This window comes from Copadichromis virginalis, linkage group LG3 (genome assembly GCF_057382275.1).
Source record: "Copadichromis virginalis isolate Kocher_CV1m ecotype Utaka linkage group LG3, C_Virginalis_male_GT1.1, whole genome shotgun sequence".
NCBI classification, from domain to species: domain Eukaryota; kingdom Metazoa; phylum Chordata; class Actinopteri; order Cichliformes; family Cichlidae; genus Copadichromis; species Copadichromis virginalis.
The window spans coordinates 42,989,125-43,129,093 of NC_140620.1; the positions used below are offsets into that span (position 1 = coordinate 42,989,125).

The following is a 139,969-nucleotide window of genomic DNA, read 5'->3' on the forward strand; positions in this document are numbered from 1 at the left end:
GTGTCATCTGCAAACTTTAGGAGTTTGACAGCCGAGTTCTTGGAGGTGCAGTCGTTAGTGTAGAGGGAGAACAGTAGTGGTGAGAGGACACATCCTTGAGGGGCACCAATACTGAGGGACCGGGTTTCAGAGGTGATCTCCCCCAGCCTCACTTGTTGCTTTCTGTCTGTCAGGAAGCTGGTGATCCACTGACAGGTAGCTGGTGACACGCTGAGCTGGGAGAGTTTGGAGGAAAGAAGTTCAGGCACAATGGTGTTAAAAGCCGAACTAAAGTCCACAAACAGGACCCTGGCATAAGTTCCCGGGCGGTCAAGGTGTTGCAGGATGTAATGCAGCCCCATGTTCACTGCATCATCCACCGACCTGTTTGGTGGATTATTGTCATGTTCAAGAAACCAAGCCATCACAAGGTGGGTACACTGCGGTTAGAAAGGGAAGGACATGGTCAGCAACAACACTCATTTAGACTGTGGTGTTTAAATGATGCTCAGTTTGTACTAAGAAGCCAAAAGTGTGCCAAGAAAATGTCCCGCACACCATTACACCACCAGCCTGAACTGTTTATACAAGGCAGTTTGATCTGTGCTTTATCCTACATTTATATAGTGAAAGATCACACTAACAGTTTCCTCAAGGGGCTTTAACATAACCCTACAATAATTCAGAGAAAACCCCCAAACTGAGCAAGCTCTTTGGCGACAGCGGGAAGGAAAAATCCTCTTTTAACAGGAAGAAATCTCCAGCAACACCAGCACAGGGACGGGCAGCCATGTGGCACAAAGGGTTGGAGGTGAGGGGAGATCAAGCTTTCATTTTGTCTACATCAAATTCTGACCCTACCACCTGAACGCTGGAGCAGAGATCGAGACTCATTAGACTAGATACTAGATGTAATTATGAGCTGTATCCTCAGTTTCCTGTTCTTAACTGACAGGAATGTCATCCAGTGTGGTCTTCTGCTGCTGCATCTGTTTAAAGGCTTTTGATATTGTGCATTCAGAGATTAGCATGAGATGGATGAATGGATCCAAGGGGTGCCAGGAAAATACCTTTGTAGTAAAGAGCGATTGTAAACTTGAAGCAGTCTGGCTGTTTCCTCAACAAGGCATTTCCTCCCAGACTGGATATTTCCTCTTTTTCAGTTCATACTCAAATGGACTGCACTCAAATATTCAGCTTGATTGTCATCAGCTTGCTGCCATGTGATTGGCTAATTAGATATTTACATTACTGACCAGTTCAACAGATGTACCTAGTATATTTGTATTTATACTTGTTTTGCACATATACTGTATTTTATCCATGTTTGCTTGTCATAAATAAATGTAACATACTGGGGTGTTTTCTTATTATTTGTGACTAAAGATCTAAATTTACTAATTAAAAAAAAAGGTCGACTCTGTCCTGTGTAGAGCTGAAATCAAACAAAGAAAAATTACTGTGATAAAAAAAAACAAATAAATAAATCCAGCACTGATAAAGAAGAAAACAATCTAAAACGGGCACACTTTAGAGAAACTGTGAGTGCTGGTGGTTGATTTTCCTGCCCTGCAAAGGCCACAGCTGTCAGCCTCAAGACTTTCAAAATGACTCCGTCCAACGGCAGCGGGAAACATTAGAGGTGAAAGCCCTAACGCAGCTCGGGCTAAATTTTAGATGAGACTGAGAATATCGCTGTCTGGTGTGAAAAGTCTCGCAGTTTCCTTCTTCCCCGTTTGGCTGGACGAAGCGAGAACGAAATCAACGTTACGACTCTGTAACATGCAGCGTGTAACGTGATGTAATTATGTGATGGTCATTGAGATCCTGTGCATTATTAGGCTTTTTATTGTCACGCGTGTCGTTCGGCACCATGTCGGACATGATTGCCTCCCAGTAATTTTCAGCTTGGTTTGTACGGTGTAATAGCCATCGCGGTACAGGTTTGCTTCCATTAGAGCAGATGGGGAAATCATATTATCAGTGTCACCTGATTCTTCACAGATATTATAAAATTAGTAATGAAGAAGATATCAGGTTGTAAGAAGAACTAAACTGACTCGCACACTTTTGCTGACTACTTCTGGAGCTGCAGCTCCAATGCGATCTCACTCCGGGGCGTCAAAAACTGCCGTTCTGTCACAATGTGCTGCAGAGGCACTTGCAGGCTCTTGGCATCGTTGCCTCCTGTGTTGATCTATCTTTTCTACTTGTTATCCATCTTTCCTCTCTCTGTGAATGTGGCTTTTGTGTTTCACTGGGTGCATGGCAGTTTTACTGGTCCACAAGTTTTCACCATCCACTCTCTGCAATAAAACGGTCTGTGCATTCATCACTCGTCTACACTGAGATGTACAGTAGTATTGTACCATATACCCCAAAAGACCTCTTTGCTCTCAGACTGCTGGCTTACTTGTGATTCTTCGAGTTTCTAAAAGTAGATTGGGAGGCAGAGCCTTCACCTCCCGGTTTGTTTTCAGGAAACAGACACCCTGTCTGCTTTCAAGATTAGGCTTTAAACTTTTCCACTTACCTCCTTTCGCTTTCCTTATTGTGATATACCACTATTGCATTTAATCTTTATTAATGACTAATCTCTGCCTTTGTCTTTCACAGTGTGTATTTTGTCCTGGTTCTGCTGCAGGCTTCTTCCTGTTAAAAGGGAGTTTTTCCTTCCCACTGTTGCCAAGCGCTTCCTCACAGGGGGTCATCTGATTGTTGTTTTCCTTTTTTTGTTTGTTTAATATTGTGTCCGTGTTTGTCAGGATGAGGTCGTGGACGAAAGAAGGAGGACCCAAACGCTGGACTCACAGGTAGGTGAAGATTGGTGTTTTATTGTCAACGGAGTGAACAAACAGAACAGAAGTAGGAAACGGCTGGCCGGCTGGACGACTGACTGAATGGATGAATGAAAGACTGACTGACAACTGACCGGCTGACCTGACGGAACTGAACAGAGGACAACCTAACGGCGGCGAGAACAACATCACAATAACATCAATGACAAGACATTGGACTGGTTGAACTGAGGGACATAAATACACAGGCTGAGTGATGAGAGATTAGAACCTGGTGAGTACACGGCTGAACATAATGACCTAATGATAAACGGGAAGAGGACGGAACATAATGCACATGGACCAAGGCTAACACAATAAAACAGGAGGTGAAGCAGACAGAATATAAACAGTGAACATGAACTAAGAATACTGGGTCAAAGACCCAGAAACCCTGACAGTGTTAAGGTATAGAAAAAAGCACTTGAATGCTCACTAATATTGTAGGATCTTTACCTTACAATATAAAGTACTTTGAGGCAGCTATTGTTGTAAATGAACAGTATCGCCGGGCTAACTATGAGAAGTTGAGATCTACTGGAGCACTTGTGGTTTTGATTCTTTGACATTTAACCTGCCTGATCTGTCCTTGTCCTCCTGTGTCTTACAAGCTTGTGTAAAGCACGAGAGGCTTTGACACTCTGGTTAACACACCACATAAATCATTATTTCAGCACAAACGTCTTTTCTTTTAGCCACAGAGTCTTTGAAATGCAACAATTCACAGTTTTGCTTTTCAGGGAAAAAGACACCGACAGCGCACACCGACCAGTGTCTTTCTCCGACTCTCATGCACAATAGGTGCAATCCATTCCAAGTAAACATCAATACCAATCAATATCAGGACAGCCTGGTGCTATTTGTAGTAGGCTTGGCGATCATTAGAAGACAGTGCTGTGGTGCAGCGGGTTAACACTGCACAGTCCCCTGACAGTGGCAAAAATGTGCTTAATAATCCTCAAGATCAATAAAAAAGGGGGAAAGAAAACATTCTTTATGTTATGTGCATGTCTTTTCATTTCTCTTGTTTCGTTATGTTTCCGTTTTTTGCCCCCAAAATAAAAAACGGGGTACTACCAAAAGACAGGAATCCAATAACTGAAATAAACAAAGGTACGCACACAGTTTTAACACCTCTCTTTTATTTTTATTTTACACACAATCCCAAGACGCTACACGGTCACCCTGAACCTGCCGTTTCCACACCATCTGATGGTTTTACCCCAGAGATGACAAGGGCATATTTATTGTCAGGGCACTCTTCTCTGAAAGGCCACGGGGGAAAAGATTTAATTGGTTTGGGTGTGCCGGTCAGGAAGACAAATTGCAGAAAAATACCTCTGGGAAATAAAGGGCATGCATCCAGATATTATCCATGAGACACACAGTGGTCATATGTGACTGTGTGCGTACTCGTGTGCACTTCTCATGCAAAGTCTGTTGTCATTGATTCTCCCAGAGCCCTTGAATATAACTCCACCACAGGACTGGATGACTTTTGGATGGCTGATTGCAGAGCTGGTGACAATTTAAAGCAAAACTGCATCTACTTCTTTTTTCACAATTAGTTTTATAAAACTGGATCTAACCTGTTAGCTGACTTCAATCTAGTGTTGGTGTTACAAAAACATAAAAAGCAGTGGGTTTCATTTTGACTTGTTTGGGGATTAGGAATCAGTCCAGTGGGGAAACAACAATTAAAGGTCAGAATTTATGAACCTGAAAGGCCATAATTGCAGCACTGCTGGACTCAGGATTACTGTTCAGGGGGACCGTGAATCTTGTCACATATAAATAATGGTGTGCTGTGTTTTTATTAGCCATACTTACAGCATCACTCTAGGGACAGCATTCACAGACCTCCACTGCGACCCGGACTGAAATAGAAGATATTCATAATCTCCAGACGATAACTCCACATGAGTCAACGCCGGAAGAGTGAAAATGTCTCAACAGTGGATTAGATTGCTTAAAAAAAAATGAAAGGCATAATCTCCAGAGCTCCAGTGACATTTAGTTGCAAACATTGTGACAGTACAACCTGACTGAAAACTAAAAATATTTTCACTTTTAATATTTCTGTAGCCCATAGCAACCATGACCATAATCCTATGGTCGTCACACTGATGAACACTTAGATCATTCGCATACTGTCTCTACTAAAACATCAACTATGCCTGCTGTGAACCAGAGAACCCTGAATACTCTTACATGTAGTATGTGCAGAATACAGGAGTACAGGGAGTGCAGAATTATTAGGCAAATGAGTATTTTGTCCACATCATCCTCTTCATGCATGTTGTCTTACTCCAAGTTGTACAGGCTCGAAAGCCTACTACCAATTAAATTCAAATTCAAATTTTATTTGTCACACACACACAACCATACACAGTATGACATGGGGGTGAAATGCTTGTAGCTGTACAATGCCCGACCATTAAATGACAGAAGAAAAGTTCTACAATATTTACAATTTACTACAAAAATTTACAAATTAACTTAGGAATTTACAGTAAAGAATGTGAGCAGAAGAGATTATAAAGATAAGGATTATAAATTATAGGAATTATAGGATTATAGGAAATGTGTGGTGGTGCGTGTGGTGACGTGTGTGAGAGTCCAGTCTTATAGTGACGTGTTTGGGAGAGTCCAGTCCTACACCTGGTTCAGGCCCCGAATAGCCTGGGGGAAGAAGCTCCTCTTCATTCTCTCTGTTTTGGCCTTAAGGGAGCGGAAGCGCTTCCCAGACCTCAACAGTGAGAAGAGTCCATTGTTGGGATGGGAGAGGTCCATCATAATCTTCCTAGCTTTGGACTTGCACCGCTTGGTGTAGATGGACAGCAGGTCAGGGAGCTCTGATTGAATGATGCGTTCTGCCGAGCGCACCACCCTTTGCAGATCTCGTCTGTCCTGCTTGGTGCTGTTCCCAAACCAGGTGCAGATGTTTGACGTCAGGACGCTCTCGATGGTGCAGGAGTAGAAGTTCTTGAGCACCCTCAGTGGCAGATGGAAGTCTCTAAGTCTTCTGAGGAAGAAGAGACGCTGACGGGCTTTCTTAACCAGGGTGTTGATGTGACAGGACCATGACAGGTCCTGAGTGATGTGGACACCCAGGTATCGGAAACTGTCCACTCTCTCCACTGGCGTGCCACTGATGATGAGGGGTTTGTAATTCCTCGCCTGCTTTGTAGTGAAGTCCACGATCAGCTCCTTAGTCTTGCTGATGTTTAGGAGGAGGTTATTCTCCTGGCACCAGGTCTCCAGGTTCCTAATCTCCTCCAGGTAGGCCGTTTCAATGTTGTCAGAGATCAGGCCCACAACAGCAGTGTCGTCAGCAAACTTGACAATGGAGGTGGTGTCGGATGTGGCTACACAGTCATAAGTGTACAGTGAGTACAGCAGGGGGCTTAAAACACAGCCCTGAGGCACTCCAGTGCTGAGTGAGATGGGGGGGGGACTTGTTTTCCCACCCTCACTGATTGGGGTCTGTCTGTGAGGAAGTTGAGGATCCACTGACACAGTGATGAGCTGAGTCCTAGATCCGTCAACTTGGTGAAAAGCTTAGAGGGAATTATTGTGTTGAATGCTGAACTGTAGTCCACGAACAGCATCCTAACATAATTCCCTCTGCCAGTGTCCAGGTGACTCAGGGATGTGTGGAGCAGGTGAGATATGGCATCGTCTGTGGAACGATTAGTCCGGTAAGCAAACTGAAGTGAGTCGATGGTGGCAGGAAGTGAAGAAGTGATGTGATCTCTCATCAGTTTTTCAAAACACTTCATCACAATTGAAGTCAGTGCTACTGGACGGTAGTCATTGTGGCAAACGGGCTGTTGTTTCTTTGGAACAGGGACAATAATGGACCGTTTGAAGCACGTGGGAACCACAGCTTGGGCCAGGGAGAGGTTGAAGATCTCCGTGAACACCGGTGCTAGTTGATCAGCGCAGGCTCTAAGGACCCGGCCAGGGAATGCATCTGGTCCTGCTGCCTTCCTGGTGTTCACCCTCCTGAAGGTGTTCCTCACGGCATGCTCTGTGATGACGAATGCATTTTCTTCACTGGTGCACTCCGAGCGCGCGCAGCCGTTTGTTGTTTTAATTGCTGCGGCGTCGAAGCGAGCATAAAACGTGTTCAGCTCATCAGCCAGTGAAGCATCGGCATTCATCATTGAAGAAGCTGGTCGTTTATAGTCCGTTATAGTCCGCAGTCCTTTCCACAGGCTCCTAGAGTCGCACTGTCGTAGCTGTGACTCTAGTTTTTCCCCGTAGCTCCGCTTTGCCTTTCGGACCGCGCTGCGCACGTTGTAGGACGCAGCCTTGTATAGGTCCATATTACCGGAGACAAGCCCTTCATTGTAGGCAGCGGTGCGTGATCTCAGAGCGTCGCGGATGTTTTTATCCACCCACGGCTTCTGGTTGGGAAACGTTCGGATGATAGTTCTTTCTGCTGTGTCGTCCGCTAGTTTCCCGATAAATCCCACAACCGCTTCCGTAAACATGTTGATGTCATCAGAGCTGCGCCGAAACATGTCCCAGTCTGCGTCATCCAGTGCGTCCTGCAGCGCGGCCACCGATTGGTCCGTCCAGCGAGCGACCTCCCTCCTGATTGGTGGTTGCTGCTTTAGCCTTTGTTTGTAAGCAGGTATGAGGAAGATGGCGGAATGGTCCGATTTTCCAAATGCCGGCAGGGGTTGAGCCTTGTAACAGTTCTTGAACGGGGTGTAGCAGTGGTCTAATGTCCTCGTGCCCCGGGTGGGGCAGTTGATGTGCTGGTGAAGGTTGTGAAATGTCCGTTTGAGATTCACTCTGTTAAAATCTCCCATAACAATGAGTGCGGCATCTCGGTGAAGTGTTTGTTGATGTGTGAGAGCCTCATGTAGCTCACATAAGGCAGTGTCCGAGTCCGCGTGAGGCGGAATGTAAACAGTGCAGGCAATGACCGCAGTGAATTCCCGAGGGAGATAGAAAGGGCGACACTTAACGATCAAAAGCTCCAGATTGGGCGAGCAAGAGCGTGTGAGTGGGGAGATGTTTGTGCTGTCGCACCATCTGTTGTTCACCATCAAACACACTCCACCACCTCTTTTCTTCCCCGACTCCATTGTCCTGTCCATGCGGTAAACCGAAAAGAACCCCGTCGGCTGCACGGCGTGGTCTGGTATCGCTGGGTTCAGCCAAGTCTCGGTGAAGCAGAGGAGGTTGCAGTCCCGAATGTCTCTCTGGAACTTGATTCTGGCTCTGAGGTCATCAAGCTTGTTCTCGATGGATTGAACATTGGCTAGCAGGATACTGGGCATGGGTGCGCGGTGTGCGCGAGCCCGTAGCCTGTTCCTGATGCCGGCTCTTTTACCTCGAGGCCGTCGCTTAGGGTCGCGTCCTTTGTTCTCTCTCAGGATCTCCTTTGGCCAGGTTGGGTCCGGAGTTAAACATGGTGAAATTAAGCATATTAGGTGATGTGCATCTCTGTAATGAGAAGGGGTGTGGTCTAATGACATCAACACCCTATATCAGGTGTGCATAATTATTAGGCAACGTCCTTTCCTTTGGCAAAATGGGTCAAAAGAAGGACTTGACAGGCTCAGAAAAGTCAAAAATACTGAGATATCTTGCAGAGGGATGCAGCAGTCTCAAAATTGCAAAGCTTCTGAAGCGTGATCATCGAACAATCAAGCGTTTCATTCAAAATAGTCAACAGGGTCGCAAGAAGCGTGTGGAAAAACCAAGGCGCAAAATAACTGCCCATGAACTGAGAAAAGTCAAGCGTGCAGCTGCCAAGATGCCATTTGCCACCAGTTTGGCCATATTTCAGAGCTGCAACATCACTGGAGTGCCCAAAAGCACAAGGTGTGCAATACTCAGAGACATGGCCAAGGTAAGAAAGGTTGAAAGACGACCACCACTGAACAAGACACACAAGCTGAAACGTCAAGACTGGGCCAAGAAATATCTCAAGACTGGTTTTTCTAAGGTTTTATGGACTGATGAAATGAGAGTGAGTCTTGATGGGCCAGATGGATGGGCCCGTGGCTGGATTGGTAAAGGGCAGAGAGCTCCAGTCCGACTCAGACGCCAGCAAGGTGGAGGTGGAGTACTGGTTTGTGCTGGTATCATCAAACATGAGCTTGTGGGGCCTTTTCGGGTTGAGGATGGAGTCAAGCTCAACTCCCAGTCCTACTGCCAGTTTCTGGAAGACACCTTCTTCAAGCAGTGGTACAGGAAGAAGTCTGCATCCTTCAAGAAAAACATGATTTTCATGCAGGACAATGCTCCATCACACGCGTCCAAGTACTCCACAGCCTGGCTGGCAAGAAAGGGTATAAAAGAAGAAAAACTAATGACATGGCTTCCTTGTTCACCTGATCTGAACCCCATTGAGAACCTGTGGTCCATCATCAAATGTGAGATTTACAAGGAGGGAAAACAGTACACCTCTCTGAACAGTGTCTGGGAGGCTGTGGTTGCTGCTGCACGCAATGTTGATGGTGAACAGATCAAACACTGACAGAATCCATGGATGGCAGGCTTTTGAGTGTCCTTGCAAAGAAAGGTGGCTATATTGGTCGCTGATTTGTTTTTGTTTTGTTTTTGAATGTCAGAAATGTATATTTGTGAATGTGGAGATGTTATATTGGTTTCACTGGCAAAAATAAATAATTGAAATGGGTATATATTTGTTTTTTGTTAAGTTGCCTAATAATTATGCACAGTAATAGTCACCTGCACACACAGATATCCCCCTAAAATAGCTAAAACTAAAAACAAACTAAAAACTACTTCCAAAAACATTCAGCTTTGATATTAATGAGTTTTTTGGGTTCATTGAGAACATGGTTGTTGTTCAATAATAAAATTATTCCTCAAAAATACAACTTGCCTAATAATTCTGCACTCCCTGTATTTACCCCAGTCAACATCATGACCACCTGCCTGATATTGTGTTGGTCCCCCTTTTGCAGCCCTGACCCATCAAGGCATGGACTCCACGGGATCCCTGAAGGTGTGTGGTCTGTGGTATCTGTCACCAAGCTGTTAGCAACAGTTCCATCAAGCCTGTGAGGTGGGGCAAGTCAACACCTCATACTCATTGTTGCGCTCTTCCACCATTCCTGTTTTGTGGCAGGGACCATTATCCTGCTGAAAGAGGCCACTGTCATCAGGAAGAACTGTTTCCATGAAAGGATGTACATGGTCTGCAACGGTGCTTAGTAGGGGTGCAACGATACTCGTATTGATATTGAACCGTTCGATACAGTGCTTTCGGTACGCATATGTATCGAACAATACAAAATTTTTAATTTATTTTATCAACTTTTCTTCTGACGATGCTGTCTGTGTTGAGCGCTCAGTGAATCTGCGTTCAACTACTCCGCCTAGGCTGCACTGTCGAGTGCAGATCCACTGAGTGCATCACAAGCTAGCAAGACAGAAGTTAAGCTCGTTGCAACATGGCAACTGCCTCAACGCTACCTGAAATTGAACCTCTCCCACCCTCATTCAGATCTGGCGTTTGGAACTATCTTGGTTTTCATGTGAAGTATGACCCTGAAGGTAAGCATGTCATGGACAAAAGTAAAACAGTATGTCAGATGTGCCACGCAATGCTCAATTTGTGGGAACTAGTGCATTAGCGCAGTCAGCTTGTTAACGTGTTGATGCCGTCCAGCCCCACGCACGGGGCGATTCGCGGTAACTTGTTAACGGAGATTTGCCGCGTTATGGCATTGTCATTTTAACGAGATTAACGCTGACAGCACTAGTGTGAACACAATGAATATGACTGCACATTTACGCCGACATCATCCTAGTGCAAAGACAAGTGGAAGCAGACAAAAACAACAAGCACGCATGCTACAAACTTTAGCTGAGTCATTTAGACAGCCGTTAGCACACGATTCTCCTTATGGGGACCTGATATGTTTAATATGCTGCTGAGAATCTAGCCCAGAAGAAGCGGATAGTATAGCTTTTATTTTGGAAAGAGACATTTCTCTGTAATAAACTCTCTTTTCCAAAGATGAGTGATTCCTCAATCAGATTTATTTTTTTTATTTTTTTGTTTCAGCAACATTAAATTTAAAAACTGTACTTTTGAGTTAAAATATACATTTATAATTTTAATAAATGATAAATTAAAAAGGCATGAACATTTTTTTTATCGAAAAAATATCGAACCGTGACACCAAAGTATCGAACCGAACCGTGAATTTTGTGTATCGTTGCACCCCTAGTGCTTAGGTGGGGTCAAAGTAACGTTCATATGTATGACGGGACCCAAGGTTTCCCAGCAATTTCCCACTGTCTGTTTGCCTCCCTACTATAATGCATCGTGGTGCCAGGTGTTCCTCAGTTAAGTGATGCAGCTACAGGCAGCAATCCATGAGGAAAACGTGACTCATCAGACCAGGACACTTCCTTCCATTGCTCCATGGTCCATTTCTGATACTCATGTGTCCATTGTTGACACTTTCAGCCATGTGGGTTCACTGCTCCACCACAGTTCCTTCCTTCCTTCCTTGGACCATTTTTGATAGATACTGACCACTGCAAACCAGGAACACCCCAAAAGAGCCGCAGTTTTGGACGTGAACTGACCCAGTCGTCTAGCCATCACAAATTGGTCCTCTTCAAACTGGCTCAAACCCTTATGCATCCCCCTTTTTCCTGCTTCTAAAACAAAATATTCACATGCTCCAGCAATGATAATCAGTGTTATTCACTTTACCTGTCAGCGGTCATAATATCATGACCGATCAGTGTAGTAACCGCTTATCAATCTCTCATTTATTCCATAATTTATGGGAACATCTTTTCACTCTGCACCACTGCACACAGGTAAATGTTACATGTTTTCATCGTCTATTCTGTTTACATTGAGAGCAAAGAGAAATGCTCATGCACACACCTGGCCAATAAAACTGATTATAATTCCATTACAAGAATATTCAATGAAATTATACCAAAGATGTCACATTAAGATTAATACTGATTGGTTCCTAAATGCATTTATTTTATATTTATATTCATTAATGTATAAGATTTGTATTAATGAATTTCCCTGTTCTAAACAAATGAGTACTATCTTGTACAGTTTGCACAAACACTGTCATGTGCACTAGTGTTTGCTCACTCCACAGACCTACTTTCCAGGTCCTGAGCTACATGTACTGCCTTTTATCAGATACCGGAAACCCCACTGCACACACGCGCGCGCACACACACACACACACACACACACACACACACACACACACACACACACACACACCTAGAAGGCTATTTTTAGGAGCTTACAGGTCCTGAGCTACATGTACTGCCTTTTATCAGATACCGGAAACCCCACTGCACACACACACACACACACACACACACACACACACACACACACACACACACACACACACACTTAGAAGGCTATTTTTAGGAGCTTACAGATCTTCATTTAGCAGCAGCCATGAGCTCATGTGAGTCTCAAGGAAGAGGCTGTTTTTATTTTTGTCCTATTTTTTCCCACAAAGTGGATTTCTAACCACGAAGCAAATGTATCAGTCTGACAGCACGACACAGATCGCTTTCTAATTTTAGTTTATTAGCTACAGTTTCTATTTATAATCCAATTTCATTCAATTTTATCTATGTAGCACCAAATTTATAAGTGCAAATACATCTTTAAAATGTTAGATTTTATTCCAGGCTTTTTATTATCGCTCAGACATCATGACGTAATCATGGTCTGTAACCAACGCAATTTTCTGTTTGTCCCATCAATCAGAAGAGGCAGACTGCTGTTAGCAGAGCCTGCACTTTCACTCCACTGTGTGTGTGTGTATTAGTGTCAGAGTGACAGGGTTTTCAACATGGCACAACATTTAACAGGAAAAGGGGGGAGGGCTCGTGACAGGCTGCAGCGGTCATGGTTTATTTGACAGGCGGTCTCCCCCACAACACTGTCAAACGACTGAATGCGGAGAATGACGTCCATAGAAACTTCTAAAACAACAACTCAGCGTCTCTGCCATTTCTGGAGGTTTCTGTGCAGCTGAGCCTGTGATCGGTGAAGAGGCATACCTCCTCATTCGTGCAGGAGATGCTATCTTTCATCCGGGATGTGTTAGGTTTGTGTTCTTCTGTAGCACGTGTGTCACATGGAGCATTGTTGAAAAATAGCATTTCTGTTTGGGCTGATGTGCACCTGCTAATACTCTGTGTCCCTGACGGTAAATGCAGCCAAAATGAAGCCGATGCTGTTTAAGCTCAACATGTTGTACAGTGGCATGAGTTGACATCTACAGGGATCAAACATGGATCTTCTGGACTCTAAAGATAAATATCTCACTCGATGTCTCACAAGACAAGAGCAAAGTAGAAAAAAGGAAAAATAAAGGTGCAATATGTGAGATTGCTCTTCAAAACAAAAAAGTCAACACAAGAGGGTAGCATTTCTGTCCATCTTTGTAGCTGAAAGAGAAAACACATGAAAGAAAATGGCAACGTGGTTGACAAAGACAAGCAAACTGAGGTGAAACAGACAAAAAACATTTTTTAATTAGAGTTAAATTAGGGGGTTAATCAATTTCAGCAACTGCACTAGAGGGGCAACCTCCCAAACAGGTGGAGACCACTCACATTTTTTCCATCCTCATCTTTTTTTAACTGTGTTTTCACTAGTTTTGCAACTGAGTTGTCTCAGTGTCACTATTTCGATCAAGCTGTCTGTCTTTTTACTGTTTTTACAACTAGAAAACACTTAATGTAAAAGGAATTGGATTAAAAAAAAGACACATGGGTGGTCCTGGGCTTTATATAGCATCATTCTGTGTATGTATGCATGCCCTGATTCAAGGAAGAACCACCAGATTGGTCTACATTACATATGAGCTGCTGTCCCAAGTGTTAATAAAGGTTAACACAGATTGTTTGAATCTGTTTGCACACATACTGTACTGTTAGCATCAGAATTAGCATGCCTGATTAGCACTGATGGAAAACTGACAGCACATGAGTTACAGTAAATGAACCCCATGGGCCTGCCAACAGTGTATTCAGAGTTAAAAAGACATTTAGGGCTGACGAGCAGTAAACAGGATGGCCGAGATTATGCACAGACACACAAACACAGCCCCTCCTGGGAGAGCTGCTCAGCTACAGCACAGGTACCCACACAGCAACTCTCTCTGAGGGATTTGAAAGGGCTTCCAGTGACTGTCAAAACTTCATCCAACTCACTGTCTCTCCATCTGAGGCACAGAGAGTGTGACAGTAGCTGCTCATACCACTGTCTGCACCACCGAGCTGTCAATTACTGGAATAGCGTGAAGCCATCACTTAGCGCTTGTGTGTAAATGTAAATGTAGATCTGCTGTGCAAAAGCAAAACTAGAGTCCTCTCATCAAAGCACTGCTCTGTGGCTGACCTACTGATATTGAAATCAAACCGATCAGTTAATGCCAAACCTGTGATAGCAGTGAATATTATGACTTGACACTTGGCACACAGAGCAGAGTTACCAGGGTTACCAGTAGGACCTTAAGAGAGCTGTGAATAAACAGACAGTGGGCCAAACTTTCCCCACAATAAGGTGAGATACTGATAAAATCACACAGAAAATGATGACTTCAAGTTATTGCTGCTTAAGATAGCTCAACAAGCTGAATCACGGGGCGTATAATTTGACAAACTGCTTCTGCATTTTTGGCTGATGTTTTGTTAAATAAATAATGACACAGTGTTGTAGCTCATCTGATTTTAAAATTTTAAGTTAAATTTTCACGTCTTCTTATATAAAATCTGCATCGACAGAGTGAATACTTTCTTTTTACCGTGACTGTATTTTGAAAAAATAACTGAAATGTGTGACAGCATCTGAGTTGACCTCATGAAAATCTTTTAAGGTTCACCGTTAATCTAATAACACACACTGTGATGCGTGATAAATAGCTGTGTGTGCGTGTGTGTGCGTGTGTGTGTGTGTGTGTGTGTGTGTGTGTGTGTGTGTGTGTGTGTGTGTGTGTGTGTGTGTTAAACTGCATTACCAAATGTATAGTGAGATGCAGCTGCACCGCTCGTAGCCAAGAAGAAAGTGGCCAGCTGAAGATGTGTTAGGAAACTTGCTATCAAATTTGAATATTTAACGAGCGTCAGTTAAAACACTGATTAATTTGAGGGCGCTCCAGAAGTTGCTAGAGCATGAAAGACAAAATTAGGAAGGAGGGACCATGGAGACAGAAAGACGTGTGCGTTCATGTGCACACACATGTGCTGGTGAAAGGATTCAAACGCAGACAAAAGCCATCCTGAAATATGATGATGTTGAATTATGAAATCAGGAATAATTGCCGTCTCTATCAGCTGCTCCTCCTTAGCCCCTCTGTTTTCACACAGCATATGTAGTTTTTAATGATGAACGTGGATTTGAGGTTGTTTAAAAAAAACCAAAAAACAGTGAGGAACAGTCTTAAGAACAAGAAGCCTGAGCAGATGCTGGGTAATTAATTAACTCATTCACTGCCACGGTTTTTGAGCATTTTTACTCATTTTTGAAGAGCCACAGAAAACTGTGTGTTATGATCATATAAACGCTGAACCTACCAAAATGAAGAACAGACTCTCTTCTTCCATCCAAAAAAAGAAGCTTGTTTCTACCATTTTCCATTCTTTAGTAATCAGCTGTAGAAGAGAGGTGGGTTCCACCAAAAATGCCTGTTTTGACCAAAAAAAGGGAGAAAACGAGCTTTTTGTGAAAAATACATTTCAAGCAGTCTGATGTTCACTGACAAGCTGCCCGAGGTTGTATTCTAGCCCCTCCCATTGAAAAACGTAATTGACGTCTATAGACGTCAATTGAAAAACTTACGTTGAGTGAATGAGTTAAAGAAGTTAGCCATGTTAGTTCAAAGAGTGGTTGAAAACTCCATCTGTATCTGACTTGTTAGTGTCTGCTCGTCTGCTCACAAAACGTGTTCCAGTGTATTATATTAATCTGACAAACGTGCATGCAAGGTGATGCACAGGTGTCCAAAGTTTTGACGCTTTGGTTTAAATTACTTGTGTTCAAATTTGGGACCTGCACTATGAAGTAACTTTAACACTATCTTGTCTGGATTCAGTTACCCTAACATTAGTATTCAGGTTAAATGGCATCAGAGTGAGCTAAATGGACACACACGAAGCCGGCGTGGTCTGGCAGCTAGTCTCTCTGGCTGTTGGTGGAGCTCGGCATGGTCTGGCAGCTAGCCTTGCTGGCTAGTGTTGATACCCGGCGTGACCTGGCAGCTAGCCTCGTTAGCTGGTGGTAGAGCCTGGCGTGGCCTGGCACCTAGCCTCTCTGGCTGGTCAATCACATGATAGAGTGAGGCTAGCTGAGCTCACCCGAAACCTTGGCTGATTGTGACCCACACCAATTTTCACACCTTGGCTCGCGTGATTAGGTAGAGGATCAATAGGGGGTCCATGACCCTCTTGAGGGGACACTCCCATAGGGCTTAAAATCTGGGACTTGCCAACAATTGCTCTTAGAACTGAAGAAGCTTCTCGGATTACAGGTGAAACGTCTTCAAGTGAACTTAACAAGCTCCTTTGACTGGATAAATGTCCCAACAGCAGCGCGGTTTCTTTAATATTAGTAAAGAGGTTTAAAAACATGTAAGAGTAGATGAAAATAACCCCTGCTGTGGATAAATCTGCACTGTGTGTGTGAGTATATGTATATACAGAATGTGCATGCTGAAGTGTTTTGGTCAGTAAGAGTGGAAAACACCTATTTGAAGCCACACAAGCAAGAAGGGAAACATGCCAGCTGGACAAATGAACAAACTTCTCATCCATCATTAAGACACGCGGGAATCTGATGAATTATAATTGTTATATTAAATTAGAACAGCTAAAGTTTTGTTCCTTCAGCTGCATCCTCAAACAGGATGGTTTAAAGGTGAGAGAGGAAGTAGTAGAGAATAAATATAAAAACACAATTCAAGCCTAGACTTAGTCAACCTGCCATGTTTGTCTCACACATCAGGTCTCATCTACTGGAGTTAGGAACTGAATATCTGACTGTAAACCTGAAATAACTGTTGTTACACACTTCTCACCCAGCAGTAACAACAATATTGATCTTTGCTTTAGGTTGGGTTTCAAAAGCTTATGCAGTCTAAAGCTACGAAGGACTTTTTCATTCAGCTTAGACAGCGATCTAAAATCCACTCATTCCTGCCTCATTCTCACTTAGAAAAGGTCACTTGTGCTTTCATTCTTTCCATACTTGACTATTGTAGCCTGTACACCGTACAGTCATCAGTCATCGTAACACACACAGGCTACAATTAACCCAAAATGCCACCACGAGGCTTTTAACATCAGTCCTTGCAGCCTTTCGCTGGCTTCCTGTTAGTTTTAGAATCAATTTGAAGATTTTATTGCCGGATTTTAAAAGGCCCACATGGCCAGGCCAACATGCATCTGTGAGCTGCTGACTCCAGTGGGGGAAATAATTATTTGATCCCCTGCTGAATTTGTAAGTTTGGTCACTTACAAAGTGAACAGTCTCTAATTTTTATGGTAGTGCGATTTTATTTGAGAGAGACAAATTATTAACCAAAAATCTAGAAAAACTTCACATAAAAGTTCTAAACTGTTTTGAACATCATTAAGTGAAGTAAATATTTGATTCTCTACAACCCAGAGAGAACTCTGGCTGCCACAGGCTGGGCCATTACAATCAGTCAGTTACAAATACTCCTGATCTCAGATTGTTACGTGTAAAAAGCACACCTGTTCCTCCCATTCAAACCTCTCCACCACCACAAAAACATCCGACCACTGTGCTGACCAACAGGGGTTTCTTCATTCAGTGCTAACTCATGTTTTGCTTTGGTTTCCAATACTTATTTCACTCAGTGACATGCAAATAAATGTCTAACTTTTATACGTTTTATGTGTTTTTTTGTATATACTGTATGTTCAGTATGTCTCTGCCATAAACCTGCGAGGGACTGCGGGTGAAAATGACATGATGGATTTAAACGCTCATGTAGATTAATATATACAGTCAGAGAGGGACAGACAGCAGAGCAGAGGACAGATGGGGAAAAGGGTGAAAGACCAAAAAGATGCAAAAGTAGCTCAATTAAATAAAAACACTTCATTCCAACACCATGATTGACTAATGTTGAAAACCTTTTTAATTACAAAGAAAAGCTTGATGCAGCAGCACTCTGACCCCCACGGTTAGAGGTGTTTTCATTCTCAGTATGAAGCAGCAAGGATACCATGTAGTTTGACCTTCTGGTTCCTCATATCTGTATCCGTGGCTTTCAAATGCAAAAAAAAAGAAAAAAAAAACCAAATGCTTTTATCCAGCCGCTCTCCTCCAAGGTTATGACTGAATACAATGTTCCTCATTATTTCCACCCTGCACTCACCAGCAGCCTAAAGCTTCCATGTAAAAGCGACGGCCTTTGCATTGCTCAAGGGCTACAACTTGTTGGTTATTCATTTCCTCCCACGCAACTTTCCTACATTTCTACATTTCCTACATTCCAGTCACAAAGCGCATCTGACCTTTAAAATTCTACTACAGCCATCTTTTTTTGTTTAAATGCAACTCCTGACCTCCCTCCCCTCACACCTCCTGCCAATCATACGGCGCATTACTACAGACAGATGTGCTTTGGGCCAATGGGATGGCAAGTGGCATGTGCAGATGTTACCTGCGCTTAGGAGATGGTTTGAGTGGCAGGTCCAGATGTTCCAAAACACCTTAAAAGGTGATCGGGTGTAGATGCGTGCATGCTGTTGCACGCAGAAATGTGTAAAAGCACACACGGGGTGCCGGGGAGCTTATTTTTATGTCACTTGTGATGTCAATGAAATAAACAGACGAGAGCATTGGTTTAAAATCGATCGCAAACATTTCAGGGATCCGACGCACACGGAGCAGCACATGAAACTCTCTGGTCATAAATATTTTGTACTTGTAAATCAGGATTTGTGTGCGTAAAAAAGATTTGTGTGTGGACTTAGCCAAAAAAAACCCCTGCAAGTTACAAGTACGAATTTTGACCCTATTTTTCTTCCTTTCATCTGATTGGTCAATGTCATGTCAATCACAAATGTAACAATCCAATCAGAGAACAGATGGGTTTGGCTGTCGGAGGGGCGCTTTTTTTGAACTGCAGGTCCTTGAAGGGTAATACAGTTTGAAGCTGGAGGATCTCTATATAAATATCCGATAGCAGTTAGGTCCCCTAACATTCAGCAGCTGTTGAAAGGGTAAAGTTGTGGTATATCAGTGGTTAGAAATACCATTATTACTTTAGGATTAGTTTAATACAAAGTCAGGGCTGACCCGGGACCATTGCTGTGAGTCACAGTGCGCAGCATAAAAGTCCTTTCACATGGGACGCAGGATGTGCTGCTAATGCTAACTGCTAACTAAAAGCAAAGGATCCAGAATTTGTTGCGCTGGCTGCTGGGCTCTGTGGGTTTTTGCAGCAGCTCTACCTGTACTAGATGCACCTGCTCCTTGTCTTTTCTATCTCTGACTTTATGTGAACTACAAGAGTTTCTGGTTTTTTTGCTAGTTCTTCAAATGTTCAATAAAAACATCTATGCTAATTCATAACGAAGAAAGCTTTGTAATGAAGACTGTCATTTCCAAAACACTGCCCGCCCCCACCCCGCAGTCCGCAGCGCTGTTGAAAAGGCTGTGGAAGTCCCTGTATTAAACACGTAGACCTGTGACACAAAAATCACCAAACTCGGACGACCACAGACTGTTTTCCTTCGTGGTGATGAAGGAAAACGCTGGGTTGGCATGTAAAAGGGCATTTATTCCCTTCAAAGACCTGCAGTTGAAAAAAAAAGCGCCCCTCGACAGCCAAACCCATCTGTTCTCTGATTGGATTGTTACATTTGTGATTGACGGGACATTGACCAATCAGATGAAAGGAAGAAAAATGGGGTCAAAATTCGTACTTGTAACTTGCAGGGTTTTTTTGGCTAAGTCCACACACAAATCTTTTTTACACACACACAAATCCTGATTTACAAGTACAAAATATTTATGACCACATTTTGAGCCCATACACATGCACACGACGGCTTCTCTTAGGAGAGCTACCTGAGGCACCATTTCTTTCTCCGTGGAAGACACGTCGGCATGGCAACCTGCTGAAGCGGCAGCTAGTGGCCTTCTTATCAATTCAATCCAAATGACTCTCCGGCAAAACAACGACGACTCCTCAAACTGCTGCACGACGCTGGCAGACGCAAGCTCGGCGCTCCGCCTCAGACCTTGAGATTTACACAAATGCACTTTGTGCAAACACACGCACCTACACGCACACAGAGCAAATAAAATTTCAAAATTAATGTTGAGTATCCACAAATTCTCTGTAAACATCTTTATAGTGTATGCCTTCTCTGCTTATACAAATGCATAAACACACTCTATCATGTTGACAGCTTTATAAGTAGATTTCACTTTCATCTCACTCTCTTCTGGACACGCACACACACACTTTCAGGCACACACACATATACGCAGCCACATCCCCGTGGAATCCATCTTCATTTGCTACGTTTGAGAGCAGCCCTGAGATCCAGCGTGCTTCTCCTCCATACGTCAGCCTTGTGTCTCCAGACGCTCCTCCATGGTCTTCTCTGCTGTCTAATCAGAGCAGCGGTGTATCACCCAAACCAAAGGCAAGGGCATACTCCTCTCTCTCAATTATCTCCCTACAGATTAAACTACAAAGTCCTGATTTATAACAAAACATTGAGTAAAAAATATTACCTTATCTGAGTTACTGGCTAAAACAACACGAGTTAGCAGCGTGACTGAGCAGAGGTCAATCTGGGAATGTGAATGTGTAAAATCCAGGATTTCCATGACATCCAAAAGCAAAAATATGACCGTCCACGCATTTATTATTTGAGATAATAATCAATTTTATTATATTTTAAACTAGAATTTATTTAAACAAGTTTGTTAGGTTGCAAAATAAACTTAAAATAAAATAAAAAAGATGCATGACTGTTAATCTAGGACAAGGGGCCCAGTCAACACAATTATCAAATTATCACAGCATATTTGCACTACATTTAATTGAGAGTAAATTAAGTATGTTAAAATGTTTCAAGTCCCTTTGCATTTGAGCAGTGCTGCAGCAAAGTCGACATGTCGATGACTTTTCTGAAGGAAAAGCTCAAAAGATGAAGGATGAGTAGTTTAGTTTGTTTTTCTGTAAAAAAAAACCAAACCTTGATTATTAGGCTACGTTCACACTGCAGGTCTTAAAGCTAAATTCCGATTTTTTGATCAAATCCAATTTTTTTGTCTGCTTGTTCACACTACAAATAAAATGCGACAGCAAACGTGCTCTAGTGTGAACGCTCAAAGCAGCCCGCATGCGCAAAAGAAGACGTCACACACAACACGCTCTGTTTAGACCCAGAGCAAACAATATTCTTTGACTGATGGCCTTAATATAAAGACTTCGGACTTCACGTTTCCCAATTTTTGCTTTAAGTTATTTTGTTATTTACATAATAATGCAGATAACCTAATAATTATCCTTATTGCTGTTTTAGAGAGGAGCAGTGCTTCAAAGGATAGTTGCAGATTTCTGTCAGAATCTGCAGATTATACAGTACAAATAAAATGTTCACGTTTCTCCAACGTTGTCTTCCCAACAGTTTCACTGACATCTACACTGGATGGCCAGGAAGCGTTCGCGATGTCTTCTCCGGCGCTGATAATTGGCGTCTGTCTTGTGTCAGTGACGTAAAAGATGGATTTAATGCGACATGACCGTTCAAACAGCAGTCGCTTTCTAAAACATCAGATATGAATCGGATTCAGTACCACATATGAAAGTGACCCAGATCGGATTCGAAAATATCGGATTTGTGCCGTTCACACTGTCATACCATGATCGGATATGGACGCATAGGGTCAAAAAAATCGGATTTGATGCGCTTTCGCCTGCAGTGTGAACGTAGCCATAGATGTTGAAAATATGCACTCATACTGCAATTTATATGTGCATGTGGTATATACAAATGCACAAATGTTTATGAGTGTACTTGTTATACGGTGACCCATCCAGTCGGTCTGTGGTGACCTGTGCTTAATGGGCGTCTCTCTACAGCTGTGTTTATGTTACTTGAGCAAAGCCGAATCATTTTTGGGGCTTTTGGTAGTCTAAATGAAAAAGATCGTGCTCGTAGCAAAAGCTTAGATAAATGTTTCTATTTCCCAACCTCTGGCTGCAGGTGTTGTCCAGGGTGCTGACATCAAAAACTGGAAGGATGATGTTGATAATGCTGATCATTGCTATATGCTGAGGTTATATGCTGCACTGCACTAAGAGAGAGCGAGACAGACAGAAAGAATGTGAGATGAGTACAACGTGGCAGTCAGGGCCCAAAAATGTCTGTCCCTGAGTTGCATTTGCTATGTCGTGGCCAGCTGCAGCTGATTGCGGCACGGTGCGATACATAAAACATAACCTATCATTTTTAATGCACTCATTCAGATACTGTGAATGAGAATCAACAGGGGGGACATCAACAGTGGGGAAAAAATCTACGTAGCTTTCACGTCTGAAAAATAATGACGTGACAGTAACTTCGTAAAGCTGCATTCTTTTTAATGGCCATCAGGGGGCGATACCTGGTGGGTGCAAAGTGCCAGTGGAACTATTGGAAAACAACCCTCAGACCTGAACTCAGTAAGCACTTTTGTCAGACGTGCATTTCAGGCCACCTTGAATAAAACATGAAGTCCATTTTACAGCAGGATTTGCCAGGATCTCCTTATCGGCTCGCAACTTGTGACTGACCCGTCGTTTGCTAACGACAGCGGAGAAAATCCGATGAACAGAACAAGCCAGGATCAGCAGGGGAAGGCCACAAATCAGTGGCTTACATTACATGTAGTTAAAATCATTATTTTTACTGTCTATTAAAGGAACAGCTAGAGACACAGAGAAAGGCAGGCCGGCACCAGAGCCGTGGGAATAACTAACAATCATGGAGTAGTGCACACAGAAAAATGACACCATCAGCATTAAGATTTGTTCCCCATCGGACTCAGCTTCACAGCCGCTGGGTACAAAAATCTCTCAGGAAACCAAAAGTAAATAAAAGTAAAGGACAAGTGCACCCTGATGGGCATTAGCTCCTGGACAGCATTCAGTTGATAATATAGATGCAGTAAGTCAGCCAATAACAAAACCTGATCACCTGTTAGCAGAAAATGACCGAGGTGGTTTAAAGCAATAAGGGTTTGCTACAGGTTGAAGAATTTTCTTCAAGCAGCCGGCGCTCTCAGATGAATATGCTTCCACGTGGTTGTCGCTGGTCTTTGGAAGCAAATTACAATTAATTCTGGTCTTTGGCACAGCTCAGTGTGTGACTGGGAGGATGTTTGCCTGCGTCTGTCTGAGCGCACACAGCCAGGTGTGCTAAGCGTGATTAATACTTTGGCAGACGACCGAGCAGAAAAGCAAAATTAGATTAGAAAGACAATTAAATTTGTGAGAGATGTACCTGTGTTTTTCTTTTGGGCAACTGCTACCAGAGATAGGAATAAACATGCAAGCATATATATGTGTATATATGAAACAGAGGCATCTTTATGTGTAACTCAGAACTGAGGAGGGTCTGAGGGCCTGTGCAGCTGTGATGTTTGCCGAGCTAAGCTAAAGCTAAGCCGGGATACAGGGTAGTCTGTCAGTGTGCCAAACTGGCGCTCTCCTACGGGAGCTCATTAGCTTAGCATTCTGCCTCAGTGGTCCCGACATGAATGAAGGAAGCGCAAAGGCAGAAACAGGCATTCGTGGCGCTGCCTCCCACACCAATCTGCCCCGCCTCCCACCCTACTTCCCTATCTTCTTCCTTTTTTGCAGTGATGCCTTTATTTCATCTCGCACTCAATCTATTTCACTCCAAAAATGCCTCCCGATGAGCCAAACGGCCCTTTCAAACATCTCTCCGACTGAAGCCGCTTCACTAGGCTTGCTCGCTGTTTTCCTTCCACTTTAATGGCAGCTCAAACAGAAAAATAAAGCATTTTTCTCAGGTTTAACAATTTTCTCCTTTTTGTCGGAGCTTTGGTGCACCATCTGTTTCTCCCTAACAATTAGCCCACTCTGTCTGACAGCCAGAAAGATGTTTACATCTACGCCGTGCAGCAGTGGAGCTGCACTATTTCGAGGCCCAAGCTACAAAAGACAGGTGAGTCCTGTTAATAGACTTGCAGAGGCAAAGTCTCACTTGAAAAAAGACGTCTCATCTGAGTAGTGCTCTTTGACAGCAATGAATGAGTGGATCCTGATATAGGGACTTTAATTAGAGGCTTTTTAACTGATATGTCAGCTGTGTTAGCAGATTATTAAAGAGGGAATTCCCAAGCTGGAACCTCTGTGAAAATCAAACTTTGCTCCCAGATCTAGAGCCAGTCAGGCCACTTCTTGCAGGATGTGCTGCCTTTGCTACACAACTTCTTTAAAGAGTGTGTCAGGTTTTAAAATATTCCATGTTAAAGTGCACTTAAATATTTTAGAAGATGCAAAGTCTTCCTTACCTGTCATTCAGATGACACCACTGGAAAACAAAGAAGCCCCAGAGCCACAAAAGTGAAACTGCGTGTGAAAATATCGGCCCATGAGCTCCGTGAAAGCATACGTCCATTATTCAGCAGTTCTTGAAGAGCGGAATATCAAAGCCCTCACGCCTCCACTGTAGGGAATTTTTAGAGTTTCAGGAAGGAAAATTGTCACTGCACTGCACCCATCAGGAAAAAAAAGGAGCTTTTGATCATTTACAATCACAGGATGGCATGCATTATTCTGCACCGCTCACACATCATCTGCAACACGACAGGCAGTTGGATTATTAATCAAGAGATCTGCCATTTGTGAGTCACTTTAACGTTCACTGAGGGGAAATGGCTGAGCGATTTGTTCGAAATCACCCAGATCCCAACGCAAACTGCATCTACACGCAACAACAACAAGAAAACTGAATAAAAATGACTCAAACTTTGTTACACTGCAAGAAGGTTCAGACTAAATTTGCACTTTAAGCTCTTCTATTGCTAAGGTTTCAAGTTTAACCAGGGAGAAGGTTGTAATCATTACAGAATGGTACAGAACCAGCCAGGATCAGCTGGGGAGGGCAGGGGATCAGATCCCAATCCTCTCCGACATTTTTCACATGCATTTCTTTCAGTCCCACTCAAGCTGCTGTACATACACACACACACACACTGAGAAGAAGAAAAAAATGTTTCAAAGATTTATGTTGGTAAAAAGAACAGAAGAAGAAAACAGGAAAGAAAATATGGCGAAGACTTCCTGTCATTTTTGAGCAGAGCTGAGTTACAGTGGAGGGTCGCGCACCCTAGAGGCAAGACTATCTTTGAAGAGCAGCGACATCAAAGCCAATTTACTTACTCGTATTCATTTTTTAATCAGCGTATCCCTGCCGGTCATCGGAATTCTCTGCTTACTGTTTTTCCCCTCACTGGATAAAGTGAGTGATTACCAGACACACGGAAGGCTTTGTCTACCTGAATGCACACACCTGAGTTTGAAGCTCCACGTGCTCGCAGAGAAATCTGCTGCATATGTCATACGTACAGAGCCTCACCTTAGTAGAAAAGTATTTTTATGCATGAAAAAAGTAAAAGGATGTTTGAAACATGCAAGCACATACCATGAAACTTGTCTGAAATTTCATCTGGGATTGTAAGGTTACTTTGACTTCAAAAAAAGAACAAAATCCACGATGGGTAATGGGCCAAACTATTGTACACAAGTAATCAACAGTATACCTTACAGTATTCACTTGATTATCAGCGGGCGTGAGCACCTGTGTTAAAGCAGTTCTGTTAGTTTGCAGGTCTGGAGCATTCAAGTGTGTAGTGAACATCCCAGCAAATTTACCCCAAGGTCTGACACTGCAGTGCACAGAGAAAATCATGAGGTACATCTCAGACTCTACAGAACTCAGTTAGCATGTTACGTGTTAAAGTGCTGAACAAACTATGTGTTGTTTGCTGGGTGGACATGCTGCAAATTCCCATAGGGGACAATGATATTACCATTGACCATCAACAATAAAATCCAGCTTGGTTTAGCAGCCAGAGGAGTCGCGCCCTGGTGGGCATTGCAAAGAATGCAGGTAATAAAAGCTGGCCTGTTCTCATTTTTATTTCATGAAGTGTTTTAAAACCAGGATACTGTTGTGTTTTTACCCAAACCAAACCTTACTTAACCAGTGCTCTTTTTTGTCATCCACAGCTGATTAAAAGGGAGTTTTTACACCCCGCCCCCAACTGCCAAGACGTTGCTTATTAAAGTAGATCATCTGATTGCTGATGTTTTCCCCCTAATATCGTGGTGTCTTTATCTTACAATGCAAACCACCTCGAGAATATTTTGATATAGATGCAAAATATGGCTGTACTGAATTGAATTAAATGTGACAAATTTAAATTAGATTTGTCTTATTACTATTTTATTACATTATCAGAGAAAGATTAGAAGTAAATGGCAGCAATTCAAATGTTTTGTTTAATTTGCAGGGAAGTGGTGTGAAGCTCGTTGATTGTCTGCAGCTGGAATCGATGCACATTGTTATTTCCGTTACCGCGACCTCTGACACTCAATTGAATCCCTGCAGGTTTTGTCGGGCTCTTCCACCCAGCGGACAGCAAAGCTGCGACATGAATAGGGATAAAATCATATGAGACAGAGAGCACCATCGCACATGTGAGCTCATTTATTGAACCAGGGTGGGGGACGACCATGAGATGAATTCATATGAGCCGATCGCCTCTTGCAGCCCTCTCATGATCTCGTTCACACAGCAGCATCTCTGTCAACCATAATGAACTCTTCTGCTTAAACACTCAGGTGTAATAATAGAAATTTTAAATGTATGTGCATGTAACAGGTTTCACAGAGGCTGACTTTAACACCATTATTATTTAAACTCAAAGAAAACCACGCTGCAGCTGTAAACACTGCTTTGACTTGAAAGACGAAACGGTTTCGCTGCTAGATGAGAAACGATGAGGGATTTCAAACAATAGACTCAAATTTGTCTTTATTTTTCTTGTTTTTCGGTGGAACGTTCACCTGTGCGCACACACAGTTTCAAAGCGCATACACAGAATAGGTTCAAGCGGGGGAGGGTTATCCTCTCTCTGTCGGCACCAAGACACGCATACGGTGGAGACTCATCGTAGTAGAAATACACCCACAGATGTCACAATTTAAACAACTTACTCTGACTTCTAAGAAAACAGTAGCATTTTATTTCTACCAATTTAACGCACTGATGTAAGAGAGAAACTGTACATCTTTAACCTTAATTGCACCACAGTGCACTACGCATGATGTCAGTCTGAATGAATCAGCCACCAGGCACCACTGAAAGATGCTCCAGGTTTTCCCACATGATCAGCTGCACTGGTAAATATCAATAATATCAAGGAAACAAACACTGTTGACTTTGTTAAGTAGAAAAGAGAGTTATGAGACATTTTAGCATCTTTCATCTAATTGCTTTGGCTTTACGCACTCATCGGTTTCATTTCCAGATACACGACACCTCTCTTCACATAGAAAAAATAAACATGTTTAAATTGGAAATATATGACCTATGAACTATCAGGTGGATATCAGCATTTCAGCAGCTAGATATCCATGAGGATATACTGCTGGAGCATTAATGTTAAATTTGTAGGTTTTATTGGGTATACAGAAATGCCACCATATTCAATAATCAGCCACATTATTAGGTTCAACTGTTCATTAACACAAATACCAAATCAGCCAATCACATGGCAGCAACTCAATGCATTTAGGCAATTAGATATGGTCGAGACAAGCTGCTGAAGCAAAGGCCAGAGGACAACGGTCAAACTGCTTTGAGCTGAAAGGCAACGATAACTTGAATCACCACTTGTTGCAGCCTGAACATACAGCAGGTCTAACCTTGGAGCAGCAGAAGACCACACTAGATACGTCTACTGAGGCTACAATTCAAACAGGCTGACCAAAATCGGACACTAGAAGATTGCAAAGATGTTGTCTGGTCTGATGAGTCTCGAGTGCCGTGTGATATGAGGATGGTAACGTCAGAATTTGGTGTAAACTTGAAAGCAAGGATCCATCCTGCCTTGTATCAGCTGATTCCTGAAGAATAACTAGGAAACCTCAAATCATCTCACACTGGTTTCTTGAACACAACCAGTCAATCCAGTAAAGCACCTTTCGGATGTGGTGGAACAGGAGACTTGCATCATGGATGTGCACCTGACAAATCTGCAACAGTCCCAACACTTTTCTTTCTGAAGTAGTTCTTCAGGAAGCAGCTGACACAACTAATTACCACCGGATGGAGGTTCATATTTCCTGTCGTGACATCATATTAATCCCATGTGACAAGGAAGCAGAGGTCGCAGGCTACCCATCATCCTTAGATTAATGTGACAATAGGTTACGTCCATGCTGCTGTCACGCCTTCACCAAGCATGCCGAACAAAGCGCGGAAGAGTCGCTGTTATTACTCCAGCTATTGTTTCCTCTTCTCAAGTTTGACAGGCTGTTTACTCTTTTTGTTTTCTATCAGCAGGACGACGGGAGCGTCAGGGAATCTGCTTCCATAAGCTTATTTCTTTGAAATCATGAGGCATGTGGCACAATGTGTTCGCTCGCCGATCACAACAAAAGCTGTAAGGATCTCTCTGTATTATGGATCGCTGTTTGATCTGTCACTTTTTATCTGTCACTGTCTCCCTGTTAATTTCACCCACATGTGCTTCTTCTTATTGGTCTAATTTATTTATTGTTGGGGGAACATCCTTTCATGTTTCTCGATGCTGCCGCCATTTTTGCACACAATGCATACCTCCTGCTTGACTGCATCTCCTAAAGCAAATGCATGCAAGTCTGATCCCTTATTGGATCTGACATGTTAAAGCAGCTGTGTTTCTGCTCCTGCTTTGCACATAAATAATGCAAACATGCAACATGCAAGTATTGTTTCTGTTGTGCATGACGGGAAACCTGAGAATCATCTGTTTAGTGGATTGATCTCCCATTTGCAGTTTCAAGGGTTTTTTTTATGGTCTTTTATTTGCCCCCCACCCGCTGTTAGTTAAAGAAAGCGGCTTAATGACAGACAGAGCAGAGGGCTGTGTTCTTTCCGCATTAGCCGATATGTAGCCATTACAGCCGTCCCTGCGCTTGGCAGCCTGACAGTTTAAATTGTGGAGAGAGAAACAGCAACTTCATTTAACATTACTCAAGCTAGATTGCCCAGTGGTTCCCTCACACACTTTGTTTTTGCCACCTCCTCACAGGTTTCACTCCAAACTCCTCTATTCAGTAATTTCAGGAAGCAAAGAAAATAAAAAAACATCTCCATGAGGTCTGATCTAAAGAGGAAACCATCGCACGACCCATACTCACTCAACCAGCACAGGTTCTGGGGCCAGTCTGCTCTACTGTTGTTGATTCTGCGTCAATAAAACCTCCATTCAAAGCGAGCAAATCACTGCAATGCACAAAAATGTTGTATCTTAGAAAAATACAAGATTGTGAATGCCAATGACTTGTTTTGGCATCTCCGCAGCAGGACCGAGTGCAGCTTCCAGTGCCAGAGCCGTCTCAGCATGTGCTGAACACAAGATTGATTGCATAATTTGCTGCATCTATTTGAAGCTATAGACTTGCTGGCAAATCATTTGTTTTCCAGTAAAGTGCACAAGGACACACAGGAAACAGTTAATTAGTTAAAAATTCCAGGCAAATATGAAATTTCTTTGTGATTCAGGCGACGAGTGCAGATGTAGTATCACGCACATAGAAATATGAGACTAAAAAGTTGCAAAACTTGGAGCAGAGCAGCGTCAATATCATGCACATAATTGGGTCTGAATGACTGCAGCAGGCAGTGATCACTGGTCTTTTCACAGGAGATACTCTGACATAAACAGAGGCTCTGTTCCAACTAATCCCAGTTTAGAGGCATGTCAGTACACTTCACAAGAAGTTCGGACCTCCTGACAATGGTGCATCTTGATCATTTAGACCTCTGCTCTTCCTCCTGTGAAAAGAAGCCTAATCAGCTCACAAAGGTGAGGTGTATCTTTCACTAACCTTAGATGATATAGTGTAAAGCCACAAGCAAATATAAACTAGGATTTTCCAATGAATTACAATTTGAAATAATAACATTACGCATCCGATCTTTTTATGAACAAGAATATGTTTATTAGTGGATTTAAGTTTGCACATTTAAGTGCACCCATTAAGAGACCAGAATAAAATGTTCTCCAACCAATAAATCTCACTCTGTATATGCGTATTTATGCACTTGCAGTCATATCCAGTGCTGTGCAATTGTAATACTGGTGAGCTCATGAACAGCAGACTGAGTAAAGAGGAATATTTTAAAGCAATCAAATCATAGCCAAGCTTTCGCTGCAAAACAGGAGGAAGCTAATTTCCATGTTGATCTGTCTTCATCTAATTCTAAAGTGTTAATTTCCATCTAAAGGCTCCGCAGCTAAACATGGCTGCTGAACCTTTCCTCTGTGTGGGTATTCCTGCTTATGCACGTCTGTGCACGGATATACACACATTTGTGAATCTATGTGTCCATATCTGCAAGCACTGTATTCCTGTGAGCATGAGCATTATGCAACGGAAGCAAGCATATGCATCTATGTGTCGTGTACGGTGTGTTTGTGTGTTTAAGACTCCATTTCAGTCATTACACCTTCAGTCACACCCACTTAAAAGAAATTAAAAAAAACAAAAATAGGTCCAAATGATACCAAAGGTCAAAGCAGGAGCACAAACACCTGCTAATTGGTGAGCGATGAAAGGTGGCTCAGTTGATATGGCTATAAATACGGATGAATAACTGTAGTTTGGCATTGAGGTTTTGCAAACATAGCCAAATTGCAGCTCACCCTCCCAGTGACCAAATATAACTACAGTGCCTTGGCTGATGCTTATTGTGGTGGAGGATTCACACTCCAAGGGAAGTTATCAGGAGGAGTAGGAGGAGATATGTACATGTTGTGCAAAAGTCTGTTTGAATTTGGCTACAAGTCTTCAAGATTCACTAGTTTGGCTCCAAAAAAATCTGGCTGCTAATCTTTGCAGAATAAACTGAGATAACTGAGTTGCCGGGGTTTTAGCATCTTCAGTAATAGAGTACTTGGTGGGGATCCCACCCTCTGTGGATTACTTGTCCCACCTCTGCTATAGTGTTTTTATCCCCACCAGAGATACATCTTTTCTCCCTCTAAGCTTTTTAGCCCTGAATTTCGAAATATCTAATCTATAGTATGAACAGCAATAAAATCAGAAAGTGACTTCCACCTTTAGCATTTGACATGCTCTTGACAGCAGAGATAACACTGTGACGGGGCATTAAACTTTTTAAACCCCTATGCACCACCGATAATTAGCGAGCATTAGCATGCTAAACTAGCAAAAGCAAAACATATCTATAAACTATCCAAGTATTAGCACATTAGCCACATAATTGCAACCTTGTTACCACACTGACCCTAAGGTCAAAGCACCTTTCTGTCATACTTTTAAATCTGCTAGCTTTAAAACTTCTCATATATACACAGACTGTTTATATACTTATATTTTTTCTGAGATTTCTAAAAAATGAAGTCGAGCAATTACTCAAGATAATGCATCTATTAGTGATACATTTGTCATTTAAAATAATAAAGTGCTTATAGTATATATAATTTGTTAAACAGCTTAAATGCTCACCATGTCGTTAGCTAATGCTAGCACCAGAAAGGCTATAGGGCAGAAAGCATCTTTTCTCTAATGTTATTTGTAGTTTTCAGTTACACCTTGCTTAGGTTTAGGGGGAAAAAACTACATGGTTTGAGTTAAAATATATTGTATAAGAAATGTTAACTACATCTAAGAAAGCCAGTCTGATGCAAAGCCCTGGAGCAAACTCCCTGCTTTATCTTTATGTGCTATCTTTCTGGATTATTGCAGACGTCTTTTATTCAGTACCATGATAGAGATCAGTGTTTTTCTTGGTATTTGAACTAGTTGCAACTGAAAAAGGTCAACTTTTTAAAACTCCCAGCGATTTACTGATCCCATATATTGATGAGGGTTGGGGGGCTGGGGGTTGCCTGTCACCGCAGTGTTTTTCAGGTTAAATAGTAGAACAGTGAGGGACGTTGCTGTCGAGCTGTGATTGGGATCCCGTCTTGGCTAAAAGCGGGATTATGACTGAGCCGCTCTAAGCCAGCACTGTTGCATTTTCATTCAGCTACATCCTGCGAATCTGCCTCATTTTTATCACGTGAAAAGACCCATTGCATGTCTGAATATAAAGGCTGGTGGACAGATCCTCCCACAGAAAAAAAATCTAATGCTCAGAGAGGCCAAATCATTTAATGCATCACAATCAAAGCTGGAATAGAAGCTCTTGTTTATCGATTGTGGAGATTTTTTCACTCATGAATAAACCCAGTGATTCGGAAGGTGCCAAAGTTAATCTGCTTTGCATAAATAAATTGTTAAGCCGCATCTGTTCCTTCGACAAGCTTGAAATCGAAGTGAGGAAGTCAGAAAATTACCCCATTATTTATACACTACAGAAACACCTGAACATGTAAATAAAATGACAGAAATTAGCTTTCTTTCTATGCAAATTCTGCAAGGGGTGGCAGAAGGGAGGCTTTCATGAAAGCGTTAGTTTAAAGTGAACTGCGATCACACAGGCAATATCTCTGCTCATACAAATTCATTCAACACTTTATGGAAATGAACACTAAGCAACGAAATGAGGTGGGGTCACAGTGCATGGTAACATGAGAATGCTTTCCCAGAAGCAGACTGGGGGATTCAAGGACTTGTCAAGGGAAAATCACAGAAACAGTTTTCACAGCATTTCATGTCAATTTAGTCTTCTGCCTTTTTGATTATGTGAAGAGACATATTCATTGTAGCGAGTTCCCCTATTGGCTACTGTATATTCTGTTTATCTGAAAGGAAAAGCATGCCACTCAGCACACTGACATAATTCAGCAACTATGGATAAATTGCCACAAGATTTCGTACAGACACTTGAGGATAATCCTTTGATCCTTTTTGTTGTTGAACAAGTGTTGGTAAATTATAATGGCATTAAGCCCGGTTCGGTACCATTTCCAGTACAAGTATAACAGAAAGCTGCAGAATATAAACAGTGTCGACCTATGTGGACAAAATGCCACAGATTAGCTCAGGTGGTAGGTTGCAGCAACTCCTTGTTTTCACTTTGAAGTTGGCCGCTGGTAACTTGTGGACATTCCAAGCTCCGGTTACCTAGGTAACACTCTAAAGTATGGACAGCAAGGTCATATGTTAGTCAATGCTAACCTGTGCTCTGATTCGTAGTCACTTTAAACACTCGCCTGGAAGTTGAGAAAAGCATATTTGGGTCCTGCCAATTTCACATGGCCAGTGGTCGTAGTCGCGTCAAGTCACCAAGCATCACTTACCTTCTGTGGCTGTGGTCCAGCATGTGAAGCCAGCATAACTTTCTAGTGTTTTGAGACCTTGGTGTTTTATTTATTTTTCCTTTTTAAAAAGAAATGGAGATGAATTGGTCATTTGTACATTTATTCTATTTTTTTCCTTTAAGATTTTATTTGCAGTGTTCACAGGGAGTATTGGATTTTGAGAGGCAATTTGCTCTTCTTAATCTATACATGAATATACGAAGTTACAATTTCCTCTTGTTCACTTACACCCTTGATCTCTGAGTCAGCTACCTAAAAAAGAAAATAAACCCAGAGTGAGGATTTCAATTAAGGAGTTAATGTAGTGGTGCCAGTGGGTAGCATACAGAAATAGACATTCCCAACTGCCTCCCTGACTCCCACTCCCCTTGCTTCTTTCCAGCTGTTTTTAAAGAAACAACCATCCATCACCAGCCATTTTAAAAGCTGGTGTGCGTGTGGACCTGCGCCAAGTGAACAGCTAGTGTCTGTCTTGTTCACCTGCGTGTGTCTCCCAGGTGACACATCGCATCTCGTCACAACGGTGACTCACATTCGCTCAGAGTGGTCCAAGGTTTGAGGAGCGGGAACACGAGGAGAAGCACTTGGCTACAAACCCAGCGACTTACTGTTACTGTGTCTGCGCATGAATGCACTAACATGCTCAAACACACCCAAAGGTGTTTGCTCACTCTCAGGGGCACCAAACCAGGGAGCGATACTAAATGATTTAAGGAGACAGAGCTGGACAGCAGCCCTGGAACATACCGCACATTATGCTGTTGTTTTTCACTCTTAGAGCTGCTTCCAAGTGGCGCTTAACTTCTGTGCATGTGCAGAAACCCTTTTTTTGACCTGCCACATCACATTTCGCCCAACCAGCTGTGTGAAGTCTTTTGGAAAGACTGTGGTGCTCATGATTAACTGACTGATAAGAGGAAGCGGAACAACCAAGTAAAGAAAGGTCACACCGCTGTTGGGAACAAGGCTCCGGTCTCCGGTGCTCCACTTGTGCTTTTCCGGAGTCTGTTTTGTTCTGGTGTGAGCTGGATGCCCTGCAGGCTGCCTTAAATGGGTCGGCACGAGCTGTCAGAGCCTGAATCATCCTCGAGACCTGCAGCTGTAAGTAAGTCACATAGAAGCTGATTATTTAATGTATGAGGATAATGTATTTAATTTGGTGTTTGCATTCATTGTAACTTGCTCTGCCTAGGCTTAGGAATCAGCCAAGCATAAGGTAAAGGAGCTGTTTTGTTTTTTAATCTCATTGTGAATTTGTCTGTATAACTGGCTGCTAAAAGATTTAATCTTTTCTTTGTTTCCATTACTTATGATATGGATCCATGTAGACATCTTAAAGGTTAGTAATATGCTTAAACTCCTATATAAAAATGTAGCCATGGATATTATACATCCGCATGCCTTTTTTCTTCTTGTGTGGGTCCATAATTCAAAAGCATTTGTGCAGCTCAGAGCAACAGACATACTGTTCATCATATAGGTTCAGAGAAATGCTTCAACACCGAGACTGAGAAGGGAGAGAAAAATATATGGTTCAGCGTCTCCCCCCCACCCCCCAATCCACCCACCTCACAAGAACAGCACAGTAATCAATTCCGTTTAGTACAAATCCAATGCACTTAAACTTCCAGCACGAATAACCAGAGGCTGCAGAGCAGAGGTACATTTATCGATAAAGCAATTAATTCAAACCACTCCTCCTCTTTCTCCTTCTCCTCTGGCTGCTGCCTGCCCCATGTTTGGGAAAAGGGGGCTTTCAGGTACCTGTTACTCCAAAAAAAAAAAAAAAAAAAAAGTAATATAGCATTTAATTAAAAGGTTCATTTAAGGCCATAAAGTTGGGCTAAGTTATAAGATATGGTGGAAAAAAAGTCAAAATACAATGACGAGATGTTACAATAGAATTAATTTAAATAGGCACTTAAACTTTACTTGACGTCTACTGGGTTAAAAAAAATAAATAAAAGACTACCACTAAGGGCTTCTGGGTAAATGTAACGTCGCTGCTCGTTACTTTATTTGCGTCGTGACTGTTTTAAAGAGTTGTAACGTCATTTACGGCAGCACACTGCTGACTTCGCGGTCCACTGCAATCTTAATAGAGACTGAGGGAGCACCAGTCCGTCCACTGGAGTGGAGGGAGACAGTGGAAAAAGAGCATCCAGCAGAGCTTCTCTCGTCTGTCACCGCCGTCAAGTCAGACGTTAAAAGCTGGGGCACTACCGGAATTGAAGTTATCACTTTCAACATAAAAGCGCAACTTCACTGAACGAAGGTTAGGTGAGTACTGAGCTGAAGGCTGTGCATATTTCTTTGCTTAACAAACATACGATATGGGAAATAATTATATCCCTAGGTTTAACGAAGTCTAAACTTCTTGGTAGACCCTTGAAAAGCGACATGATCAAAAGCTGTAGCTTTATTTTGAAAATATCCACCGGTAGCCGCGCTCTTATTTTGTCCGGCTTCGCGCTCCCTGTGCCTCTCAGAGCTCGGTCGGCTCGCAGAGACAGCAGGATGCCAAAGGGAGCACTCCGGCACACGGCGTCCGTTTTACCGTCTCCCCACGTCGTCTCTCAGTCACGGCAACTCTGATGGGCGTTTTTATCTTGCCTTTACCGCCCTCGACGCTTGGATATTTTCGGAAGCCACGAAATGAAGCGAATGAATGTGAGCAACAAGAAGTATCCTGTTGTTGTGCCTGTCTCCAGCATCACTAGTAGTCAAGTACTCTCTGTGGATGCGGTGCCCCTAAGTGGTTGTAGTTGTCTGATTCTTAAGAGGATTTGATGTAGTGATCAGTAGTGGACTACCCAACTTTTTTCCCCCTCCCGCCTTTTTGTTGTCTATTTTTTTCTTTTTGAGGTTTTCCGTCTTTGAAACAAAGATTTCAGGATAGACCAACTCCGGAAAACCGGCGACTTCACATCTGCTCCCGGCGGAATAACCATTGTTAGCGGTTATTCGCCTTTCACAAGCATCGTCTCTGGGGTGGGAACACGACTGATGCTTGCCTTGTTCGTCCATACGAGTTTTGTATCGTCTCGTTCTTGTTTGTCTGTTTGTCCCACAGTGGCATGAAAATTCATGAATGCGTCCAAGGACATGTATACAAATTACGCATGCACCATGACGGTAGTAGTCTGTGCGTAATATCCTATTATTATACCCCTACTACACGAATGCAATAACAAACATATTCAGTCTCATACCTGTGTTTGGAGAAGATTTGACAGATCCATCCTAACTTGATTGGTGTGTGTGAAGCATGGACGTTATGACTATGACAAGGTAGACTACTAGATCATGTTTTATAAATAGATTTTAGAGTATTTTAAGTAAGCTTAACCACCTTAAGACTAATTAGGGTTCATGCCATACCAGTGCCTGTAAAGGTGGTCAAACTTAGTAGCAAATTATACTAATAAAATAATAGCAAACAGCTATTAGACACAGCTCCATGCCTTTGCCATAATTAACGCTCCCTGCATGCGTGCGTGTGTGTGGATGGATCAGGTGAATCTGCGCGCAAACATGCATGTGTTTTCCATGTGCCTGCCTGTGGGTCCCTGGCCGTGCTAACATGCCCTCCTCCCTCCCTCCTTTCTGTGCGTGTGTACAGCCACGCTGGAAGTCGCCTCCTATGTGGCCGTCGGGAGTGGGGAGCAGGCAGCCCTGCCCGCGGGAGTCTGCGCTGCGCAGGGCGGCCATCAGCGGCAACATCAACGCCCTGCCGCCGCACCACGTCCCCACCGGCCGCAGCGTCCGGGTCTTCATCTGTGCCAACCCCGACGGTAAGAGTGTCAGCGTGACACCCCCCCCTCTCTGCCTTCCTACCCACCACTCCTTCCTCCTCCTCCTCTACCTCTCCCTCTTTTGAAGCCCGTGCACCCTCACAGTGACACAATGCTCTCGAGTATTTCACCATATTCTTCATGTCTGGAGCCGTACTCTGGCTTAAAAAGAATTTCTGGGTGAAATCAGCCACGCTCATTTCAAGACAGCGTCTCAAAAGTGCAGCAAGAGGCTCGTGCAGCTCCGCCGCTTTGAAGCTCGGGGTCCTGTGATCCACTATTGATTCAGGTCTCCTTTGGAAAGACGGGTCAGGACTCTCAGATTGAGCCACAAGCTGCGACATTTAAAGACCGGCTTACTTTAGCGGCTGGCGACGTCTCAGATGAGGTTACATTAGACCATGTGACAACTTTGACTCAAGTGAAATTGTGTATGTCACTGATGCAATATAGAGCAGACTGCTTTCAACCTAGCAGAGTGCAAGACAGTCGGGTCGTGAGGGAGACACCCAGTTGCAGCTCTGTATTTGAATATGCCCTTTGGGTAAGGGGGTAAAAATAGGCTCTGCAAAACTGGAGTAAACAAGGCAAGGGAAGTAGAGAGGCTACGAGAGAAAGGGATGGAGGGAGAGTGGAGGAGGAGGAGAGAAGCAGGGCACGCCAAGGATTTAAAAAGAGAGTTTGCCTTTGTCGATACGTCACTGTCATTTGCCTTCCCTCACTGAGCAAAATTGCTCTGGACCCCAGAAAAACCTGAATGAGCTGACCCTGGATTATTGCACTGTAATGGCCTCTCACCGCTGAAAAGTCTGGCATTGTTTAGCCACCTGTAGCTGAGTCAGATGTTTAAACCGTACCGCCTCAGCACGAATTTAACGCTCCAGTCTACACGTGGATTGAAAATAAGGACGAGGGGGACGTTCCGAGGAGTTCTTTTCACACCGATCGCACTAATGGAAAGACCCGCATCTCAGCCCGAGGCACGAAGACAGCTAATTATGAGCTGCTGTTTTGAGATGCCTGGTATCCAGCTTCTACTAATGAAGCCGTAGAGGTGCAGAGGCACAGCCGATTCTCCCTCAGCCTCACCTCGGTCAAATAAAACAGCAGTTCTGTGCGTTTCTTTTGGTTTCTTTGGTCAGAGGTCAGGCAATTAGCCACATTATCACTTACATAACACGCTCGCACTGTTCTCAGGTACTTTCCCATACTTTTAAACTTTCTTGTTTATGTCTGCAGGCGCTGCATGCAAGGAAAGCATAAAAGAAAGGCTGTTATTAGTGGATGTCACCCAGGTCAGCCCACAGCCTGACTGCAGAGCTTCTTTCTGCATGTTCACTAGAGGGGGCTATCCATGCATTTATTTACTGCACTTCACACAACTGTACGTGCATTCAGACAGCTGTTGTGCATTATTGCACATCGACATCACACTTTTACGTCATTTTTCCACAACTCATCATGTAGTGAAAAAGCAAGTCGGGATTGAGGCTGGAAACTCAGACAAAGGTCAAGTTTGCAGCCCTTTGTCTGAGCTGCATTCAGATATGGGAAGATGAGCTCTGCTTCCACATGCAGGAGTTGATGGTCAGGTGGACTCACTCAATCTTTCCCTTGGTAACAGTTGGCGAAATATATGCTGCATATAACCCAATAGATTTACTATTTGTAACGTCAGACACTAGAAAGGGGAACAGCGCTGTTGGAAGTGATCACCTCGCTGTCGTAAAAGTGTAACTGCTTGGTTTTATTGCGCCTGATGATCCGGGGATCTCTGCTTTGACTTATATATATACACACAGACACACACGCTTGCAACGTGTGTTACGGTGTAGGCTCTGCTGAATACAATGACCCTGATGCACCTTAATCAGAAAGCCACAGATGACCGCAGAGCACGGTCTCCGGTGCGTTCGCCCTCGCGGACCTCTGCTGTGTTTGTTTACATCGCCTAAAAAGGGGCACGACACTCAATTTGAGCAGTAATTTAAAAAAAGAGCACAAGATCACTGCAGAAAGTTTACTCGCCAGTGCGGCGATACAGACTCTATAGAGGCATTCGCGTCCTTGCCACAGTGTACAGCAAAGAAATCCCTCCATCAAGGCTACAGCATGTCACCACAGAGACCACTAATTATATTACATTTCACCTTGCAATTATTCCCAGTGTTCCAGCTGGCTCTATTTAACTTTCTTTTCAGCTTGTTTTGTGGCTTCTGAGCGCAGATTTCCTTTAAAAAAATTCATCCCTAATTCTCTCCTAATTTTTTGGGATTGTGTCTGGTGAAAGAAAACAAAAGAGAGAGAGTGGGAGGGAGGGATCGGCAGGCAGGAGCTGCAGGGAGATGGCAGGCGGAGAGCGTGGCTTTTGTTCAGTGAACTGCTCCTCCTGGGCCCGGCAAGTGCCGGAGTTTCGGGACGAGCCCAACCCCATTATGCGGCGAGTTTATGACACGTGCCGCCGAGGCGGTTTTTACCCTCTTGTGGCGTCTGCTTTCCTCCTGAGGGTAGAAAGGAAGCTCACACCGACTAGTTTGGCAGCAGCTTTCAGTGACCTCTTCTCTGAATTTTCCAGAGTGCTGCGGAGCAGTTCGGCAACCTCCCTCCGGGAACGTTGTTCTGACAAATTCTGCAGCTGCCCTGTCATACCCGTCTAACTCCCTGGGTGTTGGAGCCATTTCATGGAACGCACTGTAAAATATTTTGTCAGGAGTGACAGCGATGAAAGGAAGCAACGTGCTCCCATAATTCCTGGAAAACAGATGCGACTTGTAATCGGTTTATATTAAATAAGCCAATCGTTGTCTTTGTGTGTGAATGCGCACATAAACTGCACTTCAGAGACAGAGACGGGGCGCTTTTCAATCTCATATTGAAACTAGCACGCCCCAGTAAATGTTTTTTTGTGCGTCTTGAGAGATATTTTAAATTTGCTAATGGTTTCTGAGTCAGATTGACTTCCAGTTATTTAAACTTACTGATGGACTAAGTAGAGAAAGGCAACTTTCCAAACTGATCAAAGTAAAAGGAGGAAAGGAAAAAAGACACTTTAAAAGACGGGAACATCTTTTACAGTAATTTGTATTTGTGAATACAGTTGAAAACCGTAAATGTTGGTGCTTTGTTACACTTTTTTTTTTTTTTTTTTGATTGAAGTCCGACTCGACTCGCAAAATCAGGATGGATCACGTCCCACTACCTCATCAACCTCACAGTCAACCTTAAATACTGCTGCGACTTGAATGAGGTGGCTGATCAGACTTTGGACAGTTCCATGCTGCCGTGTGTAAAGACTCAGTTCTGTAACATTTGAATTCAAGGCATCAAATACATTGTGAAAAAAAATTCTACATTTTTCAATTTCGAATTTTATGATTTTGCAAAAAATTCCTCCTGAAAAAACATGCAGGGGCCAAAAACAGAGTCGACATCAAGTGATGATGAGCAGGTCCTGATGTTTCTAAGCAAGCAAAGGAAAAAACTGAGATTCTGGGTTCATCCAGTAATCAGGAGAAGGCAGCAGCAGGGAGAATTTCATGGTTCGATCCAGGAGTTGAAGCTGTATCACGGCCGCTTTTGTACATATTTCGGGATGTCAGCGGAGCATGGCGCAGGTTTCCATGACCTCCCTTTGGTGTAAAGTGTAGGTAACACAGTACCTTTTGTCTATATAGTGTGCTTGGTTTCCAGGTTTATGTGGCTGACAGCAGTGTTAAAGTTCAGCAACATGACAGACGATCCTGAAATGATTAATCACCTGCAGCCAGCGTTCATCCTCAGGATAGCTGTCACAGTAGCATCCATGCATGCAAAGGGGGCTGGAGTCACATACATAAACTACAAAGCAGAAATGGAAACGTGGAGAAAAGCCTGCAGCTCCAACACTTATTTAGCATCTACTTTACCTTAAGTTCATTTACAGTAATAAATCGTTTATGGGTTATTTTAATTGGTGAGTCTAAATGTACAGCAGGTGTGAATATGAGCGTCTGTCTCTCTGTTAGTCCTGTAACAGATTGGCGACCTGTCCAGGGTGTAACCCCCTCCCACGGCCCAACCACCATGACTCTGAACTGGATCGTTTCCGTAGTTACGTTGTCCTATCATCCCGTGTTAGACTGCCAATAACTGACACACTGGGGCAGGTCCGGGGAGGGTTTAATTGGCACTGCGCACCCTCCATAAAGCAGACTCTCCACACAGCAGGAGCAAGAGGAGGCGCACACCTGGGAGTTTAATTTGTTCCATGATGATGAGCCTCATTCACAGACACGGTTGAACAATTTAGCGTGCCAAAATTAGTAATGATCAATGGCGGGATATCATATAGACATAATATTTGCCTTTTTGCTCCTTTATACTTGTTTTTTTCTGTAAGCCTATAGTTCTGCTGACCTGTTCGGTCACCAGGAGTGGAGCCTGCAGCTTAAGATGACTCAACACAGAGATGCTTGACCCCTCTCTCCTCAGACACAGCCGAGTCTTTCACCAACAAATACAAACACCTGGTCGAAAAACAGTTGATGAGAGGAGATAAACCAGTGTCTCTGCACGCACACGGTTACATTAAGTTCTAACTGAAAGTCAAATGAAGAGATGGAGACACTCTTTCTCTGATTTCTCTGGTTTTATTTGGAGTTTTATGCAGAGATACTGACACGAGGTAGATTGCTTTTAATATGACTCTTATAATTATTTTAATATAGCTTTAATGGAACTGATAGAAAAACATCACCTTGATTGGGAAGCTGCTGGCGATCCTGTGACCATCGTCAGTCCATGAGGTCATGGTCCAGCTGCACATACAAAGCTTACACTCTGCATAGAATAGCAAACCTAGCTGTTGGTCTTCCTCTATAGTTCCTTCAAGCACTCAGTAAATATACTGCAGTTGTCTTCACAAAGGTCATACTGCATGCAAGTCGCCTAAAACGGATACTTTCAGGATTCAAATGAATGCTAAGATTAGAAAATGTTGGTATAAAGTAGATGTAAACACTGTAAGCCAGAATAAATGAGTCTGAATAAACAGTACTTTAAAAATCCAAAGCAAATGTAATACGAGCCCAATAGGCGTCTGATTGCACATTATATAAAAGGAGCGTCGACATCCTCCACATCTGCTGATGTTACGAAACAAGAAAAAACATCCAGGAAGTCATCTCCACCTACTAACATGTGGAGCGCCACGATAACTCAGGAAACCTTACCCCGTCCGCCATGGATAAAATGCATAATAATGCAACCTGGCTCTATTTTTAGAGGGTCACAGAGGGTTTCCACTTGAAATTACTGTGACTAAAATGTTTGGAGCATTTGTTGTGCTTCATTTTTGTTGTCTAAAATTTTTTGGTAATTTTTCAGATGAGACTGAAACAGGTGCACTAACATTAGAAATTTGTGACTCATTGGCATAAAAGGTGTTTATTTGCGCTGTAATTCACATGCGAATGGAACTCTGGGTCGGCTGATCTGAGCCCAGTGTTGGTAATTTCGACAGCTTTTCAGTCTTTGGGGCTGAATTTCTGGGTATTTTTCAGCCCTGGGGCTTAAGGGGTTAACCAGAGAGCTGAGTGAGTCTCAGTGAGGAGGCAAGATATTAGTCTGAAACTTCCATGAATTACAAGGTAGCATGCCGTGTCCATGGTTACTGCCATCTTCTACAGGGAGGAGAGCCTGTGAGATGTTGAAATTCTCCGCTCGTTGCGGCTCGCCGCAACATAGCTGTAAAAGGTTGTGCATTTAAGGCACGAATGCGAACATGTCAAGCCCTAACTGCCCCACACGAGTGGCTTTTGAGTGAACAGCTGCAAGCACAGATGTTACAAAATGAACATTTTCATGTTTGGTAGACCGGTTGTGCGTGCGGTCACTGTTGTGGATGTTAAATCAAATGCAAATTAAGTTGCTGGCAGAGAGACCGTGGGGAGTCCTCTAGTCACGGTTACATGCAATACCGAGGTACCATCCATTACTGTACTTTGCTGTTTTCCCTGGATGCGCGTCATCAAGCGCGAGTGGAGGGGCCGCGGTAACCTCTGGCGGGTTTTCCTACATCCCGATTCGGTCTCCTTGTGCTCAGGAAATGCAGGAACATCTGGCCTTTATGGATGGCCGATTTACACAGCCACAATTTGCCTTCAGTATCTTCCAGGTCACTCGGTATTGATTTGCTCACTGGCTATGCGTTTACTTTTCCACAGAAATGCTTTCATGTTTTAGCCCAGTGCATCACCATCCAGTCAAAGTCTAAGTGTAAACCCTAAACCGCAGTTTGTTGTGTCTCTCGTCTGTGTTCGTTTCATTACGTCCAAATAGACAATCCACAGTATCATCCTAGAAAACATCTGTTCTTCAGTTTTTATCTGACTCCAACTTTTGGTCATTATTCACAACATACAGTCGAACTAAACTGTCCAACTAAAAACGTCATAAATTGACTTTTCAGAAACTCATGATGTCATCAGAGAACAGATACTGATCAGCCCAATCAGTGACCTTAATGCGGTATGATGATATTCTACGCAGACTTTATTTTGTTAAAGAAGAATTAAAGTGAAGATATGTGCAGATGTGCATGATTGTTATGAATCCCCATCTTGTTCATGTATGCATATGACCGAGAGGGCGTTTTTGAATTGCTTTGTGAAAATGTAAACCCCATAAAATTCTAAGGTTTTACATATTAGAAGATAATAATAAAAACACGTGATCCTTAACAGATCCATCCATCTTCTTCCGCTTAACCCCTCAGGGTCACGGGGGTGCTGGGTACGCCCTGGTTAGGTCACCGTTCTGTTTCGTGCCATGTCATTATTTATTTACATTATAAGATTCGGTTACTTGTAAAACCCCCTAAATGGCCTGTATTTGTATAGCGCTTTACTTAGTCCCTATGGACCCCAAAGCGCTTTACACTACATCCAGTCATCCACCCATTCACTCACACATTCACACACTGGTGATGGCAAGCTACATTGTAGCCACAGCTGTCCTGGGGCGCACTGACAGAGGCGAGGCTGCCGGACACTGGCGCCAACGGGCCCTCTGACCGCCACCAGTAGGTAACGGGTGAAGTGTCTTACCCAAGGACACAACGACCGAGACTGTTGGAGCTGGGGCTCAAACCGGCAACCTTCCGATTACAAGACGAACTGCCAACTCTTGAGCCACGATCGCCCGTTGTTCCACAAGTCTTGTGCTTTAGCGGCAATAGTTTGAATTAAGAGTTCTGTATGACTTTAATCAGCCTCTTTCACCATTACAGGGGAATTCTAGCTCACTCTTCTTTACTGTGTTCTTCAGACCATTGAAGTTTGTGGTTAAGCATTTCAGTCGTCTTGAGGACTTTGATTGGAGCATAGCAGCAGCTTGCAACTGTGCTTTGGGTCATTGTCCTGCTGTATGACCCAGTTTTGGACAAACTTTACCTGCTGCAAAGATGGCAGAAGACTCTGGAGTACTTTGGTAATCAGACAAATTCATGGTCGACTCAAAGCCCATGGAGGTAAAACAAGCGCAAATCATGACCCCTCCACCACCGTGCTTCACAGTTGGTACGAGGTCTTTGTGCTGATATGCTGTACCTTGTTTTCACCAAACATAGCCCTGTGCATTAGGGTTAAACATTTCCACTGTGGTCTCATCTGTCTAAAGGACATTGTTCCACAAGTCTTGAGCTTTGTTGAGATGCAACTTTGCAAAGCTAAGCCATGCTGCCATGCTCTCTTTAGAGAGAAGAGGCTTTCACCTGGCAGCATCTCCAAACAAAGGATACTTAATATCACTACTTTTTAAAAACTACTCTAGTGTAGTTTAAAAATATATACAAATGGAGCTGGAAATGAGCGTATTAGGTCAGCCTGCAGAACCAAAGATGACAAAAAAGGACCGTAATTGTCTGGACTGTGTCTGTCAGACTTTCTTTCTCTGCTCCAGTACAGTGGAGGTGAATGGAAGCACTGATGCATTGTAGATCCTCCAGAGCAGCAGTGAGTCTGAGTTTCTCCTGAATATATTAAATTCCACTGACCTCTGTGGTATCCGGCAGAAATCTGAGCGACAGACTAAACCTGGCCCTTAAACCCTTAAATCACATCAGAAACGCACACACAGACACACACAGTGAGGATGACCGCTCTGTCCCGCCACTCTACTGTTTGCTGAGACACCCGTCTTGTGGACAACGCTCTCTCTCTTTTAATCAAAGATCCCCAAAGCAGTTGTGTATACTGAGTGCCTCTGGAGTGAAGCTTGATGAGAGCAGAGTGATTGCTTTGTCAGAGCCTTGTTGATGAGACTCAGAGAGGGCAGCTGTAGAGTGATCGCCATCTGGGGGAATGAGTGACCAGCAGAAGCAATGTCAAGCATAACCAACTATAGAGGGAAATGTGGAGATTTTAATACCGAGCGTTGCAGCTTTCCAAAGTGTGGCTTTTGTATCATTTTTCAATCAAGCCAGTTGGGCGTTTGGCGGTTGTTTGGACAAAACAAGCAATCTGACGCCATCATTTTGGACTTCTGATGGATATTCCTGTTATTTTCTTTTTTTTTTAAAAATGCTTAAAATAAGTCAGGATGAAACAAATGATAAAAAAAAGAGCAGGGAAAGCGTCGGGGACATTTGGCTGCTTTTCTCTGTTCAACTGACTGCCCATTCGTTACCCAAAAGGACAAGGGAGAGGGAGGAGTAGAGGGGAGAAAGGGAAGCTAGAAAGGAAAATAAAGCAAGTTGACAGGACATATGTGAAAGGAAAGATAGATTGGTCGGTGCTATTGAAATGAGCAGATTGGAAAATTGTAGGGAGGGACACACACAAGCACACACGGAGCGAGAACGCGGGCGAGTGAAGGATCTAGTCTTTGTCCCTTTGCACGTGGGAGCGCAGACACACACATACATCAGGCTGCCATAACTCATCATCATCCCACAAAAAAAATAAATAAAAAGAAAGAAAGAGAGGAGGAGGGGGAGAGGAAGGCATCTCACTGTTATCAGCACAAAAACAAACAACAACACAGTTTAGTCTGTCAGGTCGAGCGAGATGCAGATTTGGATTGGACTTCTGCGTCGTCCCGAGCACACGACAGGCCAAAATCCTCAAATTCTGCTGTTTTCCCTCTGCTGTGACCCCCCCAATCCGTGTCAGTGTAAACTATTACACGTTTATTGTTGTCAAACGTATCGCTGATGGAATGAGATGAGCGCTCCTTTGATGCAGCAACTGCCATTTATTTAATTTGCATACGATTACAGCCGTTCGGTTTTTCGAGCTGACATTTTGCTGGGTTAGCTGTGGGCAGATACATGTACGGTCACGGCCCGAAGCCTTACTAAAGATAGATGAGAGATAGATACGTCAGACTAAATTTGTGGGCTCCTCTACTCGTGCTGCATATGACACAGTTAGCAGCTGAAGGGCTGTTTACCCGCCATGTGTGCGCGCGTGCCCGCATGTGCGCGCGTGTTCGAGCCGGCTACTCGGTCACACAGGGCCTCTCTGTTGGGCATATTCTGTTTTTAACTATCCGTCCACACCCTTCAGATAAAGAGAGGGAGAAAGAGGCCGGGACTGTCCAAATGAATTACAGCAACCATTTGGTAGATAGTGAAAAAGAGGGGAGAGGAGGAAAGAAAGTGGGACACAAAAACAAGCCGTTGGGCACTCGCTCTGTGACACTGACTGTCCAATATGATCACTGCCTGTGTAATTCTGGATAATCCCACATTCTTCAAGAGTGTGAACACTGCCGGCTCTTCTAGCTAATCATGTTTTTATAGGTGTAAAAACAAAAGAAAGGTGAGGTACACATTTGAGAGTTACATACACATTGACACACTGGCTGAATTTGAGCTGACAGGTGAAACTATCAGTCCCAGTGTGAGGTTTATACCACAGCTGCCTGAAATTAACAGTACTGGAAATAACTGAAATCATCTTTTGTTTCTGTAATGATTAATCCAGCAGTATGCACAAGCTCTGTAAATTAAATGATGTCTTTAATGCTAAAGAACAATTCTTCTTATCAATTTAAAGACGTTTGGTTTTTTTCTTAGTTTATGAGAGATTATGACAGCTGGTCTAATAAATTTGTTAAGCCCTGCATATGCGTGTTGCATAGACTGTATATAAAAGATGGACATAAGCTCAGGAGGGAATCTGGCTGATTTTAAGGATACGATGAACCCGTGTACATTAGCTGCTTGTTGTTGACTAGGTGACCACGCCCCCGAGAAAACTTACTGTTTCCTCTAAATGTGAACATAGCATGAACATCATGTTTGAGTAAAGACTTCAAAATATGAAGGAAAATGTTTACTCAGCTCAAACATCAAATGAAAACTCTTTTTTGTCAGATTTATATTGACTGACTTGTTTGTGTAAGCAGAGCAGTCGCCCCCTGCTGGCCGTAGGAAAAAGCGGCGATTTAGCAGAGCGTTCTCATTCCCGACGCGTAACATGCCGACAATTTGTCACGTCCCGAGGCGTCCCATGGGAAGGCGAAAGGTAACCGCGTCCCTATGATACGCGTGCCGTGTATTCCAGCCCTAACCCTAACCATGACCTGAAAGGTGTTAGGTAGTGTTTTCCAAAGCAATTAAAGTAAAATACATGTACACGTGCAGATTGAGTCCAAACGGTTCTCATGTTTCCTCCTTTTTCCCAACGTTTGGATGGCTGAAAGCGTAACATCCCGAAAATTTGTCACATAGCGTAATATGTTACGTGTCGGGTTTAAGGATCTTAAATGGATTAGCTTCAATTTTCAGACTCAGATGCTAAATTGCTAAAGCGACACCTAATATGTAGATTTTTGAGTACTTTGAAAGCTGCTGAAACCTTACGTCTGTGAAAGCATTTTGTCAGCTGTGTAAAGGACAGTCGCAAAACTTGTGACCTTGGTGACCCTTGGTTGGCATCAAACAGAAGCAGATAACGTGATTGCAAAATTGTTCCTTGTTAGGGATTCTGAACTTCTGGATGAATAAAAGAGGGAATTTAAAAACATACATGACCCTCAGCTCGCAGGACGACTTGTTGAATAAGAAAAGTAACAGCCAGATTCAATTAACGTTAAATACGTATCCCTATTCTAAACTGTGGCAGCGTGGAGGCAGATTTGCAGAAATATGAATTGTTATTAAGCAGATTATAGTAATTATTAATGGCTAATTTTTTTGGATGCATTTGAGAAATAAGTGATGGTTTTCTGGAAAAATCCCCAACAATAAATTATTATTTTCACTGGCGTTTCGCAGGCGTGGAGCTCATTAGATTGCGAGTAAAAACGGTTTAATGTGCACCTCTTAATATTTTATCCATTTTTCTATTTTTAGACACAGAGGCGGAGAGGAACGCGCTGAAGGAGCACGTCTATCCCAAACTACGAGACTTCTGCAGGGAGAATTATGGAATTGAATTCCAGGTAAATGGCTGCTTTCTCCTTTCTCTTTCTTTCTAACGTTGATTTATTCTTTTTACATTTCACCTTCTAACAGCTGCAGATTCTTGTGACTTCCAGAGCATTAGTGCTTTCATATTTACATCATAGCTTACACAGCTATAAGGTGCCCGGAGGGAACCCCGGAGCTGCTAGCAGAGGCGCCCGTCCCTTTAAGCGGACAGAAGGCCAGCAGAGATAAGGTTTCCATCGGTGAAGGCTGGCACAAATCTAGCTATGGATAAGGCAGCATGATGCAAGGGCTTTCCCTTTGTTGTTGTCAGAGGACGGCTGCATTCTCCCTGCGGTGTCCACTGATCGAGATCATTTGCATTGCAAATTAGCATCAGTGTTCACAGAAAGATCCCTATCAGAGTTTTGTTTGCTTAACAAATCCAGGTGGGCTGCCTCAGATTGTTCCTGGAAGGATTTGTGGAGATTTGTTTCCGATGAGGGGGCTTATGACCCATGAATTGTTTTAGAGAACGGTAATCAACGGGGTTTCGGTAGCTAATTCTCATTTCACGCCAGGAATGTTTGGATCAAAACAGCTCCAAGCACAAACCATCTGAAAATCTTGGTACATATGTGTTCAGGTTATCTCCCCCTGTATGCATAAGAGTTGCTCAGACACTTGGGTATCGTTCATATTTCAGTGACTGTGGTACTTCCAGATCCTCTTTTAATGTTCTCATTGTCAGTGGGGTTATGGAAGCAAACTACCATGTGGCTCCATAATGAATTATCATTTGTTTTAAATTTTATCATTTCTAATCATAAAACTTAAAATGACCACCCCAGAGAAATGGATATTAAATGTGGCCTACGATTAAAAACCCATAGTACATTAAGAATTCAGTGGCTCCATGGTGTAACGGTTAAAACATTCGCCTTGCATGGGAAAGAGAAGGCACAATCCCAGCCTCAGGGGTTTGCAAGCTGGTGTACTCCTGGTGCCGGTCCCGAGCCTGGATAAATGGGATGGATGCGTCAGGGAGGGCATCTGGTGTGAAATCTGTGCCAAATCAAATATGTGGATCCATCCACTGTGGCGAACCCTTGGGAAATAAGGGAGCAGCAGAATGGACCACAGTACATAAAGAATTCAGGGGCCCTGAACAAGTTTGCACATGAATTTTAACTAAAAGAAAGTAATATGGTGTAAAGAGGAACGCATACATGATTGAAGTAGCTGAAATAGCAAGCTTAAAGCGGGATTAATGTTCAAAATTGTTAGCTAGTAGCATGTAAGCTGTTGATAAGGTTTGTTTGTATTTTTGTCTTACAGTATAGATAAAGTGAAAACTTTAGCTAAATATTCTGACAGGTAAAACAACTAGCTAACAGTATGAATACAACATTGGGAACTATTTATTAAAATGGCCAGTAATTAAAAATGTTAGCTACAAGTATTGATAAAAAACATTTAATTGTTAGCAAAACATGCTAGTTGCATATTAGCTTGTTAGCTAAAACTGTTGGATGCATGTCAACTAAAAAAAAAACCCCGATTTTTATTATTTTTATGGTTTATTGTCTTTTTAAGTTGTTTATTTACAATGGACTTATTATATACACATTAATACAATTTGAGATATAAAGGTTGTAGTGATGTACAGCAAGTTGAAATGCTCTAAAAATGGCACTACAGCATTTACTTGATTTACACTACATTTGTTTAACTTGATTTGATTTATTTGCAAAGACGGCATTTGACCATGTCACAGTTTGTAGTGAACCATAGACACGGCTCACAGCTGCGATACGTGACTGCTAATTTAGAAGCAAGCCTCTTCCAAACATGGAATGAAGACTCCTTGCCTTTAGGAAATTTGTATGTTTTAAACATCAGCTGTTATTTAGCTCACAGTCTTCTGTGATTATTGAATTCATCGGAGCACTTTTTCTCCCAAATTCTGTATTATATGTGCTCAACCGCAGACAAATTCATTACACTGTTGTAGCAAAGTACACAGCACAGTATTGGGAGAAAAACCTACATTGAATATACAGTATAATTAACCCTACGGCGAGCTGAGTAACCTTACATGAATTACACAAGTTTCCAGTATTACAAGCATCTCTGAGATGACTGGACGTGACGGAGAATTACAAGATAAAAGAAGCAAAGTGTTGCAGAGACGTTTTGGCCACGTGTCTGTCTGGTGATTCAGCTCGCTGTGATGCAGCATGAGCCGAAGTGATTAAGCAGAAGGCCTGGGAGTTAATACTATGACTCACTTACGCTGCTCATCCTCCTCCTCAACCAAACCCCCCACACCTCAACTTCACCCACACCATGTGAGAACACCTTGGATAAAACTGGAGCCTGATCATGATTTTTCCTAGTTGATACGATGTTGTGGCGAGGACGTCTTTCACGTGTGAAAACCATACATGATTTCCACACACAGGATTTTGTAGGACGAAGACATTTTTTCCATTTCTCTTTTCTTTTGCTTTGATTTGTAATTTATGCATAATCCCACCTCCCCTTTCACACGCGCCTCGTTTCTCCGCTGGCACACACTGACACACATGTACTATGCCAGGTTGGCGAAACCCAATTCTCCCAGGTCCCTCAGCAGTTGATTCAGTTTCTATCCAGAACCTGATGGAGGATGGATTTGAGGAGATGCGGGGGCGGATAGGGCACGAAAATCCAGCCCAGGGGCCGAGGGCCGCGTCCTCATTCAGTCAACGCTCAACAGCAGCGGGGGGATGAGGTGCCATGATCCCTTTTTAACCATTTTTATTCCCAACGTTTCCTGCTCTCTCTCTCTCTTTCATCTCCCATGTGTATGTGTGTGTGATCACTTTTTTTACATAAATTGCCAGGGTTGTGGTCCATTTATGCTCAACACATTTGTTGCTTTTGCACCAATGTGACATCATGGTCCGTTTTCAAATCTTTCCCATCACCGTTGCAGATCTTCCACCAGGAGTTCGGTGCCATATGGGCATCGTATAATGCCTGTACAGGTGGACTCGTTCACAGTCTTGCCTCAAGCTTGTCTATTTTAAAAAATAGCTACAGTAGCAAACAAGCAAGGTTACAAAAATTGAGAGATGCATGACCTGCCGGAGTGACAACAGAGCACGACTTGTGCTTGCACGCAAAGAACAAAGAAGTAGCAAAAACTGCAGTTCCTTTAATGGCCACTTGAGGCTGGCTCCGTCCACACGTAAACGGCGTTTTGGGTCACGGAGATTTTTAAAGACTCCTTGCAGGGTGGAGATTTTCGAAAACTTTTTGCGTTTAGGTATGGACGAGGAAAACGGAGAATTACTCACGCCGTTTTTTTAATGTCATGCTACACGCGATGTTATTGTTTACAGGGGTTAAATTTCTGCAATGGCGGTTAATCAGCAGTTTTTACACACTTACGCGTCACTGTCCCTCCATTTAGAAAGACAGAGGCGTCAGAGTGAACTTCGGACGTGGCTTCAACATTCAACACAGAAGCTCTCACAACCCAAATCCCGACGTCGGTTTCTAACAAAATTGACTTTTTTTGAAAATTCAATTTATGTATGCTGTGTGCATTTTGTTCATTCCAAACTAAAATACTGTCTTCAGTTAATAACATTTGAAATCATGAAGGCACTTGAAAAGTAACACAAAATTATCTGTCTTTCCAGAAAAACAAACACTTTCCAGAACTACTTAAGGTTTTGTGAGGGTACAAAACCCTGTTTACTCTTTCCATCCCAGGCTTCTAGACTTCTGATTGGCCAACATTTCATTTTTAGCCTTTACATGTGGACGGAGATATTTTTTCAAAAGTGCACATTTTTAAATTAAAAAAAAAAAAGCTAAAACGGAAAATCTCTGTTTATACAAAAACACCTGTGTTCGTGTGGACCTAGCCTTAGCTTTGCATTCATGCAGTTTATAAATGCAGCTTTTTAACCAAACTAGCTGATAAATTACTTTTCCACCCTTTCATCCATATGAGGACACTTTTCACTCCCAAACCAATGGATGACATCACAGTGCTACACCCATCCTTTATACTGTCCACCAGCAAAATAGATGGATAATAAATATATTGGTAACTTGCATCTTAATAGAGTTCTAATGTCCCTTGTTTTATATTTTTGTGAGTTTTTGTGAAGCTGCTCATGCTTATATGTTGTCTGCTGCTAACAAATATACTTCTATATACTTAGTACTCTAACATATTAAGAGAGTTGATTTTAAAAGACGGGTCATTTGCAGCACTTGACAATAATAAGCTTTTCTGGTGATCAAACCAGCATTGATGGCTTTTCAGCTTATTAGACACGCCTAAATCAAAATTAATGCTGAGCAGTCCAAGCCTGCCTCCATAAGGTTACGGTGTTCTGCTTTAGTTCGGATTGGTTCAGTGGGGATCTGATGTTAGAGGCTCACAAAATCTCCACAAAGGCCTTTTAAGAAAAAGAAAAAACACCACAGTGTTATTGTCGGGGGTCATAAGCGAGAGTCCTCCTCGCCGTTATCGACCGGTTCCTCCTACCACATTGATTAGCCTATAGATTTGGTCCTTAGTCCAGTTTTTATTGTCAATTTCTCATCTCGTGCTGCTCTAAAATACCCAGCCCGCTTACTTCCAACCCATCTTGCATTTGTTAGTCTCATAAATCATGTAACAATACAATCGCTTCCTCCCACAGACTGAAGTCAAACTGAATCTCGAGGCCAGTGGAAGCGGTTCTGTTAATAATGTGGTTGCCAAACTTACTGGCCGTCTCTCTCTCACACACACACACACACACACACACACACACACACACACACACACACACACACCCAGTGCAATTCCAATAAAAGTTTTCTGGCCACAGCTGCGCAAATCTGCTCAGCGGCTGTCACTCTGACGGCTTTTACATCTCCCAACACAAGCGGCACGACGAGAGACGAGATGAGGGGTGAGACGACGTTCCGCGATGATTAAAAAGCCTATTCATGCATTCTATTATGCTAAAACGAGGGGTGGGGCTGTCAATTTGGCTTCTTCGGAAAAGATGTAGTGCTCTCGAAATATGTCACACGCTTAAAAGTTTTTTTTTAATCCGTTTCCGTGCACGAGTTTGCGGGAAAACGCAGGTAAAATTGGACAGAAGCGATTTCCCGGGAGACATTTAATCACGTTCCTTCCGTGTCTTCCCACCGAAACTCTGGTAATAAAAAGCATTTCAAAAAGCCTATAAGTATAGCAGGACTTCTGGTTTATTTATCACTCTCCGTCTGTTTACCTGGATGCCAATATTTCCAGATTTTGTGCCTTCACACGTGGGCAGCAGGCCACCATCTCCGTTCACATCTCTTTCATCTCTAACGGAAACATGTCAGCATACCAACAAACAGCCCCCACAGGACCGATACGACAACCAACAAAGATAATCAGAATCAAATATAAAACACAGCTCCAGTCACATAGAGAACTATTCACTCCACAAACACAGGACCCCTACCTCCGCCACGACGGTTGTATGTTCGCTGCTGTCAGATGCTTCAGAGGAGAGCGTTTGTGGGAAATTTGATGGACAGAAAAATAAGTGAGGGTGGGCTGTAATCACAAAAGCACAGACCTTATTCTAATATTTGCGTGATGATGATTAAGACGTTGCATATTTACACGAATCACTAAATATAAGCTGCTCACATTTGCTTTCCAAATGCCATCCAGCAACACCTACGCTTAATCTCCTGCACTCTTAACCGTCGGGAGGTTTGAGCTCACCTCAACCTTCTTATAGCCGGTGGCCAGCCTAACTAAGAGGCGCAAAAAATAAATAAATTAAAAGAGCGATGTTAGCCAGATGATGTTCTTTGGGCAATGTTTCCTCGATTAGAGAAATGAATAGACTCAGAGCAACTGGTTCCCACAAGCGCAAGCGGTGTGTTTACACTTGCCGAGTCTGTGCTGTCAGGTTTATGAGTGGTTAAAATGCAAAACAGCTTGTATGCCCCGGGATATACAGTCTCTGAAACACTTTAATTCATCTCAAACTGCTTATGTTTTGCATAACTGTTTCTTTGCCGTCTGCAGACATTTCCACATTGATTGGGCCATGGGACGTCTAAAAAAGAAGCATATTCTTTGTCCTCACTCATAGCATACTAGTTCCCAAGCCAGGTATCCTGACTCCACAATCAAAAGGATAAAGACTGAGGAATCCCAAAGGCGAGATTAGCTGCAGGAATAATAATTTAATTTCAGATATTTTGCTTTGTGGTTCAAGTTTGAACCTCCCAGAAGAGGCAACTGCACACTTTCAGACAAGTTTTAGAAACTGAGGCACATCGGTGCATTCGGCTGGCCCACAATTGCTGCACCTCTGCAAGCAGCTTTGCAACCCAGCTCCTGGCTTTCATCCTGTTCCTCCTGCGTTTCATCCTGTCACATCCGTTGCTTCTCCTCTCCCCCCGCCTTCAGGCACGGAGGTATTTAGCTTACAAGAAGCAGACTTATTCTCATTCACAGCAGCGCGCGCAGGCCAGCTGGCATAAATGGATCCTTTGTTTACGACTCCACAGTACACCCACGTTGGTCAACAGGCCTTCTTTTGGGTTTTGCTTATTGGTTTGAGGAGCTTCCCAAGCTGCGCCCGCTCTCATTTAGCTCTCAAGCACTTCCATCTGTTGTGGACGCCATTAAGCAAACAAACCTCATCTCGCATTAGGAACGCTGGTCCCAGCGCAGAGTTCGACAGCCTCTTAATAAGAAGAAATGTGATTTTGTTTGAGGAAACTGGCATCCTCGGAGTGCACCGTGCAGAACCCTCTGCCATAAAATATACATCTTCCCCAGCCATTTTTGCTAAAAGCCCACTCCCTCTTCTGCTGCTGATCTTATTACCTCACACTTTTGACAGCTCTCGGTGGCTGAGCTGCAACATCTGAAACACTGTGCCCAAATTACCCCGGTGTGTCAGTGCTTGACAGGTTTTCCTCAAAGTCATCTTCTCTCTGCCTTCATTATTGACAGCTTTAGCCTTTAGAGTCGAGAGTTTAACCTCTTATCATTGCTAAAATAAGAAAGTAACCACGGCATTAAGAGAGCTAACATAAAAGTCAAAATCTCTGCTTAACCCCATCGCCCCTTAGGTGGCCACTTTGTGTTTAAATCACTGCAAGAAATGTATATTTGGGTATGCATTGGGTGCTAAACCTGAGCTTTCCAAAATGGGCCGGTATTCATCAAACATTCTTAGAGATTTACTACATATTCTTAATAAAACTGCCTGCAGCACAGAGCTTAACATATATTCATGTTAGAACTGTATCTATTTTTACCCTTGTTTTTTTTTTTAGCCTGAGAGTGCTTCTGTTGGTGGGGTTTTTTGATTACAGGCCCTTTTTTTCCTGCTTTTCCTGCATAATCCCAAAGTCTAATAGTCCGACATTCAATACATTAAAAAACAGGGGGAAAAAAAGGCTTCTCTTGCTCTTGACCCGCCACGGGCAAACGCCTTCCAAGGGCATTAGAAAGCTGCTTAGCAGAAGCTGCTCCATCTCTTACGTAAGCAACGGCACCCCCACCACTCTAGTTTAGGGAAAGCGTGGGGAGAGGGAAAGCTATCAGAGAGAGGAACGGCAAAGACAAAGTTGGCATAAAAGAAAAAGCGAGAAGGAGGGCGAAAAGACACAAGAAAACTGTGAAACGGTTCCAGCCAAATCCAGTCCCACTGGAAGCTTTCTTCATCTAACCCAATAAGCCTTCGTAACTATTCCCCCAGCCAACTGCTTTCCCTCTTAACTTCATTTACGTGTCCTTGCCTGTTTTGGATCAACATTCCCCCTGACTGTTTTTGTTGTTTCTCCCCATCCCTCTGTACTCCGGTGAAGCGCGGCAGGTGACGGGGCAAATTTAATCAGTATATCCTCCCCCACGCACATGCACGCAGTGAACAGATATGACTAATGTCGTCATTTAGCTTTTAATTACAGTGCATCCTCCCCAATCACCTGCTGAAGCCCAGTAGGAACCTATCGTAATCAGGGGCGCTCATCTCACTTCATTCCTCTTCCCTCCGGTCTTTGTCAACACGCGGACGATTGCCGTCCCCCGCACACGGCCATGGGAAGTAGATTAGTGGCGCTGATACGCAGTGACTGATGATGCCAAATGATGAGTTTTACACTACAGGCCAACTCGACGGATGCTAATCATGTGTTCCCACTAACGAGTGGGATAGGGTTTTTTTTTCCAGTTTTTTTTCTTTTTTCAACTTATAGTCTTCTGGTAGTTGAGGAAAAGGTAAAGGGTCTTTCTCTAACGAAAGCCACAGTTATTTATGTTTATGCAAGCGGTGCCAAATTAATTTGTCTTTTTGTCATAAACTGTTTTTAAAAGATGGACTTGGACATTCGTGGTTAGCGTTTTTTAAGGAATTGTATTGTGATGAAGAGGGTTGGGTCTCAATCGCAGTCTGGTGGTCTCTGATATAATGCAGGTTTAAGGTACTTCCTTGTTGGCTTCAGATTTCCAACCCAGAATCTACATCCTTGTTTTATACCGGTGGTCCCAAAACCCCGGAGTCGTTTGGTACCGGGCTGCGAGAGTTGAAGCTCGGGTGTGAAATTTATGGTTTTCAGGGTTTTTATCGTTAACTCGGTTTCCCTGGGATGTTACTCTTGCAGCTCTTACAAATTAAACAAACACTGCACAATCATAGGGGGAAACTAGCTAACTTTTAAACCCCCTTTATTATGTCTGTTAATTTAAATAAGACCATCACTTACAAAATAGAGCATTGGAGTTTATAGACTTCTTTGCAAACGTTTCTCTTTTTAACCAGAAGATGTGCCCCCTGCTGGCCATTACATAGAAAGCATATTCAAGGCTACTAGCTTCAACATGGGAAGCAGTTTCCATCTTTCATGTACAGTCTGTTTATTTACCATCTAGCTAAAACAAAAAAAGAAGATATTCTCTGGTTATAGCATCTTAAACTTGAGTGGTTAGAGCAACTGGCTTGTTTTCCAATGATAATATTTGCCTGCCTGAGGCTGTGGAAGAAATAAATATGCTGTTGACAGCTGTCGCCTTTCACAGTAATACAGCTGCTCACAGGTGCACAACAATCAAGCAGATGAGCTGAGGCGTAGTTCCAGCCCTCCTGCTGCTCTTACCAATAATGGGAGAAGCGAATATCTCCCAGACTGTCCCACACTCTCAATTTCTTTGCTGTCCAGTTATATAGGCCTGCCAGTCACTGCTGTTCTCTGCCAAGCTGCGGATGTGTCAGTCATTGTGCCAGGCTAAACTCATTTGAACTAGCAAGTGTGGTGAGCAGCAGAGCATGAAGGAAGACAGCAGCGATGCTGTATCACTTTGGCTTCATCTCATCCCTCTGAAAAACCTCCTTTTTGCCTCTTACGCTCAGCAAGCATGCAGTCAGTCTGGAAAAACAGCTAGTTACGAGCAGCAGAAGAGGGATGAATCATGGGATGATGCTCATACAATAAGGCTGCTGAAACGTGAGCTCCAAGTAGTAAAAGGCCATCATGTGTAGCCATCCATCCATCCATTATTCTTGAGCCTTCACAAGTCAGGCCCAATCCAGCGGGCTGATTTCAGGAAGATGGTAGTTGGTGAGCCCTGAACCAGCAGCATCGTGGTGGAGACACACACTCACATCTTTACAGGCGTTCCCTCAGCCTTCCCTCATCTACTGAGAAATCCTCCCTGCGGCGTGTTTATAGTTGGATTTGTCTCAACTGCCAAAACTTGTGACAAATGTGTTGAGGGAGGATGAGTGTGTGTGTGACTGGTGTAGTGGGTTTCATTGACAGCAAGCAGGTGTGTGTATGTGTGTGTTTAAAGAAAGTACTGGCTTTGCTTCAACTGATTTGCAGACTTTAAGCCCGCTGATCCCCTTTTGAGACGTTTTGCTTTGTTTAATTATACGTGGTCCCTTTTGTGAAATGACAAAACTTGGCATCAGTTTTCCTTAATTTTCCGTGAATACATTACTACTTTGGTTAAATGATTTCCTCTGTTTTATACGGCTAAGCTTATTATGCTTCAGTGTGTCCACAGAAACTGGCCATTCTGTAAGTTTTTAAATTATTGCCAAACAGAGTTTTCTGGGATCTGCAAATATTCTCCAGCTACAGCACGAAATCCATAGTTTTATTTTTTTAAAAGAAAAGGAGAACGCTTCAGTGAATTATTTATTCTTTTCTTATGGAGACTGATTATGAGATTAGTTTAAGTAAGCTATAGGATGTTAGATAATGATGACTGAGCTTAATGCCAGCCCGCCTCAGCTGATGGCTCGTTTACCACTGCAAGCTGCTTTGCAACCCACTCTGTTTGATGTGGCATCATAAGTGTTGCTGTTGTGTCCTGCTCTCTTCTGAAAGGTTTTCTATAAAAACTACACCCTTACTGCTTCCATAGGAATTAAGAAATACACTTAACTGATCATCAGTAATTGTGAGCACCTTTATTAAAGCATACATTTTGGCAGTCGGATGGTCTTCACACCTGTAGTTGGTTTACATTGGTCGAACTCGTGATGTTGATGCGTTTGTAAAGTTGTAGCTTTGGTTTAGTTTCTTTTGTTTGTGGGTGACAGAATAAATACAGGGAGAATTTACATAAATTTTATGGTTAGTTGCTGGCCCGTACTGACGATTTGTATACTCTGCACATCTATAGTACTCTGGTGCATCCCAGAAAGTGAAGCATACCTGTGTACGGTAGGTGTTTAGCTTAAATTTTCAGCATACACCTGGTAGTTGGCTCAAATCAAATTCACACCATAAACAGACTGCTCTAGAGCTCGGTACCGGGCCACTACCACCCCCTCTACAGAGTCTTTGTGTGATTGTTTTGGTCCACACCCAGGTGTAATTACTGTGTTCACAAAGGGAAATCAAACCTGACTTTGATTCAAACTGACTAAACTCTGCAGGTGTGAAAACACCCCAAGAAGAACTTGGCAGCACATTTTAGGTTTGCACATTTGCATCTAAACAAGCAACAAGACGTCTGAAACGACGTCCTTTAGAACGGATGAGACTAAAGTGAGGACGTTTGGCCGTAATGCACGGCGCCATATTTGTCGAAAGCCAGGAACAGCATTACAGAATAAACATGGTATACCAACTGTCAGCACAGTGGTGGAGGAGTGGGCTTGTTCTGCAGCCACAGGAACTCGGTACTATGCAGTCATTGAATTGACCATATACTCCTCTGTACACCAGTGTTTTCTAGAGTCAAATGTGAGGTCATCTGTCCCACAGCTAGAGCTGAAACTGGGTCATGCAACAGGACAACGAGCCCAAGCACAACAGCAAATCTGCAACAGAATGGCTGAAAAAGAAAAGAATCAAACTGCTGTCAAAGTCCAGACCTCAGCGTGACTGAAATGCAACTTCAATGAACTGAGGCAGCAGCGCTGTAAAGTGGGCTAAAAATCCTCCACAACCATGTGACACACTGATAAAATCATTGCTGCTGAAGGTGGTTCTACAAGCTATTGAGTCATGAGCCATGCTACAGTAACTGTAGCTCCAAAAGTAGTGCAGATGGGAATAATAATATATTTTGCCTAAACTGGTAATGAATTATAAAGTATTAAGCTGCTGCAAGGCACAATTTCCAGAACAATAATGATTCTGCATGTCTCTAATTTGTCTTTGTTCTTATTAAAACTGAGAATTGCTTGTTTGCGTGTTCAGGTGGTGGACCTGTACTGGGGGGTCGATCCAGAGGAGTGGGACAGTCCAGAGCTGCAGCGACTCAGAATGAAACTCCTGGAGGAATGTCTGAAGACCTCGGCTGGACCGTGCTTTGTCGTGAGTATCGTGCACTGCGTAGGTTATCCTTTTTAATGATCTGTTGACTTTGTGTTTACACGATAAGTACAAAAAATTCTGTAAAGAAAGCGTTTCCTTCTGCGACTGTTATTCGTTTCGTTACTTGCCTCTGATGTGGGATTAAAACTGGGCTGTTTTTGGGCTCACGTTCCTTTGAGTGAAATCGCATTTTACTTTTAGACCTGTCTTTGTGCTGAAACAAAGACTTTGACGAACCTTCGAAATCCTTTTGTGCAGCTTTTGTGTGGAGTGTGTGTGCAATCAATGTGTGTTTATTCTGTTTGACAGCGGACAATACGACAATACATGGGCCGCCTTTTTTCTGTTTTTCAGCGTGTACAGTTGTTAAAGGGGCCATCCTCCTTTCAGAGAATAGCATTCGAACAGTAACAAAAATAAAACTACCTCACCAAAGTAACAAAAATGCTCTGTCGCCTGTCAGCATGAATGATATGACAGTATTTCCTACAAATGGCGATTGTATTAGCGCTGGAAGCTCAATGCAAACTTAAAGATGCGCTTAAAGATGTGAAGACCTCTGGAAGGAGAGAGAATGGTGTGATACATCTTTACGCTTGACAGTTCAGTGATCTTTTTTTAGATAATTTTAGGGCACATAAAAAGGAAAAAAAAACCAGGCCCAAGGAGGAAAGGATGGAGACAGGACTGCACCGAGGAAAACGACAGGAAGAGAAATTGATGGTGAATTATTCAAATGGAACAGATCCATTTCTAGAGGTTGAAATTGAGGTGAGAGATCACAGGGAGACATAATGCATTATGGGTGTAGCAGGAGCGCTGGTCTCTAGAGGGAATAATCCCCATCCTCGGAATGACTTTTGTATTTCCTTCTTCTCCTATCGTCCACGCACTGCTGCCTACTGCTATTCTAATTCAGCTGTTGTCATCGCCGTCTGTCACAAACACATTTCACTACATCTCAGATTCATCGTACCTCGTATCCAGTGGAGTGAGGCTACTTATTTCGAGCACTTCCTCCAGCTGATTAAAACAAGACACCTAATGCCGCATGGGGAAATTTCATTCGCTGGACGGATACAGTATATTTAATAGTTCTTAATATGGCATCGAGACTCCTAACTCATCAGTTTTCTTGAACGTAAACCGACCTCAGCCCAGCTGAGTAAGTAAGTGAGAAACCAGAGTCAAGCTTTTGTTTGGAGCTGTAAAATGAAGCCTTTGCAGTTAAGGGTTGCAGTTCCTCAAAAGTCCACTAAGTGCACATCAGCCTTGAAGCATGAGTGCTATAACCATTGTAAGCGTTTTGAGTGGATATGCAACAGTTTGCAAGCTCAAAGATTTCTATGGAAGTGCACTTCTTGCGACATCTTTTCTCCCGGCACTCTGTCGCAGCATTTCCCAATGTTTCTGTGATATAGCGTCAGCCCAAGCAGGCTAAACTGGCCTAAAATGATCACATGCGATTTAAAAGGAAGTGGCACAACCTCCTCTTTGTGCCGCTGCCCGGTGTTTGTCGTAGTGTTGAACACGCCGCACTGATTTCATTCATTCCTGTCGCCTCTCCGCTCTCTGTCCCTGCTGCAATTTCACCAATTTAACCCCAACTGACCTCCGAGCAACACCACACTGCACACTCAGGGAAAGTAGACACAGGTACACACACACACACACACACACACACACACACACACACACCCCTTTGTTCTGTCTCCAATCCACCTTTCTTCTTCTATCCTACTTTCCAGCGTACAAACAAACACCCTCACAGGACGTTGCAAACAGAGCACAGTGACCTGAGGGAGACTGAGAATCACCTCGGGTGTTTTCTAACTTTGGGTGATCGAGACTGTTCCACACACCCGTACACAAGCATGCACACATCCTCCCCCATCTGGCTGCTTAAATCTTTAATAGAATATTCTAGTCCTGCGCTCCCCGTGGTGAATGTATTTATGCCGAGGAGTCCGCAACACCTCCACAGGATTAAGTCCCATTCAGACTTGTCAAAGCCAGCTGCTGCGCTCCCTGCAGCGCGGCTCCCTGTCGTCGCCACGCAGGCCGTTCGGGCGGGATGGCGGCCCCGTTTCCAGGACTGGGGAGCTCAAAGTGGCGGCGGCAGGCCCTTTGATCTGGGACTTGGATCCTCATTTATGACAGTTCTGGGTTGTCTGAGCTGTCTCTGGAGTCCCGTTTATTTTTACAGGGCGGTAGACCTAGATATATATGTGAGGATGGGGAGCATGTCAACAGAATTTAAGATCTTGTTGTTTCAACAACAAGGTAGGTCGTAGGTTTTAAGGATGTGAGGCTGTGTGAGGATTCAGTTTTCTCATTTTGCATCCTTTACGTTTATTTATCTTATTTGTTTTTGTATTTTACATCCTTGCAAACTCAGCTGCAGTCTCTCGTGGTTTCCAGACACAGTTATCTTCAGACCTTCTCAGGGGCTGTCCAAGTGTCACCCCAGCTAACACACATACACAAACACGTGGCAGTAAGAGGAGACTTCAAAGACAGACAGGTCTGCCGGGTATGCAGCCCACAATGACTGTCACAGAGCCCAGTGCATCGACCAGAGAGGAGGGATGGCCAGAAGAAAGGAAAGAGAATAAACTATGAAAAGCTACTTTTTTTTCCTGCATGCAGACACTACAGAGGGAACAGAGGGAAAGGATTGACGTGTAGTGTAGGTGTGTTTCTTGCTGCTACAGAGGATCTGTGAAACAACAGGAAACCTTTTACACTTTGTTTGGTACGTACATGGCTCTCTACATATGCTCCCATGCTGTGCTGTACTCAGATTCTAACTCACAGCTTTGACACCTTGTCTAACATATCTCGCTTCTAATAACTGAAACAAAAACGTTCATTTTCTCTCTTGCCACAAGGGGTCGCCACAGCGGGTAGCGCTGCATGGTTTGTTTGGCAGCTTTAAAGCCATTCCTGACTGATCTGTGCCCAGTGAATGCAGTAACCACGACACCATTGCATGCACTAACTAAACTACTGCAATATTGTGCTACTGAGATGGCCACATGTTCACATTCAAATCACAGCAACGGTTGCCTCAAGGTGCTTTATACTATAAGGTAAAGATCCACGTTTGTTCTCTTACTTCTCTCTTCTCTAAAGTTACCTGCAAGCTCGTGTGCATTCGATAATCAGACAATCCTCTCACCTTCTTGGCAAAGTTGAAGTGATTACAGATGAGACCTTTGATTGACATGTAACACCTTGGTAAACACAGTAAAGGCGATCAGAGCTGGGAACCATCAGCAATAAAGGGATGAGTGAATTGTTTCCTGTGCAGATGCCTCGAGCCGTTCCTCTCTCGAGCTACATAAGTTTAACACGTTTCTGTTGCTAGCATCCAATAAGAGCATGATATAAGTTATAGATCATGGTTGGGCAATATGTGAAGTTTTCAGCAGATCAAGCCACAACCTTACAGAGTTCTGCAGTCAAGTTTCAGCTTAGTTCAATTTTAGTGCTGTAGTGAAACACAAGAATAATTGGCTCAAGGTATTTTACATTGTAAGGTGAAGACCCTACAGTAATACTGAAATGGTTGGACGTGCGGGTTACAAGTTAATTGTTAACCAAATAGAACAACCCCAACCAACCTCCCTGAGCCTGGCTCTGCTGGAGGTTTCTTCCTGTTAAAAGGATCCCACTATCGCCAAAGTACGGAGCCCCGCAAAGGACATTGGAGAAAAAAAATAAAGATGAACTTCTGTGAGATCTCGCTAAAGTTTTGCGAGTTCCTGAGCTACTTTTGCGAGATCTCGCAAAATAGGCTGCTCCTTCGCAGGTCGCATTTGAAGGTCGATTACGTCACAGCCGGGCGACAAAGGCTGTTCCAATTCGAATGCCACTCCAAATGCGTCCGTCATTAACCCCGAATTTGATGGATGGGTTGGGTGTATCCTTTGTTCTCCAACCTATCCCATAATTCATAGCGTGGCCCAGCCAATTTCAGTTTCCAACAATGGCGGCAGCTACTTAGAGTAAGAAAGAGTAATCTTAAAACTATCTTGCAAAAGTTCATGTTCATTTTTTTTTCTCCCATGTCCCTTGTGGGGCTCAAAGAAGGTCGTCTCATTGTTGAGGTTTTCTCTGTATTATTGTAGGGTCTTTATTTTATATTATAAAGTACCTTGAGGCAACTGTTTGAATTGAATAGAAGTCTCAGTGACAGTAAATCAGCAAAATAAAATTGGAAAATAAAAAATCTGTTAATAAAAAAAAATCTTGTCCTACTATAAGAAAAGTAAAGAACTGGAGAACACTCACACAAAACAAAACACATCAAAATTCAGCAAACTAACAATGATGTTGCTTATATAAAATAATTTGCAAAGCAAATAAAGAAAACAAAGAGAAACTACTACGGCAGTGTGAGCTTTCCTTCTGCAGGAATTCTTCTCTTTCATAACAGTAGTTTGATTTCCATTTAAGAAGCAAAATGAAGGTGGGCTGAGAGCTTCGGTCTGGCATCACAGCTTTCAATGATGAGGTGCAGGTGTCCCAGCTGCAGCACACACATGCAGGCTGTTTTTAATTAGGATGACATGCCTCCTCATTTCCTGCCTTTCTATCATCTTAGCCCCTCCCACCATCAGCTTTAAGTAACGTCAGCAAAGCTGCATCACCTGTCACACACAAGCATCACCTGTTTATAACACAGACTGATAGATGTCAGTGACTTTGTTTCTCAGCTGCTTCTTCAGATCGTGGCGTGATGTTGCTTTTTGGGATCTTTCAGCCTGCTTCACGTCATCACACAGGCTTTGTTGAGGTGATTCAGCAGGTTTGCTGTAATCAGGCCTGTGTGTGTCAAAAAAATGCAGCTAATCACAGTTAATTCATGATTTAACAAGGGCGGGCAGTTACTTCCACACATGGCCAGGTACGCTTGGATCTCTTTTTCTTTTAAAAAATGAAGACATGATTTTAAAAACTGCATTTTGTATTTACAATGTGTTTGATGATCTGAAACATGTCAGTGTGACAAATACGTTTTTCACAGCGCTGCAAGTGTTAGCGAGAGAAACACCAGAGGCACGGCGAGAATGTGCGACCATCTAGATTTGGAGTCGCCTCACTTCATAAGACAGGCTCGACTGTTATATAACCAGCTTTGTTATTGGATGTGTCAGTCTTTCTTTATGAGTAACAGCCACATGCAGCGAGCGTCACTCAAAATGCACAACTCAGCACAAGACAGGTGCCAGTGCGGGGCTGTGAAACAGACACACACACACCTGGCTACGAGGGGCTTTTCTCTAACCTGTCGATGCAATAAAGCTGGTCTCCATGGCGATGGTAGGGGTTGGCATGGTGATGGTGTCACTGACCCGGAGATTAAGCATGACAATGAGCCATGACTTTTTTTTTTTCCTTTTCCTTTTCCTTTTTCTTTTCTTGTCCTTCGCTCTCCAGTGGTCTCAGATTTCCCCCCGTTACAAAAAAACTAAACTAAAACTTGACGATCGCCTCAAGGAAACGTATCAGCAAACTGTTCCGGCTCTGCTTCCCCAGCTTTACTGGATGTAAGAGGATAGTTGAGGATACTGTAGCTCGTGTTTGTTTCCCACTGCTTCTCCTCCATTCAGTTAACATGATGTAAGCGCTAATACGATATCCCAGACCTCTTTTCTTCAATGATACTGGAAATGATGTCTTCATGCTTGTGGAAAGATTGCTCCGATTCAAGCGTAGCTTCTTGGACAGTGTGAAGTGTTTATGCAAATCCATCCGACGCGCTTATTCTAAGCAAGTTTTGGCCACAGAGTGTTTGTACTGAGGGTCAGGATGCATACTGGTATTAAACCTACCCAGCTCTTGACTGCACTGATAAGCTGCTCCTCACAGCTTCAGAAAATCAAATGCTTTTCAAGTGGTGGGAACATTTCTTGACCTTTTATTTCTTTATCTTAACCTTCAACTCAAAATCCAGATCATCTACTGTTATTTTAGTCCATCTGGATATATTTTCTTACTCTCCTGAATGCATTTGTTCCCACTCAGCTGCAAATCTTAAAAAAAAATCATGCCACAGAAAGGCTCATGAATTTCAAATGGGTGCTGCAGTTTTTTTTATACAATGCATTACTCATGCAGGAGTAATTAGGATATATTTTAGGGGCTTCTTAAAGCAGCAGGAAAACATGTGGGACTGAAATATTGTTCCAGTGTTCATTTAAAGAAGACCTCCCATGTGCAAAGCTCAGCCTTCAGACAGCTTTAGATGCTGAGTTTGAGGCAGTTTTCTTCACTCGTTGCCTGTTTGATGTCAAAGGAAGTAAATACCCTAAATACACAGAGACACACAGGTTGCAAAGAAGCTCCGCCCTCCTGTTGCTCATACTATCCGGTCGTTAAGTGATGACGTGACGAATCCTACTTCCGGGCCTAAAGTAGTCTGCGTTTAATATGGCTTTTGTGTTGTTAACATGTTTAATGTTATGTATTTTCTTCTATTTAATCTCAAAAAGCTCCTAAAACAGTCAGTGATCACTGTTGACCTCCCTCGGCTTTTATTACCACTAATCATTTATTTAAGCTCAGTTTTTAAAACCTTAGGATGTAACTACAGCCCAGCCCATGCAGCAGTATATGAATGACTAATCTCGTATTGTGGATGGATTATCTCAGTTGTTCTCCTGGCTGAAGTTTGGTCCTTTTACAGCATCCTGCCATGCGATTACATTTGTTCCTGACCACCGAGAACACTCACGTTAACTTTTATCGAGTGGAAAAAAAGCTAGCTTGTTTATATTATGCTAACATAGCTGTGTCGCTAGCGGTCACGTAGCACATCATTATATACCAGCTAGCCAAACTTCAGTAACCCTACAAACATCACTGCTGTTTAGTTTTCTGTCTTCATTTATGCTGGAAGTAATAACAGAGCTGTACGTTTTAATTTGTTCCCAAAACCCCGCAGTCAGGACATGCTATATTGTATTTAGATAGAAGCTAGCGAGCTAACTTCCTGTTAACTTCTAACTCAGTTAAATGTCATAAATTCCGTTTTCATGGATGCCTGGATGTTAAACTCAATTGTTACACCTGGTAGAGCAGAACGCTGATCATTTTATTAAAGATGAAAGACTTTAGACAGTTTTTCAACTCTCAGTAATGCCATAGTGATCGTTTGATATATGGACCTGCAGCGGAGTTTAGGCCCAGACACGGCTAGTGACGTCAGACTTAACGACCGGATAGGCTGTCACCAGGCCATTAATGAAGTCATATTTTTGAAGCCTCATTAGATGAGATTAGTTTTTTCTTCTTGGCATATCAAAATTGTAACAAGTGAGGGGGTGCATCTGAATTTGAACCCACCCACTCATTCGCTAATGACTTGTTAATCAAATCATTAGCCAATGAGCAAATCCTGGACAACCCTCCTTTCTGACACTCAGAATGACCCAAATTCACAAAATGGATCATAAACTCTGCAGGAAGTGTTCACAGAGTCAGCAGGCCGTTTCCCCAGACCAGTGAAACCCAAAGTGTGGGCCCGGGCCCCTGGTGGGCTGCAAAGGTACTGCAGGGGTGTGAATTAAGTGAATTTAAAAAAAGGCAGGTTCAAGGCACTTATGCATTTGGATTCACTTACCATATTTCATATTATATACTAGCGTATCATACATGTACTTTGAAATCTGCATTTAAAAGTTTCGCTTTTAGCAGTATTGCTTTTTTTAAAGCCACAAGTTACCGTACATGGATGAGAGAGTTGAGTGCCCTAATCAGCTGGTGCTGTTTAGCTGGGTTATCAAACTGGATTTATAAACTGCATATGTGCAATGCACAGAGATACATATCAGATTAGTGCTAAGCAACTAATAAAAATCCAAGAATTTCACTCCCCCACATAAAGCACAAACATGTTGGGTGGATGCAACATCATAACATTCGTTAGATAATACGTTAATTGTGCTCCAAATATAACAAACAGCATAATCACATTGAAGAAGTCCAATTCAAGTCGTGGATGAGTCTCAGCTGCCTGTGTTAGAAGACCTATCAGTCACTCAGTAATGGATCGATGGGCTATAAAAAAAAAAATTTCACCCCACTCCAGGAAGCCAAAACTAATTTTAGGCCCCAAACATGCTTTTTCATGCTGTAACACAGGAGTCCTTTTGGAGCCAGTCTCAAGTAGATCCTAGAAAATATGCTGTTTTTGCACTTCTGCATTGGCGTCATGTATAAGCTCTAAAGGCTGGTTTATTCTATCTATTTAGGACAGCCAGTCAGAAGAAGTAAATGGACAGTAGATGAATCAGAGGAGAACGTGACTGCACCAAGAAACAGTATGACATGGATAAAGAATACACAAATCAGTTCAGATTTGAACAGTTTTTTAACCATTCTGTTCTAGTGAAGTCAAAATGATGGTGAAAAACTAATTTCTTGCAAAATTACCATGACGATTGGCACATACTACATGCTGATAGGCTCCAGTTTGCACATAGTGAGATGTAACACAGCTCTCAGTGTCAGAAAAAAACGTTTTTTTCTCTCATCATCTGCTTCTGTTCAGAGCCATATTTCCCTCTGCTGTGCAAAAGCCTATGCAGCAAATACCCGAACAGTTGACTGTGTGTTTCATTGATTAATTGACCGTGTGAGTGATTGATTTGCTAATTCATACTGTAGCTGTGCACAAAATCTTTGCTGCCTCTCTCAGCTGGCTCATCAGATAAAGTGCACTTAGTCAGAGTATATAGCCCCTTACCATCACCCCCCCCCCCCCCCCCCCTTTCAAGGATAAAAAAAACAGAGTAGAGAAAGCGGGAGGGAGGCAGAGTTGGCACTGCCATTTGGCCACTGTGTGCTTTGCTATTGCCACTTTGGCTTCATGTGTTTTCTGCACAACCTAAAGTGTATTAAGAAGTAACTTCTCTCAAAAGACTAGCGTATGGAGTGACACACTCACACACACAAGAAGGAAGTTGTCAGCTTCCAGGCAGTAATCCACCATTGCGTATCTGCTCTCCGGCTAAGACACGGGTGTTAAAGCCACCCGGACAATATTTGCAATTTATTTGTTTCTTCATTTACAGTTTGACTTCAGTAAGCTAAGTAGGTGACAGAAGTGACAGACGGGTGGATTGGTGTGAGTGTCTGTGTCTGTGTAGGCATCTGAACACCTGATTTTGTAATTTTGATAGGAAGCATCAGATGGTTTTATCTTAATCCCCATCTCTACACACACACACACACACACACACGTGCATGCACACAGCTACTCCATTCGCCCTACATCACTGGGATGCAAGCTGACAGAGACTTTGTCAGCAACTTGGAGAGTGACTGTTCTCTCCTCTCTCTACCTCTCTCTCACACACACACATGCACGCACACACACACTCAGTATTACTATAGCTCAGCCCAGTGCCTCCATCCTCTCCGACACATCACTGCAGTGCCGTGAGTCACAGAAGGTCATCTGAGGTAGGCAGATGAGTTGACCTGCAGGGCATTTCAGTGTTCACAGGTTCCTGGAAGATCTAAGCTGCACCTAAACATTGATTCTGAAATAGGTTGATTTTACATAACGTAAAAAAAAATGGCTGGATCAAAATGGTCACTGCCCACCTGAGTGTCCCCAATGTGGATAACTGCTGAACTCTGTGGCTTTCTCCATGTGCCTGAGCAGCGTGTATGGTGCTGTAGCAAGAGGTGAGTTCAATATAGAGTTTGGAGGAGTGGAAGAACATCTGTGTTTCTTTTGGCTCTGAAGAAAGCCATCAGCTAGCTTAACTACAAAGACCAATGGCCATTCATTCTAAGATCAATTATTATTATTATTATTATTATTATTATTATAGTTCATTAGAGCACATCCACTGTATTCTACTCTGTTGTACTTGCTGCTACAATAGAGCCAGGCTACTTTAAACTCAATCTGATATACAAGAATAGGCAGTGCTATCCAGTTTTTAAAATATGTTTGAAAATACAAATGCTGAAATACAAATTTAACCTCCAGATTTAATTAGATTGTCCAGTTATTAAAGCAAATAGACTCACTGCACGAGAAAAACAAATTCTCACAGATTCTCACAGCTTATGTCAGTCAGACACATAGAGTTACATTTATAAAATCTTCAAGGGACCCCAACAAGATCACTTTAAAAAGGAAAACGTGATCATCAGTTGGTTTGAGTGTTGTTTTAGTTCTGTACAAGCCCACTGGACACTTTCTCCTGAGAAAAAGGAAAAACTTTAGGCACCTTATTAGGTACACCTGTTCAACTGCTCATTGGAATAAATACCTAATGAACCAATCACATAACATCTCAGTGCATTTCGACATGTAGACATGGTCAAGACGACCTGCTGCAGTTCAAACTGAGCATCAGAATGTGGCATGGTTGTTAGTCTGAGTATTTCATAAACTCCTGATCTGCTGAAATTGTCCCTCACGACCATCTCTATGGTTTAAAGAAAAAGGTCTGAAAGTGACCAGAATGCTTCATACTGACAGGAAAGAAAGAGTAACCTAAATGCAGAAGCGCGTCTCTGGACAAACATTGAACCTTAAAGCAGAAGACCGCTCCGAGTGCGACTGCTGTCAGCTAAAAAACAGGACGCTAAGGCCTCAGCTTTGGTGGGCTCACAGGACATTGTTTGATCTGATGAGTCTTGATTTGTGTTGCGACATTCAAATTTTAGGATCAGAATTTGGTGTAAACAACAGGTGTTGTGGTGTAATGGTGTGTGTGTTGGGGGGATTTATTGGCACCCTTTGGGCCCCTTAGTATCAGCAGAGCATCATTTAAACACCTAAATACCGTTGCTAACCATGTCCATCCTTTCCGATCGCTGCTTCGATCAGGATAAGAAACACATGTCAACATGAACCTGGAATCTGGGACGTTTGGAACACCTCGTTGAACCATAAAGAATCAAAACAGCTCTGAAGGCGCAAACTTGGGTCCAACCCAGTGTTCCTAACGAAGAGGTCAAAGGGCAGTGAAAATCTTTCCAAAAGGCACCAACACCAGAGCACAGATCCAGTTTGGTGGCTGAAGGTTTGCACACTTACTTCCTGCACATGTATCTTCATGCTGTCCCAGTAGCTCAGTCTCAGATGTTGCTGCTTGTACAGAACACAAAACCTGTGTTATCACATTGATCTCAGTGAGGTTTCAGGTTGTTTGTTGGTTTAAGTAACAAAAGGAAATGCGATATTTTTGTCTTTGTTTTTGGAGTGCAAATGTTAAAAAAGACAAGAAACCACATGGTTTTCTTCATACTCTCTTATTTGGAGCACTCTGAGCCAAACAGTTCATTCGTTACTTGAAACATTTTGGGCTTGGATCCAGCTCATGACACAACTGAAGATAGCGAGCAGCCTGCCCTACTTTTCTGTGAAACTCTTTATTTTGGCAGGAAGAGCAGGCGGGGAGTCGCGCACAGGGGGAATCCCAGCCTTCTCCTGACATTTCTTGCTTGTATTGTGTCTGTCTTTTAAATTTGCCTGGCACTTATTTTGCTCTCACATTGGCATTCTTGTTTTAATGGGCTTCTTGCTTTATTGGAAATAAAGTCACAGTAGCGCTAAGCCTGTTGTTTCATAAAAGCCCTTAGCTTTGCTTTTTGTTGCCAGAGCACCATCTTTAATATGCTGTTGCACTCAAACACGGCACACCTCCTCCTCCGAAGCAACTGACACAACCATCTTGTACGTTCAAACGAACGCTCGCTACATGGACACAAAACTGGTTGAATGTAAATGAATCTCACTCAGGCGACGGTAGGCCGTCCTACGGACACATGCCGTCATCTGATCGTTCTCTGCATCTTCTCCCACTGCGACTGCCAAGAGAACAAGAAGTCCAGCGTGGAACGGCTTTGAATCGTCATTGAAGAGGGGGGCGTACTGTCGCCGTGGCTTTCCCGCTCATCGGAGCTCGCCGTCATTTGGCTTGTAGCTCGCACGGTTTGTGTCATGACACGTGGAGTAAAGATCAGCTGGTTTTACAAAGGAGGTCTTCTAGTATCTTATTTATTTTTGCTCTCATTGTCCTCAGATGAGGCTGATAGAGAGCAGCGAGAAAGGCGCCAGAAAATGGCCCAGATGATTTCTAGTGGTATTGAATGTGCTGTCACTCCAAAGCTGACGGGAAGCTCGACGGCTCACTGGAACTCTTGGCAGATATGCCACGCGGAGTTCGAGATAATAGCGGGATGAAGAGGCTGTGATTTGATTCGATGCTGCCTAATTATTCGTCCACTCTTTGCAGTGTTCTTGCATCTGACTTAGAAGATTGTGGATGAGATTGTGGGTATTGGCTTGGCATATGATGGTGATGATAATAACCTTTACTTATAGCACACAAATTCAATTTCACAATCCTAACTTCCACTTCCCTTTAATTAGTGCATTCAGTTCCTTTCCTTCAAAACAGCCCCGTCTGCTCTATATGAAAAGCAAATCTGCTTATTTTCCCTAATACTGCTTATTACTGGGAATTAGAAAATTTGGACCATGTCTGTGCATTTTACAGCCACTTGTCATTCAAATGTTTTTGTGCACCAGCAGAACAAATCTGTTTTTTGAGATTGTCGCTTATGTTTAAGGGTGCACTCTGCTTTATTTGAATATATATATATCTATTAGGGGTGCAACGATATTCGTATCGATATTGAACCGTTCGATACAGTGCTTTCGGTTCGGTACGCATATGTATCGAACAATACAACATTTGTAATTTATTTTATCAACTTTCCTTCTGACGATGCTGTCTGTGTTGAGCGCTCAGTGAATCTGCGTTCGACTACTCCGCCTAGGCTGCACTGTCCAGCGCAGATCCACTGAGCGCTCAACACAGACAGCATAGTCAGGAGGAAGAGCGCAGGGCAAGCTAGCGAGACAGAAGTTAAGCTCTCCTTGCAAGATGGACCTCCCCCACCCTCATTCAGATCTGGCGTTTGGAATTATTTTGGTTTTCATGTGACGTATGACCCTGAAGGTAAGCGAGTCATGGACTAAAGTAAAACAGTATGTTGGATGTGCCATGCAATGCTTAATTACATTGGTGTGAACTAGTGTGTTAGCGCAGTTAGCTCGTTAACGTGTTGGCCGTCTAGCCCCATGCACGGGGCGATCGGCGGTAGCTCGTTAACGGAGATTTGCCGTGTTGTGGCGTTAAGGTCATTTCAACGAGATTAACCTGAAAGCACTAGTGGGAACACAACGAATATGACTGCACATTTACGCCAACATCATCCTAGTGCAAAGACAAAAAGAACTAACTAACTTTAGCCGAGTCATTTAGACAGCTGTTAGCACGTGATTCTCCTTATGCTGCTGAGAATATAGCCCAGAAGAAGCGGATAGTATAGCTTTTATTTTGGAAAGAGACATTTCTCTGTAATAAACTCTCTTTTCCAAAGATGAGTGATTCCTCAATCAGATACAGGGCTTGCAAAATCGCTAGCCCGACGTCCCGGAGCTAGCGATTTTTTCAGTCGGGCTACCAAAATCTATCTCTTCCCTGCCCGTCGGGCTATTGTAGGAAAAATATATGTCAATGCTTTTGCATTCTTTCAGAAATGTAGCTGGGTAATTATGTCATTGGCATCGGTGAGCCACTGTCAATATGTGACATATTGAAGTCGCGTTTGAATTTGCGCTTGTTTTTTTGCTTTCACTTTGCAATGACAGCACTGATCTGTGAGTGATGATAATTTGCGCACCAATTCCTCTGACATCGTCTTATTAATCGTTAGCTTACTACGCAAACATGACAAGTGAAATCTCCCGCAGCTTAAACATGTGAGAGGTTGATCGCGCAGAGAATTGCTGAGCTTATGTGAGTACGTGTGTAAAAGCAGCACGATATATATTTTAGTTCTGCTGAGCCAAATAAGACAGGTCAGGGTGAAGAAGTGACAGCCAAAGAAAAGCTTACCACAAAACGGAGAAGTTATGACAAATCAGACTATAAGGCAAAAAGAAAGTGCAGCTTTATGGTTTCATGGACAAAAGAATTTCTGTGGCTGCAATATGACGAGCTAAATAACCAGGGCTGCACATAAGTGGTCCGCAGGTGCGCATTCGCTGTCAAAATAAAAAACACGCACAAGGGTTAGGGTTAAATTTAAAAACTGTACTTTTGAGTTAAAATATATATATATAATTTTAATAAATGACAAATTAAAAAGGCATGAACATTTTTTTTGTATCGAAAAAATATCGAACCGTGACACCAAAGTATCGAACCGAACCGAACCGTGAATTTTGTGTATCGTTGCACCCCTAATATCTATATATGTATATATGCTTGACTTTGATCACCCTCATGGTTACAGGTGGGCTGGAGCCTATTCCAGCTGCATGGAGACAGCAGGAGATGGGGTACAGCCTGTGACAGGACTAGAAGATAGAGACAAAGAGACAGACAACCATTCAGATATACGGGGAATTTAGAATAACTTGTTCTCATTAACTGCATCTCTTTGGATTCTGAAAGGAAACCTGAATACTTAAGGTGGTAAAACCACACAAACGCAGTCCAGCCAGATGGTGGATTTAAACCCAGACCATTCCCTGCTGTAAGGCAACAGCGCTAACCTCTGAAAATGTTCCCTTTTTAAGTCATTTTAATTGTTACTGTATTGAAAGCACATGTCAGAAGCAAGATTCAGGAAAAATCAGAACAGGTATTATAATAAAAACATCTACCTCAACATGCCTTATACACTGAGTTTCGAGCAACAAGGGCCGAGTTGGCAGCTGCTTTTTTGCATGAAGCTGAAGCCTAAATCAGATGCCTCTGCAAACTCCTGAAAAATAGTCCTGTGTAATATGGCAGCTTCATGCCTTATTTCCCTCTTCAAATGACATACATTCAGGTGTATATATTTCCATAATATATAAGAATGTTTGCATGTTAGCCACCGGGTTGGTTTCAGTTTGAAAGCAGGATGCAGACAGGTCTGTGTTTGTGCCTGCAGGAGAGTCGGAGCACTTTCGTTTTCATGCTTGCGTGCAGAAACCTGCCTGTGGACACGTACAATACTGGCTACCAGGCACCAAAATAATTTGAAGTGTATTTTTCTCATGTCATCGTGTTAGCATAGGTTTAGGAAATATTAAAAATACTGCAACGGTATTCATTGTGTACTGCCCACCCACTGCAATACAGATCAATCCCACTGGTTGCCTGTCTGCACCTCTGCATACAGCATGAAGAGAAAATAATGCATACCTGCCGGCCACTTCATTAGTAACATGTTGCTAGTGCTTGGTTGGCATAACAAGTAAAAAAAAGTATTTTTGTTTGAGTAAAAAGACAAAAATTTGATTGAGTTGTCACGAAAAAAAGTTTCTGAGCTCTGTGGGTAAAAGCGTATACTGCTTATCCACCTCATGGTGTAATCATCAGTCAACCTGACAGGTTAGCATATAGCATCAATATAGCAGCTGAAAACATCAAGTTGCTGCCATGTAATTAGCTCATATGCGCATTAACAAGCATCTGAACACACACACACACAAGGCTTCTGATTGTTGAGTAGCCAACTCAAAGTCACTGCCTTGACCGATGCTCAGGAGGTAAAGCAACTCATCTACTCATCAGAAGGTTGACGATTTGCTCTAGTCTGTATACTAAAGTACCCATAGGCAAGAAACCGAAGCCCAAATCGCTCCTTGTGCAAAAAAAAATGCTTGTTAATAAGGCATGATGTATTAATCGCTTTGGGTGCTCATGTATAGTAAGAAGGCACTAAATAAGAAGCAGTCCATTTACCTTTTTAACCTCGTTTGGATCCATTCATAAATTCAAAAAAGTTTTATTAAAATAGTGCCAAATTGCAACAGCAGAGGTCTCAAAACATAAGTTAAAGATCCTACAATAACACAGAGAAAGCCCAAAAATCAGGCAGCCACCTGTGAGCAAACGCTTGGCAACAGTGGGAAGGAAAACCTCCCCTTTAACCAGAAGAAACCTCTGACTGAACCAGGCCCATCTGCTGCGACTGGTTGGGGGTGAGGCGAGGAAGACCGGACAAGAGACAGACTTGTTAGGGCAGCGGTCTCCAACCTTTTTGCGCCACGGACCGGTTTATGCCCGACAATATTTTCATGGACCGGCCTTTAAGGTGTCTCAGATAAATACAACAAAATAAAACCAGTACCGGTACCGAAAAAAAGAAAATTTATTCATAACACACGTGAGAAGACCCAGGAAAACCGAGTAAACGATAAAAACGATAACAAAATAACGCTGAAAAACGATAAAAAACCTGAAAACTATACATTTCACACCTGAACCTCAACTCTCGCGGCCCGGTACCAAACGACTCACGGACCTGAGTTAGGGAACATAAGTGTATAGAAGTCAGCAGAACAGGTGAAACAGTATTAGGACATTTTCATGGTTCTTTACCTGCTTTTTTTAATGTCTTGAGTGTTTCTGGCTCATGTATGAAGGGTTAAACAAACAGTAACTAATAAAATAAATAACTGGTGGAAAGCTTGTGTCTCCTTCTGTAAACTAAAGGTTTCTCTTTCACAGCGCTGTATGTTGTGATATTTGTGTGATAGTGATTAACTTTTGGTGAGCATTATTTCTGAACCCTCACCGAATAAATATTTCTGTGTGGGGAAAAGAGGCGCATCATTTCCTTACTGTAACTGTCGCGTAAAGCAATTTCCATCCTCCATAAAGCTGTCATCGCTCAGCACGGTGCGCACGGGAGTGGGGATTGCGGCAGCAGTTACATCCCTGCCGTCACAAAGTGGCTGCTTGATGTGCCCACCGCACCGCGTGTGCGCCCGTGGCTCTGAAATTGCTTTAAATAAGTTGCACTGTGCGCATCATTGACTTCGCCATTCACCCCGCGCCACTGATCCAAAAAATAGAGCCCCCGAAACTGTCGCGACGAGACGCATTTCCCGCCTCTCATTCTCACCTCGCCCTCTTCCTTTCTCTCCTTCTCCTTTTTCTTTCCATCAGGGTCTGGTGGGAGAAAAGTACGGCAGCATCCGAGTGCCGGGGGAGGTGGAATCGGCGGAGTTTGAGATGATCTTGGATGCAGCGGTGGAGGCGGGGCTGGACACACACATCCTGGAAGAGTGGTACTGCAGGGATGAAAACTCGGTGCCACCCGCATACTACCTCAAACCCAAAGCCCAAATGCTCAAGAACTACCAGAACTCTGTGAGTCCAGAGCTTCAATCGCACTCAGTCACACTAACAGGAGGCTCCCGCTGTTCGTGTCCTTGATTTTTGTGTGGAATGAATTAAATTCAGCGTGCAGGAAAAAGAAGAGCAGCTGTTCTTTGAGGTCGATGAGTGAACTTTGTCTTTTTAAATGTTTCACATCCTTGCAAATCAGCCTGAAAAGCCACTTAAAGAATCTGTTAGCAACATTTATTTTAAATAAAACGTCCAAGGTCTGCCTTTAACTTTCAAGAAGTAGTACGCCTCAGTTTTCTTAAGTACACCATCTTGATGTTCTCTTGAGCTTCGCTGAAGTAAAAAAAAAAGTGCTGTGAAAGACTTTGATGATAAAAATAATCACAGAGAAAATTCAAGATTTAAGCATTAAAGAGAACCAGTCGTTTTGCGTTTCCTTACTCGATGTCATACATAAACACACCGGCCATTTTTTTTAGGTACACTTCGTCGCACATTTTTTAACACAGATATTTGTAGGGTCAAAAACTTCAACCTGAGCATCAGAATGAGGAAGAAAGATCATTTTAGGTACTTTGAACATGGCGATGGAAAAATCTGAAAGTCTGAGCAACGTTTAAACAGCACAGCCTACAGCCAGGTATTGTTTCTGACCATGTCTGTCTGTGAAGGTTCTCAGTCATCCAGGTCATCGTAGTCAAAGGAGCTTGTAAAGAAAAGCGTCTGGACTTCTTTAAGTTACTTGAAGACGTTTCACCTCTCATCCGAGAAGCTTCTTCAGTTCTAAGGTCAAATGGTGGAGAGTCCCAGATATAAACCTTTGAGTTCCCTCCCCAGACGCCTTAACGCCCACTCACATCCTGAGCCATCTGATCTCAGGAATTCGCATGATAAGGTGGGGCCAGGTTTCACAATGAGCTCACCCGAAACCCTGGCTGATTGGGATCCACACCCAGTTTCACACCTTGGCCCAGGCGATTAGAGGATCATCAGGGGGTCCTTTTGTCCCTCTGTAGGGGGATACTCCCACTAGGTTTAAATCGGGGACTCCCCACCATTTGACCTTAGAACTGAAGAAGCTTCTCGGATGAGAGGTGAAACGTCTTCAAGCAACTTAAAGAAGTCCAGACGCTTTTCTTTGCAAGCTCCTTTGACTTCTGACCATGTCCAACCCTTTATGACCAAAGTGAACCCATCTTCTGATAACACCATGTCACAAAGCTCAGAATGTCTCACACTGGTTGTTTGAGCATGACAATGAGTTCACTGTACTCAGATGATCTCCACAGTGATCAGATCTCAGTCCAGTAGAGCATCTTTGGGATGTTGTGGAATGGGAGCTGCGTGATCCTGTCATGTCAGTATGGACAGAAATCTCTGAGGAATGTTTCCAGGACCTCGTTGAATCTGTGCCATGAAGAATTAAAGCAGTTCTGAAGGCAAAACAGGGTCTAATCATGTACTAGTGAGGCATATATAATAAGTCCAAGTAATCTCTTCAGAACATCCATGCTTCTTTGTAGACAGTTTTTGAGTGACTCTCAGTTAGAGGAATAGCTCTAATATGTTCATCTTTATGAGCAAAGAAGCCCCACCCCCTTTTCTTCAAACCTTCTGTTTGCATGTGGCAACCAATCAGAATAAAATGAACCTAAAGGGAGAGGAGCTAAAGTCAGCTTTATGATGAGCTTGTTTCATATGAAACACTTGAATGTTTCCTGTGTCGCCGCACACGTCTTCTTGCACAGAAGCGAGTGACAGCACTCGCTCCGTATATGGTAAGAGTCCATGCTGTGCAGTCAGACTGTCCTCTCTCTGCCCCCTCTTCTGCTTAGATGGAGTCAAGCAGCGTAGTCAAGACCAAGAACGACAAGGCCTGGAGGAACGTGTCAGAGGAGATCAAGAGGATCTTCCGAACGGCGGTGCTGCAGCTGCAAGAGAAAGGGACCATGAAGAGCGCTCAGGCCAAGAAATTCCTTTGCTCTGGTAAATTTCACGTCTGCTTTTTCTTTTCATGTCATACTTTTCTCGATACCTTCTTTTCAAATAGGAACACGTCTTTGTCTGCTGGACTGCTGCTCACTTTTATGTTTCTGGCTTTTCATTTGGTTTTTGAAAATTATTGGAATTTTAGATTTTAAAAAATTGATTTGTTTCTTCTGTGATACCTCGCTGGATGTTTTCAAGTTTTAAAAAGTCGGCTTGGGGTTGTTACAATGATGTTACAATAAAAGCCAGCTAATTTCTCCTTACAATTGTTCAATAATGAAAAAAGTTTGTTGGTCGCAGCCTCGATTGCTACAGTAAATAAAACACACGGTGAGTTTATTCCTAATAAATAAATTAAAAAGTTGTTTTATGCGCACAACATAAAATACCCAATTAAAGAACACTTATATGCCAAGGTTGCAACTGGCTGGAATAAAAACAACATTAACCTTTGTGGGGAACAGAAAATCACACGGCAAAGGCCGTATATTTAATAAGTGAGCCTGTCACCTTGTAACTAAATTGATAACAAGAGATGAGATGCAATCAGGATCTATCAGAGTCACCTCAGCGGACGACAGTGATTGATCGATCACATATTCGCCTCTCTTCCGAGTTATTTATCCAAGCAGCGTGTCGCAGTGTCAGACAACCCTTCTTTTTTTTAATCAGAAAGAAGCTGATGGTTGCCTTTCACAACTTTTTATTATTATTTATTATTATTATTATTGTTGCGAGTCTGTTTTCTGTGTTGTCTGTGCCCCATAGCAGCAGGGGTGTGTCTAAATGGAGATGTATGTGGTGGCACTTGCCCTGGTTGTAAGTAGATGGCAACAGATTTTTGCATTTCATTCATCACAAGCAGATTTCACACAGTTGATAACGCGACTGCGTTCAATCACAAACCGACTGAATACTAGAGACTGGCTTCTGATTGTTTCTTATTTATTGCCACTTTGATGCATCAAAGTTGCTTCGAAGACAGCAACTGACTGCAATTGGTGCAGACCTGGTCCCCGTCTCAGAAGCAGTTATTTCAAAGGCAAGGATTGCGAGTTAAGTGCACAAAGTTGCAGCTGCAGTCTCCAACCATGGTGTTTTTCTAGTGTGACTGCAGAACAATGTGTCATTGCAAGTATACAATGAGAGTAATAGAATATGAATCTAAATGAACTCTCAGGGCAGCCATATTTCCGATGCATGTTTAAAATGAATAAAATAAGAAATTAAAATCATTACAACTTGCTGAAGTTGCATCTAATTTTCTGACTCTCTCTGCATTAAAAGTCACCTCTATAAAAGGCGGTCCATCTGCTTTTCTTTTCTGATGCTGTCACAGTGCAAGCAACACACTACTAATGACACTTTAATGACAGTCTTATCAACCAGGCACAGTTTAGTCGTTTAAATTGTGGAAATCGGGAATAATACGAGCTAATTAAGGAGTGTCGCTTAGAGTTTTATCATTTTAGATAACAAGGACGCTTCTAGTTTTTATGCACATTAATTGAAGAGTCTGTGGAGGAAGTTGTGCCGTCTCCCAGAACTCCCAGCATTCCTTTCACTCTTTGTCTCTTCCCCTCCGTCATTAGCAGACTGCCCTGTGAGCTCAGCTGAAAGCAGAGTTTCAGTCAGTGGGCTCTTTGTGGGCGAGCCTGTGATACAGTTCAGTAAAGCTGCATTGTAAGACTTTTACAAACCTTCTTGTGAATAAGATTCAAGAGAAATATAATGGGAGGCTAAAAGCTCCTTAAACCTGTTCCGTTCTGCTCGTGTCATGTCATGAATTTTTACCTTTGCAGGTTGCTCGTGGGTTTTGTGTGCTACTCGAATATGATCAATTAAAAAATGTCTTTTTTCTTCTTTCAGCCTTGGAGGATGAATTAGACTTTGCCCTTGGGAAACAAACGCCTGCCTTTCTCAGGAAATGTGTCTGCTACATTCGCAAGATCTCCAACTTTGACCGCTTCGCCAAACTCCCTGAGATGGCTCGCTACATGGACATCGTGGTCAGCAGCGATCGGGTCATGCGCAACCAGGAGGCCTACGAACGCCTCCTGAAGGTGCGGGATGAGTTCATCCCCACGGTCGTGGCCGCCTCCAATCTCCGCGTCTATTCTTCTGTCACCCACTGCGACATGAAGTTAGGCTACTCCCAAGAAGTGGAAAGCCACTATGTAGAAGGTCTGTGCAAGCAGTTCTACGAGGACATGGTGGACATCATCCAGGCCACGGTCCAGCAGAACTTTGACACGGAGTCTGACCCGCTGTACGACGAGATCCTGCAGCACCTGTCCCTGTGTAAGTCCTACGCGGCCCTCTACGAGTACAAGACCGAGTCTCTGGATTACGTGCAGGAGTATCTGATGCCATCTAAGGGGAGCAGGACAAGCCCTCTAGTGGTGTACGGGGGACCCTGCACCGGAAAGACGCTGCTGCTGTCCGAGGTGGCAAAACAGGTGAGGCATGCAGGCGGTAACTTCGTCTTTTTGTGCCACCCACGTCTCAGTTTTCCTCTCATTTTGGCTCTCGCTGTGCGTTCGCGCTCGTCTGTCTGATCCAAGCATGTGTCCATCTTTGTACAACAGAGCATGAGGGAGCGTGCGACTGTTCATCTCTTCTCATCAAACGCTTGCTTGACCATCTGTGTGTCTGCCAAGAGGCAGTCCATCACCATGCACATGCTTCTAATTTCCCACGAAGCCATGCAACTGCGTGTGTACACGTTTGCCTACATCTGTGTGGAACTTCTGGAAAGTTTGCTTATTGAAACAGTTGCAATGGGTACATTTATTGTTCAGTGGAAGCCAATGTGTGTGTGTGGACTTCTCTTTGTGCACACGCACCTCACTCTCTGTTCACTCTCCGGCTTTTGTGTGCCATCTGGCCGCCCGGCTACATTAAGATCACACTGTAGCCAAGATCACACAGCAGACACCCACACATCCACCCCTCCTGTCCAACCTTTGTAATAAATCTCACATTTATTTTAAGCACCATTCAAGTATTTGCCCAAAAGCGGAGCTATAGAGGTGGTATAAAAATGTTACAAGGTGCAACAAAATGATGATGAAAGCCTAAAGTTCAGCGGTAAAGATTTCCGGGAGACGACAGGAAAAGTTTTAAACTTCAAAGTAAAAGGATGAGTGGGAGGGTGTAAGAAGACGCTGCAGTTTAAACAGCAACATTAAAACGATCTATGGTATGGACTGCTTATCTGTTTTCTACGATCTGGTGACTGTGGACGCCGTCCGAGTACAGTGAACTCGTTGTCGTGTTCAGGACACCAGTTTGAGATGATTGTGTTGCCATCAGAAGATGGTTCACTGTGGTCATACACAATCACACCACAGCAAGCCTGAACTGCTTTCACGTTGTTTACACCAAATTCTGACCCAACATCTGAAAGCTGCGGCAGAAATCGAGACTCATGAGATCAGGCAACATTTTTACAATCTTCTATTTTGTTTTGGTGAATCTTTTTTCAAACGTTATCCTCAGTTTCCTGTTCTTAGCTGATAGGAGAGGCACTCAGTGTGGTTTTCTGCTGCCACAGCTCATCTGCTTCAGGGATTCGCAGGTGTTTTTCTGCATATCTTAGCTGCAACAAGTGGTTATTTGACTTATTGTTGCCTTCCTATCAGCTTAAAGCAGTCTGATCTTTCCCTGATGATCTTTGATGTCAACAAGGCGTTTTCGCACAGAGATCTTTCTCTCTAAACTCTAGAGACGGTTAGTGGAAAAATCCCAGCAGATCGGCAGTTTATGGAATACTCACACCAGCATCTCTGGTACCAACAACAATGCTCAGTTTGAACTTCAGCATTAACCCGTGTATTAGTCTCCAGTCACTTTCAGCAAATTAGTAAGAAAATAAATGTATTTGAACTGTTCGGCGGGCCTGGGGTTGATGAGAAAGGGACGCTGTTAGATTCAAGGAGCTTAATAAGGTGTAGAAGCTTGCAGCCACTCGAGGCCGGTGTGCACGACTCACACTGGGCCTGTTGGGTTTGTTTCATTTGAATCCAAGCTTAGGCAAAGCTGGGTCTGCTGGAAAATATAGATCTGTGTTCCTCCACACTGTGGTGTGTTTGTGGAGAGAAGAGCATTTTTATTACGAAACAATTTAACGGAAATGTAAACGCTACAAATGATTATTTAATAACCGTCAGCTATTTCCTCTAAATAGCATATTTTATTACCCTGCTTCTCTGTGAAGCATCTGTGATGGAGAAGACCCGGACAGCCAGCACACAATCTTCATTTCCATCTGAAGATGAGGTGCACTGCATATCTATTTAACTATGTCTTTGATGTGTAATGTAGTATTTAGCCAGTCCCAGTCAAAATGTCCTACACTGGTGTTAGAGTTTGGACTGTTTTATTCTAGTAATACTGATTTTCTTTGCACACTTTAAGGAAGTAGCTGAAAAGAATGAAAGGACAAAGACTGGATTTTTTATTTGGAGCTTAAATACCTCAGTTCTCAGAGTAGCTTTAGAATGGCTGCTTTGGCACAGTTAGAGATTACTGGCTATGCAGAAATTAGTCTTTAGAGGCTGCTGAGTTTGCGGCTCGTGATACTCGTCGGCATTTAGTGTACTTAAGGATCGGGTTAATTAAAGTTATGCACATTTATAATCAAGTCACTTTCAAAACAAATGTGCGTTTTATAGTTCTGTGGTGTTTCTGTTGCGGTTATGTTGCATTTTATGTATGTGCTATATTAGTTGGTTGTAATTAAGATGGATGTAGCTACGCTCAGTGGTTTCAGAAGTCCTGTTTTGAAGCCTCGAGATCAACATTTTCCCCGCTGTCTGATTGGTATTTTAAAAGCCAGGCGTGGATATGACAGTGTAACAGCGTGCTCATTGGCTAATCACTTATCAATCACCTTGTTAGCCAATGAGCATATCCTGGATAATCAAAGATTGGATTAGCCGCTTTCCCATAGACTTCTTTACAGTCTTTCTTCTTCAGCTCTCGCCCCCTGGTGACCATTAAGAAGAATGCAGGCTTAAGGCACCTCGTCATCAGTGTCACAAATCAAATCACTTTTTTTTTTTTATTGTCACATCACATGTGCAGGCACACTGGCACAGCACATGCGAGTGAAATTCTTGTGTGCGAGCCCCACAAGCAACAGAGATGTGCAAACACAACAACACAAACGAGCAAAATACAAGAATGGCCAACCTGAAACTAATAAATATATGTACAATATATAATAGTGTATGCATTTCTGGATGTGTATACTAAATATTTTCCTACGTGTGTGTGTGTGTGTGTGTGTGTGTGTGTGTGTGTGTGTGTGTGTGTGTGTGTGTGTGTGTGTGTGTGTATACACATTTTTACAAATTAAATAGTAAAAAAATAAAATAAAATAATAATAATAATAATAATAAAATATATAAAATATACAGAGTTGAATATGTGCAAAACAAGTGGCATTTATATACAGTGTGGAGTGCATAATGTTGAAGTTCCAGTAGTGAAGCTGAGGTGTCTATGACGTGTTCATCAGTCTGATGGCCTGATGGAAGAAGCTGTCTCTCAGTCTGCTGGTACGGGACCGGATGCTGCAGAACCTCCTTCCTGATGGAAGCAGTCTGAACAGTTTATGGCTGGGGTGACTGGAGTCCTTGATGATCCTCCCCGCTTTCCTCAGGCACCGCTTCCTGTAGATGTCTTGGAGGGAGGGAAGCTCACCTCCAATTATCCGTTCAGAGCACCGCACTACTCGCTGGAGAGCTTTGCAGTTGTAGGCGGTGCTGTTGCCATACCAGGTGGTGATGCATCCAGTGAGGATGCTCTCAATGGCACAGTGATAGAAGGTCCTGAGGATGCGGGGGCTCATGCCGAATCTTTTCAGTCTCCTGAGAAAGAAGAGGCGCTGCTGCGCCTTCTTCACTGTTTTGTTTGTGTGTACTGACCACGTAAGATCCTCAGCCAGATGTACACCAAGGAAGCGGAAGCTGCTCACTCTCTCCACAGCAGCGCCGTTGATGGTGATGGGGGGGTGTACTTCTCTGCACCTCCGGAAGTCCACTATCAGCTCCTTTGTCTTTGCGACGTTGAGGGTGAGATGGTTGTCTTGACACCAGTGGGTCAGGGCGCTGACCTCCTCCCTGTAAGCCGTCTCATCACCGTTGGTGATAAGACCCACCACTGTAGTGTCGTCCGCAAACTTCACAATGATGTTGGAGCTGTTAGTGGCTGTGCAGTCGTAGGTGTAGAGTGAGTACAGGAGAGGGCTCAGTACACACCCCTGTGGAGCACCAGTGTTCAGTGTGATGGGGGATGAGGTGATGCTGCCCAGTCTGACCACCTGGCGTCTGTCAGACAGGAAGCTAAGGATCCAGCTGCAGAGGGAGCTGCTCAGTCCTAGATCCTGCAGTTTCCTGTCCAGCTTCGAGGGAACGATGGTATTGAATGCTGAGCTGTAATCTACAAACAGCATCCTCACATACGTGTCTCTCTTCTCCAGGTGTGACAGGGCAGTGTGTAGTGTCAGGGCTATGGCATCATCAGTGGACCTGTTGTGGCGGTATGCAAACTGTAGAGGGTCCAGTGAGTCGGGTAGTGCAGAGCAGATGAAGTCCCTGACCAGCTTCTCGAAGCATTTGCTTACGATGGGGGTCAGGGCTACAGGTCGCCAGTCGTTCAATGAGGAGATGGTGGAGGATTTGGGTACAGGGACGATGGTGGCCATTTTGAAGCAGGCTGGGACTACAGACAGAGAGAGGGAAAGGTTGAAGAAGTGTCACGTTTCAAACCTGTAACAGCCGATTTAGACTCATTCCAGTTGGACATGGAACTGGAAACCCCTTTTAACCCTACGCCGTAACCTTCCACGTAACCTGACATGCACTTCCCGGGACATGTAACTACACGCAGGGTCAGTGCACGCCAGGACGACTGAGCAGTGTCGAAGGTTATGGGTTAAAAGAGGTTTCTGGTTACATTAAGTTATGACATAGATTCATTTTCTCTCCTGGATACTCCCTCTTTTTCTTTTTTTGATAGTTTCAGAAATGCTCCCTTCAGGAATTTGCTGACACGTTTTCATTTGGGACAGGGTTGTTATTCTCTTACTGAAACGTAACATGTGAAACAAACACCAACGAAGACTATAACAATGACGTCGCCCTTTATATAGGTTTGCAGTTGGAAAAATCTACACAGCCAAAACAATAAGAAACGGACTCTTTTTTTTATAAGTTCACAGAACGGATTATTTTGCTATCACGAAAAACGCCTGTTAGCCTTGAGAAACACATTGTCATTGTCTCACCTGGTGCCCAGGTGCTCTATGTGCGTGTGTGTGTGCTGCTGCTCTCTTTTGTTCATCCTGCATCTGTGTGAACATAGCTCCTCACAGCTGCTAACACACTGCTGTGTTGCCTGGCTCACTGACGTTTGTAAATGTGCAGTTCCTAGTGTTAGAAATCCTTTATTTTGTGTGCCATACTGTTTGCTCTGCTGAACAACTTCTGTGTTACTGTTAACTGTCGTCTTTCATTGATGTAAGTCAGTCATGTGATTACAGCTGTGAGTGAGAAGCGTGCACAGTTAATACCATTTGCAGCAGAATGTCACCTCCCCTTGATCCTGGTTCTGCTGGAAGTTTCTTCCTGTTAAAAGGGAGTTTTTTCTTCTCCCTGTCAACAAGTGCTTGCTCGTAGGGAGTTATGTGATTATTTATAATTTCTCTGTATTATTGTAGGCTCTTTACATTACCATATAAACACCTAGCACCAGCCTGGTGTTCCAGGTTTGCAGAAGCAAAGCTTTTAAACATTTTCTACAGTGTTATGAGTTTGCTGTTTTATTGCATTTCAAGTCCTTCAAATTCATTTTTTTTTTTTTTACTTCTATGTTGGTAATAAAAGCCTGGACACCTTGAACGCAGCGTTGCTAAAATAAACCGATTGTGCACAAAGACAGCCTGTTGTGAGGATGTCTATCATTATAATGTGCTGAAGTACAGTTAGCGTCATGCAGTAACTTTAAAAAATATTTATCTTTGAGCACAGGAAACTGAGACTTTGTATTTGACAGTATACTATTCAAACAGAAGGTCTTAGAAACAAAAGCCGTGCTCTAATGTAAACCTGCCTGAGAATAAAGGCTGTTATCTTCTGCCTGCTGAGTTAAATAAAGGTGCCAGACACTGTTTGAGGAAAAATGTTAAATGATTTTTCTACACATATGTTTGGTCTTTGATATTTACAGTTTTATAAATTCAGCGTCTGCTCACATTCCTTACCCGCAGAATGAGGAATGGAGATGCAAACACATGTAAAACATAACATTTTAAATACGCAGTAGACCGAATCTGTCTGTGTGTGTCTGTCTTTTTCTCTCCCTCTCTCTCAAACTCACTGAAAGTCAAATGTGGAGTGTCTTCGTGTTGCCCTGAATATGTCAGTTAACATTTTTAATGTCAAATGAAATCTCTTCTGGGCCATTTAATGAATTCATGAATGAAATTATAAGATCACTATAGCTTCAAAACTAGAGTAGTTCTCATTTACAGAATATTTTAACAGAGTGTTACACATTACACATGTCCAGTAACTAGAAAATGATTAAAAATGGTTTCCATGTTGGATTTATCCATAGTAATAATCTCTCAATGCTGTTTTTCAGGCCTACACGTGGCTGCAGAAAGAGATGGGCCCTGAAAGCGACCCAGTGGTCATTGTTCGTTATATCGGCTCCAGCCAGCTCTCCACAGACCTACGAACCCTCCTCCAGAGCATCTGTGAACAGATTGCATTAAACTACCGCTGCCTGATTCACTTTTTGCCTAACAAGATTCAGGAGATGAAGGAACTCCTGATCAACCTCTTAGGGGAACCGTCATTCCACAGGCCCTTGGTCATTGTCCTAGATGCCCTGGAGCAGCTCTCTGAAGCTGATGAAGCTCGCAAGCTGTGGTGGCTCCCCATACACCTCCCTCGGACGGTCCGCATTGTGGTATCAACATTGCCCAATAAACACGGCATCCTGCAGAAGCTTCGCCACCTCATCCATGATGAGGGGTATTACGTTGAATTAATCCAGAGAGACCGCAAAGTCTGCAGTCAGACATTAAAGCAGCAACTGCTGGGGGTGAAGAGAAAGGTCACCTCAGGCCAGCAGATCTATGTCAATGAGGCACTTGCCAAGTGTACTTTGCCAATGTTTGTTAACCTCATCTACAGGGAAGTAGTTCACTGGAGGTCACATAAAGATGTGGACGATAAGTCGCTCTGTTCGACGGTGCACGAAAGCATAGAGCAGTTGTTCTACTCTGTGGAAAACAAGTTAGGCCAACGATTTGTCTTCAGAGCACTAGGGTATATCACCATGGCCAAGGCTGGGCTAACTGAAGTTGAGCTGGAAGATATCCTGTCCCTTGATAACATAGTTCTTGGTGATGTCATTGTGGCAACTTACCTCAAAAACCCATTGAGAATCGCCTATGACTTGATTGCGAAGCTCAGAGAGGAGCTTGAGGGGTATCTGGTGGAACGTCAGGTACGGAACGTCACTTTGATGGTCTGGGCCAACAGGCACCTGCACCTTATTGCCCAGAAGCTGTACCTTAGCAATGAGGAGGACGTGCATCAGATGCATAGCCTCTTAGCTGAGTATTTTCTAGGGGCATGGTCAGGGGGCAGAAAGAAGATCTTTACCTATGATAACAACCATTTCACTTCCTTGAACATTTCTCATCACAAAAACCCTCACCATCAGCAGTCCCATGAAAAGACATCTTCTGATAAGTACTCCTATGACAGACAGACTCCTGAACAACCTTGGGTGTTCCAGTGCAACCTTTTGGAGCCTGACATTTTCTTTGTCAACCACAGAAAAATGACAGAGCTGGTGTACCACCTTACCAGGAGTGGGCGTACAGATGACCTCATGTTTGGTGTCATAATGAACTTCAGCTGGCTCTACACAATGATCAAGATTGGCCAGTTTGAAAAGGCTCTAACAGACATTGACCTAGCTTACAGTTACACCCAAGAGAAAGAGCTGAAGTTTTTAGCCACAACTCTCCGTAGCATCAAAGTAAAAGTGCTGAAGAATCCGGCGTCGCTGTCTGCAGAGCTGCAGCAAAGACTTCTGCCAGTTGTCACCTCCCTGCCTAAACTCAGACACCTCCTTCTGGAGTGTGACAAAGATGGCCCAAAGTACTGCTCTATTGTGCCTCTCCACTCCTCTATGGATGTTACTTACAGTCCAGAGAGGCTTCCTCTTTGCTCCAGCTACATGCAGATTGTGGAGATCCTGCCCACTCTAGCCCCAAACATAGTCCTCGTAGCACTGGAAGATGGATCTGTCAGCACCTGGGATGTAGAGAGCAGGCAACTTCTACGGCAGATCGACACAGCCAGATCTGTTGTGCTGGGAATCAGGTTAACCTCTGATGAGAAGTATCTGGTTGTGGCCACAACTAAAAACACACTGCTCATCTATGATAATCACAAGTCCTGCCTTTTATCTGAGGTTGAAATCAAGGGCTCCAAGCATGCTGGCATCACTGGTGGCGTTGCTTTCATTAACGGTTTTACTTTATCTACCCATCATGCTTTGGCATGGCTTGAGGCTAGTAAAGATGTGAACGTCATTGACCTCCTCTATGGTTGGCCTTTGTACCAGTTCCACTGCTGGTATGAGGTGACTTGTGTCCAGTGCTCGCCAGATGGAATGTATGCCTTCTGTGGCCAGTACCTCAACACGGTCTCCATCTTTCATCTTGGAAATGGTGACAAGTTGGCCACTGTGACGTCTGAGTTTTCTGGAGGGTTTGTCAAGTCCATTCTTGTACTCGACACTCTCAGCCAAATGGTGATGATTGACAATGAAGGCAGTTTGTCCGTGTGGAACACCAAAGAGGTCACTAACCCGAAGCTGATGGAGGATTATGATTGTAGAGGGGATGAGACCGAAGTAGTGGGCATTGAGTTAGCAGAAGACCAACGTTCCATTCTCATTTGCAAGGCTCGAAGTATAGAGGTGCTGGACACAAAAGTATGGAAGATGGTAGAAAAGTTTAAAGCCAAACGTAGTGAACGCTTTGTTGCCGCTGTACTCTCCAAGAATGGCCAAAGCATTGTGGCCTCCATGGAAAATACCTCCTCTATCTTTGTCTGGAGGAGAGACAGTGGACAGTGCATGGCTAGCCTGATTGAGATCTCAGGGGCTATCGTGAAACTCATCAAATCAATCCACCACAACTTGCTCCTTTCGGTTGCCAGCAGTGGAGTTCTGTCTGTTTGGGACATTGATATCATCACCGCCATGTCCAACATTGACAAAACAGGGAAGAAGATCCAGACCTTGCAGCTGTCTGGCAGAGAGGACTATGTGTTTACCATGGACGGCTCAGAAGCTGTCCACAAGTGGAACTTTAGCACTGGCTTCATTGAGACAGTCTTTAAGCACGAGGGCATAGTAGAGAACTGTGTCCTAACCTCCTCAGGGGATCTCATGGTGACTTCGGATGACAAGTCCAGTCAGTATGTCTGGCAAACCAACACAGGAGAAAACATCTTCCGCATCAATGGACAGAGAATATCACAATTGTTAATTACGCACAATGACCAGTTTGTGGTGTCCCTTTGTGAGCAGAATGCCTCCAGAGTGTGGAGGCTTGCTACGGGGCACAAAGTCTGCAACATCTTAGTTACCCTCCAGAATGCACTGATCACCACAGCGAACACTTTCCTTGTGGGAACGTCAAAAAACAAGCTTCTCGCTGTCAGCCTGTGGTCAGGCAGCGTATCAAAGAAGTTTGTCTGCGATGATGGCATTACCATTGTCAACTTCAAACTCATTCCCGACTGCCCTGACTGTGTAGTCTTCATCACGTCCACCGAGACAGTCTTCATCTGGAGCGTTGCAGATGAGTCCGTTTGCAGGAGAGTCCAGTTGCCAGCCAATTTCCTCAAAAATCTAGAGGACTTCCAAATCTCACCCAACGGAAAATTAGGGATTGTCTCCAAAGGTGACGAGAATATTAACGTCTTGGACCTTCACAGTGGGAAGCTCAGGCTTGTTCATGCCGCCGGTATAATTTGGCGTCAGAAGTTATCAAGAGATGGGCGTTACCTTGTATACATATGTTTCCGGAACTGTGACGAAGACGACGACGCGGGCGTTGTGTCCAACCTGATCGTGATGCGCCTTGCCGATGGCAAGAGCATTGGCACATGCTCGCTTTACAAGACCCCCACCTTCCTGTCTCTCTCCCAGCGAGCGCTAAACATCATCATCGGCTTTGAGGACGGCAGCATTGGCACGTACACAGTAGTGGATCGTGTGGATGCTGCCCTCAAGATAAAGATAGCCACCTCCAACAGCCGCCAGATTGTCAACAATGCCTCCCAGAAGGTCCGTCCCAAATGCAGCAATCATTCCTTTAAGACTGTTGCCGACTGCATTTGGAGAGAGTCAACAGAGGTCTTTTCCAGGGACAGCCCCATCAACGTGTCCGACTCTGGAGAAGGTGAGTCGACAACACCTACGAAAAAGACTGAACTGCTGCAGTGACAGGTGGAGAACAGAGGAGTGGGAGGAGCTAAGGTGGGAGGGCGGAGACAGGCGACAAAGCTTAGAATCTCTGGGGTCGCAGTTGATTCTTGTTTACAGCCACGTGATTCAGCTGCAGATGTCAGCCCTATGGGTAGTTAATGGGCCGACCGGTTTTTATCGCTGCACTCAAGTTATGTATGAATTACTTCCAACTTACGACACACTTTGTTTTACGCATTAAGACTGTTAGAAAATACTGTTTTTTCAAAAGAAAACACATGTAAATCGTGTGAAGTATTAGTTTGCCATTATGTGTCCTTTTGCATTTGAAGAACAAAGTTATGATTCAGAAGTCTCGTTCAAACATTTACAAAGCCATTCCAGTGATCTCAGCCACTATCATCCTACCATATCTTTATTTATATTGTGCACATTAAGCCATACTGTTGTTCGTAAAAGAGTATATTCATGTTTGTATTAATATCAGGCTGTACTGTACAAAATGGAAGAACTATGAACATATGTACATGTCTCTTTTTGGCTGCTGCAATTTGTCCTTAAAAAAACTAAACAAAAAAGTTATGTTGTGCTTAATGCAATCAAAGTGAGTGCCTGGAATTTAAAATGTTCTTTATGTGCAGATTACAAGATTTATGAAAATGCAGGGAATTTGTACACACAGTCTACGCACCGTTGCATAATACTTGCATTGACGCCAGATGTGAGCGATCAGTGTACTGGTCAACAACGCGGGAGATGGAAGGCATTGCTCTCTGTAACGATAGTTGTAGAAATTTCTTGGAACAGTTTACGTAAATTGGATGTGAATTTGCCTGCAGTTCCATCAGTTTGTCTGCTGTTCGTTTTTTTAAGGGAAACACCACTATTGAGCATAAAAGTAGCATAGCACCATGCACATTCACGCCTTAACCAGTGTATTTGCTTTAGGCTTAGTGGCGTTTGTTCAAGTGTTTCAGTATTAAAGAAAAGAGTGATTAGCCCAATGTTTCTCTGAAACAGCTCGGCCGTGTGAATATATTTAGAAGTGTAGGCTGTAGGTGGAAGCACTTTATAAGTGGTTTTTGTGAGAAATTATTAGATTTATTCATATGAGACGTATAAATTGTTGAAAGTGATCTAGGTTTGTCTTAAGATTTATCTACAGAAAGACACAAGCTATTCGGACACTTGCAGGCTACAGCGGGCTCACTTGAAATGCTAGTCTCTTCATATGTGCCTGGTATCATTACAAATGTCGATGCTGTCGTTTTAGCAGCTGACGTCATAGTGGAACAGCTTTGGTAATCAGTGGTATTAAATATGGGTCGGTACTTGACATTGTTTGTCACCCTGTGTAAAAACTTTGGACAAGACACTGAAGATTCTGAATGTGGAGGGAAAATGTATCATGTGGTGGATATTTCAGCACAGATGTAAAGCAGAAGTTACATTTTAAATGTACATTTTTAAGTTGGACTTCCTGCTTTTATTTCAAATCGCGTGCCACGTTGACACCGTTACATTTTTCTTACACATTCACCAACTTTAGTTTTCATGCTGTGTTTTTTTTCACAACTTTTCAGAAGGTGATTTCTAAATTGTTTCTGAGCTCTATTAAAGTCATTCTAGAAGAAAATCTCACCACTCAGCAGCCATCTTGCTAACACCTCCGGGCCCTTAAAACAAGTGCTAACAAGACCAACTCCTTATCTAAGTCAGTGGGGTGAGACCCATTACTTTAATCCTGTCGAGGCCACTTCAGCCAAAATGGGATTTGTATCCTGTCTGCAGTAACTTTTATGTGGTCCAAGGTGCCTCGGACCTTCCAACCCGTCCATATGTTGAAAGCTGGGAGGGGAGCAGCAACACCTTAACAAAGCAGACTGAGCACCAGTGGCATTAGACAGAGTTGGCCAATAGTGGGTTGCAAAGAATCTTGCAGATGCAATTGCACACCCTAACTGAAGGCTACTTTCAGCCACTCCTTTATTCAAACGGGGTCCCAGCGTGTAGTTCCACATATTTGATTTGGCAGATTTTTATACCGGCAACCGCTGAGGCATTTCTGTCTCCTCCCAGGATCAAACTAGGGGTCTTTCGCTTGTTAAAAAAAGGGTAAAGTACCACACTATGGAGCCACTTATTGAATTTTGCACATAGGATGGACAGAAGAGAATCAGCTGATCCATCAAATTATGCCCATTTTCAGTGATCACCTGCAACAGCAGTTACAAAGTTTAGTGACTTTGCTTTTACTAAGTTTGCACAACTTTATGGCTCAGTCTTGAGTGCCAATTTGAGCAACAGCTCTGGATCATCCTAAGAGAGCACACGCAAGTATTGGACAGCAGCTCTTAATTTTCAGCAGTCTGTCTTTACAAACATTTATGAAAGATTGAGTCTTGAAGAGCTCACTGAATTTGAGCGTGGTGCTGTAGTAGGATTCCACTGTTTCAAAAAATCTGTAAAACTTCCTAGATATTCCACCATCAGTTGTAAGTGTGGGTGGGAATGAGGAGTTTGGGAACCCCAGCAGCACAGGCACGAAGTGGCAGACTACCTAACAATAAAAAGCACGGTTGTTGATTGAGCTCCAAACCTCCTCTGGCATTAACGTCGGCACAAAAACTGTGTGCTGGGAGCTTCGTCGCATGGGTTTGCATGGCTGAGCAGCTCCCGCAGCTGTAGCGTGTTGCTGGCTCAGTACTTTCGTCCACGTAGCGTATTTCCAGCTTCTGCTGCAGCTCTTTGGAGAGGTGGGAAGCACGGCCATCTTTAAACATTCGTGTCTCTCTCTGATCTTTTTGACCCTTGCCCGATAAATCGGACCCTGATAACATTATGACATGTTGAGATCAGCTGACAGTCTGAAGGAATATTGGAACATCTTTGAGCTCGTACCTTGCAGGTGCCATGGGTGGCTTTTCTTTTTTCTCTTTTCAAAGCATGACTGTAATTGAATTTGTCTCAAGCAGTGTTGAGCTGTGGCGAGTCCAAACTTTACCGAGGCATGACAGAAACAAAAAACACACACTTTCACTTTGACATATACTTTTTAAAGGGCTATTCCATCTTATTCTATGTTTACCAGTTTTGAAGAGTTAAGATAAAGGCCCTTGGATAATTTCAAACTAAGTAGCAGCACCAAGCTTTAAAACACTTTATTTCCCTCCGACTCAAGACTTTAAAAAAAGATATTCTTTCAAGTAATTTGCCAAAGTTTGTGATTTACTTTTGTCGACAGTTGTTTCTGAGGCTTGTACTGTAATTATATTGTTACCAAATCGTTTCAGTGTTCGACTGTGATTATGTTTATGATAGAGAAAAACTTGCTATCTTTGCTAAAGAAGTTTAAAAAAAAAAAAGAGTCCTCTTATAAAATATATCGGAATGCCAGTTTAAGAGTATATTTGAATGTGTCCATATGGAAGCCAGTAAAAATTATTGTATGTTAAGTAACTTGAATGACTTTTAATAACTTACATGTTTGCAACTCATAGTTGACATACTGGTAATGAATGTTTCTATGTATTCTTATCGTCAGGACTGACTTACCTGTTTAGAGATTTATATTTTCATAAATGTTGTACTTACATTTTGTTACAGAGTTGTTTAACTGGAAATTCAAAGAGAAAAAGAAACTTATGTCTGAAGCAATATGAACCTAGTGTGTATGCATTGTTTGTATGAAAATTTTAATGTAATAAAATGGTTCACTTTTTGCCTCCACGCTGCCACCGCCTCTGGCCTTTTCTTTCGTTTTTGCTTTCTGCAACTAGAGGTTGCTGGACCACATTGTCATCGAGTGTCTTCTTTTAGAAATGAAAGCGTTCTTCTTGTGTGTCGAGAGATTCTCTGCTCAGCTCATTCCTGAAGTGCCGGTAGGTGTAAATGAAGTTGCAGAGCATGCTGTGAAACAGAAAATTCGTGAAGGTTTGTTTTTTTCCCCCCGGAGAGCCAGAAAACATTGACAGAGCTGACAGCCTTAAACACACACACACACTGAACCGAGCTGTAAAATCATTTGATTGGTCAGTAATTGCTCTTCTGCACAAGATGCCCAATGCCAGACAAGCGTGGCGAATATCTCTCCAACGCCGGCTGACGTTGTCATTGTAATTAGGCGATGCGTGTGCGGTGCACCTGTACGCTGCCCTGCACTTGCACACGCTCGCCGAGACACACAAACCTGCACCGTAAACACATCCAGGATCAACCCGTGATTAGCCAATAAAATCCTGTTGCTTTGGGCTACCATTTTAATTTCCCAGTGGTCTAACTCTAAGCAGATCCGTGTGTGTGACCGTGTGTGTGTGTGTCCTGTCTCCACAGCAACATCAGGTCCACAGCAGTCACAGGCTTGGCCACGCCTCCTATTGTAATGACGGTGAGCTCATGTCTGTTGGCTGTTGGGGCTGCTTCCAGTCATTAGGACAACAAGGGCTTGACTATCGCTAGCACATTCCACCTGCAGAGCCACACAGGCCTGTAATTACACCACTTTGTTTGTTCAATGGGAGGTCTCTGCAGGTCACATGGTGCACCGATGTGTGCGCGTGCATGCATGTTTGTCCTACAATAGGTACAGTTTGTCATTACCTTTTATTTACCCAGCCCTATAAATAGCCACTTCACTGTCAGCAGCATTGAGCCGTCCTTTTTGTCATCCTTGTATTTTTTCAAGTGTGACCTGTATTTCCTGTGATGGGAAAGCCTGTGACTCACCCATATCTTCCTCTCTCCCCCTCCCTACAAGTACACTGTGGCACACCAGATAAACCAGCCACAACTAAACACTTTAACCCCACGGGCACCTGAAATTTAAACAAACTCTGCTTAAAAAGAAAAGAGAGAAAAAAAACCTGAATCCTATGGTTGTAAGACGCTTTGTATTTGCCTAACTAAAAGCTTTTCGCCAAATACGGGGTGTTTGCACAGGGAGATCACATCAATCTTGTGCCAGTTGCGGGCAAATATTGTATCTGCGAGGAGAGTTACGATGAATCCCATAAATGGAGCGCGACCGCTCATCTCTCATTATCTCGTATTCTCTCCTCTCATCAGCCCGTTGCAGAAGCGCCAAACCTCAGTTACAACTACCAACAAGCCCTGACCTAGTTCCTCTGAAGCACGCCGGGAGCAGAGACGTGTGAGGAAGGCGCTCCTGTCCGAGTCTGCACCTCTGTTTCCATTCCAGGTGAACAGCTGGAAATGGGAGATGTTCGAGGAGCTGTTTGCTCGTGACAGGTTAAAGAGATTACAGTGTCTGCCGTGCGCTGCAGCATTTAGGGGAGAGTTGATGTGATCACAGAAGAGAAAGTCAGACATTATATGGGGTGGACAGCGACCTTCATTTACTAATTGTTCTTATTTTTCTTCTGTTTTCTTGCTTTATATCGATCGGATCAGTGACAAAATTTAGGAGGCAAACACTGGTCTAGCCGTGACTCAGTTCATGTCAAAGTCCATGTACGTTTCTGCAGACTGACACGTCACGCCCGACAATGAGGATATTCAACAGTGTGACATGGGATCAAAGCTTTCTGAAACTGCAGAAGTGACTAAGCTTTAATAAGTGTTGTTGTTTTGGCAGGAGAAAAGGTCAAGACCACAAAGTCGGGGTTTCTGAAACCATGAATGTTTGCCTTTAGAAAGCCCAAAGCTGAATCCTTGACCTTGGAAACAGCAGGGGAGAAAAACATCGGACCACATTTAGTAGCTTTTTACACAGATACTAAAGGTGGTGGAACAGTTTCAAAAGCGTGGCATGAGCTATTTTCTTAGCTGCTATAGAGTTGAAACAAAACGCAATGAAATATAAGTATTTTTTTAGGTTAAAACAAAATCTTGCTGTAAGAATATAGGCATTTAAATGTTACGTAAAGTATTTGAAAGTTGAGAGAAATACATGTCTTAGGTGCACCTTGGTAGTAGTCGGTTAGAACCTTTTTCCTTCTGGACTACCTTCATTCTTTGTGGCATAGATTCAACAAGATGCTGGAAACGTTCAGGGATTTTGGTCTACGTTGACATGATAGCATCATCTGTAATGCCAGTCTTCCCGTCTGCAAACAGCGAGCCCAGCACAAACATGCTCTGTTGGATCTGGTGACTGTGGAGGTTACTTAAGTACAGAGAACTCTTTGTCCTGTTTAAGAAACCAGTTTGACTTTTTTGACTTAGCAGCAGCCATCACAACATGGCTACACCCTTACACCACGAGCAGCCTGAACCATTGATACAAGTCAGAATGGATTCATGCTTTCATGTTGCCAAATCTTTACTCTACCCGGATGTTGCAGCAGAAATTGAGACTCAACAGACCAGGCGACATTTTTCTAAACTTCTGTTGTCCAATTTTGCTGAATCTGTGCAAACTGTAGCTTCAAGTTTTCTCTCCCTAGCTAACAGGAGCAGCATGTGGTCTTCTGCTTTTTGTAACCAATCAGCTTCAGAGTTCAACATATTGTGCATTCACAGATGCTCTTCTGCGTAGGAGTGGTTATTCGACCGTCTCATTCCTATCAGCTCAAAGCAGTCTGGCCGTTCTGCTCTGACCTCTGACATCAACAAGGTATTTTCTCCCAGAGAACCGCCCCTCATTCTCTATAAACAGAGATGGTTGGGTGGGAAAATGCCAGAAGATCACCAGTTTTTGGAACACTTGCACTAATAAAGCAACTTAAATCACCCATTGTGATGCTCGGTTTAAACTTCAGCACGTCATCTTGACCATGTGTAGATGCCTAAAAGCACTGACTTATTGCTACGTGTTTGCCTGATTAGACATTTGCATTAACAAGCAGTTGAACAAGGGTATCAATCAAAGTGTCCATTGAGTAGATCCTTCTCAAAGAGAATCTCCCAGAACCCTGTGACAAAAAAAACAACACGGAATAAGCACAGCAATGATATTAATCGGCCTGCATCAATTTGTAAAGAAATAAAAAGGTGTAAACATGACAAGAAGTTCTTTACGGTTCAGCTTCATATTTAGCAGATACATCTGATCCATACAACATAATGAATGAACTCATGTCCCCAAATTCTTTAAACTATCGACTTGTATTTTTTCAGCGACTTAAAGTGTCCGTCCATCCTTCGTCTGCATGAAACCTTCATTCTGCTCAAGAATGAAAGTTAAACATAGAAAACAAGAAGGAAGCAGTGGAGTGAAAACAGACTGAAAGTATTTATGCGGCACCACAGGCTGTATCTTTGAACATGTCTAGGAGGGGACTACTTTGCATCCAATGCGTAACATTGTTGTCATGTTTTGTCTCTTTACCGGAATGTTAGATGTCATCCTGTCAAAAGCTGCCAGAGTGGAAAAATGCCTCCACTGTAGTTTAAGTTTTTCTTTTCCAAAAACACACACACACACACACACACACACACACACACACACACACACACACACACACACACACACACACACACACACACACACTAGACTGATGCCACTTAAGCCTTGTTCCACAATTAAAGGAGAACACCCAAAAGACACTTTCTTCCTGTTATTACATTACTGTCTTTTGTAACACAGCTCCAATGAAGTTTAAAAAATTTTTTTTTTGATCCCTTCAAGGATGAACTTACTCTGTGCATCTGTAAACACTCAAACTTTTTTTTTTAGTTGCGTGTCATTATTAGGAAAGTAATTTGTCCCGTAAAAAGTTGCTCGTCCATCCTGCTAATAAATCAATATTTAATAGGAGTGTCGCTTAAGGATCCAGACCAACACACATATACATTCTTGTTGTTATTTTCCTGAGATTTCCTCTAAAAAAAGTTAAGATTTCATTCATTTGCACAATAATAAGTAATGTGAGAGTTACTTTTAAGCCAAACTCATCCAGGAAGTGCACTTCTTCCTTTTTCTTTCTTTTCTGGATGGATGCCAGGCTGCTTTAAGGGGAGAGGGAGTCTCAACTCTAATCACTTCCAAGTCAGATGATCAACTGTGGTCAGGTGGTGGCTTGTCAAGCTGGACGTGGGTTAGGTGGTCAAGACAGGAAGTCACATTAAACGTAAATGACGTTCATTCCACTCAGTTTTAATTCCTTCACCCACGGATTAGACCCACTTCATTAAAGCTTCATACAAACTTAAGCCACTGTGCCAGATATCAATATGCCTGTTAGAGGTGACTTTTATCTGGTACTAATCTGAATTACAGTGATGCTGTGCTTTTTAACAGAAGTGCATAGCCTTCATCACTACAATATGTTCATGATTGTGATCTCTTAAAGCAAATAATTCTTGTAATGATAAGAAAGAGAGGATTAAGAAGAAGGAAAATAGAAGAAAATGTATTTCCAATTTTGAAAATATGTTATTTGGCAACAGATTCGCAATCCACAAAACATTATACATGTATATAGTGTATATATCATTACTAAAATTTATTTATGTGTTCTAATTTTAAAAGTTTTGATCTTGATACACTGTTTCAGGGGTCAAATACTGCTTTTATGGGCATGTTTAAAAACTGACGTCAGAGTGTGTAAAAAATGCAAAGGCAGGCATGCAAATAGATATTTAAATCAAAAACAAGGGAGGGAAATTAATGCTAAAAAAAGACACTGAAAGAAATCACTATGCCAATTTATAGATATATTAAAAAAAAATATAACAATACTTTTTTTTAATCGAAATGTTAGGAAATCTCATGTCATTTTCTTGTAATCCATCAATTATGACAAATATTCTAAAATTACCAATAAGAAAATAGGTTTTACAAGATTTAACACCTCAATAAAATAAAATATACACCTCTCTAAGGTATAAACTTCAAAATATAAGAAGCCGAATTAACTATAAAAATAAAGCTGATAAAAAGGTTTTTTTTAAAAAAAAAAGACGCTATAAGAAGCTGGACGTAAATTAATGAGGTGGGATACAATCACTCAACATTATATATGCAGATAGTTGCAGCTCTTTTATGTCTTTTTATTATAAGTTAAATAAAATTAAAATCAAGTTAGCAAAGAAGAAGGGTGCTTTGTAGCTTTTACTGTGAAGGGTGTAACAGGAAGTAGCTCCGCTTTGGTCCACTAGTTTCCCGGAGTAACTCCCCATCAGCGCGCTCCTGCCCGCACCGGAGACATGGGACTGAGGAGTCACCGAGGGGGAAACTCTTCAGCGACTCAACACAACAAACCAAACTAAGGAAAGCAGCTGTGGCTCACCATGTCGTCCGGACTCTTAATTTTCTTACCTGAGTTTTTAACTTTAACTCAGTGACTTTAAAAAAAAAAAAAAGGACCGGAAGAGAAGCTAGATAAATGACATCCGTGCATTTTTGATTACCTGGGGCAAAGTGCCACACCTTCGCTCACCAAGACAGGTAGGTTGAAACAGTGTTAGTTTTATTGCTAATCTTCGTTTGCTGCTTACAGTGAGTTTGAAAAAGCTGAATTTGAAAAGTGTTGCTGAGATGTTATTAAAGTGCTGTTTGACGGTTGTTCACCGTCAACAGGTGGACCGGTGCTGTGATGTCAGCCATATGGCGCAAGTGTCCACAGCAGACAGAACACAGGCACAGATAAAATAAAATGTAAGTGTGTTACAGTCGTGCTGTGCCACAGCAAAACAAACTTTAGTGTTTAAAACACACACATGGTTTTAGAGTATTTTGATTAGCATAGCTACAATTTGAGGCATTTTTTACAGTGACAGTGGAGGTGTGAGTGCACCTGCTGCACGTAGGACTCTTTAACCTACTGCGCTAAAACAACTAATGGAAATATAGGTATGTCATATAATTTTTTTTATAAGCTATTTTCCCAATGTAGCCCTTACCATTTATGAAAAACCTTTATAATAATTATAATAATAAAAATAGTTATTATTCTTCTCTGTCTTTTCCTGGCATGTGGGTGTAAGAAGTTTAACTACAGTGTTTGTAATTCAAATTTAAAGCATGCTTCGGTGGATGTAAGCCAGGCTAAAAATTTCCATAACACCCTGAGCCCTTTGGTCATGTTCAGGTGAACTGAATGAGAGTGTTGAAAACTGTTGTTATTGAGCTTTGTTGAGTTGGAGCAGACAGGTAGAGGAGCAGGAGGAGGTTGCAAGAGGAGTGGTGTCGATGTGGTGCCCACACACACACACACACACTCACTCATGTACATGGCCTTGGGCTGTGTTTGCACATCTAACACGCTGGCTCAGTGAACCCAGGGTCAATGGAGACTTTGTTTCTGGGTCTGTGACCTCGTGTACAGCTGTTATATGTCAGTGATGGCGTTTAGATTATTATAGAGAGTATAAAAGATGGATGGGGCCCGCTGTGACATCATCCAGTGGTTATGGAAGTTTCCTTGGAAAGCCTCCAGTTGTCGCCATCTTGTCGCCAACTGGACGGGTCTGAATGTGAAACTCATCAGCACTGCACGCTCATTGGTTAATGGCGTGTGACTGACAAGTAGCTTTCCGATGAGCATTTTCTTACTTTAAAAGTGACTATAAATGATTCAATATGACCAAACCTCACAAGTGAGACCATAAAACCATCATGAAAGTCACAAATAAAGGAAAGCAAGGGATTTTTCTTCCCCCTAGACAACCAAAAATGTTTCTCAGAACCATTTGGTGATTTGTTGTTGTTGACTCTTAAGTCACTTTCAAGATTCCTTCAACTTGCAGTTTTGTCCAAATTATTCCACAGATTTGTTGATAAAGAAAGCCATTGATTGCAGCAAGGTGCAAAATGTTCAGGTGTGTGAGCTCCACCCCTAAAAGCTCATTTAACTTTTCAAAGTATTTTCTTTGAGTAAAATTATGTCCCTAAAAATTAGCGTGGAGACTAGTGGAGTAAGGCAGGATCGAGTCACCACGCCTTGGCTGGTGATTTACACTCAGTGTATTAGCCCATTTGCTTGCCTTTAGTGGCTGACTCCACCCACTGGCAGCTTATTACACAAACCCAGACATTTAAAGTGCATGCAAATACCATTCGCCCCAGGTCTAGTTTGCTTTGTGCTGCAGGATCAGGACACAAACATGAGAACAACTCAGTGCTGGTGTTTACATTACAGTGTAGAAAATAGCTGGCACAGGTAATGTGTCTCTTTTACGTGGACGTGTTGAAGTGTACGAGCAGAGAAATCACTAAAAGGCCAATAAGATAACAGAACAAAGAGGTGCAGCACTAAAATGACCAGAATAAGAAGGGGAAAAGGCTTAAACCAACATGAGAAGCCTTCAGCGTACTGTACGAGGCAGTGAATGTAGGGCTGCTGAGTCATAGACGACCTGCATATCCGACATCCACCGATTGTGAAATCAGTACATTTTAAAAAACCATTGATTTAGGTTTCTTAGAATTGTGTTAGTCATGTTATAGTCAACAGTGGAATTTAGTCTGTGTAGGTTCAGTGAAAATTTTCACTTTCTTTGGGTGTTTTCACACCTTTGAAGTTCAGTCCGTTTAAATCGAATTCAGGTTCTTTCTTCCCCCTCTGTGTGGTTTATATGTGCAGGTGTGAACACGGGAGTTGCACTAAGCTGTGGACTGAGGCGTACAAGTATAATTTAAACACCTTTGCATTCTGGGACGTGGCAGGGTACCGCCTACTTGTTAAGTGATGAGGTGTCAACCGTGCTTCTGTGTCCAGGCTCCTACTGCGTTACTTGAGGCTTTTATCGTGTTTTATTTAATATAAACAAGACTCTAAAAATAATCTGTGGTTTTTCTCTGCCTTTCTGTTTTTCAACTTTACCTGTTCATGCGCAGCACATCTTTAAGGTCATGGTTTTAAACCCCACCATGTAACTACAGCCCGGCTCGCGATGTGAATCAAGATTTTGAGTGGATATACGAAGCTTAGGATCTGGAATTTTTCATAGTGAGTCATCCAGACCACGCAGTAGCATATTGATGACTAACCTCATGTTGTGGATGGATCATCTCGACCGTTCTTTTGATTGAAGTTGGCTCAGTTTTTGGCGTCTTTTTCCTGCCATGTGATTTAATTTGTGGCTGGCTGTCAGGGACCTTCAAATTGACTTTTACTGAGGGGAACAAATTTAATGTTCATCCTCCATCTTCATTCTGCTAAATGCAGGGGTAAGGAACTACAGGCCTCGAGAGCCGGTGTCCTGCAGCTTTTAGATGTGTCCTTGATCCAACACAGCTGATTTAAATGGCTAAATTAGCTCCTCAACATCTCTTGAAGTTCTCCAGAAGCCTGGTTATGACCTAATCATTTGAGTCAGGTGTGGTGACCCAGGGTGAGATCTAAAACCTGCAGGACACCAGCTCTCGAGGACTAACATTCCCTACCCCTGTGCTAATGTGTTTATATTATCCTAACTAGCTCTGTAGCTAGCCACCAAGTACCACACAATTAAATGGCACCTAGCCCAACCTCAAAAACCCTCCAAAGTTGCTGCTGTTCAGTTTTCTGTCTTTTATTCAAGTCTAAAGTATTAGCAGATTTTAGAAATCTCTCAGTGAGAACTTGGTATATCGTCTTTGCATAGAAGCTAGCATGCTAACTTCTGAGGTAATAAAAAAGTCCTGAGTACATAAATGTACATGCACGGTCACTATGGGTTTGCAACTGGCTGTAAAATTAATGAGAATTCTCTGCGTTATCCACCAGGCCACACTGCTTTCTTCCTGTTTTTGCTTTTGTTGTACTTCCGACCAATGAGCTAACTAACTGTCCGAAATCACGAGGTTTGTAGTGATGTGTTTTTGCTCACTTGGAGTTTTTTCTTTTCTGATTCGGACCACAGTAAATTAACTGTAGGTGTGAAAACGCCCTTAGAGAATCCATCAAAAGGGTCATCAGGATCATTGGCAGCACTTAAAGTTCACATGATGCTAGCCTCTGTATTTGCTAGCAAGATAGCAGGTAGATAGCATTTATTAATCTGCAGCCTGATGGAAAGATTGAGGTTGAGTGAAAGAACATTTTGGGAGTATCAGGACTATGTAAGACCAGTTTGTCATGCTCTGCCACCATACAGTCAGAATAAAAGCGTGCTGATCTATTATTACCTGCTAGCTGATGATCTGAAGCCTTTACTTTAATGATAGTGACCCTCTGATGAATAAACCATTGATGTAAATCTGGCCTTCGGGAGATAAGACTTTATTGTCAGAGTAGCTATACAGCAAAACTTTGTTCCATAGCAGGCAGTGCAGTGTTTGTGTACTTTGTGGTCTGTTTGTTTTTGGTTTATCATTAACATTTATTGTGTAAATCTGACTTTCCTTTGAACGCCCTGTCACTGGATGTGCATCTGGCCTTTATTTTCTTTATAGAAGAGGGTTATTTTTATTCAAATGTTTGACTTCTGTTCAAGGGCAACAATCATCAAGAAAACATGAACCAGTGTTCATTTTACATTCATTTCATCTGTTTTGCTTTGATTTATTAATTTCAAGATGATACTTCGGGCTGCTGCAAAGACCACGATTCATTATACTGAATAATTAATCAACAGTTTGGTCACTTTAAATATGTCCAAGTCCGTATCAGTGGTTAAAAGGGGTGCCTGCACGAGCTCACAAGTATATGAGATATCGTGCACGCGAAAAGCAAATGATGATAACACAAATGGAAGGATTGCGAGGAACGGAGAGGGCAAAAACACCGGCACAGGACCAGAACGGAGCAGCAGCAGGAGCTCCACAAATCCCACATGTGCCAGTCCCTGCTTTTTAATCATTAACTTGTTTTGTTTGACCCACAGTGGGTCACCTTGGGCACCAGGAAATTCTCACTTTTCTACACACAACAACTTAAAAATCAGTCAAAAGGAAAAAGAGCACTTCAAGTGTTCCTGTTGTGCACCATGGTGCAGTTGGTTTATGCAGATGTGAACACTGTAGTCGCACTCGGGTGTAGAGAGTGACAGCTGAGAGGAGGTTTTTGCAGTCTGGGTCCAGACGAACCCCAGAAGGGTTACTTTATGGGTGAATGTGACGGAAACCAACTACTAGGTGTACACATGTTTGGGCTTAACACCTTCCTGCAGCCAGGTATGCTTTGCATTCTGGGATGTAGCAGAGAATGTCTGCAGTACATCTTCCATATTGTTCAATAGTCCAGAACACAGCACCTTCTTCCAGTATAAGCTCTTCCTGCTCTGACTTCGTACACATCTGGCCAGTAAGCAGACAGAATGTTCTCACGTGGTTTGCAGTGACGCCTTTTAGTTCACTTGAAACTCATCAACTGATTTGGACTCAAGCAAATGGCCTATAGGTGTAAAAACCCTCTTGAAGTTGAGAGGTTTATTTCTGTTGTAAATTCATAGAAAGAGATCAGGAGACAGGGAGACGGTTAATGAAAACAGATTAAAAAAATTAATCTGCAGCAGTCTTGGTAGCAGGAAATGATTATTGTGATTTAACCAAGCAAATAAAAAGTGTGAAAACTTGAGTTTATGGTAAATTGAATCTCTGAGTTTTGTAGTGGTTTAGAGATAAAAGAATAACATCTGAAGACATCACCGTGGGGAAAATGAAAACACTTCATATTAGCTGCAGGCCTTGGTCCACTTTTTTATTAGCTGAACTTCTTTAATCAGTTCTGCCTGGCTGGCTGTGCGTTATTTAAAACTGAACTCTTCTCAGGCTCTTCGTGGGCTTGTTTACTTGCTAAAGCGCTGTGGAGGGCTCCTGGGTCAGGAGGATCCACGGGAGGAAAAGCAAGCAGCAGGTCTGTGCGCAGTGTGAGAGAGCGAGGCGAAGGGAGAGCTATTGATCAGTGTGGGCTGCTGGGTATTAGAGAGGAGACAGGACTTGTTTTCATCAGACTGCCGCCCAAGGCCATCACAAAAAGGATGTTTGTACACAGCACATCATATTACACATGCGCAAACACACACGCATGCACTCGCAGCTAAAATTAGAGGAGATATTTTCATATTTTGCAATGACACGCCGCTAACACGTTGTGTGATCGTGCACGCACTTGTTTACACAGCAGGCCGTACGTGGAGTTTAACGTGAAAAGAATGCCCGAGATTGTCCGCTAATGAGGAATGACTTCACGTAAATGGGTTGCCCTGACAACTCACCATGGATACACTCGCCTAATCACACCTGGCTCATTCAAATCAGCCACCTCAGCGTCAGCTAGCCGAGCTCACTTGTCAAACACACAAAATCCAGAGTGTCACTTTGAAGGAGAGACTCTGTCTGTCTCGTGCCACACATTGAAGAGTTCTTCCCGTCTTTGTGCGAGCTGCAGAAAATACTGATGAAATGCTCAAAAGTTCTGTGGGAAGCATTATCAGGTGTGCAAGGTTATCTCATCTTCGTTGTATAGCAAGTTATGAAAAGCAGGATAAAGCCATGGGACACTACACCGACTTTAAAATAGCGTATTGACATTTCAGCTTGATTTTAAAAGCCTCCGGGCAGATAAGAGGCCTAAATTGACCACCTTATCGAAGGCTACAGTTTCCTTTCAGCGGGGAAATGCAGAGGGTGACAACAGTCGCTGGTGATTATGAGGAAATCCAGTCAATAATTGCTTTGTTTTCAGTATTGCTTTGGGAGTATGTTTGTTTTAAGGCGTGCACGCATATGTGTGTGATAAAAGTCAGCAGCTTCGCAGCTCAGCAAAATGGAATCGGTTGTTGATCCGGTTTAGTTTAGTTTAGTTTAGTTTAACTCTAATGTGTGTGATACAGGTATCTGACAGGATGGTTACGTCTCCAAATCTACAAGGTGGTTCTTATTTCGGCTTTAGTGCCATTATGACTAGTTCATTATTTATCGTAGATACTGTTTTTTTTATTTAAAGATCATTTCTAAGCCGTCACAGCCTTTTGAGCACCGTGATCTCATCGTCATGTTGAAGAAACCAGTTTGAGATGATCTGAGTTTTGTGACATGAAGCGTTTTTCTGCTGGAAGCAGCCATCAGAAGATGGGTACACTGTGGTCGTAAAAGCTGCTATGCTCAGTTGGCGATAAGGGGTCCAAAGTGTGCCAACGAACTATCCCCCACATCATTACACCAGCAGCAGCCTGAACTGCTGATACAGGACAGGTTTGATTCATGCTTTGAACGTCAATTGTAGTCTAAATTTCCTATTCTTAGCCGACAGGAGTGGCACCAGGTGTGGTCTTCTGCTGCCCCTCCTTCAGAGATGCTCTTCTGCATGTCTTAATATGTAACGAGTGGTTATTGTTGCCTTCGGATCAGCTCAAACCTTTCTTCATCTTTCTGATGCTCAGGTTGAATTTCATGAGGTCGTCTCAACCATGTCTGCCTGTCTAAATGCACTGAGTTGCTGCCATGTGATTTGCTGATAAGATGATTATGTTAACGAGCAGGTGCACCCATATTGTGTATACATTTTAAATTCATCTATTTGAGTTAACGAATTATTCTGCTTTACAGCAAGGAAATGATCTCGTGTCACAGACTGAAGCTTGAAAGTTCAGGTGATAAAAGGGCCATTTTTATCTCACTGCCCCACACCTGCTCAAACTGCCAAAGCGAGGGTGACACTGCAGTCACAGTTGTCATGAGCAGTCCAGTCTTATGACAGCACCGCACTCCTCCTGTCTCGATCCCTCTGAGATCTCTTGCTTTTTGTGTTCGGGAAGAGCAGTTGCAGCAAATGGCTGCTGGTGTTTTGGTTTTGACACACTGTCCACACTGAATCAGCATGTCCACAGAGCTGCTTTATCTGTGCCTGTGTGTAGTGATTAAAACAGCCACACTGTCACACATTTCCTTTAGAGCTATACACAAATATATGAATACCCTGATATTCATTCAGTGTCCACAGGCAGTATCATTTTTGGTGGGTTTCAGGGCATGTCTGTAAGTTGAGGGAACAGTGACCGATATATCATTGTTGTTTTCACGTAAACACGAGATCCAAAGTGTAATTAAACAAAGAACATCTTATTTGAATAATTACTGTCATATAGGTGAGAGAGAAAGATGCTACATTGACTTCTATCAACAGAGAGAGCTGTAATTTTATTGGCTTATCATTAACTTGGTAAGATGGAACATGATCATCCAGACAAGCCTGACGTAGTCGTCTGGACAGAGCTGTCTAAGCAGCTTGTGGTTTTGAAGGTTGTGAAGCGTATGAAAGGCAGAGCCTAAAATATCAAGACGACCTCCAGGTTTGTACAGACAAAAGGTGGCAACCGTGGCTGTTTCCGTACAGGTTTCCCAGTCCGCATCCACAGTGCGGTGCTCACTGCACTCGGAGTTTCATGGAATAAGCAAAATACAACTATGTGCATGATTGGGGAAGCAGCAGAAAGAGCCCTTGTTGGTTTGGTATAAATGGAAGGAGGAGTGCTGGAAGCCCGGGGGTGGTTGGCAGTGATTTGGCCACCACTGCTGAGTCACCAACTGGAGGGTGTCACAGTAAAGGGTCAAAACACCCAGGGAAAGTTGGGCACCATCTGATGACATCAGCTCAAGGCCGAAGGCCACAGACGCTCTTGAATGCAGCATCCTTGTATAGGTTAATCAAGAAATCTTGATAGAAATCAACTGTGCTTTCAAGGAGATATAAAACAAGCAGAAATTCTCAGCTCTGGCTTTTTCTACTTTGAACAGAAATTGTATTTGCTGCATTCAGTGAACTCAGTCTAACTGCTTACTCACGATCTGCCAGCGATAAGCTGACTGAGAAACTTTAACACTTCTGTAGTGAAGCAAAAAAGAGCACCCATGAGTTCCAGGTGACCTGTCGGTTAACTTTTCCATGATAAATGAGGATTTTACACGTAGACTTCTGGTGTAAATATGAGAAAAATGTTTACTTCCTCTGCTGAACAACCTCTGAACCAAGACGCGTATACTCAGGTTTAATTGGCTGATGTGAAACGAGCCGTTGCGATTTGTCTGATGAAAACCTAACAAATGTCGCCCTGTATTTGTTTAGAAGTGAAAAGATTTCTTTTCAAATGTCTTTGTTGATATTTGAAAGTAAAACCTAAGAATATCTGTCCCATGCCCCGGGCCCTTAGGCCAACTCACACCTGGGCGGCTGTCTTGTTTCATATCAGCATTTTATTTTAAAACGCCTGCCTCAATGAACAGGGTGTGAGCTGTAACTGTACAAGCCGTGTTTAAGGTCCTCGTGATCCAAGAAATAAAAACTCATCAGTCAAATCCAATAAAATTGCTTTTCTAGCCTTTATTAGGCAGGAAACCAAGGACGGGGCACAGGGGAATGACATGCAGCTGCCCTGCAGCTTTTCAGCACGTGGGTCACCTGCTCAACCAAGAGAGCTATCAGAGAACCTAAAAACAGATTTGGTAAAAGTTTGGTGAAAAATGTAAAAAGAACCAACATTTCTCTAGGGAAGAAACTGGAACTTTTTCTATCATTTTATTGTTCATCTATACTTAATTACTTTGTAGTATAATTGGCCATGAAGGAGGTCTAATCAATAGGAAAAGCTGCCATGTATGACATCCCTGAATTAAAGCATCACAGTTGACTTCTGAGTTTAGATGAATGTTTCCAACATTTTTGAAGTACAAATAGAGAGATAATGATATATACGCTAGATAATAAAATAATCGTTTCATTTTATTACACATGTGAAAGTAAAGGTGAAAAACACGCAGCCCTCGTCTACATTTTAACATACATGACGTGGATCGTAGTGATGGAAATGTGCACAATGACAACATCCACTGCAGACAGAGAAAATAAACAAACTGAAATAACAGTCAGAGAGATGAATGTCAGACCAGTTGGCCCACTTTTCCCATCACCACACCTTACCAGTGTCACCAGCATGAACACGATCGCCCTTCTCACTGAGCCTAAATGCACAGAAACACTCAACTAGCCCGGAGCAAGTGTCAAGATTATTATTATTATATTATATTATGACTTTATAATGTGACAAACAGGTTACATAAGGCAGACTTTTCAGAGATCTATCAGATGACTGGACTCACACAGCAACAGAAGCATGTTGTCTGTAAAAGACTCGGCCTCTTTGTTGGAGCGTTCATTAGAAACCTTCCTTAGAAATATTCATATCTGCACCTCAGGCAGTACCTTTGTGAATTTTTGTTCAAAGACTGTCAGCAGAGAAGCAAACAGGGTGTTTATTTTGCCTATTAGCAAACCCCTATTGTTATTCCAGCTCCCTGTTCTGGTATCCAACCCTTGTCTACCAGTATTTTTGGCTATAGTGTTGGTATGTGTAATATTTGGAGCAGCAACTAAACTCTCATTGAAACAGAAACGATTTGTGGATGGATTTCAGCCCTACGTTATAAACTGATGGTATCAGATATATGACACTCGGGGAAGGATATCTCAAAGAGGTTTTTGTGTTTTGAGGTAGGGTTTCAGCAACAGTGACACCTTTGTCTGTCTTTTAAAGTTTGTGTCTTATAGTATTAAACACATCTGATGATTTTAACGTGGAAATAGCATTCAATTAAAATTTTATTAAGCCTCTCGTATAGCATGGTGCAATTCAAATAAAAACTAAGACGTGAAAACAATGATTTGATCTGGTAGCTGTTTCTAAAAAATGTTCCTCATTTGTTAAAGAAAAGTTGGTATCTTCCATGCAAACTGCAGGCAATCTGCTGTCAAAGCGATCACAAGGCGTTTTTCAGTGCAGCACTCTGAACGTCTGTGCAACCAGTTTCAGCTAAGGACTACCAGCAACTGCTCACCAACTGGACGGAAAGCAGTGTCAATGGCTGCCTAACGGTCGCCAGCCGGTCTCTAGGCCTGTGCGACTCGTGAGCAATGAGTTATCAGATAGGTTAAATCAACATCTGCTTGTAAACTTTGTAATATTAGTGTTTCTGCCCCTTGAAACTTTTGAGTTGTAATTATTTACTTCTTTTATAAATGCTGAAATGAAAACAGACATTTAGAGTTCATCTCTAACTCCTGACTTGACTGGTTTAAAATTGTATTAGCTGTTTTTCCCTGAATCAAGGTACCTGCTGTATTGCTGCCCTATATACAGAGAGTACAAGTCACCTTTTCAGTTGTTGTATCAACCACTCATCTCGTGTTATTATAAAAATAACTCCTCCACCCACAGACGATACCTTCCGTTTCCAAACAAAACTCTGAACAGGTCAAATCACCTTTAACCCGACTCTTTCTGTAGGAAGAATTATTTCAAGCCTCATCTTTCCAGATTAGATTTTTCCACCTCCAGCAACCCTTCACAAATGGCTCTGCCTGCCAGTTCTTCAGGTATCCCCTGGATTTCAATCCATTCCACATTTAGAGGACACTCTACAGCAATCTCACCTTTATTGCACCTGTTTCTCCAAGATGAAATGTTTCAATTTCCCCTGAAGAAAACCCAGAAAGCGAGAAAAATGGGAGCCCAGTAGGGCTGAACGATTATGGAAAATAATCTAATTGCGATTTTTTTGCCCCAATATTGCGATTGCGATGCGATATGCGATTATTTTTTAAGGTCTTTGTCTTCTGTATTATTAAACAAAGACAAGCAATACATCATATAGTATGGCCAATACTATATTACATTAATTTTAAACTGTTCTTTCCTGGAAGACAGACCTCTGTTATGATGACATGAGGTGATGCATGAATTGATGACTGACATTTTTATTTAACTTCTTCAATCACAACAGTATATTTGAACATACACAATAGTTTATTTTTAGCTTACAAACATCTGAGCATAAAGTGCTGACAAGGAACCCTGGTGTAAACATTAAAATGAAAGTCAGTACAATGTGCAGATTGCAGAAATATACATAAAAAAAATCAGTGGCTTTACCACACTCAGTTTTTCGACATCTGTGAACTACTAGACAGTCATTCAATTAAAAAATAATATTAAATAAATAAAACTAATAAATAAAAAATACACACATCTTACTGATCTCTGCAGTCAGTAACATTACACATAAAGTGCAAACATAATAGCAATTGTATAAACACACACACAAACACGCCTTTAAAGTTTAAAGGCGTGAAATTGGACGGTCTAGTTCTGATTAGCGTCACCGCTGTCTCGGTGGAGTTTAATAAACTCGGCCGTCTGCTTCTTGCTATCTAAAATATAACCAGACACTGGTGTAAATTCTCGACTGTCTCATACTTCTGTTTAATAAGTTTTCTGTTTGACGTTTAGTCAGCTGTGTGAAAACCAAGGAGGAACCCACCCGGGGGATTAATAAAGTTTTATTTTATCTAATCTAATAACTTTAATCTCAGCCAAACCGATTTACTCACGAACAAACAAAACACTGAAAAAAGCCCAACAATAACATTTTTAGGTTGTCTAAGTGACTTATATATTACGTTTAACCCGAGCAGCGAAACTCCGCGGTGATCTGAAAATGATGTGCCGGGAGTTGTGCCGTTCTCGGCCGCATCAGTAACCCTCGAGCTCCCGGCTAGCTGTCGAGCTGGTGGGTAGCAGACGCCTCTGAAAACGTCGAAGCACTTTTGCAAATATGGGATATCTTGATAAACCGAGCAGATATTTGATGTTTACACAACTACTTTCTCGCCTGAAAATATGTTAAAAGTTTATTTTGTGACCCAGAAAGATTAATAAGAGTAATTTTAAAACTTAGTAGCGGCCGCCATTGCTGGAAACTGGAGTTTGGCTGGGCCGCGCTATGAATTCTGGGATATGGTAGTAATTTGGACAGCCTTATAATCGCAGTATAATCGCAGCCTTTGCGGTTAGAAAATTGCACTTGATCATGTCGCGATATTATCGCAAATGCGATATATCGTTCAGCCCTAGAGCCCAGCCAAGCTGCCTGAGCTGAAATATCTCTCCCCTTCAGTAATTGTTCGACGATCTTCCCTATCATAAAAAACAGGAGCAATATATAATCTGTTGAGTGGCACAGAGAGCAGATAAAGGACTATTATTGCCAGCCAACAATGGCAAATATCTGAATGAATGATAGTCATTTGATGCACAGATTGAATCGTCAGTCTCATTATGAGTTTGGAAAGTCTCCAGGGGAACGTGATTGGTCATTTGGATGTTCTGAAATGAGTCTGTTACTAACTGTAAAGCCTGGTGGAGGGTTTAAAGGCTCGTTACAGATGGGCTTGTACCTCAGCTCCATCACTTGTACTTCTCATGCTGCGCGTGTGTTTTGGACATGTATAGAAAAGACGAACAGAGCCTCCCTATTACTTTTTGAACTCTTGCTTGGAAACTTCGGCTCTTGCATTTTGAGTATCGGGGGTTCATTTGAAGCCAACAGTCAAAGACACGTGCTTAGTAGTATTACCTAACATTCACTGTAAAAAGAAAAAAAAAAAGTATAAGGACTCTTAGTGCACACCAAGTCAGATTATTCTTCAAATAAATTAATGGAAATTGGTGCAAAACAACAAAAAAGCAAGATTTCGAGGTCCATCTCAGATACTTGTATGACTCAAAGCTACAACAACCAGTGGCTGCACATATTTTTGAGCCAAAGCATCCACCCCCCTAATCAGTTATGAGCCTTAATATTTAAATTTAAACAAATGAGTTGTATGAATATTAATAAAGGGTGTAATAAGCTATACAGAGGAAAACTAACTTTTCTACTAGGCTATAAACACGTTTTCTGCTGCATTTTAACCTGCGAGTCTGGGGATTGACTTGGTTTTGGAGCCAGCTGACCACAGTCACATTTTAACATTTTAGTTAACCTAACATGCATGTCTTTGGACTACAAGACTAAGCCCAGAGGCACAAAGGCATAAAGAACATGCAAATTACACACAGGAAGGCCCCAGCCAATGCTGGTATTCAAACCAGGAACCTTCTTGCTATGGTGTCACAGTGCTAACCACAGTTTTATTTCATTTGAAGACAAAAATAAAATATTTGAAGAATTTTCTAGAAACTACAGTTGGAAAATAAATGTAGTAGATTGACACTTCAGGAATCTCTTCTGAAAATAACCACACAGATATATTTATATACACCATCACACACAGCCATTTGCCAGCTTATTCTAACATTAAATAGTCTAAAACAGCAACTGTTGAGCTCGATAGCGGCTAAATTTAACTCAGGTTAGTGATTGGCTCTTTAACCTTTTTTAAACACCAAAAAGACTCAGGTCATAATTATAGCTTCTCCTGAACTATATCGTAAAATCAGTCCTTTGTGTTGTTTATGGGAGGGAATCATTATCTAACATGAAACACTACTTTTCATTTCTAGCTCAACATTTTTCAAGACATGTTGCACGGCGTGTGAACAGGTGACTGTGGTAGCGGTTGCTTGTGTGGGCGTATCTTTGAGTTGCTGGGTCATCAGTCTGACCTCTGTTCCTGTCTTTAGTGACTTGGTGTTTGTTGCTGGTCGTTCCCACACCTCCCAGATGAATCCAGTGCCCCCGGCTGACCCTGAAGCCAAAGCGTGGCCTCAGTGATGCCGTAAAGTTTCTTAAACGTTGAGAAGAAGAGACGGGCGATCCTTTTTCGAGTGACAACTTTCACATACACAAAATCTTTGCATAAAAAAGAAAAACAGTCGAAACGACTCTCTGACTGCCCGTCACGTGCACCACGTTAAAAACAATCGATTTGCTTTACCAAAGGTTGATCTTATAACACATAATAGTGATGGGAACTCGCGGATGTGCACTGCACTTGTTCCCTTCTCCCTGCGTATCAGTGCCTATTTACTCTGCAAACACAGCATGGCAACTAGACACCGAGGAGCCTGAACATACAAGAGCCTGCCCTGTTAATCGTGTTTGTCTGGTCGTTTTCTGTAAGCCGGGGTTTTGGGAGTTGTCTTGGGCTTTAATGCTGATGTCTCTTAGTTATCGGAGCTGTGACGTAACCGTTGAGTTACTCATCGGCCCTTTGCCACTTTAAGAAGCATTTGTGTCATCTCTGGCCGGCAGGACTAGTTCCCCTCTGACTGCGAGCCGTTTGTGCTGACTAGCAGCAGAAGGAGTAGCCCGAGGCAGGTAACACTACAATCACATTGTCAGCACTGACACAACCTAGAACCAGTTTTTGCCTTGCAAATTTGCAACCCAACTCCATTCTGATGCAAAACAGCTTTTTCCGACCCAGGCAGCCAGCCATTAGTCATTCCGCCTGACGGTGTGTCCTCCCTGGATGTAAACCAAAACACAGCAAAATATACAGGCACCTGGCCCTCAGGTGTAAGTTTCCTCTGGAGAGAATAAACAGAAATAGTCAGAATTTCTACTGTTTGTTTGAATCTTTATTTCAACATCTTTCCTCAGTAGTTTACATAACCTACTGTAAACCTTAATTTGAGGGCTTTTTTTAAATGATTCGGATGTTTTTGTTTTGTGTGGCTTCTCATAAAAACTCATCTCAAAACCAGAGTAATTGTGGGATATTTGTTTCTAGGTTACCAACCAAACTATAGGAGTATTAAAAATATTTGGACTGAAAATAATACTCATAAAAATAGTGTGGCATGCATCACGCTCTCAGGTTTTCCTAACCTTTTCCAATTCCCATGATTTGACACATGAGAGGGAAAGTCATGAGATCGACTGCAGGGCTAAATATTTTTGAGATCTTGTGCTGTCTTGTCTTTGTGGTGAATTTAATATTGCGCTTAATGGAAATTATTATCTTTTGAGCAGCAGATCAAAAAAGCAGAATTAAGTTATGCAATTGTACAAAAATCTTAGCATGCAGCAAGTATCAGCAGTATTAGCATTTAATGCTCTGTTTGGAGACTTTGCCCTGCTCATATTCAAATATTTGGCGTAAGCAGATTTTGTCTAGCGATAAAACATTAGCCCTCTGTGTATAAACACTGTTGTAGGGAAATGTCAGATATAGTAGATAATATGTGACGCTTCTCTTTTGGACAGTCGGGGAACAAAACCATAAACATCCTGACTGATAAAGGTAAAGAAGAAGAAAAAATACATGTTTCAGTTTCTCAAATGGGATTATCTGCTTGAATTATCCTTCTGTTTGTACAGGGTTGGGCCAGAATATACAAAAAAACACGATGTAAACAAGACGCCATAATTAACCCCTGTTATTAAACAGCAAAAGGCAAAAACTCGAAGCTGGTTACCAACATCAACATGTAAAGTTAACACAGGCTCAGTGTTGTTTGACTGTCTGAGAAAAAGCAAAGAGTAAATATAAAAACTTAGCCTGTGTGTAAATGTGTTATATTGTACAGAAGTAAGTGTTCTTGTTTATCGCCATGTGTCAATAGAACAACAAAATCACTGCAAACTTGTTTACAGCTAATGGAAAAATATATACCACATGTATATAAAATATAAAACACTTTACATTTTAGTCACTGTGGGGTCACCACAGCAGGTCCCTCCTGACACAACCCGAGACATGTGATCTGGCATTTTCTTTTTCTTTTTTACGTACTAGGTGAATGTTTAAACCACACCTTCATCATTAGAGTAACCGTGAAGTAAAACAGTAATCAGAGACTCGGTAATGTCAAACAAGAATGCGAAACGGCGCAAAGCCATGGGACGGTAACACTTGTTGTTTGTTCAGTTAAAAAAAAAATCTTTTGACTGAAATATGTTTGAAATCTTCATTTTACCACATGTGGCTTTTATTTTTTTTAATACAGGAAAAACACAGAGGAGTGAGTCAAATTGAAGTTAGTAATTACCTTAATTAGTCCACTGTCACAGCACTTTATAATCCATGTGCTCCCACATTGTTGTGTTTTTTTTGTTGTTTTTAATCTGGAGTTAAAACGAGGTGCCAAGAATGTGCTAAAGTTATTCATAGACATAATGAATTTCTAACAATTCAGACAGATGCAATTATGCAGAAGGATTTAGGACCACTTATTGCACAGATACAGTATTTGGCAGAGGAGGCCCCGAGTTTGAGGATGCTCCCCAAAGAGTCCCAGCAGCCTGCAAGACTGCAGCACATTAAAACATCCTCGAGGGCATACAGAGCAGAAATCAGCAGACACAAGTCTCTGAGATGTGGAATATACATAATGCACAAGGAAAGAAATGCCACGGCACAACAAGAAAACAGGAGGAGGGAGAAGGCTGCACATCCAGCAGCCTGAGCGATCGGAGGGTTGAGAGCAGGAGCTTGTCAGATGATTATTGACCTGCCTGAATGTGACTTGTAATTCTAAAAGTCGGCTCCTAGTGACTTTGGCTCTCCATTAATGCGATAGTTCCTGAAACCCGCTGGGAAATTACCTCTTCTCTCACTCCCTTCCAGAAGATAAGGGACACTTCGGCAGGGCGGGTGCTCGCCAGAGCAACAGTGTGTGAAACAGAGTCCTCTATTTAAAGCGCAGTCTGTCAAACCGCTGGGCCTCTCTGCCACTATGAATTGCACTCAGCGTTTTGCACCCCCTTGGCTTTCTCATAAGTAGCTGCGAATGTGTCAGAGGTCCCCATGAAAATGTAGATGAATTGCTGCTGAGGAGATGGCTTCAGCCATGTTAAAGTCAAGCCCACCTCAAATCGTGAGAGAAGAGGACAGAGGCCACTCTGAGACGAGAGCGTGCTACCGAGATTGATTCTGTGTGCATGCTGAGATTTTTGTTGTTTTTTTTTCCTGCGTGCTCAGTGCGTACACCCACCTCTGGCTCTGGATTCCTTATATGTCTTTGCACACAGCAGCAGACCTGTAGGAGGATAATTAGACGTCTTGGGAGAGCTAAGTCATGCTTTGTTGCTTTTCCACAAAAAATGCCGGCTTGCATGCTTAAAAAACGGGGTGGGGGAATGAAAAAAAGGAGTGACCCAGCCGTGATGGAGTGATAGCCTTGCTTGTCTGGCGGCTTGTACCATTATATAAATCAACACACCCTTGTTTGCTTTTCTTCAATCGATCCAACACGAGACGCAAATTTGCCGGTCCCACAAGCATTTTTCAAAGCAATACTCCAAACAGAGTCCACCTGAGGTCTTGGCTCATTTCTTTCAGGACTATGAACAAAGATGTATCGAGTCCCACAGCACCTGAGACCTTTTACATCATACAAGCCTGGTCTTACTGCAGCTTAAAAATACTCAGGAGTAATGGGTACAGATTGCCCGAGCGGTGGCACGTTCATGTGTTCCATGCTGGTTTCTAATGGTGAACAAATCATAAAATGACCGCAGCACAACAATAAATTGATCCCAGTGTGATGCTTGTTGTAGGTTGAATGGTAAATGGTAAATGGCCTGTATTTATATAGCGCTTTACTAGTCCCTAAGGACCCCAAAGCGCTTTACATATCCAGTCATCCACCCATTCACACACACATTCACACACTGGTGATGGCAAGCTACATTGTAGCCACAGCCACCCTGGGGCGCACTGACAGAGGCGAGGCTGCCGGACACTGGCGCCACCGGGCCCTCTGACCACCACCAGTAGGCAACGGGTGAAGTGTCTTGCCCAAGGACACAACGACCGAGACTGTCCAAGCCGGGGCTCGAACCGGCAACCTTCCGATTACAAGGCGAACTCCCAACTCTTGAGCCACGATCGCCCCTATCCAGGTATCCAGGTTGGTCGTCTACTAGTGCTGAGTGATTAGTCAGATTTTATTTTCAGCTTTCTTTTAATGTATAAAAACAAGATAACTGAGGTAAAACTAAAACTACTGTGCTGCATTTCATTTCACAGCGATGCTCTGGTTTTGTCTTGGGTTATAAATCCAGCACCACCCATTTTTCTCCATCACTAAAAGCCCAAAAACCCACGCGCTCTTTAGATTTACCTGAGCAAAGATGCAAAATCTTTATAGAGAAAGTAAAAGTTACACGAAGGTATCTGTGAATCTATAATGAACAGCATAATGACGTCAGCATCTGAAACCACAACCAGTTGGCAACCGGCTAAGTCGAGTCTCCTGTTGTAAAGAGGCACGTTGCAGATGAGTTGTGCTCATCGGCACAGACCGACTCAGATTGATTGCAAAGTGTTGGCGGTGTCTCTGCGTTCATTATTAAGATTGCAGTTATTTTGCAAACCGTTGAACGATAGACTTTGAGGTCAGAAACAATTGCCAGTCTGGGCCTAACTCCTAGCCAGGTGACCTCATGCCACATCTTTTTATGGTTTCCCGTTCAGGGATGTTTCCTCTAAGAATAGCAGAATGTTTTGGCGTTGAATACATAATGAATAATGATATCCCTGGAGTTGATGAGTAATCATGTTATGTTATACTATGTTATCGCATAGTAATGCTGAGAACAGGAACCTTGAATTGCTGCCATCACAGCAGTAAAAGTGGATCAAGTGGTTGCTTCAATGAGGCCTACTTCCAACTTATTTAGCTGAATCCCACCAACTCATTTAAGTTTACCTCCATCCAAGTCCAATTATATGAACTGCATCTACTGTACATGTTAAATTATTTATCTTTTTTTTCTGTGTTTACAAAAATTACTGTTTTCCAAGCTGAACAGGAACATCCATCCATTCTCTTCCACTTATCCAATTCAGGGTCCCGGGATGGCGCTAGAGTCTATCCCAGCTATCATAGGGAGGAGGGGGAGACCCCGGACAGGTCTCCAGCCTGTCGCCTGCTATTTATAACACCAGACAGATCGTTTAAATGAAGTCCAGCAGTGTTTTTATGCTACTCCCTAACATCATGATATGGTGTACAATTTTCTCTTCAGCAATGACAAAGACATTATCCCCTATAATTAATTCCTTGTTGACAATGTGTCTCTGCGCCAGTGTCACCCTATAATTTCTGTCACCACATTACACTCGTGGAGCTTATTCTGATCGAAGGAGTCAGCTAGAACCAAAAATAAAGCGCAGCAAGGTCAGAGAGGTAAGGTTAGGAAGAGAAGTTGTTTTCTCAGGTGGCCACGCAGCCTTTCCTTTTTCTCGCCAAAGAGACAGAGTGTCCTCTACCTCCCTCGATCTCTGCCTCTCTCCTTCGCGTTCAGACAAGCCCGTTCAAGACTCGGTGATTAATTATTTATCCAGGCAATGAAATGCCAAAGCCTGAAGAAACATACCACCAGGAGAGAAAAGGTCACTCTCATCCTGCACATGGGTACAACACACTCACACAACAGTGATGAATGGCAATAACATCTCTATCGGCACTTCAGGCAGACAGAGTTTTCATGCCGATGTTCTAATAGCATCCAAAAGCAAGGGCAGAGCAAAAAAACGGGGTGAAATCTTCAGGAGAGCCCTGAAAAAGCTCTGGTTCCTAAACCCATCGGTATGTCAGAGGTGGTAAACGGTCCGATCCACAGCAGTGTGTGTGTGTGTGTGTGTGTGTGTGTGTGTGTGTGTGTGTGTGTCCAGTATAGTAAACTGCAACCTTTCCTTGCGGTGAAAATGATATGTGCATGTTTTGACACCTGAGAGTTTGCGTGCTCAGTTTAGTTGAAGGGTGTCTGTGTGATTAAACTTTGATAACTTTGTTCATGTCTCTCTGCAGCTCCACGACACAGCTAGCCAAATGGGGTGCCAATGCTGCCGGATGATTAAAAGGTGAGAAGTGTTTCCTCTTGTTGTGTTTCTGTTCTTTTCTTTGTGCGCCACTTCTCCGTCTTACGCAGTCATCGTCCTTTTTGTATATTGTCACAACACTGATGCTCAGTAAAACCCCACAGTAATCAAGAACTCCCTCAAGAACTCTTGTTACGGAGAAAAGGAGGAGGGAGGAGGGAAGAGAAAGAGGAAGGGTTGCTCTACCAGGAAGGGTGTGTGTGTAAAGAATTACAAGAAAACCATATAAAGATGTCACACCACTTCCATATTTACCTGTTGGGTCACTTTGAGTTTGCTAAGGGTTTATAAGTAGTGTCATGCGCTACAAAACTAAAAGACTTTCATACAAGTAGGAATTTCTTTTTCTTCCCAAAAAGATGATTTGACTAAAGTAAAAAGAGGAGTTTTGATTTTGGAATAGGCCAAAATGTTATTTTAGACAGTTTGGTGTTGGCACAGGGTTTTCCAGTGGGTGCATTTTATCTTAAAGCTGATTGTTTCCATTTATTAAAAGGGTTGATTCTTGGAAATGTTCAAGGTTTTCATCAGGGGTTATAAAGTCAGGTTTCACAACTGCAGTATCACTTAAAAAAAAATCACTATTTACAAGTTAATCACACTGTGACTTTTAGCTGTATTTATAGCTATATAAAATGCTCACTCAGATAATTGTCTCCCACTTTTTTTCTCACTCTGTCTTGGTGTAACCACTAGCTGAACGGGGATTGCCTGATCTTTTCTTGCAGAACAGCTAAGAAAATAACCCCCACATATATGATATACCGTATTTTCCGCACTATAAGGCACACTTAAAATCCTTTAATTTTCTCAAAAATCGACAGTGCGCCTAATAATCCGGTGTGCCTTATGTATGAATTCTGGTTGTGTTTACTGACCTTTAACCAATTTTACTTGATACACGGCAATCAAAAATCTGTCAAAAACTGTTTTAGTAAGCTTGCTAAGCTACGAAGCTGCACCGCTTGATAAATTGTCAGAGCATTACGGCTACCGTAGTCAGGAGCCTCACTGAGTAATCTGGGTCCAAAACTCCATCCGCTTCAGGTCCCAAAGTCAAACGAACACTGTTAAAGAGTTAAAACGGTCTAAATTATTTCATCTGTAATAAAATGATCAGTGTTGCTGCTTTACCAGGTGTAACAATTAAGTTTAACATCCAGGCATCTATGAAAACAGAATTTATTCAATTCAACGGAGTTAGAAGTTAGCAGGAAGTTAGCTCGCTAGCTTCCACCTAAACATGATATAGCATGTTCTGACTGAGAGATTTCTGAAAAAATTAAAATGTACAGCTCTGCTATCATTTCCAACATAAATGAAGACAGAAAACTAAGCAGTGACGTTTGTAGGGTTACTGAAGTTGGCCTAGCTGGTATATAATGATGTCCTACGTGATCGCTAGCGACACAGCTATGTTAGCATAACATAAACACAGTGAAGCTGGAGGATGAACGCTAACTTCTTTCCACTCGACAAAAGTTAATGTGAGGTTTCCTGATGGTTGGAGACAAATGCAATTGCATGGCAAGATGCTGTAAATGGACCAAACTTCAGTCAGGAGAACAACTGAGATAATCCATCCACAATACAAGGTTAGTCATTAATATACTGCAACAACATGGGAATAGAGCAGCTGCCAGAGAATTCAACATTAATGAATCAATGGTAGGGAAGTGGAGGAAGCAAGAAGAATGAGTTGAGTAAAGTTTGACTTATCTGACTGTTTTGTTTCACTTATTGCGCCTTAATGGTCCAAAAATACAGTATTAATTTTTTACTCACTCTAATGGGTCTCCATATACCTCTAAACAGCTCCTCAATAACAACCTCTAACTGTTGATTTCCCAATGTCACTCGTCAGTGCCACTTCTAATGTCTTCTTGGCCACTTAATGATTTCTTGTCTGTTTCATGCCGATAGTGAGAGGCCTATTTATAATACGTTTGCTTTGCGAGCCCCATGTGGATACTTAGTACAAACTGTGAGTCGATATGCCGATAGCCTTCACCTCCATGTTACTGTATTTTTTTAAATTAATTTTTTGCCGGGCTGCCTAGTCATTAAAGCCTACACGACATCGTTGTCAGGGCTCGACATCACTGTGCTTTGTGAGGCGATCGAGGAGACAGAATAGGGCAGAGAAACAAGGCCTTGATTGCAGATTAATGAATGTGCACACAGCTATTCACATACCAGAGTCATAATCCCACTACACAGCTGTTTTTTTTTTTTTGTTTTTTTTTCTTTCCCATGTCAAAAGATACATATGTGAATGCTTGTGACAAGCACGCATTCCTCTGTAATTGTCTGGAGTGTCACATTTCTGGGATTAACAGGATTGGGGAGGGGGGCTGGCATGGCTGGGCCTTTAGATTACTGGATCAGCAGTAGGAGTGGTTCATCAAATCTAAGAGGAACAATCACAAACAAGTCTGACTTATTGTGGTGGATGGAGTCGGCATGAATGGAGAAATCTTTGATCGGGGTATCTTGGGCGTGCACGCTTTGCGAACCCTTCGCTGGAGTATTTCCTTTGAACTTCACAGTGCAAGGTGGAAGTTCTCATCCACTTAAGACATAGGTGTCAAACTCTGGCCCGCGGGCCAAATTTGGCCCGCAGCCTAATTACATTTGGCCCGCAAAGCCATAACAAATTACTATTAGAGCTGGCCTACTGGTATTATACAGCTAATATATATATTGTTTAGTATTAAGCTTTGCTTGTTCCATATTCAGTTTTTCAGCAAAACGTGTTTGAGTCCATAAGAAAAGATTCATTCTCATATCTGGAGGAATAAATATATTTCAATAAATATTAATGTTAGCCCGCGACTTTGTTCCAGTTTTGAATTTTGGCCCACTGTGTATTTGAGGTTGACACCCCTGACTTAAGAGGACAAAGTGCCTCACATTGAAAAGATTAGGATGTTCATCACAGCTCTAATGGTTTCACTGGCATAAAATCTATAGGCACCTCTGCACCATTGTATTTCAGAACAGATGCAATCAGCTTTAATTTCTGTAGCACATGAGGGAAAGTAGTATTGTGCTTGTGCACGTGTCTAATCACTGAACTGCCTGTGAATGATCGTCATCGGCTCTAAAGCGAGCGCTCTGAAGAATCAACTTGAGCAACATGTATGCAAAGAATATGTTGCCTCTTTTTTTTTTTTTTTTTTTTTTTTTTTTTTTGGCCGTCCACTCCAGCAAAAGACCAAAACCAGAAAGTTTGAGCAGTGTGTCATTTATTTAGTTTTGCTCTCTGGTGATAGGCGTCCTGTCGTCGTCCCCCGCAAGTCTTTTTATCCAGCTTTATGAATTATATTTTTTTTCTGTAGTAAAACGCCCTGTGCATCTCTCACTTTTCTGAAAGTACACCTCAAATTTCACCTTGGCAGCGGTGCTGCCCAGGAGCAAAAGAAATGGAAAACATTCATTTTCTCAGCTTTCCACTGAGAGGGGAGAAGGAAATGATGCAGGGTGAGAGAGAGGTGCTTAAGTCAGTGGGTGAGCGCACGTGTGTGTGACTGTAACCGCGTAGGCAGGTGGCTTTGTGTTTGTGTGTCTGCGTACTGGGAGGGAAGACAGAATGCTGCAATTTAATCGATCTGCACGTTTGAAAGTTATCTTCTTAATTCTAAGGACTTCTTGAGCTCATGTTGAATACTGAACAGTGAAGAGTGAAGCCAAAGGAGGGTTAGATTAAAAAAAAAAAAAAACGGAGACAAGTGAACATGACAACTTAAGACGAAGCAGGCGGGAGGTGAGAAAAGCTTGAGGGAAGATGTTGAAATGAAGGAGAAGTCAAGTGCGAAGCTGTAGAAGATTAGTGAGCTGCAGCTACACAACGGTGACGCTGAAGGAGACGCGAGGAGGAGGAGGTTGTTTTGGAACAGGAGCTCCTGGAGAGGTGAAAGATGGAGGCTGGCAGGGTGGAGGAAAAAACACATGAAATGAAGAAAATATGGGCGTGAAAAACACAAGCTGCTCGCAGCAGGCGATGTCTGACAGACTGTTATGCCATCCCCACCGCAAACCCCCCACCCTCGCCAACACTTGTAATACCTGTCGAGGCGTGAGCGTGAGAGCAAGCCATCTTTTACTTGTACTGCTTTTACTACTTTGCCTCGTGTCCTTGTAAGAACATCCTTCAAAGTGGAGGTATCAGGTTGTCGTTATGTCCGCGAGGGGATACTTACTGTGCCATAAATGAGCTTTAATTAGTCTCAGACCTTTGCTGACCTCTAGCATCTTTTGAGGAATTGGGACGACATCAACGAATCTCTGGCCACACGTGTCACTGCGATATACACAGGGAAAGTCATTTCACAGCAGGGATAGCAAAGTAGGTGAGAGCAAATGTTCAACAAAAACATCAAATGAGGCAGCGACACATGAGGGCGATGTAATGTGTCGGTGTTACTTTTCATGGCATTTTATTATTCTGATTGAAAACAGACGTTTGTTAAATTGATTTGTCACAATGCCACTGTTTAACTCGGTATCACTCGCCCCAAAGAGCCAATTGAGCACCTTTTTCTAAAACACTTGACTTTATTTGTATGTACTTGGAATAAAATTCACAATAATACATTTCCTTGCATATAAGAAGTTAGCTAACAGTTAGCATCTTGTAAAATCTAGCATTAGCAAAAAAAACCCCATTTGATTATAGTTAAATTTAATTTACTTTATACTTAATTTAAAGCGACAGCGTTGATTTGTGAGGAATTTGTTTACTCTTCTCTCTGAAGTTGGCGTAATCGGGTCGTTAATTGATGACGTGACGAATCCTACTTCCGGGCCTAAAGTAGTCTGCGTTTAATATGGCTTTTGTGTTGTTAACATGTTTAATGTTTTGTATTTTCTTCTATTTAATCTCAAAAAGCTCCTAAAACAGTCAGTGATCACTGTTGACCTCCCTCGGATTACCGCTAATCATTTATTTAAGCTCAGTTTTTAAAACCTTAGGATGTAACTACAGCCCAGCCCATGCAGCAGTATATGAATGACTAACCTCGTATTATGGATGGATTATCTCAGTTGTTCTCCTGGCTGAAGTTTGGTCCTTTTACAGCATCCTGCCATGCGATTACATTTGTTTCTGACCACCGAGAACACTCACATTAACTTTTATCGAGTGCAGAAAAAAGTTAGCTTGTTTATATTATGCTAACATAGCTGTGTCGCTAGCGGTCACGTAGCACATCATTATATAGCAGCTAGCCCAACTTCAGTAACCCTACAAACGTCACTGCTGTTTAGTTTTCTGTCTTCATTTATGCTGGAAGTGATAGCAGAGCTGTACGTTTTAATTTGTTTCCAAAACCCCGCAGTCAGGACATGCTATATTGTATTTAGATAGAAGCTAGCGAGCTAACTTCCTGCTAACTTCTAACTCCGTTAAATGTCATAAATTCCGTTTTCATGGATGCCTGGATGTTAAACTCAATTGTTACACCTGGTAGAGCAGAACGCTGATCATTTTATTAAAGATGAAGGACTTTAGACAGTTTTTCAACTCTCAGTAATGCCATAGTGATCGTTTGATATATGGACCTGCAGCGGAGTTTAGGCCCAGACACGGCTAGTGACGTCAGACTGAACAACCGGATTGACTATTTAACTTAGGTTTTGCTTTTTAAGCTAAGCTAGGCTAATTGCCTTGTGACTTCACCTTCGTACTGAACAAACAGACCTTAAACTAGCATCCTCCGGCTGAGCTAACCGTTAGAAAGCCAACATTATTTCTCCTAAAACAATTTCTTTATTTTACTTTTCAGCCTGATGTGTTATTTGAATGGAAGCTAATTGTATAAGAAACACTTCTTTTATGCTAAGGTTAGCTTTTAAGCTTACAGTCAAACAGAAAGACTAAACATCTGTGTGTCTTCCACTGTTCGCCTCTCATAAACCAACATCTGGAAGTAAAAGGGAGTACTAAACATTTTAAACCCAAAAGAGGAGTGCAGTCAGGCCTGTGCACATTTCCTTCCTACAACGCTCTGCATAATATATCTGACATTTACATGAGCAGTGCAGAACTTACCGCCGCTGAGGCTCTAGGCAGCCTCTGTAAACATCGAGAGCATGCACGCCCCGGACATCACGTTGCATTTGAAAATGTGCAGCGGCCGCACAATAAAGTACCCTTGTCGTTGTCAGTGTACAGTATGTGGCCGTCGGCGCATCTGACCCGAGGAGCCCCGTCAGACTGACTGAAAGCCCTTTCGTCTGTCACCATGGTGATCCGCAGGCTAAAACCGAGGAGTCGCTCTTCTAGCAGTTTGAAATTCATCTTCAGTTTGTAGCAGTCAGAAGTCATCTGTGCTTAAATAAGAAGTTAAAATGACACTGAATGTGAGCTTGCATTTTAAATACTGTGGGGTGTGTTTTCACTACATCTAGTCGTTGAAGGTTTACAAAAGATGTCTCTCACATGTGTCTGTAGCCCACAGTGACCTCTTTAAAACACTTACTTTGTCACATTAGCAATTTAAAACCCAGCGGCAAAGTGTAGCTCACTAAAGTACACGCAAGTACTGTTCCTAAGTACAAAGTTATATTTAATACTTCTACAGCACTTCGTGTCAGAGCGAGATACTGTACTGTTTACACTGGTTCAAGTTTACCATCAGCCTTCATCTGTCAGGCTTCAAAATGGTTGATTGACTAGGCAGTACTTCCATCCTTTCACCTGTGCTCCTAACCTTAATAATTAAATAAAAAAATATTAGACATTATTATTGATTTTTAATGTGAAATTATTATTAGCATATTTATTAGCTTTGTGTTATTAATTCCCTGACATGTCCAAAACAGGCCATGTTGCTTCCCTCAACACTCCTGTTAAGCCAACTTTCTTCCAACTGACTGATTGGCTTTGAACAGGTAGGTGTGGTTGCTGCACTCTCCACAGACGACAGCAGGTTCACACCAAGCACAGAAGTGAAAGAGTCTGGAGATGCCGTGGCGAACGTGATGCCGCCTGCAGCATAACCCAGCATGACTGGGTTGGGGGAAGCAGTTGAGCTGTATCGTGCTAATCTGAGCATACATCCTATTAAAGGGGACTTCACGCCTCCCTCGTGGAGTCTGTTTGGTCAGAAAGGCTCTGTCAGTGCTCCTCCTGCTCCTGTTTACACAAAGGAGCAGACACTGGTCCTGCTGATGGGTTTGATGCCCTTCTGCGGTCATGTCCAGCTCTCCGCGCCTGACTGTATAGCCTCCATAGCATTAAGACAAAGCGAACCTCCCTGCAGTCATACATATTGATGTGCTGATCGCTTTTGGGGGTTGTCTTGTTTCCTCTGAAAAGCGATTTACAGGTGAAGTGGTTTCTCCTTCCTAACAATAAAGACTGATACCCCTGAACTTTACCTGAGCATGTTCTTTACCCTCGTGATCAAGTTGTAGTTATATTTTTTTGAGCAGTCTATGACCATTGTAACTCTAGCAGTGACTTTTCTGGTCTTGCTCTCTCACAGCTACGTCTACGACCCCTCAGCTCCAGTGGACATGAGGAAGAGCGACTCCACAGGCAGCTCGCTCTACCAGCCCCATCGCCGCCCGGGCGGGGCCCCAAACAGAGACCTATATGGTGAGGCCAAGCAGAAGCATGGCTTTCATAACATGGCTTACAGCAAGTCCAATGAGAGCACACTAAAACTAGAAGTTGACAACAACCATGTCAACCAAAGACTGCACCGTCAGGGGAGTATACCACCGACAGAGGGAGGGCTCTACATCATCCAGCCACAAGGGGTGGGGCAGCAATGGATGACGCAGGAAAAAGGTCTGAGCCAGGTGCCCGTGTACCCCAGCGTAGAGAATTACGAGATCCAGAGGAGCCAAGCGACGAGTAACGGATGGACCAGCTCCGAGCACCGGCTCAGCAGCCCAGAGCTTTCAGCAGACGAGATAGACGAGGGTGTGGGAGGGACCCCGGAGTACCTGTGTGACACGGGGGATGAGGGCAGCGTCTTGTCAGTGGACATCCAAACCAGCAACACCAGCTTGTCCTCAGGGGGCACGAGGGACGAGCTCACGCTGACAAAGACTCCCGACGTCTCCACGATGGAGAGCGGGATCTCGGTGTCGAAGAGCGAGGACGAGGAGCAGGAGGTGCAGAGCATCACGGACTCGATGGTGGCAGAGGCTCTCGCTGCTCTGGAGGCCGCCACGGCAGGAGAGGACTATGAGTGAAGGGCGAATGCGCTCACCCACCACATAAAAAAACTCTGAGGACTCAAAAGAGCATCAAAACCACGATGAGACGTTGCCACGCTTCTGGAGAATAACGCTCACATCTAAGAACGCGGGAATGAATGGAAACTCTGTTTACAACAAAGATATATTTTTGAACCCTTGGATAATTTTTTTTAAGCTGTGGTTATACTGACAGAAGATAATGTGTGCCTTTTGAAGGAGGCTACATTTCCAAAGCTGCAAGTTTTGCATGAAGCCACAACCAAAGAGACGTCAGAGTGCACGCTGAGTTTGACCTGCAGTGCACCCAACACTCCGCACAGTCCCAATAAGCCTGGATGTGCTCGTCCACACACACACACACACACACACAGTTAGCGATACACCACATGTTGCTTTTATCATGTTTGGATCTTAGTGTTTCTTCTGCAAACACAGTCCCTGCCATAGGCTGTACAGGAACCGAGCACGTGGATAAGGAGAGGTCATCATGGTTTTGTTCCTTATATTTTGTTCTGCTGTTATTTATAAAATTGTACTGCTTTCTAAAATTGATCTACTGAATATTCCGTAAATGAAGGATGAGGAGCTGTCTTTTAATCGAGGCTTATTCACTTGCTGATCGTCGCTATTATGCACGTTATGACTGTGTGAAAACATTTCATAAACAAGACCATTTATTCTAGTCAATGTGAATGTAAGATCAGCTAAGGTCAAACTGCTGCTGAGTGAACCTCAGAGGGGTCATAGCTTCACCCTCTTAGCTTTTTACTTTTAATTTTTATTCCACTTTAAGGCTTCTCGTCCAGCCTGTGACGTTAGCTCAGCTCGGTGATGACCTAACTGAGGCTGGGCGGCAGTACAGAGTGCTTTTTTTAATGCCAGCCTCCCCCGTGGCTGCTCAGTGTTCACCATAGCTCCATAACCAAGTACACGCTTCTGTCTCTATTCACTGAATCTCATACAAATGTAAGCCAAATCCAGCTCTCGAAGGTCTTATAGCTATCTTTATCAGTACTTTGGTTTTGGAACCGCACTCAAGTAATGTTGATTAATCACAAATAATAAATAAGCTGTTCTGATCAGTTGCGTTTTAATTTTATTTTCCCTATTTGCCCCCATTTCAGTCATGGTTTGGCTGCCAAATGATTTCTATTTGTTTGTATTGTAAATTAAAATAAAAGTACTTGAAAAATTGTGTCTAATTTGTGTATCTGAAAGAGGACACAGTCATAAGATTTTATCTTTCTCTCACTGAGTTTTTGGACCTGGAGAGATCTGCGTGTTGATTGAACGTTTATAGAATTATAAACTAAACGAGTTCAGTACTCGAACTTCTTGTAATCGCTACGTTAACAACAATGTAAAATGGATATTCACAGTATTTAAAGTTTCACAACTTCCTGTTGCAGACATTAAATTTTATTTGTTATTTGTAGATCTTCAATGTGATTGCAGGCAGGACCCCACAGGTTGCCTCCCACCTCTCGATGGGTGTTCTGGTCTAGCAGTCAAAAGCAGTTGCAAAGAGGACTGATGCATACTGGACCTGTGAAACTTTTTGTTGTTGTTGTCGTATGCAAAAGAAATTAAACACACCACCATTTCTGTCCTAGTCACAAGGAAGTTGCCGTCCTATATTTAGTCTAGTGTGACTGAGGCGTGATCTAACTTTTACATAGAAATCTATGCAAATGTGTGATGAGCACTAGCTTTTTGTCCCCGTGATGATTCGGAGCACTAAAAACAAATTATTTTTATTTAATTCCAGATCCTGACTGTAGTGGAAGGAACTGTAATTTCACTTTTAGGGTCTAGTATTCAAAAGTTGTAAATGAATAGTCCAGTGGCTGTAATTGTACAGGAGTAACACAAGTAGCACAGCTCCTGTAAGTAACCCAGCAGGTTTCTAACTATGATGTTAAAAACTGCTCTGCTGGGGACCGACAGTTCAAACAGCTCAGATCTTTCAAAATATTCTCCATCACCTAACGCTCACAAAATAAGACATAAAATCATCCTCACAGAAGCTCTTCTTATGTCAGCAGACGTGTCAGATAACAGCTTGGTTGCCAAAGGGAAAGTGGTCGTTTCCCTAAGGAGGCAGATTTTTGCCAACCTAAGGGCATGGAAACATACTGCTCCAGTCACTACTCGTGATTTTCCTCCGCACCAATTCTGTTACACAATTAAAACATCCAATAAACTATACCAGTGACGAACACATTTTTAAAGCCGCTTTTCGGCGTTGCCATTCACCACAACATCTAAGCGTTTGTTTATGAATGCCGCTTCGCTCCCGTCTTCATAATAAGTGTGATCACCGTGGGACTCGGGTGTTTAAACCTCGCCATCGCAGCAGTTAGAGCCTCAGCGGGCAGCGTCCAGGGCCTCGGGGCCTCGGCTAATGAACACCTGTGGGTGTTTGCTTGAACCCCACACTAGCTCACGTACACACCTCAGGAACTTCCACAGCAGCCAATAATCCTGATCGACACTGAGAGGCTCTCGGTGTCTTTGTGAGCACAAGAGGTGGAACAGAGCCCCCCAAAATAGCTCTTTCTTTGGTGATTTATCTCCTCCTCTCAGCCGCCGCCTTTCCATCTTCATCCCTCTGCGCTCCTCTTCGTGTTATAGTGCGCTCTTTATTTAAACCTTTGGATTTTTGGCTAGTTCATTGGTTTTACATGAAATGTTCAACTTTTAAATTCATTGGTTTATTAAGATACGCCTGTTTCGAGCAGGTGATGTTGCTAGTTTTTTACCCGCTCACCACGATCCCGTGGGTCTGTCAGACTGTATCTCTCCCTCTCTGACTTTTCACTAAAATCCCTTAGCACGTCCCACTCACCGCTGAGTTTGAGACGTTGCAGGAAAACCACAGAAGAGCAGAGGCGGTTTCATGTCACATACGGCGTGCTGCACCACAGCGGGATAGACTACCAGACTCCAATCCACACTGAGGCCTGTGTGCGAATGCATTCACAGTTTAGCCAAAGCTTTGATCCAAAAATGCCTCTGAGGGAGCGAACAGTACAGCCTGTTATGTTTTTATTTTTACTTTTCCCCCCACGGACAACATCATTTGTGCATTGCAGTGGGCGGCTGTTCAGCTACCAGGTGAAATCACAAGCGAAGCACAAATGAGCACAAAAGCTCGTTGGCGGGCTGTTTTTTGTGTTGTTGTTGTTGTTTTTAAGAAATCAAAAAGAGCAGTTTTCTTTATGAACTTCTGAACGTACACCCTGCTTCTCAACGTTACGGACAAAGACATTAAAGACAAAAAATGTTCCCGTGCAGCGTGATGACAACAGGATCTGCTTAATCAAACCAGTGACTCATCTTTCCATCAGAGCCGAGCTCGCCTAGTGCGTCACCGCCTCACTTTGATCCTTTCACTCGGTTCAAGGATACACAGAAAGGTAGATTATACACTCTGCACAGGCAGATAAATAACAGCTGAGGCTTTACCTGCACACAAACAGCAGAGCACGAAGTTTGAAAAGAGACGTGTCGGTGTGAGCAACTTTTATCGGCGAGCGTAACATCAGCACAAGCTACGTGTTATTGTTTGTGCAGAAAGGGAACATGTGAGCTGCTGTCAGCTGAGAAGAGGCATCGACGAGCAGAGGAGGGTAGAAGCCTTTTTCAATTTCATAATATCCCAAAATTTCCAAGTTCACCTACAGTTGAAAATCCGAATCTTTTAACACATAAGCAAAAAGTAAAAAAAGATAATCAGGATAAAAACAAGCAAACATAAACAGCACTTTATGAGGGGCATAATTCTGAGTTTTCTCACTAAGACTGACTCATCTCCTTAATAACAGGATTATGTACTTATATCATCCTTTGGATCAGCGATGGACCAAATTAACTTCTAACGCACTGCTTGTTTTATTCCACATCCATGCTTTTACTTTTTTAAATGTAGTGACCACCTCAAAACTACTAAAATCATCTTTAAAAAAAAAAAAAAAAATTCTCCAGTCTTTAGCAATTACTAGATTTCTAAATCTTTATTTTTTTGCTCTTGCAGAAATTAAAAACTAAAAATAAAGCAACATTTGTATGCGTATGCATGTATTTCCTGTACAATCTGTTGAGCTTTGGTTCAGGAAGCTTTCTAGTTTCGGTTTGTGTCCGAGTGCTACTGACCTATCACATTTTAACAGGCTTTAAATAAGCGAATCCACAGCTACGAGCAGAGGGCAGAACATATGGGGCGCCGTTTGTAAAGTGAAACATGCTGAAATTAACGGCAACATTTTTCCACATTTAGCTCAAAACCTTACAAAAACATATTTTTTCGAGTAATTTTTTACAACATTTAGTAAAATATTTGTAACTTTTCATCAAATGTTAAATATTAAATCTAAATGTTAAATATTAAATCTAAATATTATATTTAAATCTAAATGTTAAATGTTAAATCTAAATGTTATATTTAAATCTAAATGTTAAATCTAAATGTTAAATGTTAAATCTAAATGTTAAATGTTAAATCTAAATATTATATTTAAATCTAAATGTTAAATGTTAAATCTAAATCTAAATGTTAAATCTAAATGTTAAATGTTAAATCTAAATGTTAAATGTTAAATCTAAATGTTAAATGTTAAATCTAAATCTAAATGTTAAATCTAAATCTAAATGTTAAATCTAAATGCTAAATGTTAAATGTTAAACCTAAATATTTAGGCTAATATGCAAATTTATTGTACGGATCAACGGAAATACCAAAATAAAAGCTTCCCGAAAACCTCCAGTGCAAAATTGTGTCTGTTCTCCTCCTCACTTCTCCCCGCCATGTGCTGCTTCACTTCTTGACTACGAGCATGTCCAGCAAAATCGCTGGACATGTGCTGCAGCGATTGTGAAGTGGAGACTGCAGCTGCTAAGAGTGCACTACTGCTGAACCTTTGGATGGCCGACAAAACGGATCTTCCGATGTTTTCAGCTAAATCGCCGGACGTGCTTTCTCATGGTCGGGTTATGGCTGAATTCCAGTGGAATGACGGTCCCGCCATAATAGACGTTTCAGCCATGTGTTCCAGCCCTAAACCGAACCTTATCCCTAACTATAACCTTATTCCTAACCTTTACTAGCAGTTAAATGACGTAAAATAGTGTTTTCCAAAGCGATTTTTAGAAAATGAACGAACATGTGTAGATTGAGTCCAAACGGTTCTCATGTGCTCTCCTTTTTCCGATGCCGTAATTTAGGAACGTGTTGGGTACCCGAAAGCATGAAATGTTGACAATTTGTCACCTAGCGAAAATTATTACGCTTTGGGAGTGAGAACGAACGTGTCTGACCACTACCGGCACACTTTTGCACCGGAGGTTTTCGGAAAGCTTTTATTTTGGTATTTCCGCTGATCCGTGCAATAAATTTGCATGTTAGCCTAAACATTTAGATTTAACATTTAGCATTTAGATTTAACATTTAGATTTAGATTTAAATATAATATTTAGATTTAACATTTAACATTTAGATTGAATATTTAACATTTAGATTTAACATTTAAAATTCTGTTTTAAATATGAAAAGTTACAAATATTTTACTAAATGTTGTAAAAAATGACTTGTTTTGAGCTAAATGTGGAAAAATGTTGCCGTTAATTTCAGCATGTTTCACTTTACAAACGGCGCCCCATAAGAACAGGAAGTCCTAATCGAGACAGCTGCGGCCGGTTATCTGGATATCTGGGCTACAGACTGTATGCAAAGGATGGCCAGTGAATGATCTCTTGCTCATTGACTCAATCAGCAGTTTCAAAACTGAATAAAATGCTGTCAAAGCGCCCTGTTTGAGTCAAAAAAGGAGGCTGAATGTGTGCACACTCATTTGTCTTGATGCATGCTCAGTCATCCAGGTAAGTAAATCCCAAAAGGTTGATTCTGCTCATCACTTGTTTGACTGACAAAACGTTTCTCCGACTGAAAATGCTACGTCCAGAGAAACCGAATCAACGTTTTGGGATGCACTCATTGTTAACGAAGGTTCATTTTCAAGTTGTTAGCCAGCGACTGTGCAGTGTCCTCAGTTTCAGTCAGATCCACCTTTTGCTCTTTGTGTTCAGCTTCAAAAGGTCAAGGTGGGTAAATTACACCAACAACACAAACTATGCATGCAGCCCACGTATTGGACTTCAGAGAAGTACAACAGGAGTGACTTCATGTCTCTCCAGTCGTCCACGTCCACAAAGTCAACCACATAGTTACTACACAGGATCCTTTCCAATACTGTCTGGTTTGTTATTAGCAGTTAAAAAGATTATTTTCAAGAAAACAGCACAGCGACCCTGGGAGGTCAAACGCACTGCAACTTAATTAAATGTCAGCAAATAGAAAAAAGCCACAAAAGCGAGAAAGACATAACCCAAGTTGGACAAAAACCTTAGAAAACACAACATGTCACATGGTTCTTGCTGTATATAACAGTAAAACAAGTTTACTATTAGCTTCCTGCTGTTGTCTTTTCTTAATTCCTTCAGTCGTGATTTGTGTGCTTCTGCAGCGTTTTTTCTAGTTGCTGGTGTGTTTGACCTCTCAGGGCCAAGACATACATTTTTTTATTACAGGTATATCTCCTGTTTCTCACATGTGCATTTACACTTTGTGAACAACATTTCCCATCTGCCGGTAAAGCAGAGGTAGGTGCATTTAATGGTTTTCCTTTAGTCAAACATTCATCCCGATGAAGGTCTTTTCTCCCATTTAGCAGGAGCAGAAAGAAAAAGGTCTTTTTCGCGGAGCCTGTTATTGAACTTCTCCTCCAGAACCATAAATAATTGTTGTTAATTTCTATGAATGAACGTCACTTTTCTACCACCTAGTCTTCTACACGCTGTAAGCCAAGCTCGCATCTCTGTAGTGTTCACCGTCTCTTCCCCGTCATCAGAGCGACTCAAGATAATGGCTCAAAAGTAGCTTCGCAACGAGTTAATTTGTGCTGTACATCCACACAGCGAGTGCGGACAAATAAAAAGCACCGGCGTGTCGGATTCCTCTGCGTTGTTTTTATCAGGTCCATTAGGCAGTCGGCTGTAGAGTCCCTGAGGTGTGCGCGCTCAGTTAGCGTGTTTGTTTTTCTCAAGGCTCTGTTGGCGTTAATGATGTCAGCCTTTATTGCAGCACACAAACACACTTCCTCATCTCAGAGGAAAATTTATGCTTAAAGAGAAAATATCCACCTCGCAGTAAAGAGAAAAAACTGTTGCTATTGTCTTTAGTATTAGCTTAAAGGAAAATGCACAGGACAAAATAAAAGCATCGTTCGTGTTTGTTTCACGGTTTGAAGGTTTTATTCTTTCCGTCTTTAGGCTTGTATGAACATGAGTTGAGATAAGAGTTTAAACAAAAGTTAGATGTGCTTTACTTATCAGCAGCTACAAGCACAATGAGTGTTTCTGGAGCCGCACTAAACAGCACAATGAGGGATTTTCTCTTTTTTGGTCTCGCTTTTGTTAAGGTAGGATTTCGTCGGTCATCCAGCTGTGAGTCTGTTGATTTATCCTCCCACGCTCTTGGAAACCCAGTGAACAAACTATAAACCTGCTAAATTAGTGTCAACACTGAATGTAATCTTTAACCTTTTAAACGTCTGAGAAAACAGCCCAAAAATACTCCACCTCCCCCCCATCCTGGGAAACCTACTAATGTTTCACCAAAGTTAAATATGAACTCTTTCATTAGAAAACCAACCTGGAGGTTTTCATAAAGAGATCCCATGTAAGGTTTTCCAGCTTTAGGTTTTTATTTCTTAAAAAGCAGCTGCTTTACTTGTAGAAACTGTTGGAAATTAAAAACAATCTGGCTTTTTGTTTTGTCCTCTACACCAGCGGTCCCCAACCCCCGGGCCACGGACCAGTGAGTCGTTTGGTACCGGGCCACGAGAGTTGAGGTTTGAGTGTGAAATGTATGGATTTCAGGGTTTTTATCAGTTTTTAGCGTTATTTTGTTATCATTTTTATGGTTTACTCAGTTTTTCTGGGTCGTTTCATGTGTGTTATGAATAAATCTTCTTTTTTATGGTACCGGTACTAGTTTTATTTTGTTGTATTTATCCGCGACACCTTAAAGGCCGGTCCGTGAAAATATTGTTGGGCATAAACCGGTCCGTGGCGCAAAAAAGGTTGGGGACCGCTGTTCTACACTCACCGCACACTTTCTTACCGACACCTTGCTACTACCATGTTTGACCCTCTTTGGCCTCCTTAGTTATTCAGATATACAGATTCAACAAGGTGCTGGAAACAATCCTCTGAGAATTCGGACCATGTTGACATGATGGCATGACAGCATCACACAGTAGCTGCAGATTTGCCTGCTTCACATCCATGATATGAACCTCCTGCTCCACCACTTGTTCCCCACGGTGCTCTACTGGATTGGCTCTACTAGTCTCCTGCTAGAAGGAGACATCAGACGATGTGTACACTGTGGTCATAAAGGGATGGGCGTGGTCATCAACAATACTCAGGTAGGCTGTGGTGTTTGAATGATGCTCAGTTAGTCCTAAGAGGCACAAAGCGTGCCAAGAAAACATCCCCCACACCATCACGCCAGCAGCAGCCCGAACTGTTCATAAACAGCAGGATGGATCCATGCTTTCAGATTCTGACCCTCCCATCTGAATGTCACAACAGAAATTAAGACAACATTTTTCTAATCTTCTGTTGTCGAATTCTGGTTATTCTGTGTTAAATGTAATACTAATGGATTGGATTTATATAGCGCTTTACAATGCCACTATTCATTCACTCTCACATTCATACACTGGTGGAGGCAGCTACAGTTGTAGCCACAGCTGCCCTGGGGCAGACTAACAGAAGCGAGGCTGCCATATCGCGCCATCGGCCCCTCTGGCCAACACCAGTAGGCGGTAGGTGAAGTGTCTTGCCCAAGGACACAATGACCAGGACAGAGAGCCCAGGGATCGAACCCAAGGACACAATTACCAGGACAGAGAGCCCAGGGATCGAACCGGCGACCTTCCGGTTACAGATGCGATTCCCACCCCCTGAGCCACGGTCGCCCTAGCTTTGGTTTCCTGTTCTTAGCTGACAGGAGTGCCACTAAGTGTGGTCTTCTGCTGCTGTAGTCCATTCAAAGATGCTCTTCTGCATACTATGGATGTAATGAGTGGTTATTTGAGTTACTGTTGCATTCCCATCAGCCTTTCTCCTCTAAACTCTAACATCAAGACATTTTCACCCACACACACCTGCTGCTCACTGGATATTTTCTCTTTTTCTCGTATTCTCTTAAAAACCTTTGAGACGGTTGTGTGGGGAAAACCCAGCAGACCAGCCTGTCTGTGAACAATGAACAACATAAATCAACTATATTTTGAAGACTTGATCTTCACATCAGCAGCTGTCATCTCGCTGATATATTTGATGATACAGATACTGGAATGATATATTGGAGCATTCATGTTTATTTCCACTTTCTGTGCATTTAAATAGCTCTGAAGTTTCAAAGGGTCATTTCTGCCATCTGCACACTTATGAAGACAGTCGAATCACCTTTTTAAAGTTAAAGCCCTGACGCAGTTCAAACGCTGTGAAACATCGACGTGACTTCCTCCCTTTAGTCCCATCTGTTTCCCCCAAAAAATTTTTTAAAAAGGAAAGGAAATAAAAGAAGTTTCTCCCCCTGAGCTCCGTCCTCTTGGCTGATAGCCAGAGACAAAGATAAGATGTAGGGCACTTAGCCTGGCATCAGCATGGGAGCCCTGTCGCCCGGAGGCCTGAATAATTCAGCGCCTGAGATAAATTTACTGCTCATGAAGTCATGCAGAAAAGACATATCAGAGCAGCGTTATTACCTTTACTCTCTTTATTTGAATACCTAATTAGGAGATTTCCTTTTTTTGTTTGTTTTGTTGGTGTGAAAACCTCGCAGAGACCGAACCTCGACTCTAATAGCAAAAGTAAACACACATGCAACAGGAGTCCATATTTGTGCTCTTGTGCAGCTTACTCGCATTTTGCACCGTCATGCACAACCTTCCTGACAGGTTTAACACTCTGAAGGCATCTTTGTGCTTTGCGTTTATCAAGGGCGGGTTAGCTTTGAGCCATGACTCCAGTGTAGTTCCGTTTCGTTCCTTCCCACCACCACACTGTAAACATCTCCGGTCGCTGTCAACAGCCAGAAAGTCAGTCGTCAATCCAGCGCTGTCG

General features: G+C 42.6%; 2 protein-coding genes across 5 annotated transcripts; both read left to right on the forward strand.

Annotated features, from left to right (window-relative positions):
* The first annotated feature begins 35,875 nt into the window (after positions 1-35,875).
* nwd2 (NACHT and WD repeat domain containing 2) lies at positions 35,876-95,341 on the forward strand. 2 transcript variants are annotated; one of them, XM_085451181.1, is made up of 8 exons: positions 35,876-36,063; positions 37,016-37,187; positions 48,526-48,614; positions 60,313-60,429; positions 77,424-77,627; positions 79,442-79,592; positions 81,465-82,054; positions 88,248-95,341. In XM_085451181.1, the coding sequence occupies exons 1-8, from the start codon at positions 36,049-36,051 to the stop codon at positions 92,142-92,144; spliced, it is 5,235 nt and encodes a 1,744-aa protein (XP_085307307.1). In that variant the 5' UTR covers positions 35,876-36,048; the 3' UTR covers positions 92,145-95,341. The 2 variants fall into 2 exon arrangements, with proteins under 2 accessions (XP_085307307.1, XP_085307308.1); XM_085451182.1 differs by lacking the exon at positions 35,876-36,063 and adding an exon at positions 36,274-36,384.
* Positions 95,342-101,197: 5,856 nt separating this feature from the next.
* On the forward strand, positions 101,198-130,977 carry LOC146714850 (uncharacterized). Of its 3 annotated transcripts, XM_085451184.1 has the most exons (4): positions 101,198-101,475; positions 101,608-101,685; positions 121,491-121,543; positions 129,052-130,977. In XM_085451184.1, the coding sequence occupies exons 3-4, from the start codon at positions 121,512-121,514 to the stop codon at positions 129,767-129,769; spliced, it is 750 nt and encodes a 249-aa protein (XP_085307310.1). In that variant the 5' UTR covers positions 101,198-101,475; positions 101,608-101,685; positions 121,491-121,511; the 3' UTR covers positions 129,770-130,977. The 3 variants fall into 3 exon arrangements, with proteins under 3 accessions (XP_085307310.1, XP_085307309.1, XP_085307311.1); XM_085451183.1 differs by lacking the exon at positions 101,608-101,685; XM_085451185.1 differs by lacking the exons at positions 101,198-101,475; positions 101,608-101,685 and adding an exon at positions 101,727-101,880.
* Positions 130,978-139,969: the final 8,992 nt, after the last annotated feature.

Bases quoted from the DNA above. Each gene is read 5' to 3' on its own strand.
- LOC146714850 (XM_085451184.1), top strand. From the start codon at position 121,512: ATGGGGTGCCAATGCTGCCGGATGATTAAAAG. The intron at 121,544-129,051 runs GTGAGAAGTGTT...GCTCTCTCACAG, and splicing joins TGCTGCCGGATGATTAAAAG to CTACGTCTACGACCCCTCAG.
- nwd2 (XM_085451181.1), top strand. The intron at 77,628-79,441 runs GTGAGTCCAGAG...TCTTCTGCTTAG, and splicing joins TCAAGAACTACCAGAACTCT to ATGGAGTCAAGCAGCGTAGT. The intron at 79,593-81,464 runs GTAAATTTCACG...TTCTTCTTTCAG, and splicing joins CAAGAAATTCCTTTGCTCTG to CCTTGGAGGATGAATTAGAC.